Below are 144,179 nucleotides of genomic sequence, written 5' to 3' on the forward strand. Positions count from 1 at the left end.
CAGCCCTGGATCACATCGCATGCCAAATCGTCGACAATTTCCAAAAGTAGTTTCTGTACTACTGTTGGCGACTTTGGGGTGCAATTTCCATTGACATCTGTGCATAAACCTGCACAATGTCTCTGAAATTCCCCCCCATAGTCGGAACTGACACGCTGGAATGAAATTGTGTGAGTTCAGGTGAACTCGCACGATTTCCTCCCGCTCTGGTTGTGAACCAGGGCTCAAACTGGGCCTTTGTCTTTGTAATGCAGGGACTTACGTTTGCCTACAAATATTGTTATATGTAGAAATACAGATTTGCATATCTGCAAATAAACTAAAATAAAAAAAAAATTCTAATCGTGGTTCGGATCAAATATTTGCAGCTGTGATCAAAAGAGCGTGGTTTCACCTTCTGACCCGGAAATTAGTCATTGTAATCACCCGGAAGTTCCTGTGCTGGTCAGGATCTCCATCTAGGTGGACATGGTGAGGTCACTCTTTAGTAAAGAGGAGAGGTGCTGCTAATTTGCTGCATAAGTGTAGGATATTATGTACTTGTAACCAAATACTCTTTACAATATAAGAGCATCAAACAGTTGATGAACAAACATTGGCACATTGTTAGTAATAATGCCGTATTAAGAAATATTGTGCCGGAAAATAATGTTTAGGGGTGTTTCTTCCTTGAGAAACCAATTGGCTCTCAATGTTATTGTTCCACCTGTAAAAAGTAAAGTTTTTTTTTGACCAATTGTCAGGTTACTATAAATGTGGGAGATGTAGGGTTTGTTCCCTTAATTCAAACTCTCAGAGACATAGCACTACATTTACCTGTACTGCTACATTGCTTAATCATACAATTAAGCCATGCATCACTTGTTCCACCACTTGGGTGGTCTACATGTTGCAGTGCCCATGTGGGCTGCAATATGTGGGCCGAACCAAACGCTCCCTCCAGATACGGTTGAATGAGCATATTACGAACCTACTGACAGGTTTCTCAAAACATTCCGTATCAAAACATTATCTATTGGAACATAATAAGGATCCTGCAAAAAACTTCTTTGTTGGTATCGATAAGTTCAAATCTCACTGGCGAGGGAGCTCGCTAGTGAGAGAAATATCAAAACTTAAAATGGCATCGATTCATCGCTTGAAATCTTATGCCCCCTATGGACTTAATATGTTAATGCTTTTATAGAAAATTCTTAGTTTTTATTTTTTATATTTTTTTGGTATTTTTGTATTATGGAACTTTATGTAAACTCAATCTGAGACGCAGAAGTGGGCCTATTTAATATGACCCTGGGGTTATTATCAATATTATTATCGTGATTTGTAGATATAAGTGAGCACATATTATTTAATCAATTAATTTTTGTTATCACCATATGATACACATACAAATCAGTTTATTTATGTAAATGAATTTTTATTCACTTCATTTGTCACAAATAGTTTGGATAAGTGCACACTCTTGGAAAAGAGTTTGTGTGGAGTAATATATCATTTATAGGTTATTATTTATATATATATATATATATATATATATATATATATATATATATATATATATATATGTATATATGTATGTGTATATATATATATATATATATATATATATATATATATATATATATATATATATATATATATATTATATATATGTATATATGTATATGTATATATATATATATATATATATATATATATATATATATATATATATATATATATATATATATATATATATATATATATATATATATATATATATATATATATATATATATATTATTTAATTAATAATAACAAATTAAGTTTAATTATTGAAAATATTATTTTCATCAACACATATTAATTTTTATAATAATCCTTTGATGATTATTTTTATTAATTAATTATTATTATGCAATAATCATTTGTTTATGGGGATATTACGCAGAGGATGTTCAATTAATTTAATTCAATTAATTAATTTAATTAACTAGTCACCGTATATATAATTTCAAATAATATTTATCACCTTCAGTAATAATTTAACGATTATTACATTTATTTATACACTATTGGGTAGTTAATTGAGGGGAGTTATTTCTATTCACATTTATGAATTCATTTTTTATTTATTTATTTATTAATATTTTTATTTATGTCATTATTATTACTATGTTTTTTTTTCATACATATGGTAAGTAACATATGTACTAATTTGGATGGTTTTGAGAAACTAGGTATTTAAAGGTTTGCGGGTATTTATAATGGGAAAGGAAATATCATATCCGGCCCCCGCTATATATTGCCTGTTTTTCTTTTATTAAATTAAACAAAAGTTGGGAGGTATATTGCTGCTAGGGTTTCATTTTAGGAATTAATTAGGTCAAGCGGGTTAAATACATAACTTTTTAGTCACATCTCTTGTTCATATTGCCTATTATGTTGATTAGGGATGCAATGCCCACATTTAATATGGCGCTGCTTGCCAGGCTTTAGCGTCTCAGAACGAGGTATGGTTGTATAAAATAGTGGTGTGTCGCCCGTTCCCCATTGACAACGTCATCTATGACGAAACACTTTGGGAAGGCACGCAGTGACGCCACCACGCTACCCGTGGGGAGGACGGGATCCCGAAATTGCCGGCCAGCTTTGTTTTGTGATTTTACGCGATTGATGCAAACCCTGGACAGTGTCCATATTTTTACGCCACCACGCTACACGAGGGGAGGACGGGCTCCTGAAATTGCCGGCCAGCTTTTGTTTTGTGATTTTACGCGATCGATGCAAGCCCTGGACAGGTAAGTGTCCATATTTTAAAAGTCAGCAGCTGCAGTATTTGTAGCTGATGACTTAAAAAAAAAAAAAAATGTTGGCGGAACTCCGCTTTAAGTAGTAGTATTTATTAATGTATCACCTGACCTGTAATTACCACAAGATGTAACTATCCTTTGTAATAGAAAAAAAGCATGACAGGACCTCTTTAATGTGAGATCTGGGGTCAAAAAGACCTCAGATTTCACATTTACACTTGGATGCAATTTTAATTTTTTTTATTTATTTTTTTCCAATTAAAAAAAAATCCCCTTAAGACCAATGGTATGGAGTTGAGTGGGGGCCATCATTCCCTCACTCGACTTCATGCCTCAGAGGGGAAAGGATTTGATCATCTCTGCTGCTACTGATGGCTCCGGTAGGCGATGGAGATGATCAGAATGTGGAGAGAGGGGGGTGGGCACCTCTCTCGCCGCCAATAAAAGTGATCTTGCGGTCAATCCACCGCAGAGACCACTTTAATCTGAGATGGGACTTCCCGCCATTTTTAAAAACACCAGGGATATGGCAGCTATCTGCTGCCGTAAAAAACGGTATTCAAGGTCAAATTACTGACGTATAACAACGGCGAGTGGTTCCGAAAGTGGTTAATTAAGAGTTAACTCCTTGTGCACACAATACACTTTCCCCTGTCAGCTGCAGCTCTCTCATTCACAGATCTACCTGACAGGGAATTCAGGAGATAAGACAGCTACTCTATTACTTGTTTATTGTTGTTTTGGCTTAAAATGTTACACTAAATGCTCACTATGATTGGCTGTCATTCATAGAGGAAGGCTTCTGATTGGCTCCCAGTCATGGTATCATCTTTCTACAGACACCGGGTCCCAGCGCTGTGCACAGGAGTGAGCAGGGGAGATAAGAAACTGCAGGACGTACAGGAGACGCCTTGTGTACAGAGGGGGGGGGGGGTTTATGGATGTTTGTAAGACACCAAAGGTAGGCAACTGGGTAATTTCAATCTGAATGACAAAATGATCCCCGAATAAACAGGCTCATAGCAAAAATGTGAGAGTTATATGAAAGGATCCCATGGTATACCATTGTCAAAAAAAAAAGGTCAACCAATCACAAATCTATTTAGATGTCATTTATTATATCAGTATGATATTTATTGAAAAGCATTTCTACAATATTTGTTTTTATTCCAAGAGAATAATGTTTAGCCATAGTAATGATATTCGCCTAAACAAAAATAATCACATAAAGTTACCATCAAAATACAGTTCTGAATCATAAGATTCCCCTCAGCCATATACAGTCTATCGCCTATTGATCCCGGCTATAATTTATACATTGCAGAAACTTTTGGGCAAGTTTTTAGTCTTAAAGATGTTTCCAAATTTTTGACCTGCCTTTGTTTTTTTGTTTTTTCCTTCTTCTGGCTATGCTGGTCAGCAAAATCCTCGCACGTTCATCAATGTGTTTGTGTGGAATTTAATCGGTGTGCCAGGATCTCAGACCGTAGTAGTTCTCCTAATATTGACCATCTCGCCAAGACGTTGTGTGCAGTAGAGGATCGCGCTTTTATTTGATTATTTATAGACCCCCCTTCCCCAATATGTACAGTTACACCGATTTATAAATCTGATACCAATTCACCCCCCGATGGGTCAGTATAATACTAGTACAATAGTAACAGGAATACAATGGCGGAGATGAAAAGCTTTGCAGTTGGTACAGCAGTGCCTGGAAGACAAAAAAACAAAAATCATAATAAAAAAAAATCCATAAACATTAGATGACAGTCACCCAATCTGTACACTATTTTCCCAGTAAGACAGTATCAGAGAATGCTGTAGTGAACCCAGTAGCGGCTGGTGTTTTTTTTTTGGGGGGGGCAGCAAACACTCACCCCCCCCTTTGAGTGGCACACAACTACCCCCCGACCAGCACACAACTACGCCCCAAGTGACACACAACTACCCCCCGAGCGACACACAACTACCCCCCCCGAGCGACACACAACTACCCCCCGAGTGACACACAACTACCCCCCCCCGAGTGGCAAACAACTACCCCCCCCTCCATGGGCAGGTCCAGCACTTACCCCATTGTGGCGGGTGGCAGGCAGCATATAGCGGCTCGGATCCGAGTCCTGTCCTCCATGGCTGCTTGCAGCTTCTCCCCTCTTCCTCCTAGACATCCAATAGAAGCGCCTGTCCTTTCAGCCAAACGAGTGACCGGTGTTAAAGCCCACTTCTTGATTGACTGTGTTACAACAGCGAATATTCATTCGCTGTTGTAACACACCTGGGTGGGCTCAGAGTGCACTCTCTGTGACCCGAGCCCACCAGATGCTTCAAAAAACACAACTCCTCCGCATTGGAATCCATGCTCCATACAACACATCTGAAAGCCACCGGACGCATGGATAGGGGAGGCGACCATGAAGCTTGCCCTCTATGCTCCCTCCCCCAGTCTGTGATCATACTGCCATTGGACCTCTCACATTCTGCACTACTCCAGGCACCTCTCTCTGAGTTCACAGGATCTGGAACTACAGAGGAGGCATCAGGTACCAATGTGTGCAGACAGTACTGATTGTCAGCATGCATTGAGAACAAAACTGCAAACATTGGGGGGGGGGGGGGGGCATACATCCACCACAATGTTGATTTCCGGAGGAACCTCTATGAATTTTTCACTGAACCCTGATATTCTGCTGAACCCCCGGGTTGAGAAACCCTGCCTTAGGATGTTCTTGAGTTAAATTCCTTGTGAGAATTATTCTATATACCATCCTTAGGAAGGGGTTTCCTTAGATAAGACTCTTAGTTTGTCTCTTCGGATGAATAACACTGATCCCTCTATACAGAGGAAGAACTTCACATTTCTGAAATTCCACCTAATTTGTCAGAGTGTTTGTCAGGAGCATGTAGCGCTCCTTCTCCATCACAGCTGCAGTTCTCTTTCCAGCATCCTTGTATGGACTGTGATCCATTCTCTTTGTCAGCTTGTTCACCTGCAAGGTGCTTGATGTAGCTAGTCCCTGGGTGGAGACCAAACCTGATTTAAGCCAGCCAAGCCTGCAGTATCATACTTGTGATATTGTATTTAACACCTGCTCCAAGCTCCCTGTTTGTCTGCCATGTCTGCTAGTTTGGATTTCCTTGTTGACAACCTCGGATTGGATATCGTATATGCTTGGATTTCTTCCTGCCTTTTTACTATGGATTGACCCTGACAAGCCTCAGTGCTCACTCTGATGGTTAAGGTGTTCCTAGTGAAGCTGCTCTCCTTTAGCTGGGAAACACCAAAACACTACAAAGAAAAAAAGGAGGCTGCAAACGCCTAGTGCATTACCTTCAACACCAATGACATTTATTAAAACCGCCAAAAAAACTCAGACATGAGAGGATAAAATGTGTGTAGAACAAAAAACTCCAGTGACAGGGATATCACACTTCTACGATGGGAAAGCTGACACGTTTCGGGAGACAGATTCCCTTCCTCAGAGCTCTGAAGTGAGTTTGTCTCCCGAAACGCGTCAACTTTCCAACCATAGAAGTGTGATATCCCTGTCACTGGAGTTTTGTGTCCTACTCACATTTTATCCTCTCGTGTCCTGTGAGTATATCTTTGGCGGTTTTAATATATTTCATTGGTGTTGAAGGTAATGCACTAGGCATTTGTGCCCTCCTTTTTTCTTTGTAGTGTTATGGATTGACCCTGACTATTCTGAACCTTGCCTGCCAAATACCTGAACTGTCATTGAACTGCTCTGCCTGTCTGCCAACCACAAGTACCTGTTTACCGTGTTCAGTTTTCATTTGCTCCGTCATGGTGGCAAGGCACTATAGCATTGTGTATAAGTCCCGGGGCAAACAAATACCAATAGGCCTGCTTTCCTTATAGAAAAGGGGGCTGCTATAGGTGTAGAACATTGAAACTAGCTATAGTGCCTGTCAGGGACATGCTGGCCATAACGCAGCTGATGCTTAAGTGAAGATAAAAATGTGCATGTGTGCGCACAATCCTGCAAGTGCCCATCTTGCCAGGCACAGGCGCACTAATGCACATGCACACACGTGTTTGACCAGTAATGCTGGTGCCAAGATGGCATATGTAAGTGCATCAGTCGCACCAGCACATTGCTGTCTGATCTGCAGCTGTACCTGTGTTCTTGAACCTGATCCTGCTTACTCCTGTATTAGAACCAGCTTGCCTCTGACTGTGTGTGAATCTTCTACCCTGATCCCAGCCTGTATCTGGACTTTGCCTCTGCCTTCTACTTACCTGCCTGAACTTGTGTTGCTCTCATCTCTGTCTGTACCTTGATGACTCTTTGTCTGCTATCTATGTCTGCATCTGACCGTCTGTTACAAACCCGGCTTGTCTTGCCATGTATCATGTGTCTCTTCTGCTCTGCATGCACCTGCCTGGCTCCTCCTGGAGCATCCTCTATTGTGGGCTACCAGTCTTCCTGCACCAGCTTTTGCCACTTCCTACTGTTTCTCACTGCCACCAGCCCTGGATTTTCTGTTTCTGCCAACACCCGCTGTCTAGCTATCCAGGGCATCCTGGTGAAGCACCCGCTGCACAAACATCACAAACGTCTCTGAGCCGGGGCTGTACTATAGGCCTTCCCTCTGCTGTCAGGTACATGACAGTGCCTGACCACCTGTGTTAGGGGGTTAGCATGACAATGTTTGCAAGGAACACACCTGCCCCAGAATAGGGACACAGCTTATGTAGTTAGTCCTTTTTCTCCCAATATGTTACTCCACCAGCCAGCCAAGGGTGATCCACTTTTAATAAAATAAAATTGATTAGCTAAACCACATACAAGGAGACTAGACCAGAGCCCAATCCTGCCTCCTCCTTCAATTGACTACGGCTGCTAAACAGACCATCGCCAAAGCCTGGAAAACCCCGAATCTCCATATAGCTGAAACGAAAAATAGGGTAACCCAAGCCATGATTCATAGCAAGATTGAGGCAACAATATTGGATCGTGTCCCTCACCACTCTCGAATTTGGACTCCCTGGGCAGACAACTTTCTCCCTCCAGACTTTGGCACAAGCCTTCTTGTGCCATAAATTTAGTCCGCCCTGAAACTGAATGGTTTGATGGCCCTCTGGGCTCCCGTGTGGTCCCCGCCGACACTGACTCTCTCCCTTCCTGTCCCTTTTTTCTCTTAGAATGTCTTTCCTTCCTACTTTATCCTCCCCTCCTCTCTTTCTCTTTAGCCTATGGCTATAAATTCCCTAGTTATGTTCCTTGTGACAAGAACAAGGTCCTTAGGCTGACTATCACCCTTAGGGCCGGTTCACACAGGGGGCGACACGAGGCGACACGACTTGCCGTGCCGCGACCTGACAAATCGCCCCCGTTCTGTACAATGGAACCGTTCTGAGAGGAGCGACTCGAGTCGCTCCGACTCAGAAAAAAGGTTCCTGTACTACTTTTGGGCGACCTCGGGGCGACTTGCATTGACTTCTATACAGAAGTCATTTGCAAGTCGCCGCTGAGGTCGCGGCAGGTCGCGGCGAGGCAAGTCGTGTCGCCTCGCATCGCCCCCTGTGTGAACCGAGCCTTACCCTGCATTCTCCTCTGCCTCTGCAATTTGTTTATTGTTTTACATTGATGTTGGGTGGGGGGTTATTCTCTTTTCTACTGGATGTCCTCTTAGCGAATACACCAGTGTGTCCCCTTGTTCCAACTTAGAGTGCGCTAGTAATGTTTTTTGTATCTGGCGTTATGTGCCGCGCTCTCAGGCTTGAATACTTCTGTTTGTATCTTCTGTTCTTGTGTTGTTCACAATAAAAAATTTGAAATTAAAATAAAATTGATTAGAATATTTACTTACCTCCACCAGAAGTGAGAGCAGCTAGAAATAAAATGCAAAAAAATCAGATATTTTTCATAGCAAAAATTATGTTACTCGTTACATTTGTTCATTTGTTCTATATAATATGAAATATGTATGTGTGTGTGTGTATATATATATATATATATATATATATATATATATATATATATATATATAAATACTGTATATGCAGTGGAGCCTTATATGGCTCTCAAAGCTACTGTGCTGGGAACTACTAATATCAAGACAAATTTTAATTCATTCTATGCTCCATGTTTCTAAAAACCCGTCCACAACTCTGCCCCCAGCTACATCACTAACCTAGTCTCAAAATACCAACCAAATCATCCTCTTCGTTCCTCCCAAGACCTTCTGCTCTCTAGTTCCCTCATCACCTCCTCTCATACTCGACTCCAGGACTTCTCCCAAGCCTCTCCCATCCTTTGGAATTCCCTACCCCAATCTGTCCGACTATCTCCCAACTCTATCCACTTTTAGACGATCCCTGAAAACCCTTCTCTTAATCTTGATAAGCCTATCCTGCCTCACAACTGTATTTTCCTTTTCTCCATCAGCTCATCCCCCACAGTGATCACCTTTTGTATCACTTGACCCTCCCTCTTAGATTGTAAGCTCTAACGAGCAGGGCTCTCTGATCCCTCCTGTATTGAATTGTATTGTAACTGTACTGTTTGCCCTAACATTGTAAAGTGCTGCACAAACTGTTGGCGCTATATATATATCCTGTATAACAATAATAATAATATTGTTCTGATTGGATGCCTGATATGAGCACAGATGCTCTCAACAAGGATAAAATTTACTCCTTAGGTTATTTTGCCCACATAATTTTCACAGTTAAAGGGGTTGTAAAGGTAAATGTTTTTTCACCTTAATGCATTCTATGCATTAAGGTGAAAAAAACATCTCACAGTGCCTGCACCCCCAGCCCCCCCGTTTTACTTACCTCACCATTCAAAAGCCCCGCGCTCGTCCTCGACTTTCTCTTCATCACTCAGCCTGGCCGCTGATTGGCTGGAGTGGATGAATGGAAAGCAGCGCAGCCATTGGCTCGCGCTGCTTTCAATCACATTCACTGACGCGGAGCGCCGGGGGGCGTGGCCGCGTGAAACAGCGAGCGGCTATAGCACGGGAGCGCGCCCGCAGATGCTTCTCACCATGCGAGGGGAGCTCCCATGAATGTGAGACGTACCTGCGGGAGGAAGCAGAGACAGCCGCCGAGGGACCCCAGAAGAGCAGGTTCGGGGCCACTCTGTGCAAAACGGGCTGCACAGTGGAGGTAAGTATAACTTGTTTGCTATTTATTTATTTATTTTTACTTTACAATCCCTTTAACCTGTGAGAAAATGTCTACTTAATTTTATTGCATTTTTTTTTTTTTTATGTGTGATGTACTATGATTAAATTACAGCTAATTATTACTAAAATGTAAAGCTTAAAACCCTAAACGAACATGTTCATTTAGAATATATATTTGCAAAAGCTCAATTCTGGCACTCTAAATTTCTAATTATGGGTCAACCTTGGTGACAAAACCCCAATTGGACTATTAGCCCTTGTACACGCGGGTCGGACATTCCGACAACAAAATCCGTCGGATTTTTTCTGGTGTTGCATACTGGGGGGTCGGACAAAGTTGTCGGAAAATCCGATCGTTCAGAACGTGGTGACATTTGTTCATTACGATGGGACTACGTTCAGGCTAGTAGCCAATAGCTTTGGTCTCGTAATTTGATCTGAGCATGCGTGGCACTTTGTCAGATCGGAATTCTCTACAAACAATCGGACAAAGTCCTATCGGATCATGTTGTCGGACAATTTTATATCCAGTTCTGAGCTTACTGCCCATTCTTCAAATTCACTCCTTTAGTGCTGCCCAACTTTGTTAACTGAACCTAAAACCTAATTTCACTAACCATCAAGCTCTTGTGATCTGGTATTAGCCCTTGTACACACGGTCGGACATTCCGACAACCAAATCCGTCGGATTTTGTCCAACGGATTTTGTCCGAAACTGTTCCATACACACGGTCGGACAAAGTTGTCGGAAAATCTGATCGTTCAGAATGTGATGACGTAATTTCGTTACGACGGGACTACGTTCAGGCTAGTAGCCAATAGTTTTGATGTAGGAATTTGATCTGAGCATGCATGGCACTTTGTGCGATCGGAAATTCTCTACACATGATCGGAGTATGTCCGATCGGAGCATTTTGTCAGAAAATTTTACCAACAAGTTGGAAAACTTGGTCCGTCGGATACTCCAACGGAAACAGTCCGATGGAGACCACACACAGTCGGAATATCCAACAAAACGGTCCGATCGGACACATTCCGTCGGAATCTCCGACCGTGTGTACAAGGGCTTAGACATGTGTCAGTACCCCCCACTGGACTATTCCTTTGCATGTACAGTCAAACCTTGGATTGGGAGTAACTTGGTCTGCAAGTGTTGTGCAAGACAAGCACATTTTTTAAATAAATTTTGACTTGATATACAAGCGATGTCTTGATATACAAGTAGCGTCATGTCACAACTGAGTATAAAAGAGAAGAGAGGCGCTTCTTATGCCCCGTACACAGGGTCAGATTTTCCGATGGAAAATGTTTGCTGGGAGCTTGTCGTCGGAAATTCCAACCGTGTGTAGGCTCCATCAAACTATTTTCCATCTGAATTTCTGGCGCACAAAATTTGAGATCTGGATCTCAAATTTTCCCGACAACAAAATCCGTTGTTGGAAATTCCGATCGCGCGTACACGATTCCGACGCACAGAGTTCCACGCATGCTCGGAATCAAGCAGAAGAGCCGCAACAGGCTATTGAACTTCAATTTTCTCGGAACTTCGTACGTGTTGTACGTCACCGCGTTCTTGACCTTCGGGAATTTTCGTCAAGATTTGTGTGACCGCGTGCATGCGAGACAAGTTCGAGCCAACATCCGTCGGGGGAAAAGAACATGGATTTTGTTGTCAGAAAATCCTATCATGTGTACAGGGCATAAGTGCAGCAATATGGTTACATTTAATGAAGGAACAACTCACATGGATGATAAATAAACCTGACACATCTAAGTACGCAGGCGTCCGGGGAAAGATGTTCACATAGACCGTCCTCCAGTCCACCACAGTCGCCTTTGACGTCATCCCTTCCACTTTGCACTCCACGACCAATTCAAACCTCGCTTTCATAACGCTCTACTGCAGGGTAGTCTTCCTGGTCACGATTGCAGACTGATAGCGGTGAGAGCTGGCGGTGTGGGGGGCGGTCTATGTGGACAGCTTTACCCCGGATGCCTGCACACTTAGATGTGCCAGGTTTATTTATCAACCATGTGAGTTACTAAATGCTGTATACTTAGATGGGCCTGTTTTAATCACCAACCATGTGAGTTGCTAAATGTCGTACCTTCATTAAATGTAACCCTATTGCTACACTTTGCCCTTGTACACACGATCGGAGATTCCGACAGAATGTGTCCGATCGGAGCATTTTGTCGGATATTACGACTGTGTGTGGTCTCCATCGGACTGTTTCCGTCGGAATATCCATCTGACCAAATTTTCCAACTTGCCGGAAATATTTTCCAACAAAATGGTCCGATCGGACATACTCTGATCATGTATAGAGAATTCCGATCAGACAAAATGCCACGCATGCTCAGATCAAATTCCTACATCAAAGCTATTGGCTACTAGCCTGAACGTAGTCCCGTCGTAACGAAATAACGTCATCACGTTCTGAACGATCGGATTTTCCGACAACTTCGTCCGACTGTGTGTATTCAACAGTTTTCGGACAAAATCCGACGGATTTGGTTGTCGGAATCTCTGATTGTGTATACAAGGGCTAAGAGGCTCCTCTCTTCTCTTTTATACTCTGGAGCTCCTGCTGGATTTTGCTTCTATTGCCCTTGTGGAGGCTTCCATTTGTAGATGGACATTTTATGGTTACACAACCTATCACATTGCTATAATCTTTTTATATGGACTATAAACTGAAGGACCTAGGAATACATGGTTGTGGAACGAATCATCTGAGTTTCCATTATTTCTTATGGGGAAATTTGCTTTGATATACAAGTTCTTTGGATTACAAGCATGTTTCTGGAATGAATGATGCTCACCATCCAAGGTTTTTAATGTACCACTTTTAATGTGGTTTCTATGACTCATATTTGACCCACTGGGGGTTTCGGGCCCCCACTTCTCTCTGTTTTTCCATCATCCTCATGTCTGTTCTCTCTCTGTTTTTCCTCCCTCTATTTCTCCCACTTTCCTCTTCTCACCCTTTCAGACTCCATCTACAAAACTTGCAGTCATGGTTGTACCATGTATGCTTGCCTCACATTAAGAGAACATGCAGATTTGTACCCTCTTTTTGAGTTTATGGATATGTTTTACTTTGCAAGATTACTGTTGGTTTTACAATTTTTTTTGGTCTATGTATGCAAAATGTTTCAATAATGACCCAATGAACCAAAAATGTCAAGCTTACCTACAGTAAACGACTCAGCAACTGAAAGTAAAATAAAGACACACATTATTATTATTATTATTATTATTATTATTATTATTATTTAATTGTACTTGTATTTTTATAAATTTAAAGATTTACTGTAACTATACATATATATATATATATATATATATATATATATATACACACACACACATATATATATATATATATATATATATATATATATATATATATATATATATATACAGTGGTGTGAAAAAGTGTTTTCCCCCTTCCTTATTTCCTGTTCCTTTGCATGTTTGTCACACTTAAGTGTTTCGGAACATCAAACCAATTTAAACAATAGTCAAGGACAACACAAGTAAACACAAAATGCAATTTGTAAATGAAGGTGTTTATTATTAAAGGTGAAAAAAAATCCAAACCATCATGGCCCTGTGTGAAAAAGTGATTGCCCCCCTTGTTAAAACATACTATAACTGTGGTTGTCCACACCTGAGTTCAATTTCTCTAGCCACACCCAGGCCTGATTATTGCCACACCTGTTCACAATCAAGGCATCACTTAAATAGGAGCTGCTTGACACAGTAAGGTCCACCAGAAGATCCTTAAAAGCTACACATCATGCCGAGACCCAAAGAAATTCAGGAACAATTGAGAAAGAAAGGAATTGAGATCTATCAGTCTGGAAAGGGTTATAAAGCCATTTCCAAAGCTTTGGGAATCCAGCGAACCACAGTGAGAGCCATTATCCACAAATGGCGAAGACATGGAACAGTGGTGAACCTTCCCAGGAGTGGCCGGCCGCCCAAAATTACCCCAAGAGCGCAGCGACGACTCATCCAAGAGGTCACAAAAGACCCCACAACAACGTCCAAGGAACTGCAGGCCTCACTTGCCTCAGTTAAGGTCAGCGTTCATGCCTCCACCATCAGGAAAAGACTGGGCAAAAATGGCCTGCATGGCAGAGTTCCAAGGAGAAAAAAAGAACATCAAAGCTCGTCTCAATTTCTCCACAACACATCTTGATGATCCCCAAGACTTTTGGGACAACATTCTGTGGACCGATGAGACAAAAGTGGAACTCTTTGGAAGGTGTGTGTCCAAGTATATCTGGCGTAGAAGGAACACTGCATTTCATAAAAAGAACATTATACCAACAGTAAAATATGGTGGTGGTAGTGTGATGGTCTGGGGCTGTTTTGCTGCTTCAGGACCTGGAAGACTTGCCGTGATAAAAGGAACTATGAATTCTGCTGTCTACCAAGAGATCCTAAAGAAGAATGTCCGACCATCTGTTTGTGTACTCAAGCTGAAACGAACTTGGGTTCTGCAGCAGGACAATGATCCTAAACACACCAGCAAGTCCACCACCGAATGGCTGAAGAAAAACAAAATGAAGACTTTGGAGTGGCCTAGCCAAAGTCCTGACCTGAATCCTATTGAGATGTTGTGGTATGACCTTAAAAAGGCCGTTCATGCTCGAAAACCCTCTAATGTAACTGAATTAGGACAATTCTGCAAAGATGAGTGGGCCAAAATTCCTCCAGGACACTGTAAAAGCCTCATTGCACGTTATCGCAAACGCTTGGTTGCAGTTGTTGCTGCTAAGGGTGGCCCAACCACTTATTAGGTTTAGGGGGCAATCACTTTTTCACACAGGGCCATGATGGTTTGGATTTTTTTTCACCTTTAATAATAAACACCTTCATTTACAAATTGCATTTTGTGTTTACTTGTGTTGTCCTTGACTATTGTTTAAATTGGTTTGATGTTCCGAAACACTTAAGTGTGACAAACATGCAAAGGAACAGGAAATGAGGAAGGGGGCAAACACTTTTTCACACCACTGTATATATATATATATTATTATTATTTTTTTTTTTTTCGTGTCAATTACTTTTAGTTTATCAGAATATACCGTACCAGCTACTAAAGTTAAGCCTAGGCATTATGTCCAATTTTCTACAAACAAAGGAAGAGATATAAAAGGAAAAAGAGAATAGCACATCATTACTTCTGCATAAACTTTCAGCAAGTTATTTTTTTTTACCTTAATGCGGCGTACACGCGATCGGAATTCCGGCCAGAAAAAGACCGATGAGAGCTTTTCATCGAAAAATGCGACCGTGTGTACGCTCCATCGGAATTTAGCTGTCCGAATTTCCGCCAGCCAAAAATTGATAGCATGTTCTCAATTTTCCCGAAGGAAAAACTTTCTATCGGTAATTCCGATCGTGTGTAATGCAATTCCGACACGCCAAAAATCACGCATGCTCAGATTCAACTACCAGACAGAAGCTATTGGCTACTGGCTATTGAACTTCCTTTTTCTAGTCACGTCGTACGTGTTGTACGTCACCGTGTTATAAATGATCGGAATTTGATGTGACCCGTGTGTAGGGAAGACAGCTTGAGCCGAATTCCATTGGAATTCCATCGGGAAAACCATCAGAGCTTTTTCCGACGAGAATTCCGATCGTGTGTACGCGGCATAAGTCGTATTTTAATTAGACATGTGCAAAAGGAAAAAATTTGTTTAGTTTCGTTTCGTTTTAATTCGTTAATTCATTAATTTCGTTTAGTTATATTCGTTAACTTCCTTAAATTCGTTTTCGGATTTCGTTTAGTTTTCTACCGAATTCGAAAAATCGGCCACATTCGAAAATATTTCAACCAAATTCGAAAATATTTCTATCGGATTCGAAATGATTTCAACATGATTCGACATTATTTCAACCACATTCGAAAATATTTTGTGACCCAACTTTAGGGCCATCTATCTCGGGGTCACTTGGTGCTAGAAACTCCAAATTTGGAAATGTTGTATTGATAGTAATATTGTGTTTGCATACCAAATTTGGGGTTTCTAGCTATAAGTGACCCCGAGATATGTGGCCCCAAAATCGGGTCGCAAAATGTTATTAGTTAATAGAGCAGAGAATAACATTTTGCGACCCTATTTTGGGGCCACATATCTGGGGGTCACTTATAGCTAGAAACCCCAAATCTGGTATGCAAACACAATAATACTAGCACTATAACATATCCAAATTTGAAGTGTCTAGCACCAAGTGACCCCGAGATACATGGCCCTAAATTCGGGTCACAAAATATTTTCGAATGCGGTTGAAATAATGTCGAATCATGTTGAAATCATTTCGAATGCAGTTGAAATAATGTCAAATCATGTTGAATTCATTCAAATTCATTCGTTATATTTCTTTCGTATTCGTTGTAATTTGTTATTTTTTTATTCGGACATTCGGATGCATCCGAATGTCCGAAAGATGCAAAATTCGGCCGAATTTCGATTCGTTACGAAACGAATTGCACAAGCCTAATTTTAATCTGTTGAACGACTTTCTAGAAATATACAGTTCATCACATTTTAATGTGAACATAGAGCAGTTTGCTGAGATAAAATAAGATATACAGTAATTTGTGGATTGAAAAGGGGGAGAAAAATGCCTGACTTCCCTGTAGAAGATCTCCTCATGGGTTAAGACTGATAACTCACAGACCTCCCCTGCAGAGGCGATGGGGGCAGCACAGTGGCTAAGTGGTTAACACTTTTGCTTAGCGGCCCTAGGGTCATTGTGTGGAGTTTGCATGTTCTCCCTGCGTGGGTTTCCTCCGGGTACTCCAGTTTCTTCCTATACTCCAAAGACATGCTGGGAGGTTAATTGTCTCCTGTATAAATTGCCCCCATATGTGTATGTATCCATGTGAGTTAGGGACCTTAAATGGTACGCTCCTTGAGGGTTAGGGGCTCATGGGAAGGTACAATGTATATGTAAAGTGCTACATAAATTGAGGGTTTTAGAAGTACCTGCAATGAATAAATAAATAATAGTAACTATAATGGACACCTTGAGAGTGAGGTCCTTGGCAGGTTCTAAGGGCAGCTACTGAAGGGCCAAAAGAACCCATGGAGAAACAGTGGAGGAGGGGAGATATGTGTGAGACAACCTGGTCTAAAGCGTTACATAGAGAGTGAGAAGCTAATGGCCTTCGAAACACTACAGCCAATGCTGAGAATTGCCCTTTAATCATATCCATGATCCAGAGCAGACTGGAGGAAGGGCAGAAGGAGTCCAATAAAGTATCTCTTATGTCGCGTACACACGACCAGGCTTTTTGACGGACTAGGTCCGACGGAACGAATCAGTCGGATATTACGATCGTGGATGGGCTCCAGCTGACTTTTTTTTTTTCCCCAAAAGTCAGACGGACCTAAAAATAAAACATGTTTCAAATCTTTCCGAAGGACTCAAGTCCGGTAGAAAAATCCGTTTGTCTGTATTGTCTGAAAACTGACGCTAGGGCAGCTATTGGCTACTGGCTATGAACTTCCTTGTTCTAGTCCGGTCGTACGTCATCACGTTTCAATCCATTGGACTTTGGTGTGCTTGTGTGTTGCCAAGTACGTTCATTCAGAAAGTCCATTGGAACTCCGACAAAAGTCAGTTGGGAAGACCGTTGGACCTAGTCCCTTGAAAAGTCCGGTCGCGTGTACGCGGGATTAGGGGAAATTTCTTTGGCTTGCACCAACCAAAATAGTATTTCCTGATGACTGTGAATGTTCACAGGCTTTTCACGTTCTAGATGTGGAATGGTATACAAGGCTGGAATATACAGTTCTGGCCATGTGAGAATCAAGTTTGTGCTGGAGACCATGCTGAACCGACTGGATCAGTCACTGGTCATGGGTGGGTTGTTGTGATGGTAATGAAACCTCTTGGGGTTTGGGCTGCTGCCTTTTTTTTTCCATGGCCTTATGGTTATTTCCACATGCAGACTTGGAAAAGTAGGAAGAGGGGAGCACCTGGTGTCCAAAAGAATGTGGATTTGAAAGTAGGTTAAAAGGTATTGTAATATCGACAAGTATATCAAAGCCATGCGGTTTGGGGGAAAGGACTCCCCCCCTTCCTTGGGGCTATTGAACAAACATAAGACTGGGATGCCATTACAGTTCATGTGCATGTAAAGGCATGTGTTCCAATACTTTTGACAATATTGTATTTGTATAGGCTACACCAGCTATTTCCAAAAATATTCTTTATTAGAAATAAGTCTTACCTTTCTGCTTTATAGGTCCAAGAGTCATATTTTTCACATCATTATTGCCCAGCGGAGAAGCTCTCATTGAAGGACAACTCTAAAAATCAGAAAATGGGTCATCAAACTGTTACCCAGGGCCAGAAACAATAATAGTTTTACATTACTATATACATAGCAAAGAGTTCAACTTTTCAGTTTTGTTGCTTGTGATTATAAATAGTTTTTCCAACTTTTTGAAAGAAAGAGCCTTCATTTTCATTTTACATCTAATTCCACAAAATGTCCACAGCCAGAAGTCCTCTATGAACCCGTGACATTGAGTGGGTGGAACCTGATGCTGAAGGTGAGACACTAGTTCCCCATCAGGTCCTCTCTCTTCTTGTAATTGACAACTCTCAAATATTGCCTCCCCCCTCCATCGTGACTGAGATATGGGGTACATATATAAAAACCTCAAACTAAAACCCATTGCTGTAAATCCACCAACAAATACAATTCCAGCTGCCTGCCAAAAATAAAATAGACAACCTGACTCACTGGACCAATCCCACTATTACCACTAGCCGAACGACGGCTCCCCAAACTGTCATCAGCTATACAAGGGAGGAGGCGGGGATAGTGGAGACATCATTGCCTATACAGTAATAATGTAATACCTCCGATCTCCACCCATTTCCTTTCATGGATGGGGATTCCTGGCCATGTTAGTGAATGGACCAGGTGACATAAGTGTAAGCCCACGTACACACGGTCGGAGATTTTGCCAACCAAATCCGTCGGATTTTGCCCGTCGGATTTAGTCCGACGGATTGTGTCCGAAACTGTTGCATACACACGGTCGGGCCAAGTTGGCGAAAAATCTGATCTTTCAGAACGTGATGACATAATTTCGTTACGATGGGACTACATTCAGGCTAGTAGCCAATAGCTTTGATGTAGGAATTTGATCTGAGCATGCGTTGCACTTGGTCCGATGAAAATTCTCTACACATGATCGGATTAGGTCCGTCCGGCCCAGTTGGTCGGGAAATATTTCCAACATGTTGGAAAATTGGGTCGGACGGAGATTTGGACGGAATCAGTCCGATGCATATCACACACAGTCGGATTATCTGACGACACGATCCGATAAGACGCATTCCGACAGATTCTCCGACCGTGTGTACAAGGGCTAAGGCTGGGTTCACAATGCCATATGGAGCGGCTCACATCAGGGGTTCCGGTGCATACACGTTCACCGTTTCAGGTCTGATTTTGGTCTGAATTTTTGGCTGAATTTGGACCTGAAACGGACCTGCTAGACGCACTGGACTCCTGTGCAATTCGCTCTGGACAAAGAGAAAACGTGCCAATAAAAGAATCTGCTCTGAAGCCACTCCAGAGATGTGTGAACCGGTTCCACTGAGAGCTCACAATCTCCTGACACGCGAATTGGATATGGGGAAACCTAGAGCCAATTCTCCGTAGTGCGAATCCAGCCTTAAGGACACGGCAGGTGCAAGTGCCCGCTGCTTCCCTAGTAACCATTGGCAGCCAGCAGCTGTCACATTTGTCCACACGGAACACCTTGAAGATCTAGCTTTCAGATGAATGTCCAAAGAGCCAACAATGAGCTCAATTCTAAAAGGGACCCCCAGATAGTCAACCCTTTTACAATCAGCTGCTGGCTAGGGAATTATAGATGGTTGCGGAATTAGGTTGGAGTTGCATCGTTGGTTGTTATTATGCAAGAAGCCACCAGCATGTTAGCAACCAACAAGGGAGGTCGGATACAATGCAATGCAGGGGCGTTGCTAGAGCAGGGGCTTCAGCCCGAAGACCAAGACCGAGTCCGACGGGGAGGTAAGCTCACCTGCTGGTTGCTGCCCATCAATGCTGCTCACTAAAAACTGACCTACCTGACCCACACTGACCATTACACTGACCTACCTGACACAATTTGACCTACCTGACACACTTAAACCTACCTGACTTACACTGACCTACCTGATGCACATTAACCATTACATTGATTAACCCACACTGACCTACCTATTGCACACTGACCATTACACTGACTAACCCACACTGACCTACCTGACCCACACTGATCTTACCTGACACACACTGACCTACCTGACATACACTGACCTACCTGACAACATACACTGACCTACCTGACAACATACACTGACCTACACTGCCACTGACATGCACTGACCATTACACTGACCCAGACCCACACTGACCTACCTGACACACACTGACATGCACTGACCTAGTTGACCCATTACATGTGATGTTAGACTCCAGGTAACCGTGACCTCTGGCTCCACCTGGAGCTCAGCCATAGTGTGCGGCATCAGCGCACCCATCCCAGGAGACAGCAGGCAGCCAGAGAGCTGCCCGCCCGAGCTCCAAGTGGGGACCTTCTCAGTGAGGCAGCCACATTGTAATTCCCGCCTTCTGGAGCCTGCAGCGCCTATGATGGGCATAACACATCCTGCGGTCCCGGCATTGTCCATGTCCATCATAGGCGCTACAGGCTCCAGAAGGTGGTACCTGCTATGTCACTTGGCCATGCTCCAAGTCAAGGGCTAATAATACATTTGTGAATGCCCGACACCCGGGGCTTTTTGGGGGCCCACTAGGGGCACCAGCCCCCCATTAGCACCCCCTCCCGACGCCACTGCTACAATGATAATACTGTTGCCTAAAATTGTATGACTTTGTGTAGCAAGGTTCACCGTAAGTTATTTAGTTGGTCTGTTCAGCATCTAATATCGAATCTCATCTTCATGTACCTCCAACTTTTCACCCAAACCCTAACCCCTTGCCACCTGAAAAAAAAAATATTAAAAGTCAGCAGCTACAAATACCGCAGCTGCTGACTTTTAATAAATGGACACTTACCAGTTCCAGGGTCCAGCGATGTCGGCAGCAGATGACGAGCAATCGCCCATCTCTCGGCTGCCCCCGCTGCCATCCTCTGTCAGGGAATCGGGAAGTGAAGCGTTGCGGCTTCAATGCCCGGTTCCCTACTGCGCATGCAAGAGCAGTGCTGCACGTCTTCACTGGTCCCTGCTGTGTCCTGGGAACTGTGTGTTTCCCACAACACAATGGGGGGGGGGGGTGGGGCATCTGTGGCTAGCTATTCCCAGAAATGGGTGCAGATACCTGGATTATACAGGTATCTGCACCGCCCTCCCCCCTGAAAGGTGCCAATTGTGGCACCGGAGGGGGGGGCGGAGAATCCGATGAGTGGAACTTCCACTTGAGTGTGGAGGTCCGCTTTAACTGTTAATTCTTTTCTCGCAGATGTTCTGGATATATCCTTCAGCTATTCAAACAAATTCAAATTCTGAGGGTTTCTACATCCAAAGGTATGAGAGAAATTCTTATGCCCCGTACACACGTTCGGAATTCTCAGATGAAAAAGCTATGATGGTTTTTCCCGACAGAATTCCGCTCAAACTTGGCTTGCATACACACGGTCATACAAACGTTTGCTGCATTTTTGACCGTCAAGAACGCCGGTGATGTACAACATTAAGACGAGTCGAGAATATGAAGTTCATTGCTTCCGAGCATGCGTCCAATTGTTTCTGAGCATGCGTAGGAATTTTGCCCGCCGGAATTGCTACAGACGATTGGGATTTTCCGATCAAAACTTTTTCCGTCTGAAAAATTGAGAACCTGCTCTCAATCATTTGCTGGCGGAAATTCAGCCAGCAAAATTCCGATGGAGTATACACCCGGTCGTATTTTCCAATGAAAAGCTCTCATTGGTCGTTTGCTGCCTGAATTTCCGATCGTGTGTACGCGGCATTAATGTATTTTTTAATCTTCAAAAAGATCCTCGGTGTTATGTAAATCAGACCATTTTTACAGTGCAATTAAAAAGCCGAATTTTATTAGACATATCAGTTAGTTAATGATGTATATTGTTCAAATCTCTTTTAGAGGAGCAAATTAATGTTACCAATTTAGAGTATTTTACAAATAGTGAATAGCTTACATTTAAAAAAAATACATCATGTATCTATTTATTATGAAGGCATTCATTTATAATACAATTGACTAAATACCTAAGTAATAAACATTGCAATAAATTATAAATTCATTGTAAATGTATGTGCCATTATTTTCTATACAAATTTTAAAATGCACATTTACATTTTTAATGGAGAATTTTATCTTTCCTTTTTCTAAAATTTTTTTCATTAGTTTATCAAAGGCAATGATTATATTTAATACAAAAAGGATAAACCAACAGAAGAACTTACTCTAATTATTCCAATTATTATTATAATAATAATAATAATAATTATTATTATTATTATTATTATGCTATAAAGCTGTCACACAAAATATAATGCTGCTTGGAAAAAACAGAGCCAATCCTCTGCATCAGAGGAGCTTACACTCTACTATCCCCACCACTAATGTATACACAATAATAATGACAGCTTAACCGCTTGAGATCCGCACTATAGCCGAATGACAGCTACAGCGCGGACCTGCTGTGGCGGGACTACGTCTATTGACGTCGTCCCGAGCACGAGCGGCCTGCGCGCCCCCTGAGGGGCGCGCGCGGCGCGCTCTGTGATCAGCGAGTCTATGAGACTCGCCTGATCACGGATCGGAGCAAGGGGTCGATCCCGACCCCTTACCACGTGATCAGCTGTCAGCCTGCGGCCGTGAGAGGGACTTCAGTGCCAATCACGGCCAAGTCATCAGTGCCCACCTGCCCCCGCCAGTGCAACCTACTTATAGTAAAAGTGCCACCCATCAGTACCACCCCTTAGTGCCACCCATTAGTGCCCATAGCGCCACCCATCAGTGCCCATAGTGCCACCTATCAGTGCCCACAATCTGCCTCAACAACAGTGCTGCACCTCATATGCCACATATCTGTGCCCATCAGTGTCATCTACCAGTGCCCATCAGTGCCGCCCAACAGTGCCCAGCAGTGCCGCCTATCAGTGCACATCAGTCCCATCTATCAGTGGTACCTATCCGTGCCCATCCGTGCCACCCATCCGTGCCACTTATCCATGCCATCTTATCTGTGCCCATCTTTGCCCATCAGTGCCACCTTATCTGTGCCCATCAGTGCTGCCTTATCTGTGCCTATCAGTACCGCCTTATCTGTGCCTATCGGTGCCACCTTAACCGTGCCTATCAGTGCCCACCAGTGCATCCTATCAGTGCCCACAAGTGCCACCTCATCAGCGCATTTCAATGAAGGAGAAAAATGACCTGTTTGCAACATTTTATAACAAACTATTAAACATGATTTTTTTTTTTTGCATCTTTTTTTGTTTGTTTAGCAAAAAATAAAACTCCGAGCTGTAACTAAATACCACCAAAAGAAACTCTATTTGTGGGGAAAAAAATGATAAAAATTTCATTTGGGTACAGTGTTGTATGACCGCGCAATTGTCATTCAAAGTGCATCAGCGCTGAAAGCTGAAAATTGGTCTGGGCAGGAGGGGGGTTTAAGTGCCCAGTAAGCAAATGGTTAATGTGTTTATTACACAAAAAAAAATTCTGTTCCTTTAAAGGTTGTTATACAGCACAGTGCTTGTGCTGTATAATTTGGCCCCCCTATATCACCTGAAATACCTGGCTGATAATGCCTGCTGCTGCCTTTCCCCCTGTAAACTGATCACGGTTTATCATGGCTGCTGAGCCTGGACACCGTGGTCAGTTTACGTGTATCCGCCATCCGCAGCTCTCCAGTCCACCTCTGTCCACTCTCCCCCCTCCCTGCCTGTCAGTTCCGTGTCAGTGCCTCCCCCCCCCCACACTGCTGCTGCTGAGGTTGCATTAAAGGTTTTATACCATCCTCTGTGTTTAATAATTCTGTGTGCCCAGTATCTTTGTCAGTGTCAGTGTTTACCTATTTTCAGAGTGCCACTCGGTGCCCACGTGACCTGTCGCCTCTCTGCTCTCCCCATCTGACAGCTACAGTGGGTAGGGCCAAGATTCCCCCGCTGATGTCAGTCAGGAGGGGAGGAGGAGAGAAGAGAGAGGCGGCCGGTCACGTGAGCGCCGAGTGGCGCTCTGAAAATAGGTAAAGAACGTCTTATTGTTATGAAACGCATTTTCAGAGCGCCACTCGACGCTCACATGACCGGCCGCCTCTCTCTTCTCTCCTCCTTCCCTTCCGACTGACATCAGCGGGGGAATCTCAGTCCCACCCACCACAGCTGTCAGACGGGGAGAGCAGAGAGGTTACAGGTCACGTGAGCAAAGAGTGGCGCTCTGAAAATAGGTAAAGAACGTCTTATTTTTATGAAACACATTTTCACAGCACCACTTGGCGCTCACATGACCGGCCGCCTCTCTCTTCTCTCCTCCTCCCCTCCCGACTGACATCAGCGGGGGAATCTCGGCCCCACCCACCGCAGCTGTCAGATAGGGAGAGCAGAGAGGGGACAGGTCACGTGAGGCGCTCTGAAAATAGGTAAAGATTGGCTTATTATTTTTTATAAAACACAGACACTGGGGAACACAGGATTATTAAACACAGAGGATGGTATAAATTGCATATAGTGGCTTAACAACCACTTTAAGTGGAGCCCATTTAGCCTACCGGTATGCACAGTTGGAATAGTAAACAGTTTAACCTCCCCAAAAACGTGCAACTCTTTTCAGTCTGCCTTGTGCTTTCCACCCCTCTAACACACTACATATCTAGAGGGTGCCGGTCCTACTTTAGATTTCCAGGCTGCGGTGTACCCATTTCTATCTCTAGCCCGCTCGTTAGATAATTACCATCAATATCACTATGATAACTCATTGTCCAATCTGCAGCCCGGTGCCAAAGGAGGTTGTATTGCTGATTCGGGGAACAGATAAGTTATCTCTCTGGCTGTGCAGTGTGGCAGGGGTCTCTAAACCACAAGATTAGCCGAACAGATTAACAAAATCCCTTTTTTTGAGAGAAACGGTTCACAACGATCTGTTTCAACTCTGAATTCTGCTGCTCTGCTGAAACCTCAACTTTGATTTACAGGTAAACGCATTTCAACAATCAATACTCACAGTTGCGCACACTTTGCTGGAGGTGTCACACAATCCCACCTGACAGTGTAAATAAATCTGATTGAATCCTCCCAGAAATTTGAACACTTGAAGTGAAAAGCGACCTCTAAGGGACACTCCATTTTCCAGCACAGAGATTGTTTGGTCGTTCTTGTTGGGACATCTAAAAGTGATATCATCAGACAAAGGATTAGAAAATTTTCAACCATATCCAGATAGAAATGTGATTAATTTCCATTGATTAATAAATTATTTCCTGTAGCAGTTTTCCTGATCTGCTTCTGTCATTTCTGGATTGTTCCCCATTGATTAAATTCTAATGCCGCGTACACGCGACCGGACTTAGGTCCGACAGACTTTCGACGGAGTTCTGACAGAGTTCTGATGGACTTTCCGAATGAACGGACTTGGCCACACACAATCACACCAAAGTCCGACGGATTCAAACGTGATGACGTACGACCGGACTAGAATAAGGAAGTTCATAGCCAGTAGCCAATAGCTGCCCTCGCGTCGGTTTTTGTCCGTCGGACTAGCATACACACGAGCGGATTTCTCGGTAGGAACTGGGTCCGGCAGAGTTCTGGCGGAAAAATTTGAAACATGTTCCATTTCTAAAGTCTGTCAGACTTTTGCAAATCAAAAGTCCGCTGCAGCCCACACACACGATCGAATGGTCTGCTGGAATCATTCCGTCAGACTTTTGATGTTGAAAAGTCTGGTCGTGTGTACGCGGCATAACAAAAATGTTTTTACTTAACAGGCGATTGCTTGATTGGGGGTCTGTTCTGCAAACTAGAGGTCCACTCATTACGTAATACAATTTGAAGCAAAATATTTTGGACACTTCTTTGCTTTTTTCAAATATATTTTAATGTTATAAAAATTGTAAAAATGTAAAAACAAACAATAAAAGCAAGCAATTTAAAATAAGAGTAAAAAATAAAAAATAAGAAAAAGTGCTATTGCAAAAAGAAGACTTGATTTGCTATTTCCCATTGTCTCATAAAAAATAAAAAATAAAATAAAATAATCAAAAACACTTGAAATCCAATCAAATTAAATAGCCTTAAACCATAATAATTTATCCTTCCTCGCTCACTCCAATGCCTTTCCCCTGTAGGCAAAATTCTGCCTAAAAAAATCACATAATTGTGGAAATTTTGGTGAAGTGAAATTGGGCAAATTTGCTTGTGTCTTGGAGGTAAGTATTACAATTTAATTTTCCTCTTCTAGTGTGAAATAACATAATTTTTTCTAAGTAATTAAATAATATTTTAAAACAATATTTTTTTTTATTCGGAGCGGCGATTTTAAATATGCTTAAAGCGCAACAATAAAAGTAAAAAAAATTCCTTTAACCACTTTCAGACCGGACCAATTTGCTGGTCAAAGACCAGACCACTTTTTGCGATTCGGCACTGCGTCGCTTTAACTGACAATTGCGCGGTCGTGCGACGTGGCTCCAAAACAAAATTGACGTCCTTTTTTTCCCACAAATAGAGCTTTCTTTTGGTGGTATTTGATCACCCCTGCGGTTTTTATTTTTTGCGCTATAAACAAAAATAGAGCGACAATTTTGAAAAAAACACATTATTTTTTACTTTTTGTTATAATAAATATCCCCCAAAAATATATAAAAAAACATTTTTTTCCCTCAGTTTAGGCCGATACGTATTCTTCTACATATTTTTGTTAAAAAAAAATCGCAATAAGCGATTATTGATTGGTTTGCGCAAAAGTTATAGTGTTTACAAAATAGGGATAGTTTTATAGCATTTTTATTAATAATTTTTTATTATTATTTTTTTTACTAGTAATGGCGGCGATCAGCGATTGTTATTGTGACTGCGACATTATGGCGGATACATCGGACATTTTTGACACATTTTTGGGACCATTGTCATTTATACAATAATCAGTGCTATATAAATGCAGTGATTCCTGTGTAAATGACACTGGCAGTGAAAGGGTTAACCAGTGGGTGGCAGTGTAGGGGTTAAGTGTTCCTAGGGGTGTGTTACTAACTGTGGGGGGGTTGGGCTTTCATTTAGTGAACACTGATCTCTGCTCCAATCACATGGAGCAGAGATCAGCGTCACTAGTTGCTAGGCAGAATGGAGAAATGCTGTTTACAACAGCATTTCTTCATTCGGCCGCTCCGTAAGACGATCGCGGGTCCCGACCAGCGCGGGAGCGCGCCGCCGGCGGCACGCTCCCGATGGCAGGGCGGCAAATTTAAAGGGACGTATATTTACGCCCATTTGCCTGCCCGTGCCATTCTGGTCGGCAAGTGGTTAAAGTGCAACAATAAAAGTTAAAAAAATTCCTTTAAATATCATGCCTGGGGGTCCCCTTAATATGCCTGTAAAGTGGCGCATCTGTAGCATGCATAACACATACACACACAACCAATCACAGATCGTGGTAAATGGCCAATCATAGCAGCCATATGTAAGCATATGATATCATCTCTCATTGACGACTCTTCTTCCTCACACAGAGACCGATGCGAGGAGGGAGAGTGATATGTAAGTATTCTACAACCGGTTCAAGAGATAATACAGTTCCCAAACAGTGCCATCAGTGCCCTCAGTGTCATCAATGCCCACAGTGTCATCAGTGCCCACAGTGTCATCAATGCCCACAATGTCATCAATGCCCACAGTGTCATCGGTGCCCACAGTGTTATCAGTGCCCACGGTGTCATTAGTGCCCACAGTATCATTAGTGTCACCGTGTCATCTGTGTCATCAATGCCATCGGTGTCACCGTGCAATCAGTGTCATCAGTGTCACTGTGCCCATAGTGTCATCAGTGTCAAACAAGCCATTAGTATCTTGTGGAAAAAAATGACATGTTCAAAAGTGTAGTAGGTAGTCAACAAGTTTGATATGTCATTTACTGTATGCTCCTAGAACACCTGGAGGTGCTACTTAAATGTTGGGCCTCTTTATATGACTAGGCTGTGAAAAAGTCTCACACATGTGGTATCGCCATACTCAGGAGGAATAGCAGAATGTGTTTTGGGGTGTAGTTGCAAGTATGCATGTGTTGTATGTGAGAAATAACCTGTTAATGTGACAATTTTGTAGAAAAAACAAATTGTCGTATTAGAATTGTGGGGAAAAAAAAGGACACCTTAAAAAAAAACGGCGCACGCTGCGATAGCAGATCAGGGTAAAGGGCCAATCACTGTGGTCCTTTCAAATGTGATCAGCCATGTCCAATCACAGCTGATCACAATGTAAACACACTTGCTGGTTATTGGCATTCCTTTCCTCACGCGCCGTCACAGTATGAGAAGAGGAAAGTCGGTAGCCAGCAAGTGTGACAGGAGACATCTACACTGATAATCAGGGCACTGAACATTAGTGTCTTGATAATCAGTGCAACCATAACAGCGACAATCAGTGTCCATCAGTGCCGCCTATCAGTGACCACCTGTGCTGATTATCAGTGCCCTTCAGTGCCACCTATTAGTGCCCAATAGTGCCGCCTATCAGTGACCACCTGTGCTGATTATCAGTGCCCTTCAGTGCCACCTATTAGTGCCCAATAGTGCCGCCTATTGGTGCCCATCAGTGCCATATATCTGTGTAGCCTCATCAGTGCCTCCTCAACAGTGCCCACCAGTGCCTCCTGTCAGTGACCATCTGCGCTGCCTATCAGTGCTCTTCAGTGCCACCTTTTAGTGCCCAATAGTGCCTCATATCAGTGCTGCTTATCAGTGCCCATCAGTGCCACATATCAGTGCAGCCTAATCAGTGCCTCCTCATTAGTGCCCAACAGTGCTGCCTCATCAATGCCTCCTCATTAGTGCCGCCTCACCAGTGCCTCCTCATGCCCATGCAAATTTGTCTGAACAGGAAGGGGGTAAAAGTGCCCCGTAGGCAAGTGGTTAATTGGCAACACAGGGATAATAATAAAATGACAAAACTTATTATAATTTAAGAAGAATAATATACAACACATGTAATGGACTTACTGGTTGGTTATGATGTTATATCTGGGGCCGGAGGAGCCATCAGGTGTTGGGGTGGCGTAGCAGTTTTTCATGACGAGCACAAATGGTGATGAACCGGAAGGTCCAGTTACAACGACACCAGCATATAGGATGGAGGAGGAGTTCAGCCACACCTGGGAGGCGGTATACGGGGCGATGTATGTGGAATCTTCGAACAGGCCCATCGTTATTGTGAAATTTGCTCTTCCAGCCACATTGATAGTAGCCGAGCTGTAACAGAATATAATCATTATTAAATATTAATTAGGAAAATGGTAAAGGCATGATAAGGGGGGATTTACTAAACCTGGAACTCTCAAAATCTGGTTCAACTGCCCATGGTAACCAAACAGCTTCAAACTTCAGCTTGTTCAATGAAGCTTTGACAACAAATCCTGGAATCCGATTTTGGTTTCTGTAAAGAGCTGCACCAGATTTTGCACTCCCCAGTTTTAGTAAACCAACCATGATGTGTTCATTTTTGGACTACGACAGAGATAGCTGGTTCTTTTGTTTTTAGGACGCAAAGATATTTTATGTGCATAACCGCAATATTACAAATAAACTTATATCGCTATTTTTTGAAAGAATTAATTCAAATCAGATCTCACTTTTACAAGATTTGTACCCAGCATCACTTTGTACAATAAATGGAACGTATGGTATGAAGATACTGAGATAAGGGGCTATTCCTAGTACAATCGTTTGTGTATTTTTTGTATTCTATCTAGGGGGGGGGGGAGGGTTTGGGGTCATGACCAGAACAACCTATTGCTCATGTTACGCAAAGGACCATAAATATGCTCAGTATTATTGGAATTTGTAGAGCCCCTTCATTTCTCAACTCATCCTTCCCGTGGTTGTAGAGGTTGAATATGGGACTTTGATAGAATGTCATACAAAGTAGTAGGAAGACAAACCATTCAGAGAGCTTACTGGTTCAAAAAAGCCCAAATGAATGCATTAGGGGTCAGAATAAATAAAACCTTCCCCTTCATCAAGGACTTCAATTAGAATAAGAGCCTTAAATGGACTTGTGTGAGTCTGCATATGGAAGCTAAGTATTGGATTGGGAGAGTTACTGACCAGCAGTATCTGCATGAGCAATCCAGATCTCGGTTGCTCATGCAAATACTGCTGGCCAGGTTCTTATTCAAGGTGAAGCCCTGAGGAAGGGGGGTTTATGACACCCCCGAAATGCATTGCATTTATTTTGAGTATTTTATCCCTTGGGCTGGTGCTCTTTTCCATTAGTTCAAGATTTTGTTCTGATGCATTTCTGCAGGACTGGACACCAACTGGACTGTCACAAGATCTGAGCACAATTGTATCTCATTCAGCCCCACACCTGTATCTAGGAAAGGTACCAAGGAAAAGCCACTCACACTACGTAGGTGCTGATAGCGGTTAGAAGGTTGATCTCCATGTTTAATGGATAAGCGCAATGAAAGTCAATGGGGATCTCGTCTCTTATAATCACTCCGTCAGATTGTGATGCTAGGTATACAGTATTTGTATATGTGATCTCAGTTCCATCGTTCTGAAAAAATAGCATTTAGAGCAAAAATGATCACAACAATTTTGGGCAAAAAACATTTTCTTTTTTCTCATTGTTAAATAGAACAGTACACATGTTATAGTCATGTAGTCGTGTATCCAGATCCTTTTTTCTGCAGCCTCCCACTCAGTCTGAGATTCCATTTAATCAAAATGACGCACCACAATTACATTTTGCCAGTATATCGGTCAAATGACCAATGATTGCTTTATTGATCCCTCTCTGATTGTCCCTGTTGTACCCTCTACCACAGGGGCCTCCAAACTTTCTAAGCAAGGAGCCGATCCACTGCCTTCCCGACTTTCGGGGGGGGGGGGGGCAGACTGTGGCCAACAGGAATAGGAATTTGTTTTAGGCATCAGCAGGGCTGGACTGGGACAGAAATTTTTCCCTGGACTTCATCCAGACCTGCCCACATACATTTTGAGTGTCCCATCAGCACCCCTTACATCAGAGTGTCCCATTGCCAGCCCCCTTACATCAGAGTGTCCCATCAGCACCCCTTACATCAGAGTGTCCCATTACCAGCCCCCTTACATCAGAGTGTCCCATTACCAGCCTCCTTACATCAGAGTGTCCCATTGCCAGCCCCCTTACATCAGAGTGTCCCATCAGCACCCCTTACATCAGAGTGTCCCATCAACACCCCTTACATCAGAGTGTCCCATTACCAGCCCCCTTACATCAAGTGCCCCATTACCAGACCCCTTACATCAGAGTGTCCCATCAGCACCCCCTTACATCCGAGTGTCCCATCACCAGCCCCCTTACAACAGAGTGTCCCATCAGCACCCCTTACATCAGAGTGTCCCATTACCAGCCCCCGTACATCAGAGTGTAACATCAGCACCCTCTTACGTCAGAGTGTCCCATGAGCAGCCCCCTTACATCAGAGTGGCCCATCACCAGCCCCCTTACATCAGAGTGGCCCACAAAACCCACGGCCCACCGCGGAAACTCCCGGTAGTCCCAATGGCCAGTACATGCCTGGGCATCAGTGGCAGTAAACAGTATCCTATCAATGGTATTAGCGGGGAAAATAGTGCTCCATTGTTGGTGTCAGTGGCAGGAGTTTTGCCCCTTTGTTGGTGTCAGTGGGCAGAATAGTGTCTCCTATTAGTGAGATGAATAGTGCTCCAAGGGCCAGATAGAGACAAGCAAAGGGCCACATCTGCCCCCCCCCCCACCCCCACCACAGTTTTGAGGCCACTGCTGTACCATAGAGATCCTTCAGTACCTGGACTGAGTCACCTTTTATGGCTCATTTTGGGTTTCCTGTTCTTCAAGGGAAAATCCCGGGATAAGTTGCATTGTTACATCTGCTGACCTCAATCTGTTCTAAACATTTGTGATTTACAAATTATTGTATTCATTTTGAGAAACTCCTGCTAGGGCATACTCAGCAGCAAACCTTCTCACCACACATTCAGATCCATCAATTGAGAATTTTTCACATTAATAGTCATAATGTAGCCTTTGAACTGGACAGAGAATGGGAACAAAAGGATGATGGTAGGTGAATATCTCCGGGTTTATCTAAATGTGCCATTTAGCGGTTTTCTACTGATCACTAGAGGAAGTATGTTGTATAATGGAACCATATCAAGGGTATGTACTGACGTCACCACACTGTTCCACTAAGAGGACGGGCTTTCCGATTGTATCTGCCGGCTGGCACTGTTTTTACTATGCAAGTTTTCAACCTATTTTGATGTAAGTGCAATACTTATTTTTTTTGTTTGTTTCAAATATTTTTATTAATATAAAACAGAATAGTTACAAAAAACGTATGACATAAACATAGGACAGGTTACATAACTCAACCTTAAATTCCAATCCAACAATAGGAGTTATCATTACTGCTTTAGAGTACTAGTAGTAGGCGAAACCGGAAATAATAATGAGCCCAATTGTTCTACAGGATTCTGTGCTCATGTAAAAGTTAGGAGATCAACAGGAGGATCGTCTGACCCCTGAGCATTAGAATAAGAAACCCGCCTAGTCCTAAAGTGGCATCTCTTGTTCTCCCCCTTTGTATATGGCCGTAAATAAGTTATGTGGGTATGTTCTTGCATGACCTGAGGGAACGTGATCAAGGCAGGTCCACAGTGGCGTGGGATGTAGGGGGAGTGTGCCAATCTGGAGGCTAGAGAGGGTCACTAAAGTACATGGGGAGTGATGATCTCATTAGGGTCTTAAACCATTCATATAGTGCACAGGTAAAAAATTGCATAGCGTGTGGTGCACTAATGTCGCAAAGGTGAGTATTATAGGGTGCGAAGTCTTGAGATGTAGGTCAATGTAGGGTATGAATGGGAGAAATAAGTCTGAAGATAGAGAAAGAAGATTGGGGGGGTGTCGTGGAGGGGGTAAGGGAGTGCAGGGGGGGTGGGAGGGGGGGATGACTAGGATATGGTCTTCAAGGAGGGGGATCATATTACTTATTTTTTTTATACAGTGGTGTGAAAAAGTGTTTTCCCCCTTCCTCATTTCCTGTTCCTTTGCATGTTTGTCACACTTAAGTGTTTCGGAACATCAAACCAATTTAAACAATAGTCAAGGACAACACAAGTAAACACAAAATGCAATTTGTAAATGAAGGTGTTTATTATTAAAGGTGAAAAAAAATCCAAACCATCATGGCCCTGTGTGAAAAAGTGATTGCCCCCTTGTTAAAACATACTATAACTGTGGTTGTCCACACCTGAGTTCAATTTCTCTAGCCACACCCAGGCCTGATTATTGCCACACCTGTTCACAATCAAGGCATCACTTAAATAGGAGCTGCTTGACACAGTAAGGTCCACCAGAAGATCCTTAAAAGCTACACATCATGCCGAGACCCAAAGAAATTCAGGAACAATTGAGAAAGAAAGTAATTGAGATCTATCAGTCTGGAAAGGGTTATAAAGCCATTTCCAAAGCTTTGGGAATCCAGCGAACCACAGTGAGAGCCATTATCCACAAATGGCGAAGACATGGAACAGTGGTGAACCTTCCCAGGAGTGGCCAGCCGCCCAAAATTACCCCAAGAGCGCAGCGACGACTCATCCAAGAGGTCACAAAAGACCCCACAACAACGTCCAAGGAACTGCAGGCCTCACTTGCCTCAGTTAAGGTCAGCGTTCATGCCTCCACCATCAGGAAAAGACTGGGCAAAAATGGCCTGCATGGCAGAGTTCCAAGGAGAAAACCACTGCTGAGCAAAAAGAACATCAAAGCTCGTCTCAATTTCTCCACAACACATCTTGATGATCCCCAGGACTTTTGGGACAACATTCTGTGGACCGATGAGACAAAAGTGGAACTCTTTGGAAGGTGTGTGTCCAAGTATATCTGGCATAGAAGGAACACTGCATTTCATAAAAAGAACATTATACCAACAGTAAAATATGGTGGTGGTAGTGTGATGGTCTGGGGCTGTTTTGCTGCTTCAGGACCTGGAAGACTTGCCGTGATAAAAGGAACTATGAATTCTGCTGTCTACCAAGAGATCCTGAAGGAGAATGTCCGACCATCTGTTCATGTACTCAAGCTGAAACAAACTTGGGTTCTGCAGCAGGACAATGATCCTAAACACACCAGCAAGTCCACCACCGAATGGCTGAAGAAAAACAAAATGAAGACTTTGGAGTGGCCTAGCCAAAGTCCTGACCTGAATCATATTGAGATGTTGTGGTATGACCTTAAAAAGGCCGTTCATGCTCGAAAACCCTCTAATGTAACTGAATTAGGACAATTCTGCAAAGATGAGTGGGCCAAAATTCCTCCAGGACGCTGTAAAAGCCTCATTGCACGTTATCGCAAACGCTTGGTTGCAGTTGTTGCTGCTAAGGGTGGCCCAACCAGTTATTAGGTTTAGGGGGCAATCACTTTTTCACACAGGGCCATGATGGTTTGGATTTTTTTTCACCTTTAATAATAAACACCTTCATTTACAAATTGCATTTTGTGTTTACTTGTGTTGTCCTTGACTATTGTTTAAATTGGTTTGATGTTCCGAAACACTTAAGTGTGACAAACATGCAAAGGAACAGGAAATGAGGAAGGGGGCAAACACTTTTTCACACCACTGTAAATTACTAGACTGTATTACACTATGGTCAGTTTTTTTTCCTTCTGGGTCATTTGGTGTAAATACGGACACGGACTCTATAGACGGTCACAGGGGGAGATCTACAGCCATCCAGCCTGCCTGTCAGGGTTTCTGATCTGGTCATCAATTGCAAGCTCAAGGCCGTGGCTGGGTTATAGCCAAACGCCCTTTGTGCTTGCTATCTGATAAGCAGGTCTTTATTACGGTGGTTGGGCACTCTTCTTTAGTTTGAAGTCACTGTGGTGTCATTAGGAAGAGGATTCATTTTCTTTAATATGGACTACTAATATGTTTTAATTATTTATTTATTTTAATTATTTATTTATTTTTTGAATGAGACCTTTAGCGCAGCTTCTCTTTTTTTTAAATTCTATTTATTGTGTTTATCCCACACCAAGCTGCTGCTTTCACAATTTTTTCTCTATATATTATTTTCTGATATAATTTACATTAATCCTAACGTGGTTTCCTCTTTTTGCCATATCAAGAACATACTTTATTTAAATTAAAGCGGGAGTCCGCCATTTTTGTTTTTTTTTAAAAGCCAGCAGCTACAAATACTGCAGCTGCTGACTTTTAAAATAGTGACACTTACCCGCCCAGTGCGCCCGCGATGTCGGCACCCGGAGCCGAACTCTCGATCGTCTCTCGGGTGCTGCCGCCGCCATCTTGGGTATGGGAATCAGGAAGTGGAGCCTTGCGGCTTCATTTCCCGGTTCCCTACTGCGCATGCGCAAGTCGCGCTGCGCAATAAGAATGGTCCCCGCTATCTCTGGGAACTGTGTGTTTCCCAGCAGGCAGCGGGCAATCTTCGGAAAGGGGCGTAGATTCTGCGGAAAGGGGCGTGGCTTCTGCAGAATCTACGCCGGAAGCGGGCGCAGATACCTGTACTGTACAGGTACCTGCACCCCCCTCCCCCCTGAAAGGTGCCAATTGTGGCGCCGGAGGGGGGGAGGGTTCCAATGAGCGGAAGCTCCACTTTAGGGTGGACCTCCGCTTTAAGGTCTGTCCTTGTTTTCTCTTGTGAATCATTTAGATTACTATGTGTTTGCATAGCCAAAGTATTAAAATTATGTATTTACTGTACATTATTGTTCTAGTATTTATCATTTTATAATCATAAAGCTATTAAAAAAAGTAACATATAAGTATCTAGTCTCTGTAGCAGGTCATCTATGATATGAAATCAAATAAAGATGTAATAGTCATCTACGTACCTCAATGGATCCCCCACAACTACCATTTGCTGGGCGTGTGATGAAAGTGATGTAACTTTGATCACTTCTTTCAGTGATTCCTCGGCAGGAATAATCTCTCAGATGGAAGGCTGAGGTGCTATATTCCAGCTTCTCCAGGAGACATTTGCTGAACCGTACTTCTATATTCCCCAAGCCACAGGTGACTTGTGGTATAAGGTCACCTACGATTAGAAAAGAAGACCATATTGATATTTACATCTCATCGGCTTCACTCACAAAGAATCGCCTACATTTCTTGACCTCATTTTAATAAATTAGTTAAATGGGGGGGTTGGGTTTGTATTATGCCGCGTACACGCGACCGGACTTTCAGGCAGACTAGGTCTGACGGTCTTCCCGACGGACTTTCAGCGCAGTTCCGATGGACTTTCCAAACGAACGGACTTGGCCACACAAGAACGGACTAAGTCAGTTTGTGTTGAACATGATGACGTAAATGGGACTAAACAAAGAAGTTTAATAGCCAGGACCAATACTGTAGCTTCCCTTGAGTCGTATTTGGTCAGTCGGACCAGCACACAGACGAACGGTTGTCCCGATTTTAGTCCGTCAGAATTGAGTCCGTCGGATAGATTTGAAACATGTTCTATTTCTAGGTCCATCGGATTTATTTTTCGAAAAATGTTCAGACTAGCCCACATACGATCAGATTGTCCGATGGACTAATCCCTTCGGACCTAGTCTGCCGGAAAGTTCGGTCATGTGTATGCAGCATTAGTTGAAAAATACCCATTGCCTCTACACTGAAGAGGAAGTTAAAATTTTTAAGCTACCCTATTCCAGTAGAAAAGTGACATGTAGAATGCCTCTTCAATTCCCATATGTATTTAATGGGAGGGTCATTTTGTATGGAGATTTCTGTTAAAAGAACTTGCTTAGAGCTGAAGAACATGCTGATGGTGCCATTCAGCCATGAACATAGTAACCAGTAGCTTTGTCGAAAGAGGGACATGCACATTCCTTATTTTTTACTCTTAACATTATCATTTTGAAATGGGGAAAAAAACGAGCTTTCAGATTAAACTGAACTGATAGTGAACTAAGCTATGACTGCTGCTGAGGTGCAGGCATTAGATGTGCAAGTACCATTGGTAAGGTTGAGCATAGAATTACGAGGGGTTGTATTTTGGTCAAATACTCCATAAATCCAGGGGTTTGAAACCAATTTGAAGAATACCAACTTCAAACTGGTTTCAAACCCCTGGATTTATGGAGTATTTGACCAAATTCCAACCCCTCGTAATTCTATTCCACATCACTTGCTCAACTATAAAATGCCAGATTTGACATTTATTAGAAAAATAACCGGGGGTGTGGCTTAGAACAAAGAGTGGGCATGCATTAGTGCCGATTTGGAAAGAAAGCAATGTTCTCAGTACGCCCAAACTTGAAATCTAAAGCTGGCCATAGACAGTTTGAATCTCAGGGACCGGCTAAGATTCAAATCATTTATGGGCTGATTGTATCCAAGTTGATCCATAGATACATTTTGGTAAAAGCATGTTGGATTTTTACATGCAATTATTGCCAGCAGGTGTAGCCGCTAGCAATGATAACATATGTTCTCCTAGCCAGGATTGGCTCCCCATCCCCAAGCCTGGAAAAGACAATGGAATAGCTCCATTGGAGGGATTCTCCCATCAACAATGACTGTGTTGTGACTGTATATCAGGAAGATAAAAAAACGAGCTAGCACAAGTGAAGCCCATTTAACTCTCCATATTTATTTAAAAGCAATAAAAAGTACCAGCAAAGAGCATGTGTGATATCGTCAATGTTAACGGTGTTCGCGGCTTTGTCCATGCACGAGCCGTCAGCTTGCTGGATCTTTGTTATATTGTGTGTACCAGTCGTCAGAAAGGTACCTTTTATTACATTTAAATACAAAAACAAAGGGATTAGTAATTAAACACAATCCAAAGCGCAGAAGTGATGGCAATTGAAGATTAAACAAATGGCAGCTTCCTTGACTGAAAACGATAGGGGGGGTTTACTTCTACTTTTATAAACTCATATAGAATGCAACCAGTCCTTTAAAAATAAAACAACATTGAATATCCAGAAAGTGAGATATGCAATAAAGTTGACTGAAGAGATCTACCAACAGGTATAGACACGTGGCATACAGTACGCCTCTTACCGAATGTGTTGGATCATAGATTATAATGGTCAAATGCGCATGTGATAGGAATTGGGGAGCCAGCATCAAATGGAAATGATTACCACTCAGCAGCGATACCAGATGTATATCGAGAAGATGAAAAAATAAGCTAACATAGTGAAGCCCATTTAATGAAGTAATAAAAAGTAACTTCAGGTGACTTGTAAACACAGCATAAAAAAGATGCAGCAAGCTGACGGCTCATGCAGGGACAAAGCCACGAATACCAGCAAAGAGCTTGCGTGATGTCATCACTCTCACCATTGACGACATCCAACACACTCTTTGCTGTTACTTTTTATTACTTTTAAATAACGATGGAGATTTAAATGAGCTTTATTCGTTTTTTTTTTGTTTTTTTTTTCATCTTCCTGATACACATCTGGTATCGCTGCTGAGTGGTAATCGTTTTCCATTTGATGCCCAATTGCTATCACATACGCATTTGACCATTGTAATCTATGATCCAACACATTCGGTAAGAGGCATAAGCTGAGTGTCTATACATGTCGGTGGATCTCTTCAGTCAACTTTATTGCATTTTCTGGGTATTCAATGTATTTTTTTTTTAAAGAACTGGTTGCCTTCTATATGAGTTTAATAAAGTGGAAGTAAACCCTCCTATATTTTTCAGTCAAGGAAGCAGCAATCTTGGCTAGACATGTGCAGAACGGAAAAATATTTGTTTTGTTTAATTTTGATCCGTTATTTGCATACATTCCTTTTGTTAAATTAGTTTAACTTACTCAATTCATTTTTTGTTTGGTTTATTTGTTTACAAATTGATTTGAAAAGTTTTCGAATTAATTTCAAATTTCGAAAGGTTTTTGAATTTGAAAAGTTTTTGAATTCAAATAGTTTTCCAATTTCCAAAAAGAATAAAATAGAATAGAAAATAAAGGAATGGAATAGAAAAAAATTATATCTTTTTTCTATTCTATTCCTTTACTTTCTATTTTATTTTATTCTCTTTGGAAATTAAGTTTGAAAACTTTTTGAATTTGAAGACTATTCGAAAACTATTCAAATTCAAATTTAGTTCCAATTTCGTTATTTCCAAATAATGAAAATTCGTTCGAATTTTAATTTGGAATGAAACAAACCGCACATTGGCCTCTGTTTAACCCTCAACTGCCATATTGCTGCACATGTGATTGGCTATCACAGCAGCCGTCGGATGGATGGTTTTGTTTGAGAGCCCAACCAATGGGACAGTTAAGCCGCGTACACACGGGCGGACTGTCTGGCCTACTTAGTCCGCCGAAACACATTTCAGTGGACAGTCCGCTCGTGTGTGGGCTTCAGCGGACTTTTTCAGCGTGCAGTCTGGCGGACTAAGTATTTCGGAATTTCCGTAATACTGTCCGTCGGACTCGCATTTCGGCGGACAATCCGCCCGTGTGTGTGCCAGTCCGCCGTACTTTTGAAATGAGCGGACTTTTCCCGCCCGGAGAAAAGTCGGCTCATTTCGAGCGGGTATCCAGGTAGGCGGGGCCCGCGAAGGAGACGTCGCTGGCCCCGCCGCCTGGTATGGACTTAAAGGGGAACCCCAAAGCCGAAAAAAATCGGCGTGGGGGTCCCCCCCAAGTCCACAACAGACCCTTGTCCGAGCACGCTACCCGGCCGGCCAGGAAAGGGGGGCGAGCGAGCGCCCCCCCTCCTGAGCCGTACCAGGCCGTGTGCCCTCAACATGGGGGGGTGCCTTGGGGAAGGGGGGGCCGCGCGGCCCCCCCACCCCAAAGCACCTTGTCCCCATGTTGATGAGGAAGAGCTATAAGAAGGCGCGTTGGCCCGGCAGAAGAACCGAAGAGGGGGAAAAGACCCCCGAAGTCGGGAGAAGAGGCCGGCAGCGAGGAAGAAAGCCGGGCTCCTCCGCTAGCAAAAGAGCTACAAGAAGATAGCGGAGGAGTCCGGCGAGAAGACCCCCGAAGACGGAAGACCCCCGGAGCTGTGCAATAAAGTATTTTATCTCGTGTGTTGTGTTTTTTTTTGTACTTTTATTTTACAGGTGAATGGGTAGGGGTACATTGTACCCCATACTCATTCACATAGGGTGGGGGGCCGGTATCCGGGGGCCCCCTTATTAAAGGGGGCTCCCGGATTCCGATAAGCCCCCCGCCCGCAGACCCCGACAACCAACGGCCAGGGTTGTCGGGAAGAGGCCCTTGTCCTCATCAACATGGGGACAAGGTGCTTTGGGGTGGGGGGGCCACGCGGCCCCCCTTCCCCAAGGCACCCCCCCATGTTGAGGGCACACGGCCTGGTACGGCTCAGGAGGGGGGGCGCTCGCTCGCCCCCCTTTCCTGGCCGGCCGGGTAGCGTGCTCGGACAAGGGTCTGTTGTGGACTTGGGGGGGACCCCCACGCCGATTTTTTTCGGCGTTGGGGTTCCCCTTTAAGTCCATTCCAGGCGGCGGGGTCAGCGACGTCTCCTTCGCGGGCCCCGCCTACCTGGAGACGCGCTCGAAATGAGCGGACTTTCCTCCGCGTGTGTGGGCGAGTCCGTTCATTTCAAAAGTAGGGCGGATAGTATGGCGGACTTAGTACGCCGTATTAGTCCGCTCAAAAAGTGCCGTGTGGGGGCAAGTCCGTTTATTCAAAAGTATGACGGACTGTCCGTCGGATTGTCTGACGGACTAAGTTGGCCAGACAGTCCGCCCCGTGTGTACGCGGCTTTACATTTCCAGCACGTGTCAGGAATGTAACTGTTTCTTAAAACTTCTTTATCGATGGATTTACTTCAACTTTCAATTGACATGGCATTGCTTGCTTTACACTATCACGTTTGCACTTTAATTACTAATGCAATTGTTTGTTATCTAAGGGATTGATTACATTTTTATCTATTTATATTTTACTTTTACTCAATTATTTGCATTTTTTGCACTTTATAGATGCACATTTTTTCACTTGATATTCAGTAGCACTGCTTAATTTAGACGTATTTTATTTTAGAGCCGGTATCATAGTTGACTTAAGTGGCTGCTTATTTTATACCTTTTTTTGACCTACCGTGGGTTTCAAGGACTTTATTACCTGCTTGATTTCCTGGTTGTATCCCGTTAGTAGTATATAATGATTTTTTACAGTAACAGCCAGGAACGTTGTCCACTATTCTGCATTCCTCATCCGGAGCGCAGTCCACCCCTGAGCAGGTATGATTCGATTCTGGAAGAGAAGGAACACAAAGGATGTTTTATGAACTAAAATAAAAACACATACAATTCTACAATGTATCATAAATGATTGCAGCTTACTGAATTACGCTTGGTGGCAGTACTGACCTGTACAATAGGCAAAATAGCAGCCTGGTGTCCTCTTTAGATGATACACGTAAAATCCTTCTGAACACATTTTAACAGAAATATTGAAGATATTCGTACAATCGTCACCAATCCAGTTGTAACACATTGAACGTTTCACAATGCCGTCACTGACTGTAGGGTGGGAGCTGTTCATCCAAATGGGGATATAAGTCCCACAGCTGTAATGTGGTATGTTGTGCTCGGGGATCTGCTGGTCATATTCTCCTTTAAACCGGTGCCAACCAGAGAGAGCATAGTCACAATGATACCAGTTATACCCGTAATCATAATTGTATGTATTAGAAGTACTGCGCCAGGGGTCATTAAGTACGGTGTGGTTGGAGCAAGGGTCAATACAGGAATATGACCCAATGGACTTCACGCATTCTTCATTAGAGCCACACGGTGTTCCTTGTTGGCATTCATTGACCTCACAGTGTCTTCCATCTCCGAAATATCCATAGGGACAAGTACAGGTGTAATATCCATAATAATTTGTACATATAGCTACTGGATCACAGTCATTGAGAGAGCTGTCCGCACACTCATCAGTATCAACACAGCCAAATTCTTCTTTATATTCAAATCCGGTGCCACAACCACAGGTGTAAGATCCGACAGTGTTCACACAGGCACTAAAACCAGTATAATAACACTTGTTGGTGTAAGAGCCCACACATTCTTCTATATCATTACATGATTTTCCATCTCCAGCAAATCCCTCTTTACACGTGCACTCCCCGTATCCTCCAAACTCCGAACAAGTGGCATTCGGGTGGCAGTCAGTATTTGAACAATTCCCTTAAAAGAGAAGGAAAAATATGGTGTTTTTTTTTTGTTTTGTTTTTTATGGGTAGTGGGTTTCTATGGAATAAAAAAAACATAAGGGGGGGTATTTACAAGAGGCAAATCCACTTTGCGCTACAAGTGCACTTGGAAGTGCAGTCGCTGTAAATCCGAGAGGGACATGCAAGAAAAAAAAAAAAAAAAAACAGCATTTTAGCTTGCACATGATTGGATGATAAAATCAGCAGATCTTTCCCTCATTTCACATCTACCCCTCAGATTTACAGCAACTGCACTTCCAAGTGCACTTGTAGTGCAGAGTGGAATTGCCTTTTCGTAAATAACCCCCAAGGTGTAGTAATTTCCAGAAAAGTATATTTTAATGGGCTAAGTTCCATAACGGACAAATAAGGAAGAAGTGAAGTAAATATGAGGCAGATTTGAGATTCATGAGCAACTTCATTCATACATTTGTCCAAAAATTGGCACTGCATAACACCTGACCCTGACCACTTCATAACCACTTGCAGACCTGAAGATTTCCCTGCTTAATCCCCAAGCCATTTTTTGCGATACGGCCCTGCATCACTTTAACTGACAATTGGGCAGTCCTGCGACACTGTACCTGAACAAAATTGACATTTTTTTCCCCCTACAAATAGAGCTTTCTCTTCATCAGTTTGGCCAATATGTATTTTTCTACATATATTTAATAACAAAAAAATTGCAATATATGTATATTGATTGGTTTGCACAAAAGTTATAGCTTCTACAAAATAGGGGATAGATTTATGGAATTTTTATTATTATTATTTTTTTTACTAGTAAAGGCGGCAATCTGCGATTTTTGTGGCAGACAGATTGGACACTTTTTTGGGACCAGTGGCATTCATACAGTGATCAGTGCTATAAAAATGCACTGATTATTGTGTAAATGTCACTGGCAGAGAAGGGGTTAACACTAGGGGTTCATCAAGGGGTTAAATGTGTTCCCTGGGAGGTATTTCTAACTGTGGGGGGGAGATAGGGTAGACTGGAGGAGGAGAGAGATCACTGCTCCTAATCACTAGGAACAGCAGATCTTTCTATCCTCCCCTGTCAGACTGGAGATCTGTTTATACTGACAGTTCCCCCATTCTGGCCCTCTTTTCCATGATTGCGGGTGGCAGGCAGACATCGTGGCTGCCGGTCTTGTGCATAGGGTTAACCCACCGGCTTTTAACCGTTTCCCGACTGCCTCATGCAGATATAGTGCGGCAGAAGGACACGTACAGGCAGAATCACGTACCTGTAAATTGCCACTTAAGAGGCGGGTTGCGTGCACGCGCCTGCAGGGAGATTCATGAGTGCGGGGAAGTTCTGATGTAAACAAGCATTTTCCCGTTCTGCCTAATGACACTGTCACTGATCACAGCTGCCTGTAATCAGGAGCGGTGATCAGTGTCATGCCACACACAGCCCCCCCCCCCCCACAGTTAGAATCACTCCCTAGGACACTCTTAACCCCTACAGTGGCACCTAGTGGGTAACCCCTTCACTGCTGGTCACATTTACACAGTAATCAATGCATTTTTATAGCACTGATCGCTGTATAAATGTAAATGGCCCCAAAATCACGCCAAAAGTGTCCGATCTGTCCGTCATAATGTCGCAGTCATGATAAAAAAAAGTCGCTGATTGCCGCCATTGCTAATAAAAAAAAAAGCCATAAAACTATCCCCTATTTTGTAAACACTATAACTTTTGCGCAAATCAATCAATAAACGCTTATTACAATATTTTTTTTTTTTTTACCAAAAATATGTTGAAGAATACGTATCGGCCTAAACTGAGGAAAAAAATATATATTTTTTTTATATTTTTTGGGGGGTATTTATTAAAGCAAAAAGTAAAAAAAAGTGTTTTTTTTCAAAATAGTCACCATTTTTTTTGTTTATAAAATAAAAACTGCACCAAAAGAAATCTCTATGTGTGGGGGAAAAAAAGGACATCAATTTTGTTTGAGAGCCACGTCACACGACCGCGCAATTGTCAGTTAAAGTGGTTGTAAACCCTTACAAACCACTTTGACCTACAGGTAAGCCTAGATTAAGGCTTACCTGTAGGTCCAAGAAATATCTCCTAAACCTATATGGTTTAGGAGATATTTGCCCGAAAACAGGCACCGCTGTCTACGGCGCATGTTTTTATTTGAAAACAGAAGCACAGCTGACCACTTGCCGACCAGCCGCCGTCATTATACTGCAGCAGGTCGGCTCATTCCCACCAATTGCCGTAGCTGTATGCTGGCTCCTTTAACCACTTAAGCCCCGGACCATTTGTCTGTCCAAAGACCAGAGCGTTTTTTTTTTGTGATTCGCCGCTGCGTCGCTTTAAAGAGGAAGTAAACCCTGATGAGTGTTACTTCCTCTTTCATTCCCTGCAAAGGTAAAGCATAATGGACTACTATGCATCGCATCACATCGCATCGCATAGTAGTCCATTATGTGTCACTTACCTGACACAGGAGCCAGCGAAGTCGCCGCTGTCCCCTGTAGTCCGCCGCACCCATCTTGCTGGTGGGGGTCTCGCAGCTCCGCCGCTGTCATTCGGCGAAGCTGCAATGACATCACTCCCGCGGCAGCTCCGTCGTTGAGAATGCCGCGCCCAGTGCGCGTAGTGCGCGCATGCGCACTGGGCGCGGCATTCTCAACGACGGAGCTGCCGCGGGAGTGATGTCATTGCGGCTTCGCCGAATGACAGCGGCGGAGCTGCGAGACCCCCACCAGCAAGATGGGTGCGGCGGACTACAGGGGACAGCGGCGACTTCGCTGGCTCCTGTGTCAGGTAAGTGACACATAATGGACTACTATGCGATAGTAGTGATGCGATGTGATGCGACGCATGCGCACTGGGCGCGGCATTCTCAACGACGGAGCTGCCGCGGGAGTGATGTCATTGCGGCTTCGCCGAATGACAGCGGCGGAGCTGCGAGACCCCCACCAGCAAGATGGGTGCGGCGGACTACAGGGGACAGCGGCGACTTCGCTGGCTCCTGTGTCAGGTAAGTGACACATAATGGACTACTATGCGATGCGATGTGATGCGATGCATAGTAGTCCATTATGCTTTACCTTTGCAGGGAATGAAAGAGGAAGTAACACTCATCAGGGTTTACTTCCTCTTTAAAGCGACGCAGCGGCGAATCACAAAAAAAAAACGCTCTGGTCTTTGGACAGACAAATGGTCCGGGGCTTAAGTGGTTAAAGGAGCCAGCATACAGCTACGGCAATTGGTGGGAATGAGCCGACCTGCTGCAGTATAATGACGGCGGCTGGTCGGCAAGTGGTCAGCTGTGCTTCTGTTTTCAAATAAAAACTTGTTTCATAACGATTGACAGGGTACGCACATACACAGATACAAAGTAATTTACAAAAAAAAAAAAAAAGAGTGCTCCTCAAAAATTTGTCAACCAATCAGGGTGTAAGGGAATCATCCAAAACCAAAAAAAGGTATCAACAAGATTTATGTTATTTGGAAGAAAACAAACTACATAAAAGTTGGGTTCTCTCTGGTTCTCCCTGGCTCTGGGGTGGTGGTGACCATATAGCTATAGTTTGCTGAGGTCTACATGTAATAGAAAGATAATGGTGATGATATATATACAAAGGAGGAAATCACAATACTGTTATATGACGGCCTTACCTGATTTGTCCAACCCTGAAAAACATGTACAAAAAAAAAAAAAAGAATTAGATTCTAAAAAGAATGTCCCACGTAAAGTAACATTTTGTGACAAGTATGATTGTATGGTCCTCATGTACACTCTACACACAAGGCATTCCTCATGTTCTTCTGTAGATAATACTGTACCAGGTGTGGTTAGCATTGCAGCAGTAAACCAATGTAGGACGGGGTAGGTACCAGTTCACACCATTATTATATTAAGTGTAATAAATGTATTCATCTTCCATAAAACATTGTCACAATTTAAAATATTAGGGCTCAGAAACGCCCAAACACCTACTATCCACCTTATACAAATTACAACATCCATGATCAACTCCGGTCCTACACCAGGAGGTGGACCACAGACCTGGGAAGGGACCTTTTACTGGTTGACTGGCAAAAGTCATTCCACTTCAAGCATAAATCCTCCATCTCCTGTTACACACAGGAGAAGAACTTTAAACTCCTATCCAGGTGGTACAGGGACCCTTAATCCCACTATAGAATCTTCCCATCCACCCCCGCTTCATGTTGGAGATTTGGGCACACAGATGGAAGCTATCTCCACATATGGTGGGAGTGCGGGGCCATACTTTGGTCACAGGTTTTCGCCATATACAGCAGCCTTTACGGCCGACCTACGACACCCACACCAGAGATGTCCTTGCTGTCTATGCTTCCCGGGTTCCATACCCTCGCAAAAACGCTCCCTACTCCGATTTTTCCTATCGGCTACCAGACAACTCGTACCCCTCTTCTGGAAAACCACCACCACCCCTCCGCTATCCTCCTGGGTTTCAGTGGTCAATGACATCATGCGAATGGAAGAGATGATAGCCTTGGATAATGATACATTTGACAAATTTCGCAACTCTTTGGCTAATCTGGATTGATTACTCTACCTCAGATGCTTTAAAAGCCTTGTTAACACCCACCAGGCTGAACTTACTCGGTCTGGCCTCTCTGACCCCCCCGACAGGGTTTGCTCACTCCCTCTAACATCCCTTACTTTCCTTTTTTTCCCCAACTTCTCCCCCTATCTTATTCCTCTTTTCCCTCCTCAGACAGGCATGTACTGGTCATTGGGACTACCGGGAGTTTCCCGGTGGGCCGATGGCTCAGTGGGCCACTCTGATGTAAGGGGGCTGGTGATGGGACACTCTGACATAAGGGGGCTGGTGATGGGACACTCTGATGTAAGGGGGCTGGTGATGGGACACTCTGATTTAAGGGGGCTGCTGATGGGACACTCTGATGTAAGGGGGCTGCTGATGGGACACTCTGATCTAAGGGGGGTGCTGATGGGACACTCTGATGTAAGAGGGTGCTGATGGGACACTCTGATGTAAGGGGGCTGGTAATGGGACACTCTGTTGTAAGTGGGCTGGTGATGGGACACTCTGATGCAAGGGAGTGCTGATGGGACACTCAAAATGTAAGTGGGCCGGTCTGGATGAAGTCCAGGGCCAAATTTCTGTCCCAGTCCAGCCCTGTCCTCAGATGTCCGCAATAAAGTCTCAGAACAGGTGATTCTATCTGTACTTTCCACTAGATATCTTACAACACCCCAGGTATAAATCGACCCACATTAATATGCAAAGGTATACCTGAACCACGTCGGTTTCTACCCAAACTACATCTATTATACAGAATGATTTGTATATACCTACTGTTCCGAACATACAGATGTAATACATTTGGTAATGTACCACCCTGTTAAAACTTAATAAAAATAGATTTGACTCTAAAATATTAGGGCTAGTACAGATGTGTACATTACATAACAAAGATATATTATATGCCCCCTACATCTATTTTCTCTCCTATATTCAAACATATAATGTCGGAATATTACACAGATGACCCCAATTTTGGTATATCAGTAGTGGAGGAGGGGCAAACTGATTTCTGCTCAATGCATTTCATGGACTGTAGATGCCACTTCCTCAGGTATGTCTAATGCCCCATACACACGGTCGGAAATTCCGATGGAAAAAGTCTGATCGGATTATATTGTCGGAAAATCCGATTGTGCGCGGGCTCTATCGGACTTTTTCCGTCTGAATTTCCGATGGCAAAAGTTTGAGAGCAGGATCTAAAATTTTCCAACAACAAAATCCGATCGGACTTTTTTCTGATCGTGTGTAGAGATTTCCGACGAACAAAGCACCACGCATGCTCAGAAAAAATTTGGAGAAGAAAGCTATTGGCTACTGCCCTCTCTATAGTCCCGTTGTACGAGGTTTATGTCACCGCGTTCAGAACGATTGGATTTTCCAACAACTTTGTGCAAACATGTGCATGCAAGAGACAAGTTTGAGCCAACATCAGTCGGAAAAAATCAGATGGATTTTGTTGTTGGAATGTTTGACCGTGTGTATGGGGCATAACAGTGTAGACTGACTGCCAATAGTCACAGGAGCGGGCTGACAAGAAGTATGTGTCTTTAATGCCGCGTACACACGACCGGACTTTTCATCAGAATAAACTCTGAGTATCCGACGGAGTTTCGACTGAACGCACTTGCCTACACGTGATCACACCAAAGTCTGTTCATTTTGATCATGTACAACGGGGTTAGAAAAGGAAGTTAGCCAGTAGCCAATAGCTGCCCTTGTGTCGTGTTTGGTACGTCGGACCAACATACAGACGAATGGTTTTCCTGTTAGGAATTGATTCTGTCAGGTCACCTAGAGCCCAGGTGACAGATGCACACCGTAGGGCTTAGGAGTGCACCGCAAGGTTGTGGACCCTACGGCTGACTGCTGCGGACGGGGGTCAAAGTGATAGGAAGGCAGGGCTGCCAGAACACCAAGATGGATCCCACCGGGGTTAGAGCGTAAGATTCCCTGGGGCGCGGAGTCTAAGAGCCAGCAGGTGTTCACCAGAGCCTCGAGTGGTGAGGATGGACTTGGCTGCAACTGGCTCCAGGTCACGACCCCCAGGGTCCCCCAGCTCACACCCACAGTAGGCAACAGGAGGATAGGGATGGTGAGGGACAAAGCCAAGGTCGGGGCCACAAGCAGATAAGAATAGTCGGGGACATGCCAAAAGGTCAGGATCACAAGCAAACAGGGATAGTCAAGGACACGCCAAAGTCGGTAACGGAAAACAGTAGAAGAGCACACGGCAGGTAACAGGAAGCTAACACACAATGGAATACACAATGGTTGATCAGAGGGGTTGGCCTGCAGTGCACAGGTTAATATAGAGTAGTCTGATAGGAGCTAGGGTGGAGCCATGCCAGAGGATGGATTACAAAAGCAGTCAGGTGAGGGTCGGCTGGTCTCTAGAAATGAACACATGGAGACAGGTAAGCAGACAAACTCTATTGCATAACAGATTCAGTCGGAAATATTTAAAACGTTCTATTTCTAGGTCCATCAGACTTTTTTGAAAAAAAAGTCAGCTGAAGCCCACACACGATTGGAACATCCGATGAAATTATTACGTCTGACCTTTTCTGCCGGAAAGTCCGACCGTGTGTACACGGCATTAGAGAACACACTGAAAACAATCGACTTTTTTTTTAATTAATTAGAAAAGGAAACAATAACATTACCCTTCACTTCCTATTAATGTAGCCAACTGCTGTAAATGACTAATCTTCCAGACTCTACTCTATGCCACCATTGCCAGCGTCACTGGATTGGTCCTATGGAGGTCACATGGCTCCCAGAAGATATTTGGGAATCTGACATGTCAAAAAAAAAACACTGAAATCCAGATTCGGATTTTGGCCATCTGAATCTGGTGAAATCTGATCTAAATTTAAATCTCAGGAATGTATCTTTTAGACAAGTCATAGGAGAGGGCCTATGAGATTCAGAAGTATTTGTAAAGACTGTGAAAATAGAACTTACCAGTAAATCCTAAAACTTGTACAGAAAGTATGTGACTCCCCCGAGCGTTCAGAATCCAGGATCCCACAGCCGGACTTTTTACCAAATGGGAACTTAGAATACTACTATCATAGGAGGAATAGTAGTAGTAATTCTCACTAAAATATGGATTTTTTGCAAATGTAAATGTTTTTCCTAAAATAATAAAGGGCACATAAATAAATGCAATTTAAATAAATATACAGATTCATAAAAAGGCTACTAAACACATTTTGTCAAACAATTGTCAGTGTAATATTCAAACAAGTTAATTTGCTTCTCTCTGCCAATCCTTTCACTGGCTTCCCCTACCCCACCGTATAAAATTCTAAATACTGACATACATACAAGGACATCCACAACCTTACCCCCAGCTACATCACCGAGCTCCTCTGCAGATATCGCCCCAAATCGCCCTCTTCGCTCCTCCCAAGACCTCCTGCTCTGTAGCTCCCTTGTAACCTCCCCCAATGCTCGCCTCCAGGACTCCTCCAGACCCTCTCCCATCCTCTGGAACTCTCTGCCCCAGTATGTACGGTCAGCCTCTACCCTGTCCACCATTAGGCGATCTTTGAAAACAAATTTCTTCAGGGAGGTCTACCCCACCTCCACCTAAGAACCGTACCCGAGCCACCTCGATCAGATCATCCCCCGCAGCTATTACCTTTGGCAGCGTCCACCCCTTTAGATTGTAAGCTCCATGAGCAGGGCCCTCCTGTCCCCGCTCTGCATTGTAAAGCACTGCGCAAACTGGTGGCGCAATATAGATCCTGTATAATAATAATAATAATAATAATTTGAAAAAAAGAAATAGGTTGGGACTTTATATAAGACCACGACACCAGTACATTGGTCTCCATCCCCGATAATATGAAAACAAAATGGGAAATAGGGACAGGAGGGACAATTGGGACTTTATATGAAACGACACACTACGGAATAATAAGTCATTAACATAGGGTAAAAGAAAGATAAACATTTATTTGTCAGTACCCTATGGGAGCATAGTGCATTTGATGATACAAACATTATAATTCATACATATATAATACAGTAGGACATAATATAATTATATCACATTAATAGTAGCATAATGAATAACGTAGTACCTAATCATTAATAATAATAAACACTACCCCCGACAATTAAATAGATAAATAAAACCAGAATGGGGTTAATGACTCCAATAATAGACACCATGATAAATATAATAATGCTGTGGCATGGCAGCAAGTAAATAGGCTTGCGTATAGGCTCGACGCGTTTCGTGGAAGGTGGTCCACTCATCGGGAGCTGTTTATTTTGGTTCACTATATATATATATATATATATATATATATATATATATATATATATATATATATATTTTTTTTTTTTTTTTTTTTTTTTTTTTTTTTTTACCTTCCACTGGGTTTGTTGGTTGTCACACTTACGGTTTTTCATTGTTTATTATTGGAGTCATTAACCCCATTCTGGTTTTATTTATCTATTTATTTGCTCCCATAGGGTACTGACAAATAAATGTTTATCTTTCTTTTACCGTATGTTAATGACTTATTATTCCGTAGTGTGTCGTTTCATATAAAGTCCCAATTGTCCCTCCTGTCCCTATTTCCCATTTTGTTTTAATAATAATAATTTGATCTGGGGGGAGCCGTCCATGAGCATACAGATTCAATTGTTTCACTAGTTAAGGCATTTCGGATAAAAGCTTCCAGAGATGATGAAAATGAAAAAGGTCCAATCCCAACAAATTCTACAATTTGTGCAACCTCTATGTATTGATTTCATGCCATCCACAAAATATTATCTCCGCAGTAACACCGATATGGCTACATGCCCTACTTATGATATTTTAACAATTATGCAGCAGTTGTGATCTTTACATTGCTGTGTACTAGAAGGATTTCCACCAGTTAAACCTTTTTATCAGAAATGAACACAATAACTAAAATGATTGATCTGCGAGTAACTGTAGGATAGAATTCTGCATATGGAGGTTTTTTATTTATGCGATTTTTTTCTATTGGTTGATGTAGATGGACTTGTGTCTTTTTCAACCTGACTAATTACATTACCTAGTTACATACCTAAGTAACCTAAACACTAGCTAGGGCTGCTTTTGGATTTCCCATTTTGCACAATTTTTGGACACAATCTGAAAGTTCAGACCCTTAGAATGAAGTGGATCCAGTGCTCACTAATACATTAAGATTAGGGTTGCACCGATGACCATTTTTTAGGACCGAGTACAAGTACGAATACTTTTTTCAAGTACTCACTGATACTGATTACTGATACTTTTTTTTTGTGTCATGTGACAGTGGCACTAATATACAGCAAGGATGGGCACTGATAGGTGGCACCGATGGGTATTGATGAGGTGTGGTTTGTGTCAGTAGTTTTTATTTTATTTTTTACAATTTTACTTTTTACAATTTCTTTAAAATTATGTGTTGCAATATTTTTTGTTATTATTTTTAAAATGCTTTCTTTGGGGGGGGGGGGGGGGGGATGTTGGTGGATGGTGTCTTTTTTTTATTATTATTATTTACAATTTTATTTTTTACAATTTCTTTAAAATGATGTGTTGTAATATTTTTTGTTATTATCTTTACATTTCTTTCTTTTGGTGGATGGTGTCTTTTTCTATACTTTTTCTATTCTATTATTATTATTATTATTATTATTATTATTTAACTTTTTAATATTTATTACAATTCTTTATTTTTATTTTTTAGCAGCCCTGTTGGTAGGGCCTTGGTGAGATATCAGGGGTCTAAACAGACAACCTTTGAGACAGGAAAAGGGACTGAGGACACAGATTCCCTAGTTCCCATCTCAGCAGCCTCAGCTGCACTGAAGATGAATGGAGTTTGCAATGCTCAGTTATGAATGAACCATCAGTGATTGGTGACTCTGCTTATTCAGAAAGGGAAGGAGCTGGTAAATTCGATATTTACCGGCTCCTTCCTCCACTTTCCACCCTGACAAGTCTGGGGCAAAGGGGGTGGGGGGTGGCGGAGGAGGACATTGAGAATTCGGGGAGCACAGAGGGGGACCTAGAGGGGGACACGGATAGGGACCGGAGGAGGACAAATAGGATGCATTGGACACATAAGACACACTGGGGGGCTTTGGTGAGATATCAGGGGTCTAAACAGACAACCTTTGAGACAGGAAAAGGGACTGAAGACACAGATTCCCTAGTTCCTATCTCAGCAGCCTCAGCTGCACTGAAGATGAACGGAGTTTGCAATGCTCAGTTATGAATGAACCATCAGTGATCAGTGACTCTGCTCATTCAGAAAGGGAAGGAGCCGGTAAATTAGATATTTACCGGCTCCTTCCTCCACCTTCCATCCTGACAGATCTGGGACAAAGGAGGGGTGGTGGAGGAGGACATGGAGGATTCGGGGATACCAGAGCGGGACCCAGACGAGGACACGGATGGGGATCGGAGGAGGACACATAGGATGCATTGGACACATAGGACACATTGGGGGCCTTTGGTGAGATATCAGGGGTCTAAACAGACAACCTTTGAGACAGGAAAAGGGACTGAGGACACAGATTCCCTAGTTCCTATCTCAGCAGCCTCAGCTGCACTGAAGATGAATGGAGTTTGCAATGCTCAGTTATGAATGAACCATCAGTGATTGGTGACTCTGCTCATTCAGAAAGGGAAGGAGCCGGTAAATTAGATATTTACCGGCTCCTTCCTCCACTTTCCATCCTGACAGGTCTGGGACAGAGGGGGGGGGGGGGTTGCGGAGGAGGACATGGAGGACCCAGGGAGCACAGAGGGGGACCCAGAGGAGGACATGGATGGGGACTGGAGGAGGGCACAGAGGACACGGGGAGTCTGAAGAGGATACAGGGGGTGGCCGGGATGAACGGTACGGCAGTGGGGGTAGTTACAAGCACCGATCTCCCTGTATAGCTTTCAATAAAGCATCTGAAAGCTGCAGGGGGGGGGGGGGGGTATGAGGAGGAGAAGGGGCAGTCAGCAGCTTTATTGAAAGCCAAACAGGGAGATCAGTGATTGTAACTCCCACACCACCTCACCGATCACCTGAGAGGCTGCCCAGGCATCAGATTAGGCTTCAGAGCTTTTGCACGAATACAAGTACTTGTGAAAATGCTCAATATCAGCACCGGTGTCGGTGCAACCCTACATTAAATGTGTTCAAATCTCAGGTTTCTGGTGACCCAAGAAGAAAAGAATTCCCATAAACTAGATAGTGTACGAAACCCGCTGACTCACAGGATACTTTATGTGACGTTTAAGGGTGCTTTTTTGATTTCCTAGTAGAAATGGTGGACATCAGTTTTATTTTATTACATTTGCTGGAAATTATATAATATATACATTTCAAAATTCTTACTGTAAGTCTATGGTCATGAACGTACCGTTTGGATCATTAAAATTAAGAGTGAATGTTTCATCTCCTGTGATCAATAAATGTGTGACGGGATTTGTAACATTGAACACGTCAGTATATTTATCCGTGACCTTTGTGTTGACGGCCAGGATGTGCTCCGATGAATTTAGAGGTTTTGACAACAATAATTCCAATGAGTGGAAAAGCTGCCACAGATAAGAGAGAAAGAAAATATATTATTTAAAAGCAAACAGATAATATTTATAAAGGAATATCTATAGGGGCACAAAGCCTTTGTTAACATCATGTATAGCATTTTCTACATACATCCAGACATTATAGTATATGTTAGTACATCAAGGTCTAAATATACAATTGCATTATGATAATTGATGCCTCGTCCTACAAGAATTGGTCCAGTGGCCACTACTGAAATGCCTCTTGGCTATCCCAGACCTTAGTGTTCCATATACTGAACTGGGGACCACCAAGGAGACCTGGACTGGGTTTTCCTGTTATATGGAAAGCTCTAAATCCTACAATGCATCATTATAAGACTCTTATGCCCTGTACACATGGTCGGACATTCAGATGGAAAAGGTCCATTCGGATTATATTGTCGGAAAATCAGATCATTTGTGGGCCCGGAAATTCCGACAAAAAAATTTGATCTGACTTTTTCCAATCATTTGTACGGAATTCCGATCGGACAAAATGCCACGCATGCTCAGATCAAATTACGAGACCAAAGCTATTGGCTACTAGCCTGAACATAGTCCCGTCATAACGAACGAACGTCATCACGTTTCGAGCGATCGGATTTCCCGATAACTTTGTCCGACCGTGTGTATACAACACCAGTTTAGGACAAAATCCGTCGGAAAAAAATCCAACAAATTTTTTGGTTGGAATGTCCGACCGTGTGTACAGGGCATTACAGAACTTCACGGGATCGATCAAACACAGAGTTTATATAGATAAAAACATCAGTCCCCAGCCTTATCTGAAAAACATCAATACATATGTTGGTTTAACCACTTCCCGACCAGCGCACGACGATGTACGTCGACAGAATGGCACGGGCAGGCATATTGGCGTACATGTACGTCCAATATTCAATGCCGCCCTGCCATCGGGGAGCGCGGCACCGGCGGCGCACTCCCGCTCTGGTCGGGACCCCCGTGAGTCCGGTCGTGGGACCCGCGGACTCGATCGCCGCGGGCATCCCCGCGATCGTCTCACGGAGCGGCCGAATGGAGGAAATGCCGTGTAAACTAGCAACTAGTGACGCTGATCTCTGCTCCATGTGATTGGAGCAGAGATCAGTGTTCACTAAATGAAAGCCCAACCCCCCACAGTTAGTAACACACCCCTACGAACACTTAACCCCTACACTGCCACCCACTGGTTAACCCTTTCACTGCCAGTGTCATTTACACAGGAATCACTGCATTTATATAGCAGTGATTACTGTATAAATGACAATGGTTCCAAAAATGTGTCAAAAATGTCCGATGGGTCCCCCACAATGTCGCAGTCACAATAAAAATCACTGATCGCCGCCATTACTAGTAAAAAAAAAAAAAAAAATGCTATAAAACTATCCCTATTTTGTAAACGCTATAACTTTTGCGCAAACCAATCAATAATCGCTTATTGCGATTTTTTTTACCAAAAATATGTAGAAGAATACGTATCGGCCTAAACTGAGGGGAAAAAAATGTTTTTTTATATATTGTTGGGGGATATTTATTATAACAAAAAGTAAAAAATAATGCGTTTTTTTTCAAAATTGTCGCTCTATTTTTGTTTATAGCGCAAAAAATTAAAACCGCAGAGGTGATCAAATACCACCAAAAGAAAGCTCTATTTGTGGGAAAAAAAGGACGTCAATTTTGTTCGAGAGCCACGGCGCACGACCGCGCAATTGTCAGTTAAAGCGACGCAGGGCCGAATCGCAAAAAGTGGTCTGGTCTTTGACCAGCAAAATGGTCCGGTCTGTAAGTAGTTAAAATAACTTTTTCGTCTTATTCACAGGAACGTAACTATAAGATTATGACGACATGTTATCGCTGTACGGTCTTACAAAATTAAAATTAATCCAGCTATGTCTGACCTATGCTAGAGATGCAATGAATCAAGAGGCACATTATTACATCTATGGTGGTCTTGTCCGAAAATAAAACCATATTGGTCGGCTATAAACGTAGTCATGTGGTCGCTGGCAAAAATTGGCAGGAGACTCCCGAGGTAGCGCTTCTCACTTTAATTCCTGGGTCAATTAAATCAATTAAAAGGGGGATATTTTGATTTTTTTTTGATGGCAGGAAGAGTTTTAATTCCAAGACATTGGAGATCCCAAATAACACCAACAATACGGGAATGGGTAGTAGAGATGAACCATATAATGCGTATGGAAGAGCTGATATGTACAGCAACTAATGGTGAATGCAACTTCTGGGAAGTCTGGGCCCCCGTGGGTGAAGTTGCTGGAGTCTCCTCAGATGTTATCTTTTCTGTAACTGTTGGGATCCTGTCTGTTCAATGCTATATTTCATTTTTATTTTTTTGTGGGTTGTTTGTTGTTGTTTGTTTTTTGTTTGGTGTTGTTGTTTGTTTATGTCTTGCTTTTCCCCTCAGTCAGCAGCCAGGCGTCCATGGGAGGAGACACGATAGTCTCTGCCACTACCAGTGGGTCCGGTAAGAGGCGGAAGACGACCGGAGCGGGGCGGGAGCCCGCCACTGATAAAAGTGATCTTGCAGCGAACGGAATTCCTGAAAATACTGGGGTTATGGCAGTTATGTACAGACGTATGGGAACTTTTTTTGGTGGTTAAGCATAATTATTGTTTTTTTTTTCCAGTTTTCCCTCTCTGTATTGTTGTTGTACAATGCCATTCTTTAAAAAAAAAATATATATATATTAAATAGAAAAAAAACATATTCCCGTTCATATTTTGCCATTGGCACATGAGACATGATTATTATATTATTATTATTATACAGGTTTTATATAGCGCCAACAGTTTGCTCAGCGCTTTACAACATGAGGGCAGACATTACATTTACATTACAATTTGGCACAAGAGGAATAAGAGGGTCCGGCTCGTTAGAGCTTACAATCTAAAAAGGAAGGGGCAATTGATACAAGAGGTAATAGCTGTGGGGGATGAGCTAATGGGGGAAGTAAAACAGTGTTAGTTAGAAGCAGGATAGGCTTCTTTGAAGAGAAGGGTTTTCAGGGATCGTCTAAAGATGGATAGATTAGGGGACAGTCAGACAGATTGGGGTAGGGAGTTCCAGAGGATGGGAGAAGCTCTGGAGAAATCCTGGAGGCGAGCATGGGAGGAGGTGACAAGGGAGCTAGAGAGCAGGAGGTCTTGAGATGACCGAAGAGAGCGGATTGGTTGGTATTTTGGGACTAGGTCAGTGATGTAGCTGGGGGCAGAGTTATGGATGGCTTTGTAAACTATTGTTAGTACTTTGAATTTTATTCGTTGGGTGAGTGGAAGCCAGTGCAGGGATTGGCAGAGAGGGGTGGAGGACACTGAATGGCTGGTAAGGTGGATGAGTCTGGCAGCGGCATTCATTATGGACTGGAGGGGGGATAGCCTACGTAAAGGTAATCCAACGAGGAGGGAGTTGCAGTAGTCGAGGCGAGAGATGACCAGGGAGTGAATTAGAAGCTTGGTGGTGTCATTAGTTAAAAAGAGGCGTATTCTGGAAATGTTGCGGAGGAAGGCAGCATGATTTGGACAGGGCTTGTATGTGGGCCTGAAAGGACAGTTCGGAGTCTAAGGTTACCCCTAGCACCCTGGCATGTGGGGATGGACTGATAGATGTGCCATTGATCTTGACAGAGAAGTCAGGTGAAGGGGTACGTGGGGGAGGAAATATTAAGAGCTCGGTTTTAGATAGATTAAGTTTGAGGAAGTGGTGTGACATCCAGGCTGATATGTCTGTTAGTAGATCAGCGATGCGTGAGGAGACTGATGGGGTGAGCTGAGGGGTAGAGAGATAGATTTGGGTGTCATCAGCATATAAATGGTAGCGAAAGCCATGGGAGGCTATCAGCTGACCCAAGGAGGATGTGTAGATCGAGAATAGTAGAGGTCCAAGGACAGAACCTTGGGGGACCCCAACGGTAAGAGGAGTTGGAGAAGAGGAAGTGGAGTTGTAAGTGACACTGAAGGTGCGATGAGATAGGTAAGATTCAAACCAACGGAGATTTCAGCCATGGAGACCAAGCAAATTGAGTTTTTTGAGGAGGAGGGGGTGGTCAACTGTATCAAAGGCAGCAGAAAGGTCCAAGAGTAAGAGTATGGAATAATGACCGTTGGTTTTGGCTGTTAGTAAGTCGTTGGTGAGTTTTAGAAGGGCAGTTTCTGTGGAGTGATGCACTGGCATGACACAACGGCTAAAAGGGTTTTATGCTATGCAAAATTAATTTTTCCTTGTTTTGCATACGGATTGAGTTATGGTGGTTCGAACATCCTGAGGATTGGGAGAGAGAGGTTTCCTGCCTGGCTTCCTTTGATGGTTTACCCAGATTATTTATCCATGCGATTTTTGGTCCCACTAAACAGGGATCTATTGTCCTGGTAAGCGGCCATAATCAGCTATTGGTGGCGGTATACTTTTGATCTTCATAAACACGTATTTCCATCGGTGCGAGTTTCCATTTAACACTGGACTTCTTGCGATTCTTCTGCATGCTGAAACTGCTGGGATTTCCTTTTGGACTATTTTTATATAAATACCATCTTTGCTTACTACATGTTACTGGATTATGTGCTATAAGTTGTGTAATAATGTGTATTAATTTGATTCACATTTTGGTATGAATTTTTCATTTATTTTTATCAATGTTTTTGTTCACTTGTGGGTGGTAGAGCATTATTATTTCACACATAATATCGATTACATTATGTATTTTTGTTTGATTTTTAACATATGAATTTTTGGAATTTTTATCACTGTATTATTTACCTTTACCCCCTCCTCCCCCCTCCTCCCCCCAACCAACACCAAAAAAAAAAAGGGGCAAAAGAGAAAACATTTCTTTTCTCTCTCTTTTCTCCCTCTTTCTTCTCTCTTGAACACCCACAGCACCTCTCTCTTAAACCTACTCGTTCCTCCTCATTCCTCTCCATCTCCATCCCCTTCCACCCTTGCATGATACTCCTTTTTCAGGAATGCGCCCCATTGTTGTCATTTACTTTTACTCCATTCTCTGTATAGACTCCTCAATTACCCTTAGGGCCGGTTCACACTTCAGGTGAGACGAGGCGACTCCGACTTGCCTCGCCGCGACCTGCCGCGACCTCAGCGGCAACTTGCAGATGACTTCTGTATAGAAGTCAATGCAAGTCGCCCCGAGGTCGCCCAAAAGTAGTACAGGAACCTTTTTTCTGAGTCGGAGCGACTCGAGTCGCTCCTCTCAGAACGGTTCCATTGTACAGAACGGGGGCGACTTGCGAGAGCGAGGCGAGGCGAGTCGCGTCGCCTCGCATCGCCCGCTGTGTGAACCGGCTCTTATATATTCTACTTTCCGGACCCATTCTGTTACTGTTGGGACTTGCGCAGTCTTCCAGTGACATGGGATCAAAGATTTAGCTGCATTCAACAGAACTGGAGTCATCGTTAGTGATGGCCGAACGGTTCGCCCGGCGGTCGTTTCGCGGCGAATTTCCGACTTTCGCCGTCCGCGGGTTCGAACGCCTTTTTCCGTCGTTCGCCCCGGCGGACTTACGTGTTTAATGTATACAAGAACTTTAACCTTTCGTGACACGTTTATCATGTGTTACAGGACAACCAATTGAGACATGACAGCTCATGGACACTTGGACATTCCCCCTAACCTATAAATACACCCGATCCGGTGGCCATTTTACATTCTTTCTTCTGTCACTGTAGGGAAAGGATCCTGTGTGGAGTAGGGACAGAGAAAACGCTAGCTATTTGGTACACAAAAGTTCTTTTCAGGACTGGTATAGGTGTTAGGTCAGCAGCCTGAGTTTCTTTTGTCAGTTTAGATAAAGGGACAGAGCGCTGTATGCTGCTATTTTAGGGACAGCTCAGCCAGATTAGTCTTTCTTCATCATCATCATCATCATCATCATTAGCTGTTACTATCAGGTCCACAAAAGAGCTGTTCCAGCTAATCGTTCCAGCCTACTCTTTTTTGCCAATTTGTATAGGGACAGGCAGGAAGCAGTGTGTCAGGCAGTGAGGATAATTTTAAAGACTTGCTGTTACTATTAGTTCCACAAAGGTTCTTTTCAGGACTGGTATCAGTGGTACGGTAATAGGCTTGTACACGTATAATATTCTTTCTTCCAAATATAGAAAGAATATTATACTTGACTGCTGCCCTTCTGCTGCAGTCTGCTAATCATTCACAACTCACTTGTTCCACAAAGCTCTTTATCAGGACTGGTAACTTGGTCTGTCTAGGGTGCTACGGTACATAGGCTTGGGTGCGGTACAGTCTGCTGTTCTGTAAGGACCGCTATCGGTCCACAATACATAGGGTTGCCGTGCACTACTGCTGACCGCTGCCCTATACTGCAGCAGTCCTTCATTGGTATAGGGACTGACGTACAGTCTGCTAATCACTAACACACAACCTGCTTGGTCCACAAAAGTTCTTATAAGGACTGGTAACTTGGTATAGGGTGCTACGGTACATAGGCCTGAGTGCGTTACAGTCTGCTGTTCTGTAAGGACCGCTATCGGTCCACAATACATAGGGTTGCCGTGCACTACTGCTGACCGCTGCCCTATACTGCAGCAGTCCTTCAGCGGTATAGGGACTGACGTACAGTCTGCTAAACACTAATACACAACCTGCTTGGTCCACAAAAGTTCTTATAAGGACTGGTAACTTGGTATAGGGTGCTACGGTACATAGGCTTGAGTGCGGTACAGTCTGCTGTTCTGTAAGGACCGCTATAGGTCCACAATAGATAGGGTTGACGTGCACCACTGCTGACCGCTCACCTATACTGCAGCAGTCCTTCAGCGGTATAGGGACTGACGCACAGTCTGCTAAACACTAACACACAACCTGCTTGGTCCACAAAAGTTTTTATAAGGACTGGTAACTTGGTATAGGGTGCTACGGTACATAGGCCTGAGTGCGTTACAGTCTGCTGTTCTGTAAGGACCGCTATCGGTCCACAATACATAGGGTTGCCGTGCACTACTGCTGACCGCTGCCCTATACTGCAGCAGTCCTTCATTGGTATAGGGACTGACGTACAGTCTGCTAATCACTAACACACAACCTGCTTGGTCCACAAAAGTTCTTATAAGGACTGGTAACTTGGTATAGGGTGCTACGGTACATAGGCCTGAGTGCGTTACAGTCTGCTGTTCTGTAAGGACCGCTATCGGTCCACAATACATAGGGTTGACGTGCACCACTGCTGACCGCTGCCCTATACTGCAGCAGTCCTTCAGCGGTATAGGGACTGACGTACAGTCTGCTAAACACTAATACACAACCTGCTTGGTCCACAAAAGTTCTTATAAGGACTGGTAACTTGGTATAGGGTGCTACGGTACATAGGCTTGAGTGCGGTACAGTCTGCTGTTCTGTAAGGACCGCTATCGGTCCACAATACATAGGGTTGCCGTGCACTACTGCTGACCGCTGCCCTATACTGCAGCAGTCCTTCATTGGTATAGGGACTGACGTACAGTCTGCTAATCACTAACACACAACCTGCTTGTTCCACAAAAGTTCTTATAAGGACTGGTAACTTGGTATAGGGTGCTACGGTACATAGGCTTGAGTGCGGTACAGTCTGCTGTTCTGTAAGGACCGCTATCGGTCCACAATAGATAGGGTTGACGTGCACCACTGCTGACCGCTGCCCTATACTGCAGCAGTCCTTCAGCGGTATAGGGACTGACGTACAGTCTGCTAAACACTAATACACAACCTGCTTGGTCCACAAAAGTTCTTATAAGGACTGGTAACTTGGTATAGGGTGCTACGGTACATAGGCTTGAGTGCGGTACAGTCTGCTGTTCTGTAAGGACCGCTATCGGTCCACAATAGATAGGGTTGACGTGCACCACTGCTGACCGCTGCCCTATACTGCAGCAGTCCTTCAGCGGTATAGGGACTGACGTACAGTCTGCTAAACACTAATACACAACCTGCTTGGTCCACAAAAGTTCTTATAAGGACTGGTAACTTGGTATAGGGTGCTACGGTACATAGGCTTGAGTGCGGTACAGTCTGCTGTTCTGTAAGGACCGCTATAGGTCCACAATAGATAGGGTTGACGTGCACCACTGCTGACCGCTCACCTATACTGCAGCAGTCCTTCAGCGGTATAGGGACTAAGAGTTTTGTCACAGGGTCATTTAAAAAATGACATGCAGAGGAAGAGGCAGGCCCTTCCGCAGGGGTGGTAGGGGTAGGGCAGGAGCAACAGGCTTGAGCCAAAGTGGGAAGTTGCAGAAGGTGCGTTCAATTACTTTAAAGGATGCACCAGACTTGGTTGAGTGGCTCGCTCAGCCTTACTCTTCTGCACCCTCCTCATCCTCTCGATCTGCACCCTCTTCTTCACTCTCTGCTATGTGCACCCCCAAAGACACTACCACCAACAACACGACCACCACCACCACCACCACATACCTTCCGCTTGAGTCACTGGAATTATTTTCCGATCCATATCAAGAGGACATTTCTGATGCGCAGCCACTCTTGGTATTGGATCAGGAAGAGGAGGTAGCAACAAGCGCTACTCAGCAGTCTGACGCCAGTACCCAGATCAGCCCAAGGAGGAGGTTGGTCCCCGGTGTTGCTGCCTACTCTACTTATAGCGGTGGGGAAGGTGACGTTGATGATGACGTGTCTAGTGATGTCACGTGGGTGCCCACAAGAGAGGAAGAGGAGGGGAGTTCAGAGGGAGATATGGACCAGCAGATAGGGAGGAGAAGCAGCAATGACTTACATTGCACAGCAGGGACAAAGCAGACTGCAAATGTATCAGGAGCGAGTCATCGACCATGTACGGTCACATCTGGCGCTCCCAGGACACCGGCACATGGCTCCGCAGTGTGGGCTTTTTTTAACGTGTCCGCTGCTGACAATAGCGTTGCCATCTGCAATCTTTGCAGTCAACGCGTTAGTCGCGGTAAGCCCAATACTCACCTAGGGACGACCGCCTTAAGAAGGCACATGAGCAGCCATCACCGAGCCCAGTGGGAGCAACGGAACACACAAAGCCACACTGCAGGCTCTCACCGTCCAGCCTCGTCTTCTACTTCTCCTTCTCCTCTCTCCTCACAATTGTCCTCCACTCCACCTTCCATCACGCCAAGCTCACATTTTTCTGCAAAAAGGCAGGCTTCCGTGGGCCTAATGTTTGAGCGTAAAAAAATGATGACGCCGGATAACCCTCTTGCCCAACGGTTGGCGGCTGGCTTGTCAGAACTCATAGCCCGCCAACTACTGCCATATAAACTGGTGGACTCGGAGGCCTTTCGCAAATTTGTGGCCATTGGAACACCACAATGGAAGGTCCCAGGAAGGAAGTATTTCTCAGAGAAGGGCATCCCAGAGCTATATGGCCATGTTCAGCGGCAAGTGAATGTATCTCTGGCACACAGTGTCGGTGCCAAGATACATCTGACCACAGACACGTGGTCTAGCAAACACGGGCAGGGAAGGTATATCAGTTTTACTGCCCACTGGGTGAACCTTCTGACGGCCGTCAAGCATGTAACCCGTGGCACCCGTGTAGATTTGGTTTTACCGCCACGGATTGCATGCAGGCCTGACTCTTCTTCTCCTCCTCCTACTCCATCCTCCTCCCTCTCCTCCTCAGCTGCCTCCTCCTTTTCCGCTGCTAGCGTCTCTTCCACTGCACCGCCCAAGCTCCCCAGAACCTATTCCACATGCCAGGTGAGACGTTGCCATGCCGTGCTGCGTCTGTTGTGCCTGGAAGCAAAGAGCCACACTGGCCCGGCACTCCTTTCAGCTTTGCGTTCACAGGCAGATGAGTGGCTAACACCGCTCAATTTGACAGTTGGTAAAGTGGTGTGTGACAACGGTGCCAATCTGCTTAGCGCATTGAAACAGGGCAAAATCACGCACGTGCCGTGCATGGCACACGTCTTAAACTTGGTCGTGCAGCGATTCCTTGTCAAATACCCTGGGGTCCAGGACATCTTGCGGCAGGCAAGGAAAATCTCGGCCCATTTCAGAAGATCTTACACGGCCATGGCTCGCCTTGCTGACATTCAGCGGCGACACCATCTGCCGGTCAGACGTCTTATTTGCGATTGCCCGACGCGATGGAACTCAACCTTCTATATGCTTGATAGGCTGCTCCAGCAGAAACGTGCAGTTAACGTCTACCTGTATGAACTCTGCGAAAGAAACGGTTCTGGGGAGCTGGGTTTTTTTTCACCGCGCCAGTGGCTGCTCATGCGCGACACATGCAGACTTCTGCGGCCATTTGAGGAGATCACCAAACTGGTCAGTCGCAGCCATGGCGCCATCAGTGACATGGTACCTTATGCCTTCTTTCTGGAGCGTGCATTGCGTCGTGTCATTGATCAGGCTGTGGAGGAGCAGGAGCGGGAAGATGAGGAAGTCGCAATGCTGGATGAATTCCCAGGGGGGCTACTCTATCTGAGACAAGTCAACAACAGGAGTCTGATGAGGAGTCAGAGGAGGATGGTGCCGGGGCGGATGAGCAGGAGCAAGAAGAGCATGCTTTAAACCTTTCTGGGATCCCTGTTGTGCGAGGATGGGGAGAGGAGAATGAAGAGGACGACATTATCCTGGATGATGAGCAGGAGCCAGGCCACCACACCGCTTCCACTTTAGTGCAAATGGGGGCCTTCATGCTCCAGTGTTTTAATAGGGACCCCCGTATAAAAAGCATGAGGGTCAAGGACCAGTACTGGGTGGCAACGTACTTAGACCCCCGGTACAAACACAAAATGGCGGAAATGTTACCGCCGTCGCAGAGGGCTGTCAGAATGCAGCACTTCCAGGCCTTGCTTCGAGAAATGCTGCATTCTGCTTTTGCGTGCGCTGGCAGAGGAGCAATTCCCACTCCCAGAGAAGGATTTGCGGGTACCAATCCAACAGCGCCTGCAAGAAGAGGCCGGTTTGAAGATGTGTTGGTGACTTCGGATATGAGGTCATTCTTTCAGCCGACCCATCGACAGGTGTCATCCGGATCCAGCATCAGGGAACGCCTAGACCGTCAGGTGTCCGACTACATTGGGTTAACGGCCGATGTGGACGCTCTGAGGAGTGATGAACCCCTAGACTACTGGGTGGGCAGGCTTGACCTCTGGCCAGAGCTTGCCCAATTTGCAATCGAACTGTTGGCTTGCCCCTCATCCAGTGTCCTGTCCGAAAGGACGTTCAGCGCAGCAGGGGGGATTGTGACCGATAAGCGTACTCGCCTAGCTCACCACAGTGTTAACTACCTCACATTTCTAAAAATGAATGAGGCATGGATCTCGGAGGAATTCAACACATGTGATCAGTAGACCATGTATATGTCTATAAACAATTTTTGGAATCAAGCACACAGACCTTCTTAATTCATTTGGCTCACTTCCCTGACCCAAAAAAGCACACCGTACTATATGCCCCTACCCTCCTCTTTGAAGAGGTTGAGCGGTGTCATATTTCTACTGGGGCTGCTTATTATGAGGGGTTCCCACCATCCCTGTGCTGTGCTGACTTCCTCCTGGGTGTTCTTATTATGAGGGGCTCCCACCATCCCTGTGCTGTGCTGACTTCCTCCTGGGGGTTCTTATTATGAGGGGATCACACCATCCCTGTGCTGTGCTGACTTCCTCCTGGGGCTGCTTACGGTGCTGCTGTCAGCGCTGTATGTCACGGAGCTGCTGTCAGCGCTGTATGTCACGGAGCTGCTGTCAGCGCTGTATGTCACGGAGCTGCTGTCAGCGCTGTATGTCACGGAGCTGCTGTCAGCGCTGTATGTCACGGAGCTGCTGTCAGCGCTGTATGTCACGGAGCTGCTGTCAGCGCTGTATGTCACGGAGCTGCTGTCAGCGCTGTATGTCACGGAGCTGCTGTCAGCGCTGTATGTCACGGAGCTGCTGTCAGCGCTGTATGTCACGGAGCTGCTGTCAGCGCTGTATGTCACGGAGCTGCTGTCAGCGCTGTATGTCACGGAGCTGCTGTCAGCGCTGTATGTCACGGAGCTGCTGTCAGCGCTGTATGTCACGGTGCTGCTGTCAGCGCTGTATGTCACGGAGCTGCTGTCAGCGCTGTATGTCACGGAGCTGCTGTCAGCGCTGTATGTCACGGTGCTGCTGTCAGCGCTGTATGTCACGGAGCTGCTGTCAGCGCTGTATGTCACGGAGCTGCTGTCAGCGCTGTATGTCACGGAGCTGCTGTCAGCGCTGTATGTCACGGAGCTGCTGTCAGCGCTGTATGTCACGGAGCTGCTGTCAGCGCTGTATGTCACGGAGCTGCTGTCAGCGCTGTATGTCACGGAGCTGCTGTCAGCGCTGTATGTCACGGTGCTGCTGTCAGCGCTGTATGTCACGGAGCTGCTGTCAGCGCTGTATGTCACGGAGCTGCTGTCAGTGCTGTATGTCACGGAGCTGCTGTCAGCGCTGTATGTCACGGAGCTGCTGTCAGCGCTGTATGTCACGGTGCTGCTGTCAGCGCTGTATGTCACGGAGCTGCTGTCAGCGCTGTATGTCACGGAGCTGCTGTCAGTGCTGTATGTCACGGAGCTGCTGTCAGCGCTGTATGTCACGGAGCTGCTGTCAGCGCTGTATGTCACGGAGCTGCTGTCAGCGCTGTATGTCACGGTGCTGCTGTCAGCGCTGTATGTCACGGAGCTGCTGTCAGCGCTGTATGTCACGGAGCTGCTGTCAGCGCTGTATGTCACGGAGCTGCTGTCAGCGCTGTATGTCACGGAGCTGCTGTCAGCGCTGTATGTCACGGAGCTGCTGTCAGCGCTGTATGTCACGGTGCTGATGTCAGTGCTCTGTATTACGGTGCTGCTGTCAGTGCTCTGTATCTCCTGCACCCTCTTGTTTGCCTACCCTGGTCCCTGACCTTCCCTCTCCTCCATTGCCTTCATTAGCTCCATAGTCCTGAATTGTCAGAACAATTTCCCAAATAAAAAAAAAATGCTTGTAGTTATCGATCCCAAATTCACCTCATACATGTATTATGCTATTGTCCAGGTGGTGGGACTACGTGCTACCCCCTAATAATTACCCCGTGGCCGCAAATTCGACCTAAAGGTTTGCGAAATTCGCCTCCCATTGAAGTCAATGGAGCCCGCGGCGAACGGTCGTTTTCGCGAACGTTTGTGTCCGTTCGCGTTTCGCGTTCGCGAAACGTCCCGTCGGAAGTTCGTCCATCACTAGTCATCGTACCTTTATATTGTGCGATCCCTTTCTTTGTGTCATGGAACAGGCATTCCCATGGAGAATTTCCCACCCTTTCCCCAGTCACTAAGAATATCATCCCTATTATTTTCTCCCAGAAAGGGGTTATTTTAGGGCAATCCCACCATATGTGCTTAAAAGTCCATAGTCCATTACATTCCCTCCAGCAGGAAGTCTGATTTTCTTCTCTAAACCTCTGTATTCTTTGGGGCATCAGGTACCACCTTGCTATTAATTTAAAGGACATTTCAATCGCAGCTCCTTATTATATAGAGTTTAGTGTGTCGTGGTATAACGATTTGAGCTGCTGCTCATAGGGTGGTTTTTTTTTTTTGAATAGCGCAGTTTTGTTTTTTTACTGCTTTAAATAACATTAATTGTCAGTGCCTTAAAAGAAAGTGAATTGCAATACATTTGTTTTATATCTTGAGGTGCCCATCTTCACTAATGTATGTAGGCAAGACGATTGTCCCTTCAAATGACAGTTCCTACCCCCTTGTTTACCCTTCCCTCCCCTTCCTATTCTCCCCTTACCCCCCCCTCCATTTTAATCCTTCTCCCCCACCCCCTTTTTTTTTCCTTTCCCTTTCATTCCCTTCCCCTTTTCTCCTATTTCTTCTTATCACTCTGCATTTCCTTTTTTTTTCTATGATCTTGTTTTTCTTTTTTCTTCTTTTTCTTTTCTTTTTTTCCCACTGTTTTGTGTTCTTTCCTTCTTTTAATTTAACAGAAACAAAATGAAAGATCTGCAGTCACCAGTGATACACCTCCATCCCTACACCCGTTGGGTGGCTTCCGCGGATGCGCGGTCACCCAGTGGCAGTGCAATTGTCATCTTGGATGGACGGGAGTCCATTGTGTATGCGTACTCCCAATGGTAGCTGACACACTGGTGTTGGCTTACCAATCCATCCTGGCATGGCATTGGGGGAGGAGCAGACCGGATCTCTTAGGGCAGGGATATGCAATTAGCAGACCTCCAGCTGTTGCAAAACTAGAAGTCCCTTCATGCCTCTGCCTCTGGGTGTCATGCTTATGGCTGTCAGAGTCTCGCTATGCCTCATGGGACTTGTAGTTCTGCCACAGCTGGAGGTCTGCTAATTGCATATCCCTGTCTTAGGGGATAAAAGTCAGGGGTATGACACTTACCAATACTATGCACATCACAGATTTCCATTGCTGTTCAGCTGTTTGTATATCAAGGTAAATATGCTATCCCCGCCCCCAGCACTCACCTGGTGCTTCCCCTGCATTCCCTGCACTTTGTTTAATTTTAACATTGCTTTACACATAACCTTTTTCCTTTTTTCTTACTATAGGGGTTGATTTCCCAAACAAACACATTTTTTTCAGGATTCACTTCCTTATTCATGGTCTCTATGTCCGCTCCATTATTGGATCAGGTTAGTTCACATATGTTTCTATACAAATAATTATATAACTTGTTTACTCTGCTTATTTAGTAAGGTTTGACATATACACTTATGCTAGAGTATACATGCTCTTATACAAAAATGTTTTACTACATTATATAAGTTGTTGTTCATCTTACTAAATGTGGCAAACCATTGAGACATATACATCTATGTTTACAGCTGATATCTATCAAGTTACACACTGAGACAATTAGGACCATTCACCTTCACCCATGCCATGTCTGCCGCCTGGCATCCCCCTTGGGGGTACCTGTGTTTGTCTTCTCCCCCTCACCTCCCTAGCCATACTCTGGCTGCTGCCGTCCATTTTGGGGTTCAGCGATGGAAACTCTGGTTTCGTTCATTGGTAAGTATTGGGCCGTTTTGCTCTGGCCCATTCTGCCATTGTTCTGACATTTAACACTGTGACACATCTCTTTGTCTATTTAGATACACTTCATCCGCATCCACCCCTGATGAGTGAGCAATGATCTTGCGAAACGCAGGTCTGGTTTTCTGATGCGTGCATTGGTATATACTGCATTGTATAATGTTTGTATCAACTTGATTTATTCTTTTTGCTATGTGCAAATCCATTGGCTGAGCTAGTATGCTATATTATCCATGTATGTACAATTATTTTAATAAACATTTATACTACTATTTATCGTGTTACTCAGTGGCTAACTGTGACCACCTCATTTAAAGTCCCATGGCGATTCGTATTTCTATTTCTTAATTTAACTTGTATCTCTTTTCTCTGGTTTTCTGTTAATGTTTCATTTTATTTCTGTGATGATTTTCATTTTTCATAAATTTTTTGTATTTTTTGGTATTTTATTTTATTAATTATTATTTGTGTTTATTTACATTGCTGTTTTGTTTTTTTAATCTTTCCATTATCATCCTGTGGCATTTGCCTCCCCCCCCCCCCTTTTTTTTCATCTTTTCCCCTTTCTTGTTTTTCTTTTTGTTTTTCCTTTGTTTTTCTTATTATCTTTTTTCCTTCCTTTCGTTTTTTTCTGGTTTTCTTTCTCTTTTTTGTGTGTCTATTTTGCTTTTTTCGCCTTTTGTCCCCTTTGTTCCCCTGGTCTTAAAGCGGTTCTGCACCTTAAAAAAAAAAAATATTAAAAGCCAGCAGCTACAAATATTGCAGCTGCTGACTTTTAATAAATGGACACTTACCTGTCCCGGGGTCCAGCGATGTCGGCTGCAGATGACGAGCGATCGCTCGTCTCTCTGCTGCCCCCACCGCCATCCTCTGTCAGGGAATCGGGAAGTGAACCATTGCGGCTTCACTGCCCGGTTCCCTACTGCGTCTCCGCTGGTCCCTGCTGTGTCCTGGGAACTGTGTGTTTCCCAGAACACAACAGGGGGGGGGGGGGCGGGGCATCTGCGGTGGTCTGCGGCGGTCTGTCCCGGAAGTGGGTGCAGATACCTGGATTATCCAGGTAACTGCACCCCCCTCCCCCCTGAAAGGTGCCGATTGTGGCACCGGAGGGGGGGAGGAATGAGATGAGTGGAACTTCCACTTTAGGGTGGAGAACCGCTTTAAATTATGTTTTATTTATTGCTCTTTTCCTTTTTTTCTTTTTCTGAGTTTCCATGACCATGCATATAGGCCTTTCTCTTCCCTTCCTCTCATCACCCTGTTCACCCTGCTTTTTTATGTGTTCTCCACTGCTTTCCTAGTCTGGTTCACCACCCCACTGTGCCATCCACTGTTGTCATTTTTTCTTGTTTAACTGGCGCCCTGCACCGGCATCAGCTCACCCTTAATCACTAAGGATAAGCTGAAAGTTTGGTCAGAACTCCCAAACTGTAGCCCATTCATCCTCCTATTCGGTGGGAGCAAAGCATTATATATTAAAGTGGCATTTCCTCCACTTTCTACCACTTCAATATATGACACTTTCAAGGAGTATGAATACTTGTTTAAGGCACTATATATTGAATATAACTGTTGTATTACCATGTTCACACAAAGATTGAATTGGTACAACCATGTTGTAGGCACTTTTGAGTCCCCTGATTTTCTGGCATGAACCCAGAAAGGGAACAGGAGAAAGAGACCAGTGAAATGGAAGACATGGAGAACAAGAAACGGCTTCACTAGCTTTTAGCTTTCCTTCTACTAATCTCAAAAAACAATTATCTTCACACTGTCATTTTTTTTTCCTAACGAAGGTGCAAGTCCTTGCACCAATGGAATCCCCCATGCTTTTTAGGCAAAGGGGCAGGAATAGTAGTGGCATCACTACCAAAATATGGCCACTGACCATACTGTATGTGACCATTTTTGGGCAAGGACATTGTTTAAATATGATTGTAACCGTAGTTGGTTAATAATGTCATCACTATCCCCTTCCCCTTCTCTTAAATAGCCGATGAAAACTTGGGGAGCTGGTACTGTCTGGATTAATAGTGTGCACTCAATAGTTGGGAATAGTGCTGTATATTCATTGAGGGATTTTACTGGATTTTTTTTTTAAATAAAGGATTTGTCACTTTTTTGAAAGATGACTGTTCTTGGCCAAATGGATTTTTTTTTAAAAGTTCTGCATTGGTACATGTTCCCCCAGGGCACTGCCCCCCATGCTAATTTTGATACCAACTTACCTAGTAGCCATGAAAATGGCAATTTCTAACTTGACAGATTTTGGCTTTCATTGATTTTCAAGGGGTTTGGTTTAGCATCCAAGCATCTTTGAAGTGCATGAAACTCCTTTTGAACCAAGCCCAGGGCAGTTTGGCGCATCACAAATTATAACCTCTAAAGCTATGTACAGACATATGCAACAGAACTGAAATTGAAAACCATACATATATCCACCCCCAAAATGGTTTGCTTCACTAATACTGTAAGTGTCCTATGCTTCTAATATGATTCTTACCTTATAATAATCTGTATTATCCATATTAACTGATTCTCCATAACTAAGAGAAGAAATGTTATTAAATACATCTTCCAGGATAGAACAACCCCATGAGTACCACATGAAATAAACCTGTAGAAAAAAAAAAAATCAAATGTTTAGCAATGGATCAGAGATACGTAGATGATGTATGAATTTACATTAAAGACTCTTACTTGGGACTTCTTTTCCTCCATCAGTGTATAAACATCAGACATCAGCTGAGTGTCATTGTAATCTGCCATGGAGCCAAAGGTATAAACCAAAATGATGGACTCTGCAGGGGAAATCTCCAGAGCTCTTTTCAACCCATAGAGGGTGGATTGCTTGCAGTCCCATAATGCGTACAAGTATTCATAAAAAGTAGTATAGTCATCTTCATAGTTTTTTGTTATGCTTTGCAAGAAGACACTCTTGTTATTGGTGATCGTTTCGTTTGTTTCTGAATTATAATTTTTTTGTAGAAATTAATTACTCAGAATAAAGTTCCAAACATCAACAGTAGCATAAAAAAATGGTAAGAAAACAAAACTACTCGTCAAAGTCGCACAAAAAGGAGCCACTCCTACCCAGTTTCAAGCTAGATCTCATCATGATTGCCAAATACCACTGTGTAATTTGATTGGCTTAAACAAGGATTTAACGTGGAATGCTGTATACCACTGAACCCTGCATGCTATTCACAGTGTTGTTCATGTCCTGCTCCTTAATGTTGTACTCTGTATGCTGTGCATTATGTTGTACTCTGGCATACTCTATGCTGTATGTCAAATAATCGTGATTGCTGCACCCTATAAGCTGTGCTGCTCATTACATGCTCCTGGCCACTGAACTCTGTAAGCTTTGCTATACATTACATACTACTGAGAATAAGTGTCCATAGTTTCAACTGTTAATGCTTGCTTAGTACTCCTCAGCTATTTTAGGCCTCGTTCACATGTGCTTTGGCCTCTGAAGAGTAATGTGCATTCAGATTGCTCTTCAGAGGGCATTTGACAGGTGGTGAGGAGGTGTTGCACCATCTTCTTACCACCTCCTTTAACACCTTGGACCCTTCATGCATTGCACACAGTTATGGAGCTCTTGGAGAGAAACTCCACCCACTAAAGGCTGAAATCTGAACTTAAACTGATACTAAAGTCTAGTTCTTTTCTACAAAAATAACAAATATATTATACTTACCTGCTCTAACCAGTGGTTTTGCACAGAGCAGCCCAGATACTCCTCTTCTAGGGTCCCTCGCTGGTGCTCCTGGCCCTGGCTACATACAACAGACCACACTGTGTCCCAGATTAGACTTCCAGGCTCATACCCAGATCACCTTAGAATCTATCACAGCAGCGCTCAGCCATTCAGAGAAAGCAATGTATTCAATCAATGAATACAAAGTGTCCTCTGATTGGCTGAGTCAGAGGTTGTGACATCATCAGCCCATCTCTCTGACTCAGACAATCAGGGGAAGCTTTGTTCTCATTGATACAATACATTGAACACTCTGATTGGCCGAGCAATGCTGTGATAGACTAGACCAAATGCAAAATGCTATATCTAGCTGTTATAAAGCACATCCAGAGGCCTTACATGTTAGTGAGGGACATCGTTTGTTTGTTCCAAGCTGGCCTGAATAGACTATGTAATGTATTTCAAAATATGGGGTCGAGCTTTAAATAGGAGCAATTTGCAGACAGTGGTGCCTGCCAAAAATGACAAGGGGTATAGCTGCAGACTTTGTAGATAAAGAGGGAGTCAAATAATGGCTAACACTCAAAATAATAGTAGACCATGAGAGCTCGATCCTTGAGAATAGGGAGACAAACAGGGAAATGGACTAGATTTGAGAAGGGGAAAGTAAATTGGGTTCCCTACACCTCCCTTTTCCTGGTACAATAAATTTCTCTTCTCAATATTTGTAACGCTGAACCTAAGTCTTTACGTGAAACTCCCAGGTAATCAACATACCACTTACTACCCCTCAAGTGGAGAGGTTCTAAATACCAACCGCTAGACCCTCTCCCTTTACTTTTCCATATTTGATTTGATTCCCCTTATTGCCCCCCCCCACCCCTTTCACCCCGCCTTTACAATGGAATGACCTATTTGGATACGGCAAACCCATGACATTATAGATTGCTGCGTAGCTATGCTGCATAGCTCCTTTTCCAAGTTGGGTTACAATACAACAATTCAATTGATTTTTGGTTACACCAATTAACCTGCTTTTGCTGCTCTTATTTTTTTTTTTTTTTTCATACTTACTGAATTTGTTTTGTACTTCTACCTTATGTGTAATGCCTGAGACAACCTTCAGATCCTCCGTTTTGGCTGTTGTCATTTTCACTTTCTCATTGTCTGACTATTGTGAGTGTCTTTCCTTTAATTCAATATTTTTTTTTTGTAAAAAAAACAATGGCTAACCCATGAGGTTTTACTGCTCCCCCCCCCCCCAAACTGTTAGTGAACAACTCTTGAAGTTCTCCTTAGAAGATTACCCAAGGTCTCCATTACATTGAGATCCCATATAATATGGGAACGCCAAAAGCAGGTTGATATGTGTATTATGCTGATGTTTTGATACAGTATGATTAACAGCTACGCCTTTCTCTTTGGATAGGCCATCTCCATCTGTGGTCAAGACATAGAGGTCCTGAGGAAGCTATCATTGTGAAACGTGTCAACCTCTTGAGTGTTAATAGAGTCACATAATACTCGAGTATAAGCCGAGATTTTTAGCCCCTTTTTTTAGGCTGAAAGTGCCCCCCTCGGCTTATACTCGAGTCACCGCCGTCTGCCTACCCGATCAGCGTGTCGAGCAGACAGACTGCGGCCATTCCACTATTCAAAAGCCGCGCCTCCCTGTCTGTGATAGGCGGAACACTCAATTTCCCAGCAGTCAGTGGTCCGCCTATCACGGACATCCGCTCATCCTCATACTACGAACGAGGATGAGAGGATGTCCGTGATAGGCGGAACACTGACTGCTGGGAAATTGAGTGTTCCGCCTATCACAGACGGAGGCGCGGCTTTTGAACAGTGGAATGGCCGCTGTCTGTCACAGACGAGGAGAAGAGGTGCGGCGATCCTGGCATGGCCGCCGTATGTTTTTACATGCAGATCGCTGCAGAAGGACACAGGCTGCAGAAGGATAAAGAGGCACAGGACACAGGTAGGCTGGACACAGGGATGGACACAGGGATGGACACAGTGATGGACACAGTGATGGACACAGGGATGGACACAGGGATGGACACAGGGATGGACAGGCATGTCTCACCCTCGGCTTATACACGAGTCAATACGTTTTCCCATTTTTTTTGTGGTAAATTAGGGGCCTCGGCTTATATTCGGATCGACCTATACTCGAGTATATACGGTAAGTGTAATAATTGACATGTTATATATGTATTGAGCTAATGGTTTTCTTTTAGAAAATGTATGTTAAACAATTTTTACTTTTGTAATAAAGGCAATATTTTATCTATTGAATTCTGATTGTCCTCTTCTGGTACCACGAGCAAATGTTTAAGTTCTTGATCAAAGAGCTAGAGTTGCATTATTTACAAAAAATCACAGGCTGTGATTTTCTCTCAGGGTCTCAGCAAATCCCTAAAAAGTTACAGTTACATTGGTGGTTCAGTGGAACATCTACAGTATGTCCCTCTGTAGACAATCACCATACCTCCATATAAATTTGGGAATGGTGTTACTACTTAATCCCCTCTTACGAGCACATCAGAGGCTGAGTGAGGTAGCAGGCAATGAAGGACTTAGTCTTCCCTCTGATCATTGTATATAGAGGAGGAACGCACATCAGCTCCGAAGAGGAGTCTGAAGAAATGTGCATTAATTGATTGGTTGGAGAATATAAAAAAAAAAGTGATCTTCAGTTTAAAAACAAAGTGAAAATAAGAGCATAGGATCAGGAATGGAGGGTGGAATTGTGCACTTTGGTTGAGGTGCGGGGTATGAAGGAGATTGTGCCGGTTTTCAGGTAGAATGGGAGGAAGTGGATTGGCACTGTGACGTGCATATAGATTGTCAGTTTGACTGCTCTCACAGATACCATTGAAATAATTTCTACAACATAAAACCTTGCATAGAAATTAAAAAGATACAACGAAACAAGTAAAGTACCATTTTTTTTTTTATTTACCTGCAATGTCCAGGATTACTGTAGTATATTGCCGTGTGACGCAGGGGAATCTGGCTGATAAGGAATTCAGAGCTCTGTCCAAGTAGAATGAAAACTCCCAATACATCATATATACTTCCATCACTACAGTAAGGGAGGTCCCCTCTGTAACACAAATCAATCAGAAAAAAAAAAAAAATCAATGATCTATTGATATTTTTTAAAACACATTCAGGATCATCACTGGTACCATTGTAACAAAAAGTCTATTTTGGTGATGAATTTGGAAAATGTATGTTGTTGGAGCTGTAAGATGGGTAAAGATGGCAGTGACATGTTCTCTTTTTTTTTCTGTTTAGACAGTTCAGCAGTAGAGAAGTTGATAAAATCTGTCAATTTCTGTATTAAATGATTTTCCCGTTGATTGAGCGTATGTCATGAATACAACCTCCCCATTTTCAAGGCTAATGGGCAAACAGTTGGCAAAAAAAGCTCATGGGGGCTGGACACTTCCCTGAGAAATATGTACCTATGAAATTTTTTTTCTGGTGCAGTGATTGTGTATGTGTGTGTGGGGGGGGGGGTGTATCATGGGGGGCTAATTGGAATCTGGAAGCCCACTTTACAGTGTGATGGGAGGCCAAGGATATCCACTCACCTATTTGGCTATATAAGGGGTATATAGTAATCTATGCTAATCTATCATCAATCGCTTTGTCCAGCATTGCAGATCTTCTCCAATAACAATACACTACACCCACCATACACCAAAAGTAATAACTTGCTGATCCTGACAGCGCAGCCAATGAAAAGCAGCACATATATAGACTTATCTCTCTGTCACTCTTCTCACTCCTCCTATTAGCATGCTCCCTGCACTGCAGCATGCCAGATTGGGGCCATATGCTGTTTCGCCATCTCCTTTTTTTTTTTTTACTTTTTTTAACTATTTTTTTTTTTGCATACTGTCATCAGAGTAGTTCAATGTCATAATAGTACTATCGTACTATATAATACTGTACTACTCTAGGGTTGTGATCAGGATTTTTTTTTTACAATTTTTTATCTTATAACAATGATGATAACTACCATACATTGCTTTCACTCCTGACAGCTCCCTTACTATTGTGATGCTGTGGTTGGCTACAACTAACAACGTTGTACAGGGTGTCAGGTACCATGTGATAGCTGCAGGCCAATCACAGCATCACAACAGTGGACAAGCTGTTCATGAACATCAAGCCTTTTGTGACAGTTTTGCAAGGATGCAATCATGCAATCAATATAATTGGTTCTAGTATTCAACATGATACCACAAGCCTCTCACAGAGGGCTGTGCTCTATGCCGAGCGATCATGGTATTGCAGCGCTGCACTCCCCAGAGGGCATGCCAGTGCACCTGTGCTGATGTACTAGTATGTCACTTAGCATGCAGCTGCTGCCCAACCGCAGTAAATGCACTGTGGGTTGGCAACATGCGGATAATAATTGAACCCCAGTGATGGGTTCTCATGAGATCACATGTATTTTTAAGACCTAAGGTAGTCAGTTCCCACTGCAGATAGTGTATAGCTCTATTGGTTTAATTCATGTGGTTCAAATCCATATGTAGAGTTATTTGTTGTAATTTATTTCAGTCAAAGAAAAATTAAATAGTGTAAGATATAGTGATGATTTTTTTGTCTTACTTCTTCTTGTATCAGAAATCCCTTACTTGGTGACTTACCTCTCTGTGTACAGTCGTAAGAATGAGTATCTGAATAAAAAGTAAAAAATATTAAATGAGATCCCTGCAAAGCATCGTTCTCTACAAAAATGAAAAAATTAATAAACATCAAAGGGGGAACAACCTCCAACTATTCTGTCTGATTAAAGTCAACTACTCACTCCCACATAAAAATAAGTAAATTATATTGAATATAATCACATATATATATATATATATATATATATATATATATATATATATATATATATATACAGTGGTGTGAAAAAGTGTTTGCCCCCTTCCTCATTTCCTGTTCCTTTGCATGTTTGTCACACTTAAGTGTTTCGGAACATCAAACCAATTTAAACAATAGTCAAGGACAACACAAGTAAACACAAAATGCAATTTGTAAATGAAGGTGTTTATTATTAAATGTGAAAAAAAATCCAAACCATCATGACCATGTGTGAAAAAGTGATTGCCCCCTTGTTAAAACATACTATAACTGTGGTTGTCCACACCTGAGTTCAATTTCTCTAGCCACACCCAGGCCTGGTTATTGCCACACCTGTTCACAATCAAGGCATCACTTAAATAGGAGCTGCTTGACACAGTAAGGTCCACCAGAAGATCCTTAAAAGCTACACATCATGCCGAGACCCAAAGAAATTCAGGAACAATTGAGAAAGAAAGTAATTGAGATCTATCAGTCTGGAAAGGGTTATAAAGCCATTTCCAAAGCTTTGGGAATCCAGCGAACCACAGTGAGAGCCATTATCCACAAATGGCGAAGACATGGAACAGTGGTGAACCTTCCCAGGAGTGGCCGGGATTTACCCCAATTACCCCAAGAGCGCAGCGACGACTCATCCAAGAGGTCACAAAAGACCCCACAACAACGTCCAAGGAACTGCAGGCCTCACTTGCCTCAGTTAAGGTCAGCGTTCATGCCTCCACCATCAGGAAAAGACTGGGCAAAAATGGCCTGCATGGCAGAGTTCCAAGGAGAAAACCACTGCTGAGCAAAAAGAACATCAAAGCTCGTCTCAATTTCTCCACAACACATCTTGATGATCCCCAAGACTTTTGGGACAACATTCTGTGGACCGATGAGACAAAAGTGGAACTCTTTGGAAGGTGTGTGTCCAAGTATATCTGGCGTAGAAGGAACACTGCATTTCATAAAAAGAACATTATACCAACAGTAAAATATGGTGGTGGTAGTGTGATGGTCTGGGGCTGTTTTGCTGCTTCAGGACCTGGAAGACTTGCCGTGATAAAAGGAACTATGAATTCTGCTGTCTACCAAGAGATCCTGAAGGAGAATGTCCGACCATCTGTTCGTGTACTCAAGCTGAAACGAACTTGGGTTCTGCAGCAGGACAATGATCCTAAACACACCAGCAAGTCCACCACCGAATGGCTGAAGAAAAACAAAATGAAGACATTGGAGTGGCCTAGCCAAAGTCCTTACCTGAATCCTATTGAGATGTTGTGGTATGACCTTAAAAAGGCCGTTCATGCTCGAAAACCCTCTAATGTAACTGAATTAGGACAATTCTGCAAAGATGAGTGGGCCAAAATTCCTCCAGGACGCTGTAAAAGCCTCATTGCACGTTATCGCAAACGCTTGGTTGCAGTTGTTGCTGCTAAGGGTGGCCCAACCAGTTATTAGGTTTAGGGGGCAATCACTTTTTCACACAGGGCCATGATGGTTTGGATTTTGTTTCACCTTTAATAATAAACACCTTCATTTACAAATTGCATTTTGTGTTTACTTGTGTTGTCCTTGACTATTGTTTAAATTGGTTTGATGTTCCGAAACACTTAAGTGTGACAAACATGCAAAGGAACAGGAAATGAGTTAGGGGGCAAACACTTTTTCACACCACTGTATATATATATATATATATATAGTGGTATTGGGGGTTATTTAGCTTCAGTGTAGAGCTTACCAGTGAGCTGAGTCTACGCCAGATATGCAGTTTAAGGGATTTTTTTGGCCTATGTTTATTGAAGTAAAAGAAAAAACAGTCCATCCAGGGTTCCCACGCAGGGGTTTCTTCCATAAAGCAATAATGAAATAATTGGAAAATACTGAGCCACCTGGCTCTCTGGTCAGCACTGCTGTTCAAGCGTTGACCTCAGTCCTCTTGACCCTGTAACTGTGTCCCTGTTTGGTACCCACTCTGTACCTCTGGTGACACTCTCTCTTACAGCTTCCTGGCTTACGTTATTGCCAAACGGCTGCTTTAGGCCTGCAGCCTTAAGTCTGCTCCTTAGAACAAAAGGGTTTCCGTGAGTTAAGCTCTCTCATAGCTTACTTCTGATCAGCACCTTGCTGCTCTGTCACAAAGTACATCTGCCTCCTGCAGACATGCATGCTCTGGCTGCACCCATGCAGTCTCTGACTCCTGCAGAGGAATGGGAGTCCACCTGAATCCCATGCACAGACTTCCTGTCATAGCCAGGTCACAACTAAATAACCCAGCACACAGCTGTACACCCACTCCAGAAGAGGGAAACAAATCCCCACCACAGTGGATAATTACATAAATATTACATAGATATAGATAAAGCGCCCCAAATCATCACTGACTGTGGAAAATGTTGCCTTTCATTTGAAAATTGCGGTCCCAGAGTCTGGAGGAGGAGTGGAGAGGCACAGAATCCAAGTTGCATGAGGTCCAGTGTGAAGTTTCCACTGTTATTGATGATTTGGGGAGCCATGCCATCTGCCGGTGTTGGTCTAATGTGTTTTATTAATCCAAAGTCAGAGCGCCCTCTAGCAGGAAATTCTAGAGCGATTCATGCTTCCCTCTGCTGACCAGCTTTATAGAGATGTTGATTTCTTTTTCCAGCAGGGCTTGCCACCTCCCACACTGCCAGAAGTACCAATATCAAGTCACATGATCATGGTATCACTGTGCTTGATTGGCCAGCAAACTCCCCTGACCTAAACCCCCTAGAGAATCTGTGGGGTAATGTTAAGTGGAAGATGAGAGACACCAGACCCAACAATGTAGATGAGATGAAGGCCTTTATCAGGGTAACCTGGGATTCCATAACACCTCAGCCGTGCCACAGGCTGATCACCTCCATGCCACGCTGAATTGATGCCATAATTCATGCAAACGGAGCCCCAGCCAAGTATTGAGTGCATATTATATTGTACGTGCATGTACTTTTTACTAAGCCAACATTTCTGTATTAAAAAATCCTTTTTTTTTATTGGTGTTATGTAATATTCTAATTTTCTTAAATAGTGAATTTTGTGTTTTCACAAGCTGTAAATAAGGATGGGCTGAACGGACCCCTGTTTGGTTCGCATCCAGAACCTTCAAACACCGTGAAAATTCAGACTTGAATGATGAACCCCATTAAAGTCAATGGGATCTGAACGTCAAAAATCAAAAGTGCCCATTTCGAAAACTTATATGCAAGTAATTGGGCATACAATGGTTATAGGGGTCTGGGTCCTGCCCTGGGAGACATGTATCAATACAAGAAAAAAAGTTTGTGAAAAACATAATTTTTAAATGAGCAGTGCTTTTTTGATTTTTAAACTTAAAGTAAAAAAAAATTAAAAATTCCTTCCAATATAGTGCCTGGGGGGGGGGGGGGGGTCCCTTTAGTCTACCTGTAAAGTAGCAGATCTGTACCATGTCTAGAATCTGCTACAGCAATAATTGAATTTATAAAGCCAAAAAAAAGACATTTTCCCTGCAAGCTGTCTTTATTTTGCTCAGCAACAGCTTGGGAGCCAGTGTGTATGACGAGGCCACAATGTATTGCACTGGGAACAAGATTAGAGTTTTTTTGGATGCATTCTGGTGTAACTTTGACTTTGGAAAGAAGTAACAGGTGCTTAAAAATTGGTGGCTTGATGCCTTTTTCCATTCAATTCAGTGGAGCGGTGCAGTTTTTGGTGTGTGTGTTTTTTTTGTTTGTTTTTTACAGCACCAAATAAGGACCAAAAATGCAGCAGTAAGACCCACAACTGAAAAACTCAACAAACCCACAATGGACCAGTTTGAAGAGTTCCATATTTCCATAGTAGCTGAAGAAGTAGCTGGCGTTGTAGACTCAGACTTACCCTGGTTCGCATCCTTTATATAAAACCGATCTCAGAAAGTGAAACTAGGAATAGTAATGGCCGAACGGTTGGCCTGGCGGTCGTTTCGCTGCGAATTTCGGCTGTTCGCGGTCCGCCCGATCAGCGGACTATTGCCGCCGTTCGCCCGGCGGACTTCCGTGTTTACTGTGTAAAAGAACTTTGACCTATGATGACACATCCATCATGGGGTACAGGACAGCCAATTGAGACATTACAGCACATGGACACTTGGACATTCCCCCTAACTTATAAATACACCCGATCCGGCGGCCATTTTACATTCTTTCTTCTGTCACTATAGGGAGAGGTTGCTGTGTGGAGCAGGGAGAGATTGCAGTGACCTAAATCGCTAGCTATTTGGTACACAAAAGTTCTTTTCAGGACTGGTATAGGTGTTAGGTGTAGTTCAGGATAGGCAGTGCTGTGCTAGTGATTGTTGCAGCAGCCTGAGTGTCTTTTGTCAGTGTAGAGAAAGGGACAGGACGGTGTGTGCTGCAGGGACAGTCAGTTTAGTCATTAGCTGTTACTATCAGGTCCACAAAAGTGCTATTCCAGTTATTGTTCCAGTCTCCTCTGTTTTGTCAGTTTATATAGGGACAGGCAGGAAGCAGTGTGTGAGGCAGTGAGGGTCAGTTTAATCAGTAGCTGTTACTATATTAGGTCCACAAAGGTTCTTTTCAGGACTGGTATCAGTGGTATGGTAATAGGCTTGTACACGTATAATATTCTTTCTTCCAAATATAGAAAGAATATTATACTTGACTGCTGCCCTTCTGCTGCAGTCTGCTAATCAGTCACAACTTACTTGTTCCACAAAGGTCCTTATAAGGACTGGTAACCTGGTGTAGGGTGCTACAGTACATAGGGTTGAGTGAGGTACAGTCTGCTATTCCGTAAGGACTGGTATAGGTCCACAATACATAGGGTTGAGGTGCACTACTGCTGACTGCTGCCCTGTACTGCAGCAGTCCTTCATCGGTATAGGGACTGACATACAGTCTGCTAATCAGTCACACACAACCTACTTGTTCCACAAAGGTCCTTATAAGGACTGGTAACCTGGTGTAGGGTGCTACAGTACATAGAGTTGAGTGAGGTACAGTCTGCTATTTCGTAAGGACTGGTATAGGTCCACAATACATAGGGTTGAGGTGCACTACTGCTGACTGCTGCCCTATACTGCAGCAGTCCTTTAGTAAAGGGACTGACGTACAGTCTGCTAATCAGTCACACACAACCTACTTGTTCCACAAAGGTCCTTATAAGGACTGGTAACCTGGTGTAGGGTGCTACAGTACATAGGGTTGAGTGAGGTACAGTCTGCTATTCTATAAGGACTGGTATAGGTCCACAATACATAGGGTTGAGGTGCACTACCGCTGACCGCTGCCCTATACTGCAGCAGTCCTTTATGAGTATAGGGACTGACGTACAGTCTGCTAATCAGTCACACACAACCTACTTGTTCCACAAAGGTCCTTATAAGGACTGGTAACCTGGTGTAGGGTGCTACAGTACATAGGGTTGAGTGATGTACAGTCTGCTATTCTATAAGGACTGGTATAGGTCCACAATACATAGGGTTAAGGTGCACTACTGCTGACCGCTGCCCTATACTGCAGCAGTCCTTCATCGGTATAGGGACTGAAGTACAGTCTGCTAATCAGTCACACACAACCTACTTGTTCCACAAAGGTCCTTATAAGGACTGGTAACTTGGTCTAGGGTGCTACAGTACATAGGGTTGAGTGAGGTACAGTCTGCTATTCTATAAGGACTGGTATAGGTTCACAATACATAGGTTTGAGGTGCACTACTGCTGACCGCTGCCCTAAACTGCAGCAGTCCTTCATCAGTATAGGGACTGAGAGTTTTGTCATAGGGTCATTTAAAAAATGACAGGCAGAGGAAGAGGCAGGCCCTTCCACAGGGGTGGTAAGGGTAGAGCAGGAGCAACAGGCTTGAGCCAAAGTGGGAAGTTGCAGAAGGTGCGTTCAATTACTTTAAAGGACGCACCAAACTTGGTTGAGTGGCTCACTCAGCCTTACTCTTCTGAACCCTCATCATCCTCTCGATCTGCACCCTCTTCTTCACTCTCTGCTATGTGCACCCCCAAAGACACTACCACCAACAACAACACCACCACATACCTTCCGCTTGAGTCACAGGAATTATTTTCCGATCCTTATCAAGACATTTCTGATGCGCAGCCACTCTTGGTATTGGATCAGGAAGAGGAGGTAGCAACAAGCGCTACTCAGCAGTCTGACGACAGTACCCAGATCAGCCCAAGGAGGAGGTTGGTCCCCGGTGTTGCTGCCTACTCCGAGATCTCTACTTATAGCGGTGGGGAAGGTGACGTTGATGATGACGTGTCTAGTGATGTCACGTGGGTGCCCACAAGAGAGGAAGAGGAGGGGAGTTCAGAGGGAGATATGGACCAGCAGATAGGGAGGAGAAGCAGCAATAACTTACATTGCACAGCAGGGACAAAGCAGACTGCAAATGTATCAGGAGCGAGTCATCGACCATGTACGGTCACATCTGGCGCTCCCAGGACACCGGCACATGGCTCCGCAGTGTGGGCTTTTTTTAACGTGTCCGCTGCTGACAATAGCGTTGCCATCTGCAATCTTTGCAGTCAACGCATTAGTCGCGGTAAGCCCAACACTCACCTAGGGACGACCGCCTTAAGAAAGCACATGAGCAGCCATCACCGAGCCCAGTGGGAGCAACGGAACACACAAAGCCACACTGCAGGCTCTCACCGTCCAGCCTCGTCTTCTACTTCTCCTTCTCCTCTCTCCTCACAATTGTCCTCCACTCCACCTTCCATCACGCCAAGCTCGTGTTTTTCTGCAAAAAGGCAGGCTTCCGTGGGCCTAATGTTCGAGCGTAAAAAAATGATGACGCCGGATAACCCTCTTGCCCAACTGTTGACGGCTGGCTTGTCAGAACTGATAGCCTGCCAACTACTGCCATATAAACTGGTGGACTCAGAGGCCTTTCGAAAATTTGTGCCCATTGGAACACCACAATGGAAGGTCCCAGGAAGGAAGTATTTGTCACAGAAGGGCATCCCAGAGCTATATGGCCATGTTCAGCGGCAAGTGAATGTATCTCTGGCACACAGTGTCGGTGCCAAGATACATCTGACCACAGACACGTGGTCTAGCAAACACGGGCAGGGAAGGTATATCACTTTTACTGCCCACTGGGTGAACCTTCTGACGGCCGTCAAGCATGTAACCCATGGCACCCGTGTAGATTTGGTTTTACCGCCATGGATTGCATGCAGGCCTGACTCTTCTTCTCCTCCTCCTCCTACTCCATCCTCCTCCCTCTCCTCCTCGGCTGACTCCTCCTTTTCTGCTGCTAGCGTCTCTTCCGCTGCCCCACCCAAGCTCCCCAGAACCTATTCGACATGCCAGGTGAGACGTTGCCATGCCGTGCTGCGTCTGTTGTGCCTGGAAGCCAAGAGCCACACTGGCCCGGCACTCATTTCAGCTTTGCGTTCACAGGCAGATCAGTGGCTAACACCGCTCAATTTGACAGTTGGTAAAGTGGTGTGTGACAACGGTGCCAATCTGCTTAGCGCATTGAAACAAGGCAAAATCACGCACGTGCCATGCATGGCACGCGTCTTAAACTTGGTCGTGCAGCGATTCGTTGTCAAATACCCTGGGGTCCAGGACATCTTGCGGCAGGCAAGGAAAATCTCGCCCATTTCAGAAGATCTTACACGGCCATAGCTCGCCTTGCTGACATTCAGCGGCGACACAATATACCGGTCAGATGTCTTATTTGCGATTGCCTGACACGATGGAACTCAACCTTCTATATATTTGATAGGCTGCTCCAGCAGAAGCGTGCAGTTAACTTCTACCTGTATGAACTCTGCGGCAGAACGGGTTCTGGGGAACTGTTTTTTTTTCACGGCACCAGTGGCTGCTCATGTGCGACGACTGCAGACTTCTGCGGCCATTTGAGGAGATCATCAAACTAGTCAGTCGCAGCCATGGTGCCATCAGTGACATGGTACCTTATGCCTTCTTTATGGAGCGTGCATTGTGGCGTGTCATTGATCAAGCTGTGGAGGAGCAGGAGCGGGAAGATGAGGAAGTCGCAATGCTGGATGAATTCCCGGGGGGGCTACTCTATCTGAGACAAGTGAACAACAGGAGTCTGAAGAGGAGTCAGAGGAGGATGGTGCCGGGCGGATGAGGAGGAGGAAGAAGAGCATGCTTTAAACCTTTCTGGGACCCCTGTTGTTGTGCGTGGATGGGGAGAGGAGAATGAAGAGGACGACATTATCCTGGATGATGAGCAGGAGTCAGGCCACCACACCGCTTCCACTTTAGTGCAAATAGGGGCCTTCATGCTCCAGTGTTTTAATAGGGACCCCCGTATAAAAAGCATAAGGGTCAAGGACAAGTACTGGGTGGCAACGTACTTAGACCCCCGGTACAAACACAAAATGGCGGAAATGCTACCGCCGTCACAGAGGGCTGTCAGAATGCAGCACTTCCAGGCCTTGCTTTGAGAAATGCTGCATTCTGTTTTTGCGTGCGCTGGCAGGGGAGCAATTCCCACTCCCAGAGAAGGAGTTGCGGGTACCAATCCAACAGCGCCTGCAAGAAGAGGCCAGTTTGAAGATGCGTTGGTGACTTCGGATATGAGGTCATTCTTTCAGCCGACCCATCGACAGGTGTCATCCGGATCCAGCATCAGGGAACGCCTAGACCGTCAGGTGTCCGACTACATCAGGTTAACGCCCGATGTGGACGCTCTGAGGAGTGATGAACCCCTGGACTACTGGGTGGGCAGGCTTGACCTCTGGCCAGAGCTTGCACAATTTGCAATCGAACTTTTGGCTTGCCCCTCATCCAGTGTCCTGTCCGAAAGGACATTCAGCGCAGCAGGGGGGATCGTGACCGATAAGCGTACTCGCCTAGCTCACGACAGTGTTAAAGCGGAGGCCCACCCTAAAGTGGACCTTCCGCTCATCGGAACCCTCCCCCCCTCCGGCGCCACAATTGGCACCTTTCAGGGGGGAGGGGGGTGCAGATACCTGTACAGTACAGGTATCTGCACCCACTTCCGGGATAGCTCTCTGCGGAAAGGGGCGTAGATTACACCCCTTTCCGCAAGTGCCCGCCCCTTTCCGCAAGTGCCCCGCTGCCTGCTGGGAAAACACACCGATCCCAGAGGCAGCGGGGACCGTCCTTATTGCGCAGCGCGGCTCGCGCATGCGCAGTAGGGAACCGGGGAAATGAAGCCGAAAGGCTCCATTTCCTGATTCCCATACCCAAGATGGCGGCGGCAGCACCCGAGAGACGATCTACAGATCGGCTTCGGGTGCCGACATCGCGGGCGCGCTGGACAGGTAAGTGCCACTATTTTAAAAGTCAGCAGCTGCAGTATTTGTAGCTGCTGGCTTTAAAAAAAAAAAAACGCGGAGTCCCGGCGGACTCCCGCTTTAACTACCTCACATTTCTAAAAATGAATGAGGCATGGATCTCGGAGGAATTCAACACATGTGACCAGTAGACCATGTATATGTCTATAAACTATTTTTTTAATCGAGCACACAGACCTTCTTTCTTCATTTGGCTCACTTCCTTGTCCAAAAAAAGCACACCGTACTATATGCCCGTACCCTCCTGTTTGAAGAGGTTGAGCGGTGTCATATTTCTACTGGGGCTGCTTATTATGAGGGGCTCCCACCATTCCTGTGCTGTGCTGACTTCCTCCTGGGGCTGCTTATTATGAGGGGCTCCCACCATCCCTGTGCTGTGCTGACTTCCTCCTGGGGCTGTACCTCTGCTGTGCCTATTATGAGGGGATCCCACCATCCCTGTGCTATTCTCATTATGAGGGGCTCCCACCATCCCTGTGCTGTGCTCATTATGAGGGGCTCCCACCATCCCTGTGCTATGCTCATTATGAGGGGCTCCCACCATCCCTGTGCTATGCTGACTTCCTCCTGGGGCTGCTTACGGTGCAGGTGTCAGTGCTGTATATCACGGTGCTGATGTCAGTACTCTCTATCACAGTGCTGCTGTCAGTGCTGTATATCACGGTGCTGGTGTTAGTGCTTTATGTCACGCTGCTGTCAGTGCTCTCTATCACGGTGCTGGTGTCAGGTGACTCTATCACAGTGCAGGTGTCATTGCTGTATGTCACGCTGCTGATGTCAGTGCTCTGTATCACGGTACTGGTGTCAGATGACCCTATCACGATGCAGGTGTCATTGCTGTATGTCACGCTGCTGGTGATCATCTCCTGCACCCTCTTCTTTGCCTACCCTGGTCCCTGACCTTCTGTCTCCTCCATTGCCTTCATGCGCTCCACAGTCCTGAATTGTCACAACAATTTCCCATATAAAAAAAGAATGCTTGTAGTTGTCGATCCCAGATTCACCTCATACATGTGTTATGTCATTGGCCATGTGGTGGGACTATGTTTGCACAGCTATTAATTATTTTGTGGCTGCAAATTTGACCTGTAGGTTTGCAAAGTTCGCCTCTCATTGAAGTCAATGGGGCCTGCCGCGAACGTTCCGGTTCGCGAACTAATGGCCGTGTTCGTGATATGTCCCATCGGAAGTTCGTCCATCACTAACTAGGAACGTTCACTTCGGAAGCGCGAAAAATTACTTGCGGAGTCCTTCAAGGATCACCCCTGTCACCCGCGCTCTTTAACATCTACCTCTGCTCACTCCTCAAAATCATCAGCAACCAGGATCTACTTTATCACTCCTAGGCGGATGACATCCAACTCTACCTACGCATCACCAACAAAAAAGACCAATACCAGGCACTGGAAAACTGTCTCTCAATGATCGGCAATTGGATGACTGAGAGCTCCCTTAAACTCAACGGATCCAAAACAGGACTCCTCTTGCTTCACGCAAACCAATACAAAAACCCTGACATGATATGCACACCACTCACCATCCTCGGACAACCCATCACCCCCAGCACTAAAGCCAAAAGCCTCGGAGTCATCTTTGACTCAGACATGACGATGGATGCACAAATAGGATCAGTAGTCAGCGGATCCCACCACCTTCTTTGCCTACTGCGTAGACTCATCCCCTTCATCCTGGAAGGAGATACAGCAGCAGTAGCTGGAACAGTCATCAATACCCGCTTGGCCACGCAAATTCCTTCTACCTAGGACTTCCAAAATACCAAATTTCACGTCTATAAACCGTCCAGAACACAACAGCCAGAAACTGGAAAAAAAACATGAGAATCAATCACCCCATCCCTGAGGACCCTCCATTGGCTAGCCGTGAAGTATCGAGTTACATTCAAGACTCTCTGCCTCACTCAGAAATGTACACAAGGAAAAGCCCTACAATACCTCTGTGACAAAATAAAGCACTAGACCCCAGGTCGCACGCTCCGGTCAACTAACCAGAACCTCCTCCCCATCCCCAAGACCCGTTAAAAAAATAATAGGCAAACTAAGGTTTGCAGTACAAGGACCACGTTTATGGAACGCTCTACCCATGGACATCCACTTGGAGGAAAACTATCTGGTCTTCAGGAAGAAGCTCAAGATCCATCTCTTCTGAAAACCCAGATGGACACTGGCAGAAAAATTGCCCTGAGGCGATTTAGTTCGCTTATGTAGCGCTATACAAGTTATTCATTCATTTATTCATTCATAGTTCCATAGGATTTAATGGTCATGCATTTTTCTTCCACTTAACCCCTTTTGGCCCGAAAAAGGGTCAATGGAGTGTAGCGAACAAACGGCACTCCTGTGATTCCAGGAGAAGTATAGCCAAAATATCTTTGAATAAACTTCTCCATTAATTCTCTGCATTAGGCTAAAAAATACTCTCCCCCAGCCCCCCCACCCCCTTATTATACTTACCTAAGCCTGATATCGATCCAGCACGGTGCTCGAGAGCAGTGGTTTTCCCGACTCTGTCTCTCCTCATGGGGCAGATTAATCAGGGCCGTCTTTAATACTGGTTGGACCCTAGGCAAAAATTTTCTTGGGCCCCCCCCCATGCAGTTTTTCTCTCCACCTGCTCTGAGACATACAATAAATAGCAGCTAGACTTAAAATCTGTTTACTGTATCAGATCAGGCAGCAATTGCGATTGGTTACCAGCTGTTACAGCATATCATTACTGCTTAATGACGGGTTGCTAGAGGCTACAGCACACATTACGGCTCACTGATTAGTTGCTTGAGGTTACAGCAAATGATTTCTGCTTGTTAATTGGTTACTAGAGATTACTGTAAAGTAATACTGCTCACTGATTGGTTGCTAGAGGTTACAACACATCATCTCCTCACTGCAGGGGAGCATGATACACATATAAATGCCAGCTTTATTTACATATCAATGCTGCCGGCCGCATCTATTTACTTAGTAATGCCGCCACTATTTACATATGAATACCTGTTTTTTACATGTAAACACAGGGTCTGTAGGTGAGTTATCTGTACACAATAGGGCAGAGCTGGGCAGCATTAGTACCATCACTTCACTGAGATATTGGGACTAAAACTTCAAGGGACAAGGGAATTTACACTGGGATAGTTGGCAAGTATGAGGCAGCTGCTTTGGGCCCCACAACAATGACAGGGCCCAGGGCAGCTGCCCCTTTTGCCCTGTATTAAATACGGCCCTGAGATTAATAGCAGTTGGAGTCTTTGGCTCTTGCTGCTGTCAATCAAATTCTGTGATGGGACAGGGCCATGTCACATTGTCTTTACTTATAGATGCAGAATAAGGGTTTGGAGGTCTGGTCCCCAGCCAGAACCACCAAAAAAAGGAAGGAGCTAGCGGACTATCACGGTACACCTTGAAAATGAAGCAGAAATAATTGTGTATACAATTATATAACAAAAAAATTACATCAATTTATTTATACAATAAAATCAATCAACAATACAAAAACTTGCACACGAGGTGAAGTATTTCGACTAGTTTCGCTATGTCTTAGCTTCTTCAGGAAATACATACATACTGAGAAAATATAAACGAATAATGACATGAACAACATTAAATGAATAGCAGGGAACAAACAGGGGAAAAAAAAATATCTTTTCTAGTGCCACCCTTAAACTTCCAAGTGGAGAACTGTATAAACCTCACTTCTCATCTAACTGTGGCACTACGGGTGTGGTTTATTTGATGCTTTGTAGTTGTGGTGCTTTTTACGTGGGCAAGACTATTAGGGAGCTCAGACAGAGAGTGGGTGATCACGTTTATTATTCTACCAACGGGAAATTGACCACCATTGGTCGACACATTGGTCTTTACCACAAATTTGACCTACAGGCGGTGAATTTCATTGTATAAGAGGTGGCGCCACCCGATGCTAGGGGTGGCAACCGAGACAAAATTATATTACAAAAGGGAAACCCTTTGGATTGAGAGGTTGGGCACTTTGATGCCACCAGGCCCCAAGAGACTAACTCTTTGAAATCCTTTTTATAAAGTTGATCCAATAGCTCTCTGTCTGGGCCACCTACCGTCTTGCCCATGTTCTTTATGTGAAATTCACATTTGTATTGGCGATAGCCCAATTTGATAGGGTGGCTCGAGATACAATCCGGTTTTTAATCTTGAAATAACCCCTAAATAAGTTTGAAATAATCTTGAGATACATTTTTCAAAATGTCGATTGTGGATAGTTTGTAGTTCATCCATCTAATGCTATCTTTAAATGTAAGCCAGCCAATAAAAACAAAAAAAATGTAAACCATTTTCTATTATGTATAATTATTATTGTCTTGGGATATAATGTTTGTATTATTATTTTTATTGCGTTTTTTGGAGACATGTTTAATCATTGATGTATAATTTGTGTATTTTAGGCAGCTTCTGATTCCTCTGCTTGGCGCCTCCATCATGCCCAGGTTCCTGGGATTTGCTTTCCGGCGATTGGTTGGGTCCTTGGGGGTGATAGAGTCGGTGATCCACCTTTCATTGGGGCTCTACCTTTTCTCCCCTTGCACGCGTCCCGGCCTAGGCATCTATGGCCTTGGGACCTTGTGCGCAGGCGCGCACGGGGGAGTTACGCACATGCGCGCTGTGGGTCCTGTTAGGCGCAGGTGCGCGCGCAACGTAGCCATGCGTGCCCTGCGGGTGATAGGGGCACAGTTCGCTGTTGTGCTGTGTTTGTCTCCACGTGCGCGTCCTGTAGGACTCTTGACTCAGTGACGGTGTGCGCGGGCGACGCGGCCCAAGGGACAATGAGCGGGGTTGGGGGGGGGTATTTGTAGCGGGGTTTCCCACTGTCCAGACAGGCCTGTGATGACCTGGAGGATGCTTGTGACAACCTGTGTTGCAGGGTAAGCCCAGCACTATTTGATGTGCACCTAAATGTGATCTAATTAGAGAGTACCTATATAGCTTTAGAATGACTTAGCCTTATATATTATCATTCTAGGTTGTAATCTTCATTACTATTTGACCATGTGCTTTGGCGTGTTGGCTATCAGCCCCGCTTATTACCCAGGTTTTTCAGGTATAGACTGTGTCCATTCGTTTTAGGGATACTTTCAATACTTTCTCCTCCGGGTCCAAGTTTTCTATATATCATTCCTGCCCAATAGGTATGTTTTATCTATATTAATCCACATATACCTGGCCCTATTATTCCTTCCATCCTTTCCACTATACCACTAACATATATTAATCTCCTTCACTTCACATGTGTTTCACAGGTCTTAGCCTTCACTCCTATGGTTCACTGCATGCACAATGTGTTGGTTTGTTTGGTTTGTGTTATTTGGTTTATTTTTTCCATCACCAGTCACTTCTTTACACTGTGTGTTTAATTTTCTTTTTTTCTCACTGTTTTTTTTTCCTTTCTTCCCCTACCTATTTCATTCCTTCCCTTTTTATCCTTTTCCCTCCCTTCCCTCCCCCTTCTCTCCTCTCCTTCCCCCTCCTTCCTGTCCCTTTTCTCCACCCCCCCTTTTTCTTCTCTCTCCCCCCCCTTCCCCATCCCCCTTTCTTTTCTTCTCCCCCCTTTCTCTTTTTTTTTCTTTTTTCCCTTCTCCCTCCCTCCCTTTCCCCCCTCCCCCCTCTTTTAATTTTATTTTCTCTGTTCCCCAGTTTTTGCCCTTTTTCCCCCTTTCCTCCCCTTCCTCCCCTTCCCCCTCCCTTTCACCCCCCTTCCACTCTTGTTTTTTTCTTCCTCCCCTTTCTTTTTCCCTTCCCCCTTCCTCCTTTTCTTCCCCTTCTTTCCCTTTCCCTTTCTTTCCTGTTTCTTTTCCCCTTCCATCCTTATCTATCCACTTTATGCTTCACTGAATTAGGTCACGACCCCATCACTAGGGGTATTCTGCACTTATTATGTCTTTAATTGCACATATGTGGTTTGGGTTGGAAATTGATGGTTGGATTCTGCCATACATATAGTTCCGGCAGGTCTCTTGGCCAATTTTTTTACTGTTTCCCACAGGCACCGGCCTTCTGTGGGATTAATACCTCCCCCAATCGCCAGGGGAGGCTCCTCCGGGTGCCCTGGGTACCTTGTTGGCACTTGAAGTGGGATAAGAACCTATGGTTCACCAACTTGGTTATGTTTTTTTCCCTTTTCTATTACTATATATTTTTCTTTTCCCCTGTTTGTTCCCTGCTATTTATTTAATATATGTTGTTCATGTCATTATTTGTTTATATTTTCTCAGTATGTATGTATTTCCTGAAGAAGCTAAGACATAGCGAAACTTGTCGAAATACTTTACCACGTGTACAAGTTTTTGTATTGTTGGTTGATTTTATTGTATAAATTTATGTATTTTTTTATATAATTGTATACACAATTATTTGTACTTCATTCTCAACGTGTACCGTGATAGTCCGCTAGCTCCTCCCTTTTTTTGGTGGTTCTGGCTGGGGACCAGTCCTCCAAACCCTTATTCTATATAATTACGGGTGATAGTACAGAATTGGAGCATTATTCTAATTGTATATGTCGTGAGGCCATTCATTTACTGCAGGCCATAGACATGTGCATAGGGTATGCTTGGCAGGCATGTACTGGCCATAGGGACTATAGGGAGTTTCCCGGTGGGCCGATGGCTCAGTGGGCCGGTTTCAGTGACAGCCAGTGGCATCGCTGGGGGGGGACTTTTGGGGCTATAGCACCGAATCTAGGGCCCATAGCCCCGAGTCAGTCCAGGAGTCCCCAACCACAGGGTCCCAGACCACTACCTGCCCTCTTTCTTGTGACCCTGATGTAAGGAGGGGCTCTCTGGGGACCCTGATGTAAGCCGGAGGCTCTCTGGGGAACCTGATGTAAGAGAGAGGCTCTCTGTAAACCCGGATGTAAGGGGGGGCTCCGCGGGGACCCGGATGTAAGGGGTTGGTTCTCTAGGGACCCTGATGTAAGGCGGATGATCTCTGGGGAATCTGATGTAAGGGGAAGACTATATGGGGACCCTGATGTAAGGGGAGGCTCTGGGGACCCTGATGTAAGTGGGGGGCTCTCTGGGGACCCAGATGTAAGGAGGGGCTCTCTGGGGACCCAGATGTAAGGGGGGCTCTCTTGGGGCTTTTTTGCCCAATTGCGTACAGTTTATATACTGTTTTTTGCGTGTTTGCAAAATTAAAGTGGGCCGGTCTGGATGAAGTCCAGGGCCAAATTTTTGTCCCAGTCCAGCCCTGATGCTTGGTGTGCCTGGGCACACTCTAATTACCTCATAGGGTTCCGATTCCCCCTGCTTCCTATCTCGCCTCCCAGCAGAGCTTCCAGTTTCCCTCCTCTCTTCTCAGGAGCGGGAAATGGGCTGATAAATATTTCTAACTGGTCTTTCTTTTCTGAATGAACACAGTGAGAGGTCTGTGCCAATTGCTCTTGTTTTCATTCTTAAAGGGGTTGTAAAGGTAAATGTTTTTTCACCTTAATGCATTCTATGCATTAAGGTGAAAAAACATCTGACAGTCCCGGCGCCCCCAGCCCCCCCGTTTTACTTACCTCACCCCCTCGAAAGTCCCACACTCATCCCCCGACGTCCTTTCCACTATTCAGCCTGGCCGCTGATTGGCTGGAGTGGATGGATGGAAAGCAGCGCAGCCATTGGCCATCCACTGACGCGGAGCGCCGGGGGCGGGGCCGCGTGATACAGCGAGCGGCTATAGCCGCCGGCTGTATCACGGGAGCGCGCCCGCAGATGCTTCTCACCTCAATGTGAGAAGCACCTGCGGGAGGAAGCCGAGACAGCCGCCGAGGGACCCCAGAAGAGCAGGTTCGGGGCCACTCTGTGCAAAACGAGCTGCACAGTGGAGGTAAGTATAACATGTTTGTTATTTAAAAAAAAAAAAAAAAAATTCACTTTACAATCCCTTTAACTAAACTCAACCCCTTCATGCCTGAGCCTTTTTCTGGCACTTGTTGCTTACAAGTTAAAATCAGTATTTTTTGCTAGAAAATTACTTAGAACCCCCAAACATTTTATATATATATATATTAGCATAGACCATAGAGAATAAAATGACGATCACTGTTTAATGTCACACAGTAATTGCACAGCGGTCTTTCAAATGCTATTTTTTTTGGAAGAAATACAGTTTCATGAATTAAAAAAAAAAAAAAAAACAGGAAAGTTAGCCCATTTTTTTTGGTATAACGTGAAAGATGATGTTATGTCGAGTCAATAGATACCTAACATGTTGTGCTTTAAAATTGCGCACACTCGTAGAATGGTACTTAAAATTCTCCATAGACGACAATTTAAAATTTTCTACAGGTTACCAGTTTACAGTTACATAGGAGGTCTTGCTCTAGAATTATTGCTCTCGCTCTAATGACTGCGGCAATAACTCACATGTGTGGTTTAAACACTGTTTGCATTTGTGGGCGCAACTTATGTATGCGTTTGCTTCTGCGTGCGAGCACGGGGGTTTGAGGCGCTTTAAAGAAATATATATATATTTTTTTTTGTTTACGCTGTCCTTCTTATTTATTTATTTTTTTCTGATCATTTTTACATTTTTATTGCTGTCACAAGGAATGTAATCACCCCTTGTGATGGTAATAAGCAGTGCCAGGTACTCTTTATGAAGAGTTCTGGGATCTATTTGACCCCCAAATCCCTCCTTTGCACTTAAAAGCATTCAAAACACCAAGTTTGGCAGTTTTTAATACTCAATTTTTATTTATTTTTTTATTTGGCGACTTTAAGTCTTCAGTAAACCAGAAGTGATGTCATGACATCGCTTCTGAGTTACTAGATCCGGTTCACAAAAAGTGTAGCTGCTGACTTTTAATAATCAGACATTCTCATGGTCCAGCGATGGGGGCGAATGAAGTTCCGTTCCTCTCCCCCCTCCTCTCTGCGTCGCCGGCATTCTAAAGCCTCATACACACGATCGGACTTTGTACAAACTTTCCCTTGGGTTTTTGTACAAAGGGCGTCGGCAGAGGCGGCTCTAGGATTTGTGAGGCCTTAGGCAAAACTTACATATGAGGCCCCAATCACGCCCATAATGGGAAAAAAATTCAAGCAATAAAAATGGCTGCAAAAAGATGCACAGATCTAGCAAACAGTTCATCTGCACCACTTCCAGGGCACCCTCCTCACCCATCAGACATATGCAGCCATTAAAACATCTGGGGCCCACCAAGGTGGCAACCCCTCTAAGAATTTCTTGTGTCTTGGGAGAATGGGGAGGAGATGTCACTGAGCCATTCCATATCCGCAGAGGAAGTAGAGCGGGGGGATCCCAGCACAGTGCAGGGGGAGCAAGAGTGGGGAAGGGAGACAGAGAGGAGAGGAGAGAGAGGGGAGGGGAAGAGAGAGATTGTGAGAGATAGGGGGTGGGAAAGAGAGAGAGGGGGAGGGGAGCAAGACATTGTGAGTGAGAGGGGGAGAGGGGGGTGAGAGAGGGGTAGATAAAGGGTGCACAAAAGGGGGAGAGAGTGGTGGAAAGAGGAGAGGAGGGGAGGGGGAGAGAGAGGGAGGAGAGAGAGAGAGAGGGGGGGAGGAGAGAAAGGGTGGGCAAGAGGGGGAAGAGGGAAGGGAGAGAGGGAGGGAGGGAAGAGAGGAGAGGGGGAGGGAAGAGAGGAGAGAGGGAGGGAAGAGAGGAGAGAGGGAGGGAAGAGAGGAGAGAGGGAGGAAAGGGAGGAGAGAGGGAGGAAAGGGAGGAGAGAGGGAGGGAGAGGAGAGAGGGAGGGAGGGAAGGGAGGAGAGAGGGAGGGATGGAAGGGAGGAGAGAGGGTGGGGAGGAGAGACGGAGGGATGGAGAGGGAGGGAAGGGGGGATAGAAGGAGGGGAGGAGGAGAGAGGGGAGGAGGAGAGAGGGGAGGAGGAGAGAGGGAAGGAGGGGAGGGAGGAAGGAAGGGAAGGGAGGAAGGGAGAAAAGGGAGGAAGGAAGGAAGGGAGGAAGGAAGGAAGGGAGGGAGGGAAAGGGAAGGGGAGGGAAGGGAGGGAGGGGGAGAGAGGGAAGGAAGGAGAGAGGGAAGGGAGGAGAAAGAGAAGGGAGGGAGGAGAGAGGGAGGAAAGGGAGGAGGAGAGAGGGAGGAAAAGGGAGGGGGGAAGAGAGGGAAGGAAGAGGGAAGGAGAGAGCGAAGGAAGGGGGAAGAGAGGGAGGGAAGGTAGGAGAGAGGAAGGGAGGGAAGGGAGGAGAGAGGAAGGGAGGAGAGAGGAAGGGAGGGAAGGGAGGAGAGAGGAAGGGAGGGGGGAGGGAGAGAGGAAGGGAGGAAGGGAAGAGAGAGAGGGACGGAAGGGAAGGGACAGAGAGAGGGACAGAGAGAGGGAAGGAAGGGAAGGGACAGAGAGAGGGAAGGAAGGGAAGGGACAGAGAGAGGGAAGGAAGGGAAGGGACAGAGAGAGGGAAGGAAGGGAGGGGAGAGAGGGAAGGAAGGGAGGGGAGAGAGGGAAGGAATGGAGGGGAGAGAGGGAAGGAATGGAGGGGAGAGAGGGAGGGAAGGAAGGAAGGAAGGGAGAGAGGGAGGGAAGGAAGGAAGGGAGAGAGGGAGGGAAGGAAGGGAGAGATAGAGGGAGGGAAGGGAGAGAGAGAGGGAGGGAAGGGAGAGAGAGAGGGAGGGAAGGAAGGGAGGGGAGAGAGGGAGGGAAGGAAGGGAGAGAGGGAGGGAAGGTAGATAGAGAGGGAAGGGAAGGGGAGGGAAGGAGAGAGGGAAGGGAAGGGGAGGGAGGGAGAGAGGGAGGGAAGCGGAGGGAGAGAGGGAGGCAAGGGAGAGAGGGAAGGAAGGGAGAGTGGGAGGGAGAGAAGGGAGGGAAGGTAAGGAGGAAGGGAAGGGGGGATAGAGGGAAGGGAGAGAGGGAGGGAAGGGAGAGAAGGAGGGGAGAGAGCGAGGGAGGGGAGAGAGCGAGGGAAGGGAGTGAGGGAGGGGAGAGAGTGAGGGAGGGGAGAGAGTGAGGGAAGGGAGAGAGTGAGGGAAGGGAGAGAGTGAGGGAAGGGAGAGAGCGAGGGATGGGAGAGAGTGAGGGAAGGGAGAGAGCGAGGGAAGGGAGAGAGCGAGGGATGGGAGAGAGTGAGGGAAGGGAGAGAGCGAGGGAAGGGATAGAGCGAGGGATGGGAGAGAAGGAAGGGAAGGGAGAGAAGGGAGAGAGGGAGGGAAAGGAGAGAGAGAGGGGTGGGAAGGGGTAAGAGAGAGAGGGGGAAGTGAGAAAGAGGGGGGTGAGGGAAAGGGGGTGAGAGAGATCTAGAGATCTGTCCCTGTCTGTAGCCCCTGGGGGGGGCAAAGAGCAGAGAGAAGCTGTAGAGTGCTGGGGGGTGGGGACCGGAGAGTGCTGGGGGGTGGGGCCTGGAGAGTGCTGAGGGGTGGGGGCTGGAGGGTGCTGGGGGCCAGAGAATGCTGGGGGGCAGAGAGTGCTGGGGGGCAGAGAATGCTTGGGGTGGGGGGCGGAGAGTGCTGGGGGCCAGAGAATGCTCGGGGTGGGGGGTGGAGAGTTCTGGGGTCCAGAGAATGCTCGGGGTGGGGGGCGGAGAGTGCTGGGGGCCAGAGAATGCTCGTGGTGGGGGGCGGAGAGTGCTGGGGGCCAGAGAATGCTTGGGGTGGGGGGCGGAGAGTGCTGGGGGCCAGAGAATGCTCGGGGTGGGGGGCGGAGAGTGCTGGGGGCCAGAGAGTACTGGGGGGTGGGCGGAAGAGAGTGCTGGGGGCCAGAGAGTGCTGGGGGTGGGGGCCAGAGATTACTGGGGGTGGGGGCAGACAGTGCTGGGGGCCAGAGAGTGCCGGAGGGTGGGGGCCAGAGATTGCTGGGGGGTGGGGGGCATGGAGTGCTGGAGGGTGGGGGGCAGGGAGTACTGGGGGGTGGGGGGGAGAGTGCTGGGGACCAGAGAGTGCTGGGGGGTGGGGGCCGGAGAGTGCTCGGGGTGGAGGGTGGAGAGTGCTGGGGGTGGAGGGTGGAGAGTGCTGGGGGTGCGGGGTGGAGAGTGCTGGGGGCCAGAGAGAGCCCCAGGGGGTGTAGGGTGGAGAGTGCTTGGGGCCAGAGAATGCTGGGGGGCAGAGAGTGCTGGGGGGCAGAGAATGGTGGGGTGGGGGGCGGAGAGTGCTGGGGGCCAGAGAATGCTCGGGGTGGGAGGTGGAGAGTTCTGGGGTCCAGAGAATGCTCGGGGTGGGGGGCGGAGAGTGCTGGGGGCCAGAGAATGCTCGGGGTGGGGGGCGGAGAGTGCTGGGGGCCAGAGAATGCTTGGGGTGGGGGGCAGAGAGTGCTGGGGGCCAGAGAATGCTTGGGGTGGGGGGCGGAGAGTGCTGGGGGCCAGAGAATGCTTGGGGTGGGGGGCGGAGAGTGCTGGGGGCCAGAGAATGCTTGGGGTGGGGGGCGGAGAGTGCTGGGGGCCAGAGAATGCTTGGGGTGGGGGGCGGAGAGTGCTGGGGGCCAGAGAATGCTTGGGGTGGGGGGCGGAGAGTGCTGGGGGCCAGAGAGTGCTGGGGGTGGGGGTGGAGAGTGCTGGGGGGTGGGGGCCGGAGAGTGCTGGGGGTGGAGGGTGGAGAGTGCTGGGGGTGGAGGGTGGAGAGTGCTGGGGGTGGAGGGTGGAGAGTGCTGGGGGTGGAGGGTGGAGAGTGCTGGGGGTGGAGGGTGGAGAGTGCTGGGGGTGTGGGGTGGAGAGTGCCGGGGGCCAGAGAGAGCCGCAGGGGGTGTAGGGTGGAGAGTGATGGGGGCCAGATAGTGCTAAGGGTGGGGGGTGAAGAGTGCTGGGGGGGAGCTTGAGAGGGGAGGCAGAAAGAATTGGAGAGCAGGGGGTGCTAGCGAAATGGGGGTGGAGCCAGCGAGGACAAGAATGGGCTGGAGAGCAGGAGGGGAGGAGCCAGGGAGCAAAGGGAGGGGCTGAAGAGCAGGAGGCGTGGAGAAAGGGAGCACAAGAAGGGGCGGAGCCAGTGAGCACAAGGAGGGGCTGGAGAGCAGGAGGGGCAGAGCCAGGGAGCAAAGGGAGGGGGTGAAGAGCAGGAAGCGTGGAGAAAGGGAGTATGAGAAGGGGCGGAGCCAGGGAGCACAAGGAGGGGCTGGAGAGCAGGAGGGGTGCAGCCAGTGAGCACACGGAGGGGCTGGAGAGCAGGAGGGGCGGGGCCAGGGAGCACACAGAGGGGCGGAGCCAGGGAGTACAAGGAGGGGCCGGAGAGTACGGGGGATGCAGAAAAAGTTAGATAGGAGTGGTGGAGAGACTGCACATAGATAGTGGAATTGATTTTTCCATATTCCTCCATGCAACCGCTGAATGATCACCTCTCCTCCCTGCAGACATTCAGCGGCTGTATGGAGTAATATGGAAAAATCAATTCCACTATCTATGTGCAGTCTCCCCACCGCTCCTCCTATTCAGGCACACAGGGAAGGCTGCACGGCATGGGCACTCACCTTTCCTCTGGTCGGCAGCATAAGAGTTCCTCCCTCTTCACACTCATGGTGGGACTATCCAGCTGGGTGGTTTTTCAGCAACCCCCCCACTCCAGAACCAAATAGGAGGCAGATGCGGAGGAGAGGTCTGGTGAGCGGCACAAGAGAGAAGCTCAGGTGAGGGTCCCACATGGACATGCCGCCCTCATGCCGTCTGTCATCCAGCCACTGCGCCACCTAGAGGACTCTACTGTCCCGCTCCCCGCACTTGCTGCCACCGCATTGATCACAGGCAAATTAGTCGATTGCGAGGCCCTTGAGACTGCGGGGCCTTAGGCAATCGCCTAATTTGCCTAATTAGAGAGCCGCCTCTGGGCGTCGGCCCAGGACTTGTATTGCATACACACGGCGGGACTTTTTCAGCCAACTTTCACCAAATCACGTGGGTTTTTCTGCTCTTTACCGCCACCTTTGGTCAACTTCTGTATTGTTGTCTGATCTTTTGCATTGGTTCTGAGCATGGCGTGTTTGTACTTTGTACAAAAGTCCGATGGTTTTCTGTACACACGATCAGACTTTGCTCCATCGGACTTTTGTTGCCAGAAAGTTTGTACGTTCGCACAGCCAACAAAAGTCAGATGAAAATCAAAAAAGTTTGTCCGATGGAGCGTACACACGGTCGGATGTTGCTCCAAAACAGCTAATTTGCATGTTTGTTGTCAAAAAGTCTGATCGTGTGTACGGGCCTTAACTGTGGGCGCCTGGCTGTGGCTTCACAGCCGGGCACACGCTGCACATGCGCGAGCAACGCTGTAAATGGCTGGGTAATCTTCTGGGACCTGTGACATGTGGGGATCTTCCTTCTGGTGGCGCCAGGGGAGGAAGTGGGAGCTGGGTCCCTCTTAAAACAGGGTACCCGTTCCCCCCCCCCCCAAAAAAAAATGACATGCCAAATGCATCTGGCATGTCAGGGGGATCACCAGCTCTTAAAGCGGAAGTTCCATTTTTGAGGTTGAACTCCACTTTAATTCGGGTCTCCGGCCAGCCGCTCGGCCTCCTGGTGGGACGGGATAGCCCGAGCGAGGCACAGAAGGTGGCAGGAGGGGGTATCGTCCCCTCCTGCTGCTTGGGATAACAGTGAGCGGCTGCTTAAGCTTATCAAGAAAGCCAAGTGTCAGCTCTAAAAAAAAAAAAAAACTGTGCCGGGGTAATCCGTGCAGCCGCAGGCATCACACCGGTACAACCCCTTCAAGCCAAAGGCCACATATTTGTCTTACGTCAGCGTGAAGGGGTTAAACTATTTTTACAGCAGGCTGAAGAGAAAGGGATTGCGGAATCTCTGTCCTCAGTTTCTTTCTCTGTCTCAAAAGTGAGACATCAGGGGTCTGTTTAGACCCTTGATATATCACCAAAGCCCCACAACAACGGGGCTCCTAAAAAAATAAAAAAATAAATAAAAATAAAATGATATTGTAAAAAGATAATTAAAAATAATAATAATAATAAAAATAAAAAAAAACGACTGACACTGTTCACTGCCCTACCCACACCAAGCTTTGCTCTACTGACACCGTCCATTGCTCTGCTGATATACACACATGCGTTGTGCTCTGGGGTGCAACAGACTGCACACACCAATGATGCAGGCAACACAGCTCAGGATTGAGCCCACACAAGTTCCCCCATAGGAAGGGACTTCCTGTGGGGGCAGTCGCAGAGCCAGGAACACCAGCGAGGGGCCCCCAAAAGAGAAGGATCTGGGCTGCTCAGTGCAAAACCAGTGCAGAGAAAAGTATAACGTGTTTATTATTAAACAAAAAAGGTTAACAATCACTTTAACCACTTCAGCCCCGGAAGGCTTCACCCCCTTAATGACAGGGCCATTTTTTTGTGATACGGCACTGCATTATTTTAACTGACAATTGCGCGGTTGTGCAACATTGTACACAAATAAAAGTGATGTCCTTTTTTTTGCCCCACAAATAGAGCTTTCTTTTGGTGGTATTTAATTATCTCTGCGGTTTTTATTTTTTGCGCTATCCACAAAAAAAGAGAAGATGGCCGACAATGACAGCCCTGATATCTCTGTGATTGTTTTAAAGAGGAAGTAAACCCTGATGGGTGTTACTTCCTCTTTCATTCCCTGCAAAGGCAAAGCATAATGGACTACTATGCATCGCATCGCATCGCATCACATCGCATCGCATAGTAGTCCATTATGTGTCACTTACCTGACACAGGAGCCAGCGAAGTCACTGCTGTCCCCTGTAGTCCGGCACATCCATCTTCTCGGTGGGGTCTCGCAGCTCCTCTACTGTCATTCGTCGAAGCCGTGATGACGTCACTCCCGCACATGCGCACGGGAGCCGACACGCGCGGCATCTTCGTCGTTGACGATGCCGCGCTCAGTGCGCCTGCGTGCCGTAGACAGCGGTGCCTGTCTTCGGGTAAAAATCTCCTAAACCGTATAGGTTTAGGAGATAGTTCTTGGACCTACAGGTAAGCCTTAATCTAGGCTTACCTGTAGGTCAAAGTGTGTTGTAAGGCCGCGTACACACGCGGGGACTGTCCGCTCAAAATTAGCATGGACGGACTTGACCACACACGACGAACGAACAGTCCGCTGAAACCGTGCGCGATGACGTGAACGGCACGTACGACGGGACTAGAAAACGACGTCCTATACACTGCAATGCAAACTTCGGCGTGTAAATCCTTTCTGAGCATGCGCGGAACTTAGTTTGACGAACAAGCCTACACACGGGCGGACTGTCCGCTCAAACCAAGTTTCAGCGGACAGTTTTTCGGAAATTCCGAAAAACTTTGTTCAGCAGACTGTTCGCTGAAACTGTCCGCTGAAAGCCCACACACGAGCGGACTGTCCGCTGAAACACTGTTCAGCGGACAAAGTTGGGCGAACAGTCCCCGCGTGTATACGCGGCCTAAGGGTTTACAACCACTTTAAATGTATTTTTATCACATCCACGGCACATTTTATTACAAAAGCAAACTCTCCAGTGTAAAAAAAAAAAAAAACAGAAATGGAATTATAACTTACCGAGGCTGGTAGTGGGGGTGAACTCTGAAACAAGAAAACAGAGATTAAGATAAATTAGAGAAAATGAAAATAAAATAAATTGTATTACAGGACGTCCCACACCTTTTATTAGAAAAGATAGATCATTACAATGTATCCATTAATTCAGTATATTTACAAGCCGGCATGGATACATTCCTGATGTGTTACAACATACAGAAACATTTTTTCAGAAAATCTCCACCTTCTATCATTATAAAGCCATCCTTGAGATCCAGACAGTGACTTTGCCCAGGCTGAGATGATATCATCAATCTTCTGCAAGCAGGAAGAAGCATTTCCGCAGTCTCCGCTCCACAAGTAACTTTGTAGCAAGTCATCAGGTAAGAGACTGGGGCAGATCTCTGTCAGACATGAATGTACACAGCTGAGAACTGCACAGGCACCAGGACTTATAGGGTTGTGTCATCTCTGAGCTATCATCTCATTCCAGGAAGTAAATGGCGACCCCGGACAATGGGTGAACAAAGATGGCGCCATCCTTCTGCAGACAAAAGATGATGGTGTTGTTGGGGTGGGGGTGGGGTATGGTCATCTCTGAGAGAGGTTATAATGACCTGGAAGTATTGAAACATTACTGGGCATCAAACAGTATATCTGATCCCAGATCTGCTTTATAGCTCCTTTGCTGACATTATTATTATTATTATTATTATTATTATTATTATTATTATTATTATTATTGTATTCATGAGAGAGATGGAAGAAAGCTAGGAGATCTCATAACGTAAAAGAAAAACACTTCCATAGAGCCCCATATTAAGTCCCCTTTCACACTGGGGGCGGTTTTCAGGCGTTTTAGCGCTGGAAATAGCCTCTACTAAGTGCTTGAAAACCGCCTCCCATTCATTCCAGTGTGACTTTTCACACTCAGGCGGTGCGCTGGCGGGACGTTCTGAAAAGTCCTGCAAGCAGCATCTTTGGAGCAGTTTGGGAGCGCTGTATTTATCGCTCCCAAAATGCCCCTGGCCATTGGAATGAATGGGTGGCGCTACCAAAGCGCCTGTAAAAAGTTTAGGAAGTGTTAAAAGCCCCTCTCTAGAGGCCCGAAAAGTGCCGCTTAAACAGCTGTAAAGGGCCGCTAAAACGAGCCCCAGTGTGAAAGGGGTCTAAATGTTTTTTCCCAGACTACACTGAAATGAGAATTTTAATCCCAAACTCTATTACATTTATAAATAGGTTCTAAACTAAGGGCTCCAACACTGAACCTTGGGGTACACCACTAATTAGCCTGAACCCTGGGGTACACCACCAAAAAGACTGAACCCTGGGGTACACTGCTAATAACAGTAAACCTTGGGGTACACCACTAATAACAGTAAACCTTGGGGTACACTGCTAATAACAGTAAACCTTGGGGTACACCACTAATAACAGTAAAGCTTGGGGTACACCTGGAATAATACTGAACTTTGGGGTATACCACGCATTCCACTAATACCAGTAAACATTGGGGTACATCACTAATAACACTGAACCTTGGGGCACATCACCAATACCACTGAACCTTGGGGTACACCGCTAATAACACTGAACCTTGGGGTACACCGCTAATAACACTGAACCTTGGGGTACACCGCTAATAACAGTAAACCTTGGGGTACGCCTCTAATAACACTGAACTTTGGGGTACATCACTAATAACACTAAACTTTGGGGTGCATCACTAATAACACTGAACCTTGGGGTACACCACTAATACTGAGCTTTGGGGTACCTCACTAATAACACTGAACCTTGGGGTACCCCACTATTAATAGTAAACCTCGGGGTACACCTCTAATACTGAACTTTGGGGTACCTCACTAATAACACTGAACCTTGGGGTACACCACTAATAATACTGAACTTGGGGGTACCTCACTAACAACACTGAGCTTTTGGGTACCTCACTATTAACACTGTGCTTTGGGGTACATCACTAATAACACTGAACTTCGGGGTACATCACTAATAACACTGAACCTTGGGGTAAACCTTTAATAATACCGAATCTTGGGGTACATCACTAATAACAATGCGCCTGGGGGTACACCACTAATAACACTGAACCTTGGGGTACATCACTAATAACACTAAACTTTGGGGTGCATCACTAATAACACTGAACCTTGGGGTACACCACTAATACTGAGCTTTGGGGTACCACACTAATAACACTGAACCTTGGGGTACCCCACTATTAATAGTAAACCTTGGGTACACCTCTAATACTGAACTTTGGGGTACCTCACTAATAACACTGAACCTTGGGGTACACCACTAATAACACTGAACTTCTGGGTACATCACTAATAACACTGAACCTTGGGGTAAACCTTTAATAATACCGAACCTTGGGGTACATCACTAATAACACTGAACTTCGGGGTACATCACTAATAACACTGAACCTTGGGGTACATCACTAATAACACTGAACCTTGGGGTACATCACTAATAACACTGAACTTCGGGGTACATCACTAATAACACTGAACCTTGGGGTAAACTTTTAATAATACCGAACCTTGGGGTACATCACTAATAACAATGCACCTGGGGGTACACCACTAATAACACTGAGCTTTGGGGTACATTGCCAACACTATGATTTGCTGTACTAATAACACTTAAAGTGGTTGTAAACCCTTACAAACCACTTTGACCTACAGGTAAGCCTAGATTAAGGCTTACCTGTAGGTCCAAGAAATATCTCCTAAACTATGAACTATCTTGTAAGGGATAGTTATAGGGACCTACATGCTCAGACTTTTTTTTTTTATACTATTAAAGTGGGGGTACTCCCTAAAAAAAATAAAAAAAATAAAAGTCAGCATCTACAAGTACTGCAGCTGCTGACTTTTAATAATCGGACACTTCCCTGTCCCAGGGTTCAGCGATGTGGGGTAACATAGCCCCCCCTCGTTCCCTGCTCTGCTCGCGGGGCCGTAAAGTGTACTGTGGGAACCACTGCGCATGCGCGAGCGCCGCAGGGCGCCGTGATATGCCGTACAGTCACCTGGGACACGTGACAGGTCCCAGGTGACTGTGTGGCGCGAGGGAAAGTGATGTGACCAGCCCAGGCAAGGAAGAAGGCAGACTACGAGGGACCCCCTAGCAACAGGCATTTAGAGGTGAGTAAAAAAAAAAAAAAATTTGCCAATTATTTTATTTTTATTTTTTTTTTTACGAATTTTTAAGCAAATTTTTATTTTTGGGTGGCAACACCACTTTAATACATTTAAATAATTGTTGGGTGCTTGTATGTATCTCTTTCACAACCTGTTGTTTTGCTATCAGATTTATGTGATTTCATATTTAAAATATAAAGAGGAATGGTGATGTACCTTCCACACCTTCCATGTGCTTCTACATCTTCCTTGTTGGGTCTGTAGACGTGTTTCATTGAGGGATGGATCTAGAGATCCTCCATATCTTGTCTGCTCTCCACTATCGACCACTATACCATAGACCACCCCCAACCCTCCCACCCAGGTCTAAGCACGCCAATCTCATGACCTGAATCTACTCACCAGCCGTCCCATGAGGAGCACCCAGCAGGACCAGGAGGAAGACGAGAGACATCCAGCTTCTCATTGTGGATTCTCCCTTCTGTATTGATCTTCCTCAACACAAACTTCTCCCAACACCGGTGTGTTCACGTATGTGAGGTCCACTTTCCTGCCTCCCTTTTATAGTGTTCCTCTATAAGCAGAGAAAGACAAAATCGTCTTTTTTCTCTTGCAGAAAATGTAGTTGATGACGTCCAAGTCATTGTTCTACAAAGTTCTTAAACACTCAAGACCCTGGGAAAAATATTTAAAATATTCCCAGTTATTCAGTATGGTGTAGCTTTGTCTTCATTGTTAGAAACTATTGTTGTGCTTTTCATGAATTGAAGAATGGGTGAAGGTTTATTTATTTTTTTATTTTTTTAAGATATGTATACAGAGCAATAAGAGAAAACCAATATGTTCTTATTGTTCAGCTCTGTAACCCTCTCATCACTCCGCCTCCCGTACACCCCCCTATGGGGCAATTTTTACATTTATACTATGAACCTGTTTACATAATATACTGTGTATTATATACTTTTACAGTATCTATACTAACACTGGTCAAAAAAAATTAAAATAAAAAAAAGTGCTTTGCTCTTTTTTTGATTTGTTTAAAGGAAATAAAAAAATAATAAAGGAAATACATTTTTGCAACACAAAATCACAATATCCTTAAAAAAAAAAAAAATAATAATATATATATATATATATATATATATATATATATATATATTTTTTTTTTTTTTTTTTAAGGATATTGTCTTGCAAAAATGTATTTCCTTTATTTTTTTTATTTCCTTTAAACAAATCAAAAAAAATAGCACTTTTTTTTTTTTTTGTATTATTTTTTTGACCAGTCTTACTATAGATACTGTAAAAGTGTAAACTTTATTTTGTAATTTGTCGTGTATGACATTAAATATATGATTCTGATAAAAAAAAAAAAGCTTTTGTAAGGTTATTTTTGAGTAAAATAAAGTGTGTGTGTGTGTGTGTGTGTGAGACACGTGTGTGTGTGTTTTTCTTCTCTTTTTTTTACACTTTTTAAATGTAACAAAAATATATATATATATTGGACAAAACAAATGATAACCAAAAAAAAGTTAAAATATTAATAATTCATGAAATAAAAATACACAAAAATTAGCAGGAAAATAACAGTTAAAGGGAAAAGGCAAGGTTATTTAGGAATGAAAAAAAAAAGTTTTTTTTGTTTTTTTGTTTTTTCTTGCCCTTTTTAAATGTGACAAAAAAAAACATAAACAAAACAAATGAAAACATTTTTTTTTTTTTTAAATATTAATACTTTATAAAATAGAAATATACAAAAACAAATCAGCAAGAAAATAGCAGAAAGGAGAAGGAAAAGAAGGCTGATTAGGATAAACGTAATACTTATAAACCTTAATAAGATATTAAATGGAGGAAAATGTAATGTTAAAGCGTTGGCGCTATATAAATCCTATATATGAGTAGTAATACCTGCATGGAGTTTGCATGTTCTCTCTGTCCTTACATATGTTTTCTCCCATGCTGCAAAGACATGATGTTAGGATGGTTGGTTCACTGATGGCAAGGACTGATATAAATATATATATATATATATATAAAAATATGTAAAGTGATGTGTTAATTTTAGTACTGTATAAGCCCTTGTACACACGGGTCGGATTTCTTCCGACGGATTTTATCCGAAACTTGTGTTGCATACACACGGTCGGACAAAGCTGATGGAAAATCCGATCGTTCGGAACGTGATGACGTTCATTTGTTGCAACGGGACTAAGTTCAGGCTAGTAGCCAATAGCTTTGGTCTAGGAATTTGATCTGAGCATGCGTGGCACTTTGTCCAATCGGAATTCTGTACAAACCATCGGACAAAGTCCCATCGGATCATGTTGTGGGAAAATTTTATATTAAGCTCTCAAACTTTGTTGGTCGGACATTCCGACGGAAAAAGTCCGATGGAGCCCACACACCGTCAGATTATCTGACAACACGGTCCGATCGGAACTTTTTCCGCCGGAATGTCCGACCGTGGCTATCCTGTGAAAAGGGACATTTACACTGATAATCCGGGCACTGCTCATCGGTGTCCAGATTACCTGTGAAGTCCCATTAGTACCAATCAGTGTCCATCAGTGCAGCATATGAGTTCCCATCAGTGCAGCATATCAGTGCCCATCAGTGCAGAATATGAGTGCCCATCAGTGCAGAATATCAGTGCTCATCAGTTCAGAATACCCGTGCCCATCAGTGCAGAATATCAGTGCCCATCAGTGCAGAACATCAGTGCCCATCAGTGCAGAACATCAGTGCCCATCAGTGCAGAATAGGGATGAGCTTCGTGTTCGAGTCGAACATCGACTGTACGTCCGTTCGGCAAATACCAAACGTTATGGGCCGTTTGCGCCAAATTTGTGTGCCGCTCACGGCCCACAATGCACTGCGCCATCGCAGTGCATTGCTGGCTCATGATTGGCCAAGCATGCATTGTGACCCCGCATGCTTGGCCAATCACAGCGCCGGCAGCGAGGAGAGCCATGATTGGCCACAGGCAGGATGCCTGTGGCCAATCATAGCTCAGGCTGTGTAGTACATGCTCCACAATATATAAGGCAGTCAGCGCGGCGGCCTTGTGTAGTGTGTTGGCGTCTGTAGGAGTTAGTGGGTGTTCTGCGTACCTTCAACACAGTATACACCGTTCATTATCAGACGATTTTGCGTTCTTGCTCTTCTGTGGTGGTTGTCTGCATGCCCTGACCGCAATATACACCATTATATCCACCTATATAGCTAGCTATCTTGCTCTTTTTAAATAGAGCTTGCAGTCAGTTGTAGGAGATTGTGCATGCTGTCTGCGTGCCCTGAACCCAGTATACACCGCTATATCCACCTACATAGCTCTTCTCTAATTGAGCTATCTGCAGGAGTCTGCAGGAGTTAGTGGGTGTTGTGTGACTCCAGCACAATATACACTACCCAATTGCTGGTTTTCCCATCTCCCTTCAGGCCATTACCATGTCTGGAAAGCCAACAAGGAGAGGCAGACAGGCGCGAGCCGATAAAAGAGGGCAAGCAGGCTCTTTGTCTAGAGACAACAGTGCTGGTTGTGGACGCGGTGCATCATCATCAGCAGCACGTGGCCATGGGACACGCTTGTACTTCTTTTCGGCAGCTGGACATGTTGAGCCGCAACATGCCGAAGACTTGGTAGAGTGGATGACCAAGCCCTCTTCATCCTCCTCATCCTCTCTCACCCAGGCTCAGGGTACTGGCAAAGCAGCTGCCAACGCATCGTCTTCCCTCCTCTCAATGTCATCATCAGTGACTCCTTCCCTAGACCCACCACGTCCTCTTGAGGAGTCTCCTGAACTTTTTGAGCACAGTGTTGGGTACATGCTCCAGGAGGATGCCCAGTGTTTTGTAGTCTCTGCTGATGATACTCAGCTAGAGGAAGGCAGTAGCGTGAGAGCAGAGAGAGGGGATGCTCAAGAAGGACAATCTGGCAGTCATGTTCCACAAGCTGCAGCATACTGCCAGGTTTGCTCCAGCGATGAAGATTGAGGGGATGATGAGGGCACTGACTCCATGTGGGTGCCTGGTAGGAGAGAGGAGGAGGAGGAGGCACATGTCCAACGAGGCAGGATGCCCTCCGGGGGCCAGCTTAGGGGCAGCACACCGACTGAATCACACCGCAGAGCTCCGCCTGTGCAGGGCGTTGCCTCTGCGCGTTATTCAAAAAAGTTCTTTGGTGTGGGCCTTTTTTGAGATTAGTGCATCAGATTGCACCGCTGCTATTTGCAACATATGTCTCAAGCGTATCTCGCGTGGCCAAAACATCAGCCGCTTGGGCACCACATGCTTGACCAGACATATGTTGACCTGCCATGCAGCTCGTTGGCAAGCATACCTCAAAGACCCACACCAAAGAACAAAGCGGACCTCTCCTTGCTCCTCATCAGCTGGGATCTCCAACCCCACTAGACCTTCAGTCCTCTGAAACCTTCTCTGAGAGGAATGAAGGTGTAGAATTAGGTGTGTCACAGCCAAGTGCTTCCGGGCACTCTGCTAGCTGTACACCCATGTCCGATTATAGCAGGCAAATGTCCCTGCCCCAGCTGCTGGACCGGCGAAAGAAGTTCACTCCCAGCCATCCACATGCCCAGCGGTTGAATGCTAGCTTGGCTAAATTGCTAGCACTTCAACTGCTGCCTTTTCAGTTGGTAGACTCGGCCCCCTTCCGTGAGTTTGTACAATGTGCGGTTCCTCAGTGGCAGGTCCCCAAACGCCACTTTTTCTCACGGAAGGCGATTCCGGCTCTCTACCAGCATGTGGAAGGCAATGTCCTTGCCTCGCTGGACAGGGCGGTCAGCGGTAAGGTGCATATTACCGCTGACTCATGGTCCAGCAGGCATGGACAGGGACGTTACCTGTCTTTCACGGCCCATTGGGTCACTCTTCTGGCAGCTGGGAAGGATGCAGGACAAGGTGCAGTAGTGTTGGAGGTTGTTCCACCACCACGCCTCCAAAATGCTACTATTGGTTGTGATACACCTCTCTCCTCCACCCCCTCCTCCTCTTCTTCCTCCATGGCCTCTTCCAGTGCTCTGTCCTCAGAACCAGCGGTGCTCCGTAGGCGTTCCAGGGGCTACGCAAGTATGCAGGAAAAACAATGCCATGCCGTGCTTGCGCTGGTTTGTTTGGGGGACAGGAGCCACACTGGGGCAGATGTTTTGTCAGCTCTGCAGGGGCAGGCCGAGAGGTGGTTGACACCACGCCAGCTTAAGCCAGGAATGGTGGTTTGCGACAATGGCACCAACCTCCTCTCTGCCCTCCGACAGGGACAACTGACCCATGTGCCATGTGTGGCTCACGTCCTTAACCTGGTGGTGCAGCGGTTCTTAGACAGGTACTCGGGCTTACAGGATGTCCTGAAGCAGGCCAGGAAAGTCTGTGTGCATTTCCGCCGATCATTTAATGCCTGTGCTCGGCTGGCTGAGCTCCAAAAGGAGTTGAACCTGCCCAAGAACCGCCTTATATGTGACATACCCACCAGGTGGAACTCAACGTTGGCCATGCTGCAGCGGCTGCACACGCAGCAGAGGGCCATCAATGAGTACCTGTGCGACTACGGCACCAGGACAGGGTCAGGGGAGCTCGTTTTTTTCTCACCATGCCAGTGGGGCATGATCAGGGATGCATGCAATGTCCTGTCACAGTTTGAGGAGGCCACAAGGATGGTGAGCAGTGACAGTGCATGCATCAGTGACACTGTACCTCTTGTCCACCTCTTGGAGCATACGCTGTGTGGAATAATGGACAGGGCACTTGAGGCAGAACAGAGGCAGGAAGAGGAGGACTTCCTTGCCTCTCAAGGCCCCCTTTATCCAGACAGTGTTCCTGCTGTGCCACCCATCACACAGGAAGAGGAGGAGGAGGAGGGGGAGGAGGAGGAGGAGGAGGAGGAGGAGGAGGATTGTGTCAACATGGAGGTGGAGGCTTGCACTCAGCATCAGCAGCAGCAGCAGTCTTGTAGGGATGATTTACAGTCTGTGGATCATGTTGTCCTTAGTGACCCAGAGGACTCCGGACCGAAGGCCTCAGCTAACCTACGCTGCATGGCCTCCCTGATCCTGCAAAGGTTGCGTAAGGATCCCCGTATTCTTCGGATCAAGGAGAGGGACCATTACTGGCTGGCCACTCTCCTTGATCCACGGTACAAGGGTAAGGTTGCGGACCTTGTCTTGCCATCGCAGAGGGAGCAGAGGATGAGACATCTCCGGGAGGCCTTGCAGAAAGGTCTGTGCAATGCGTTCCCAGAGACTGGGAGGTTACAAACTCCTGGTCCTGGACAACGTGTTGCTGAGGCATCAGTCAGAAGGAGCGGTGGAGAAGGTGGCCGTCTGATGCTTTCAGACAATTTTTTAGTCCGCAGCCCCAAGGTATGTTCAGTTCCAGCACCCATCGCCAGAGTCTGATTTACATGGTGCAGGGATACCTAGGGGCAAGGTCAGACTTGGGCACCTTTCCCACTGAAAATCCTCTGGCTTACTGGGTCTTGAGGATGGATCACTGGCCAGAGCTTGCACAGTATGCAATTGAGCTACTGGCCTGTCCTGCATCCAGCGTTCTTTCGGAACGCACCTTCAGGGCTGCTGGTGGCTTTGTTACCGATCACAGGGTGCGCCTGTCCACCGACTCAGTTGATCGACTGACCTTCATCAAGATGAATCAGTCTTGGATCACCCACAGCTACCAAGCACCTGAAGCTGATGTAACCGAATCATTTTTTTTTAAATATCACATCCCTTCAAGACTGCCTATGCTGATGCTGAGTGACTGTCCTGCTATGTTGATTGTCTATCCTCTTCCTCCTCCGCTGATATGTTGGAAGAACATTTCTGGTTCTGAGTGATGCCATCAGCCCAATTTTTCAGCCCCTGTTTAACAGGGGCGTTTAATTACACTTTTTGATGCAATGCTTTGCAGCAGGGCTCATTCCTGCACCTTAAGTAGAGTATATGGGAGAGGTTGCAGTGTCGTGGCACCAGTGCCAGCAGCCGAATTTTTCTGCCCCTGTTTAACAGGGCCGTTTAATTACAATTTTTGATGCAATGCTTTGCAGCAGGGCTAATTCCTGTACCACAACTAGAGTATATGGGAGAGGTTGCAGTGTCGTGGCACCAGCACCAGTGCCTAATGCCCAATGTTACAGCCCCTGTTTAACAGGGGCATTTAATTACAATTTTTGATGCAATGCTTTGCAGCAGGGCTCATTCCTGCACCTTAAGTAGAGTATATGGGAGAGGTTGCAGTGTTGTGGCACCAGCACCAGTGCCTAAGGCCCAATTTTTCTGCCCCTGTTTAACAGGGACATGTAATTACAATTCTTGATATAATATTTCACAGGAGGGCCCGTTCCTGTGCTCACCCAGAGTAATTGTGAGGACTTATAGTGTTGTGGCACCAGCACCACAACCACCAAAGGTCAATTTTTCTACCACTGTTCAACAATGGCATGTAATTACAATTCTTGATATAATCGTTTGCAGCAGGGCGCTCCAGCGCCCAACAAGAGTCACTTTGAGGGCTTACAATGTTGTGCCAACAGCAACACCTTGTTCCGCCATTTCTGCAGAGCATATAGGGCAGGCCCCTACTTTCAAATATCCAACTTACAAACGTCTCCTACTTTCAAACAGAAGGAGACAACAGGAAGTGAGATGAAAAAAGACGGACGGCAAAACAAATTATACAGGGGTGATAACCCTTCCCTATGTTTTCCAAAAAGCTTAAAAATAGATTTTTTGACTGGAGCTACACTTTAAAAATGTACCAGTTCAAAATTACAAACAGATTCAACTTAACACAACAAACCTACACAGTCCCTGTCTTGTTTGTACCGCCTGTATACTGCTGTTCTGAGTATATAGGGCCTGGGTACGGGGTTCCCCTTAATATCCGTACAAGACCCAAATAGGCTGGTAATGGGCAGGGGGGCTACCCATGCCATTTTTCTCAATGATTTTCATCCATATTGCAGGAACCAGATATAACATTAAAACCGCAAGCAGTTTTCAATGACGTTATTTCCGTTTAATGTCATTTTGTGCAGGGACTGTTCTAAACACGGGAAACACGTGGCACTTCACAGGCATACTACAGACACCCCCCAGGCACCATATTTAAAGGAATATTTCACTTTTTTTTTTTCACTTTATTCGTCATTAAAATCAGTGCTCCCGCCAAAACGGCCATTTTTAAAAACATTTTAGGCATTGACCCATGTCCCCTGGGGCAGGAGCCAGGACCCCAAACCCTTTTTAGGACAGTATCTTGCATATTAGCCGTTAAAATTAGCACTTTTTATTTCGAACGTTCGAGTCCCATAGACTTCAATGGGGTTCTAAAGTTCGTACGAATTTGCGGCCCGTTTGAAAGTTCTGATGCGAACCGAACCTGGGGGTTCGGCTCATCCCTAGTGCAGAATATCAATGCCCATCAGTGCCTTCTTATCAATGAAACGTCATAAGTGCCTCCTTATCAAGTCCCATCAATGCCCATCAGTGCAGCTTATCAGTACCCATAAAAATTATAATATTTTCATTTGGGTACAGTATTGCATAGCAGCATGATTATCATTGAAGGTGTGACAGTGCTGAAAGCAATAAATTGGCCTGGGCTGGAAAGTGCCCAGTAGGGTTAACAAACTGCAGCTTTAACAATGCCCCCCACTACTTTAATCTCTCCCATTGTCCTAGATAATTAATAATAAAAAGATCAATGATAAAAACAAATCTGTTTTGTTGTTTTTAATCCTCATAAACAAGTTTTCCCACCACTCAATCTGTTTACCTGAATGTATGTATTGTATGGAGCTTACACATATCATGTTTCTATAGGCCAGATTATCAGATCACATAGATATAGATGCTGGCCAGAGACTTTTTTTTTTATTTTTTTATTTTTTTTACAGTTTTCTTGAAAATTAAATATTCACGAGTTTATAAACTGATATTTCTATACTTTCGTAAAAAAAGAGAAATGTATACAACAAGTCTGCTGTGCTATTTGTAAAAAAAAAAATCTAAATGGCATACTGCATTCAAATCTCAATATCAACAATCAAAGGGTAAGTTATATTTAAAAGCCCCAAATAAATCATACTAAACAGCCCCGGACCATTTTGCTGGTCAAAGACCAGACCACTTTTTGCGATTCGGCACTGCGTCGCTTTAACTGACAATTGCACGGTCGTGCGACGTGGCTTCCAAACAAAATTAACATCCTTTTTTTCTCACAAATAGAGATTTCTTTTGGTGGTATTTGATCACCCCTGCGGTTTTTATTTTTTGCGCTATAAACAAAAATAGAGCGACAATTCTGAAAAAAAAACACATTATTTTTTAGTTTTTGTTATAATAAATATCCCCCAAAAATATATAAAAAACATTTTTTTCCCTCAGTTTAAGCCGATACGTATTCTTCTACATATTTTTGGTAAAAAAAAAATTGCAATAAGCGATTATTGATTGGTTTGCGCAAAAGTTATAGCGTTTACAAAATAGGGGATAGTTTTATGGCATTTTTATTAATATTTTTTTTTTTACTATTAATGGCGGCGATCAGCGATTTTTATTGTGACTGCGACATTATGGCGGACACATCGGACATTTTTGACACATTTTTGGGACCATTGTCATTTATACAGCAATCAGTGCTATACAAATGCAGTGATTCCTGTGTAAATGACACTGGCAGTGAAGGGGTTAACCAGTGGGTGGCAGTGTAGGGGTTAAGTGTTCCTAAGGGCGTGTTACTAACTGTTGGGGGCTGGGCTTTCATTTAGTGAACACTGATCTCTGCTCCAATCGCATGGAGCAGAGATCAGCGTCACTAGTTGCTAGGCAGAACGGGGAGATGCTGTTTACAACGGCATTTCTTCATTTGGCCGCCTCGTGAGACGATAGCAGGTATGCCCGCGATGATCGAGTCCGCGGGACCCGTGACTGGACTCACGGGGGTCACGACCAGCACACGAGCGCGCCGCCAGCGGTGCGCTCGCGATGGCAGGGTGGCAAATTTAAAGGGACGTACAGGTATGCCCATTTGCCTGCCCATGCCATTCTGCTAACGTACATCGTACATTGCGCTGGTTGGGAACTGGTTAACCACCTTCAGACCGGGTCATTTTGCTGGCCAAAAAGGATTTGCTCTAGTACAGGGATATGCAATTAGCAGACCTCCAGCTGTTGCAAAACTACAAGTCCCATCATCAGTGCCGGGACAAGGTCACCCAGAGCCCAGGGCAAAACACGCCAAACTGCACCCCCCCCGCCCCCAATGTGTATGAGCATTATGTGTCATCAAAAATCTCCCCCCAAAAAAAACTGAGCACTAATCTTTTTTCACCCCCCTAAGCATAAATTCCCCCTCCTCCCAGTGCAAATATGTTCCCCTGCTAAAATCCCCCCCAGCACAAATATTACCCCCCATCCCCAAATCCCCCCAATACAAGTGCCCCCCCCAAAAAAAAATCACTCCTCCTAGCACATATTATCTACCACTAAAATTGCCCCTCCCAATAACCCCACTGCAAATCCCTCCTTCCAGCACAAAGCGCCCCAATCATCCCCCCTAGCACAAATCTCCTTCCCCCCATTCCTTCTTCGCTTAAATTTTAGCATACCCCCAAATTTCCCCTCCTAGATCAATACTTACTCCATGCTGCCGCCCAAATCCCCCTTTCCAACACAAATCCCCTCCCCCAATTTCTTTGTGGTGCCCCCCTCCCCACCTCACATGATATCACAGTGCCCAGGGCAGCCGCCCTTCCTGCCCACCCCTTGTCCCGGCCCTGCCTATCGTGCCTCTGCCTCTGGGTGTCATGGCTTGTGGCTGTCGGAGTCTTGCTATGCCTCATGGGACTTGTAGTTCTGCAACAGCTGGAGGTCCGCTAATTGCATATCCTTGCCCTAGTGTCTCTACTACTACTTAAGCTGAAGTCTACTGTTTGTTACAAGTGCAGACTTCACTATATCTTTCTCAGGAAGGAAGATTAAGACCTCACCTTGTACATAGTTCTTATTCTTGGAGTATTCCACCACTTCCCTCATCCCTATCCAAGTTCTTAAAAAAAAAAATAAAAAAAAAAAAACAACATCCCCTAGACTGGTCTTTGGAAAAAGAGTGAATGAGCCTGTTGTATGACTGGCTGTGAGGCAGATTTTGGTAAGGCCTGGACAAACAATTCCTGCAGCTCCTACGTTAGTTACTAGGATCTAGGATGGAGAAGGACCTGGAGGTCCTAGTAGATGATGGGCTCAGCAATGCCAAGCTGCTGCTAACAAAGCAAACAGAATATTGGCATTAAAAAGGGACCACCTCCTGAGATAAAATAATAATTCTCCCCTCTACAAGACTCTGGTCCGGCCGCACCTGGAGTATACTGTCCAGTTCTGGGCACCAGTCCTCAGGAAGGATGTACTGGAAATGGAGTGACTACAAAGAAGGGCAACAAAGCTGATAAAGGGTCTGGAGGATATTAGTTATGAGGAAAGGTTGTGAGCTCTGAACTTATTCTCTGTGGAGAAGAGACGCCTGAGAGGGGATATGATTTCATTATATAAATACCGGACTGGTACTTCCGGTTCTGGCGCCACATGAGGAGGAGGTAAGCGGACATCGCTCTGACTGCTCACCCCCCTGAAACCGGCCTATAACCTGCCATCTGCCTCGGGGAACCCCCCCACCAGCTTCCGGGAGACGACGAGCCGCTGATGGATCGCTTTGTGGAGCGATCCACGCAACGATCGCTCTCCGCCGCGATCAGCGCCGAGACGGACGCGGCCGAGACAGCGGCCAAGATGGCGCCCATACACTGCCTCACAGAGCCTCCTCCGCTGTCTCCGGCTGTATCCGGTACAGCCACGGCTCCCTCTGCTGACATTGCTCAGGCCGTAGTGTCACTCCTGACTCCCACGCTGACTTCTACAATTGACACTGCAATTCAAAAAGCTATGGAGCAGCTCCGCACTGAGCTTCACTTACAGGCACAGCGTCTCACACATGCAGAAGAACGTATTTCCATAATGGAGGACGACACCACAGCGCAGTCTGCGGCCATAGCACGCCTTACTCACTCCAATAAGGATCTATGGACCAAAATTGATGATTTGGAAAATCGGGCTAGAAGGAACAACCTGAGGGTTGTGGGACTGCCTGAGTCGATCACTAGTGCACAGCTAACGGACATCTGCGCTGAAACCATTCCTGCTCAATTGGGCCTCACTACACCGTGCGTTGTCGAACGGCTCACCGCCTGGGCCATCCTAATGATAAGCGCTCTAAACCCAGGGCGGTCATTGTCCGGTATCTCAACTATGCAGATAAACATGCCATCCTACAAAAATTTCGATCACAACGATCCCTGGCTATTGACGGTGCAAACCTGCTTCTATTTGCAGACTACTCCATTGAAGTCATGAAGATGCGCAGGGCTTTCTCACCGATCTGTGCGGCCCTCTTCAACAACCATGTTAAGTTCACTTTAGCGTACCCGGCGGTACTCCATGTCACTTCTCCTGATGGTACCCGTCGCACTTTTACGTCCCCTGCTGATGCGGAACACTTTCTCAATTACCCTGCAGAAATGGACACTACCCATGCCCCCTCGGCAAGGTGCCCCTCGCCAGGATCGGCACTGCACCCTCATGCTTCTACCATCCAACGTATCAGCCCTGAAAAACCACCCTACAAGCGAAGTCGCTCGACCAATCATCCCCACCGTACAGAAATTCGCTGAAGGTCTCCCCCTACTACTCATCTGTACTATTCTGTGCATTGGGGATTCCGCTATCCCTGTTGACCCAGCGCAGACTGGGTGTTTGTTTGATGCTCTTTATGTTCGTAAGTTTACTCGCAAACCTCCAGTATGTTGGCTTGCAACTGTTCATTCGCTTTTTTTCTTTATTATTTTTCTGTTCCTGACTTGATAGTACATGGTTGTAGTTCGCTTCTGTACTGTTTACTCTATGTCTCGATCTTGCTGCCTCCACTGGGCTGCTCACTGTTACGTTATATTTTTTCGTTCGTATTAATATCTCGATGCTCTCAATATTTTGCTATTATCCTCTGGTCTCTCCCGCAGTCCCTCCCCCTGCCCTCCCCCCTCGGTCTCCCCTCCCCCCTCTCCTCCTCTCCATCCCTCTCACCCATCCCTTCCTGGTTTTACCCTGGCCCTCCCTCTCTTTCCCTTGCCTTCCCCTCCTACCCCTCCCTCCTCCCCGGGGTACAAGTCACTCCTCTCCCAGGGGGTGCGGTCACTCTCTGGGAGATGCACTCACACAGCGTTCCTTGTGTGGAAAAAGGTGAAGGTGTTGATAACACTTGTTTGGTTGATTTACCATTCTCTCTTTCTCCCCCATCTTTACCCTCCCTCTTACTTCTCCCTCTATTCCTCTCTCTCCTTCTGCCTCTTTCTCTTCCCCCCCTGTCCTGTGTGCCATCTTGTGTATATTTACCCATACACACTACCATGTTCACCCTGAACCCCTCCATGTATCCTTTAGATGATGTGCTGATGCTTTTACACACTCCCCACGCACCTAATGGCTGACACGAGCGGAGACCAACTGACCGTGGTTACGTGGAATGTCAAGGGCCTTCGGTCACCTGCTAAGCGTATGAAAATACTTCGACACCTTAAACGTCTGCGGGCAGATGTCGCGCTCCTTCAGGAGACCCATCTGTCAGCCGCTGATCTTTTCCACCTCAGAAAACTCTGGGTCGGAGAGGTCTATGGTTCACCTGCTGATGGTCGTAAGGCAGGTGTAGCTATTCTGCTACACAAACACCTCCGCTATAAGACACGTGACGTCCGCACTGATTCAAGTGGACGTATGCTTACCATACATCTTTCCTTGGATAACAAAGACATAGCCTTCACCAACATCTATGCCCCTAACTCACCCGACACTACGTTTTTCCAGGACATGTTGGCCTGGATATCGCGCGTACCTGAAGCTCTGCATCTAGTTGGTGGTGACTTTAACTCTGTCATCAATCCACTTGAAGACAGACAATACCGGGATCTTCCTTCCTCTCCCACGGCCAGTCCCCACACATCACCCGTCACTCCCTTAGACAGGACATTTTCCACTCTACAGTTCACCGATGTTTGGAGCCTAACCCATCCTACCGACCGGGAATTCACTTTTTTCTCGCCCCCCCCACAAATCTTTTTCGCGACTCGACTACTTTTTTGCATCTCCGCCTCTGCTGTCGTTCGTTAGAGACCCAGAAATTAAAGATATGGTAATCACAGACCATAGCCCAGTCCTGGTCCGTCTATTGCATGCTAAGCCCTCTTCACCATTAATCACATGGCGCTTCCCCTCCCACCTAACCGAAAGCGAGGATTTTAAACTGATGCTTCTATCTAGTTGGACAGAATACACTGAAACTAATAGCGCACATTTAGTTGACTCCAATCTTTTTTGGGAAGCGGGTAAGGCCTACCTCAGAGGCAAAATCATAGCCTATGTTTCCCGACACAAGAAACACTCTAAACAGCAATATTTGCTGGCCAGCCAAAAATTACGCTCAATGCACTTAAACCTCTTACGCAGTCGAACTCCTGCCAACGTCAATGTCTGGCAACTAGCCAAGCAGGATTTTGACTTGTGGGCTGACGCTTAAGAGCGTCTAACCTCCTCTTTCCATACCCTACACCTCCATAAATATGGTAACAAGGCAGGAAAACTTCTATCCAGGCTCTGTTCAGGTTTTCATCGCCCCACCTATATTCATACCTTAAAACGCACAGACGGGTCTCTAGCTTCTGCTCCTGAGGAAATTAGTAATATCCTTACTGAATATTACACGTCCTTATATGCAACAGACCCTATTGACCAATCCTTAGCAGATCAGCTGCTATCCAAAATCCACTTGCCAAAACTAACTGACCCACAATTAGAAGCCATTAACGCCCCCATTACACTAGAAGATGTTAAGTCAACTATTAAATCCCTGTCATCCTCCAAAGCCCCAGGCCCTGATGGCTATACTGCGGAATTTTATAAAATTACTCAAGATTTTCTCCCTGACACCTTATGCAAAGTATTCTCTACTCTTTGGCACGGGGGTTCCTATCTCCCTACGGGTTCTCAGGCACATATTAAACTGATAGCAAAAAAAGACAAAGACCCCTCCCACCCTGGTTCCTACAGACCTATATCCCTAATAAACGTTGATGTAAAGATCCTGTCCAAAATTATTGCCTTACGTCTAGCTTTACTCCTTCCCTCTCTTCTCCACCCAGCGCAATCTGGTTTCACCACTGGTAGATCTGCAACCCTTAACATCCGCAAGGTCCTCTTGGCGCTGAAATGTGCCAAGCAAAATTCGGATTGTGATATGGCCATTATCTCTATCGACGCCGAGAAGGCCTTTGATAATATTAACTTTACCTGGTTGTTCAAAGTACTCCAGACTTTTGGCTTCTCGGGTCCGGTTTTGCATTTCCTGCGCCAGATGTATGATGCCCCGAATGCTAGATTGGTGACTCCAGATTTCGTCTCTTCAACCATTCCTCTTACTAAAGGCACACGGCAAGGCTGTCCCCTCTCTCCCCTACTCTTCAATTTGGCCATTGAACCCCTGTCTAGAATCCTAAATTCCCCTGATGGCGTTAGTGGTATCCCCATCCACAATCATAAGTTACAATCCGCTCTTTTTGCGGATGACATCCTCCTTTTCTCATCTAACCCTTTAACCGATTTTGACACCCTCCGCGACCTGTTTACAACCTTCCGGCTCTGCTCCGGGTTTCGAATCAACTATGATAAAAGCGAAGTCCTAGCCCTGAATCCGCGTAAAGCCAAACTCTGGCAATCCTCTTCGCCCTTCACTCTAGCACGTCACTACATCACATACTTGGGTATATGCATTGGTAGAGAACCTTCCTCACTGTACTCCCTCAATTATCCTCCACTGCTTGCCAAGATTGTGCAGGAATTGGAGTCTTGGGCAGGCCTGCCGCTCTCGCTCTTTGGGAGATGTCATCTCTTCAAGATGGTCTCCTTTGCGAGACTTTTGTACCCGATGCAAACTATCCCACTTTTAATAAAACACTCCGATGTACAAAGAATACACAAAGCCCTAAATGCTTTCCTGTGGGCCAACAAAAGGCCTCGCATTGCTCTTCAGAAACTATGTCTCCCGAAGTCTGAGGGAGGGGCTGGCCTGCCCAATATTCGCTTCTACAATCTCTCCTGCCTATTACGTCAAGGATTAGATTGGATAGTAGGCAAGTCTAGATATTCGAACCATGATCTTGAAAAAGCACTGGTACATCCCTACACTCTCCCTGCTGTTCTTCATTCCAATTTGCATGTCCTCCCAGGACATCTCAAAGTTAATGTACTCATCCGTGATACAGTGATAGCCTGGAGGGAAGCTAGAAAGCTCATGGGACTACCTACGAATATCTCCAAACACCTGACCATCCAAGGAAACCCAATGTTTCCCCCCTCCACGGCTCATCAGGCCTTTACACTTTGGGGCACAAAAGGTCTTACTACAGTGGCCTCCCTCTATGACCATCCTCGAGCACGACTCAAATCCTACCGAGCTTTGGCTCATGAATACTCCCTCCCTCTCTCTCAGGTGTTCCACTATTTCCAACTGACCCACTATCTGCAAACTATAGGAGGGACTCGGCCTGACTCTTGCTCTACATCTCCCCTGGACTCTATACTTCAACAAGACAATTATTCTATCTCCGATCTCTATACTCAGCTAATCACCTACCAAGCTGACAAATACCACCTCGCTCCCTTCAAAAATTGGGCCTCCATCTTTGGCGACACGGGCCTCTCGGACAATATTCTAAAGGGATACAGACTTATCCATAAGCTCATAATCTCTGAAGTCTGGCGGGAAACTCAATTCAAAATTATCCATAGGGCCTACTATCCATTTCGCACTAACAATGGAGATCCCTCCCAATCCAAATGCCCATGGTGCTCTCTTGATCGCCCTACCCTGCTTCATCGCCTCTGGGATTGTACCTCAATTTCCACCTTCTGGGACTCGGTGCTGAAATACATATTCACCATTACTAAGGTACATCTGCCTAAGGAGCAACTTACCTGCTTGTTTAGCTGTGACCCCGCCAACCCTACAAGGCCGCAACCAGGATCTATGGCGCTCTCCCATTGGACACAAGTTTGTCTGCTAGCTGCTCGAAGAACCATTATGACACATTGGATCAACTCGTCTCCTCCGAGTCTCCATGGAGTGAAACAAGCTCTCCTGTCCTTGTTCTACATGGAAAGACTTGACACTATATCTTCACATTTCCAGTCTACTGCCCGGTTCTTCTCACGATGGAAAAGCTACATTGAACACTCGTTTTCTCCTGCTGACATTCCATCTCTAATGTACCCTTTCAGGTATACCGACTGGTACTTCAAACGTAACCTCACAAACTCGTTGGGGAAGCTTAAGTTACCGACCTCCCATCTTCCTACTCACCCCCTCAACATTGTGCATTATCCACCATAAGCCCAATGGCTATCCTTTAGTCTGTCCTGATCTTCCACCCGCTTCATAGGCGGATGATCTCTCTGTCCACAAGTCATTTACTTGCACATACTTTCTGGACTCCCACAGGTCTACCATCACTGAGTTATACGCCTGAGGACTGTTCGTGGTGGAATCGGGGTACTAAGTGTTGTAATTATTGTTATTGTCAGTTCTCTTTGCAAAGGTGGTTCACTATACTATGCTGTAATTGTGATGGCACACAACCCCCCCCTCCCCCCCCCTTCCTTTTCTCTTTTCTTTTCTTTTTCCCCCTCTTTTTTCTTCTTGTCTTTCACTTACACTAATGTTTGGGTCTTATCCTAATGCTTGACTACTCAGATACCTGGCAATTATATCTCATACAATCTGTCAATTGATTTGCTTTTTGTATTGTGTAAAACTCTAATAAAAATATGTTAAAAAAAAAAATACCGGACTGGTGATCCCCACAATATATAAATACCGGACTGGTGACCCCACAATATATAAATACCATACTGGTGACCCCACAATATATAAATATCGGACTGGTGACCCCACAATATATAAATATCGGACTGGTGACCCCACAATATATAAATACCGGACTGGTGACCCCACAATATATAAATACCGGACTGGTGACCCCACAATATATAAATACTTTACTGGAGACCCCACAGTATATAAATACCGGACTGGTGAACCCACAATATATAAATACCAGACTGGTGACCACACAATATATAAATACCAGACTGGTGACCACACAATATATAAATACCAGACTGGTGACCCCACAATATATAAATACCGGACTGGTGACCCCACAATATATAAATACCGGACTGGTGACCCCACAATAGGTATACAACTTTTTCGCAGAAAGGAGTTTAACAAGACTCATGGCCACTCATTAAAATGAGAAGAAAAGAGGTTTAACCTTAAACTACGTAGAGGGTTCTTTACTGTAAGAGCGGCAAGGATGTGGAATTCCCTTCCACAGGTGATGGTCTCAGCGGGGAGCATTGATAGTTTCAAGAAACTATTAGATAACCACCTGAACAACCAAAGCATACAGGGATATACAATGTAATACTGACATATAATCACACACATAGGTTGTACTTGATGGACTTGTGTCTTTTTTCAACCTCACCTACTATGTAACTATGTATGTGTAAAGGCAGGAGTTTCAATATTAGCCCACCAGTGCCTCCTTATCAGTGCAGCATCATTAGTGCATCCTCATCAGTGCCCATCAGTGAATCTTCATCTGTACCCATCAGTGCAACCTCATCAGTGACCATCAGTGCAGCCTCATCAGTGACCATCAGTGCAACCTCATCAGTGACCATCAGTGCAGCCTCATCAGTGACCATCAGTGCAGCCTCATCAGTGCCCATCAGTGCAGCCTCATCAGTGACAATCAGTGCAGCCTCATCAGTGACAATCAGTGCAGCCTCATCAGTGACCATCAGTGCAACCTCATCAGTGACCATCAGTGCAGCCTCATCAGTGACCATCAGTGCATCCTCATCAGTGACCATCAGTGCAGCCTCATCAGTGCCCATCAGTGCAACCTCATCAGTGCCCATCAGTGCAGGCTCAATATATCAAAAGTTTTGAGTATAGCCTCATGTAATCAGGGTCAAAACAAAGTAAAAACTTACCATCATCCAGTTTGAGATATGAGAAGTTGATAAGGTGAGAATGTGGTTGCCGTTGCTGATGCTGTCCAATACACAAGGACACCTAGAAAGGTTAATAGAGTGTCACAACACTGATACAATGACGCAGAGGCTGATATAAAAAAATATAAATTTTAATACAAATAAAAAAAAAAGAAATATAATAATACAGACATAATTAAAAGATATACCCCACAATTCACTGACTACAAATAGGTTCCCCCATAGAGCTAATGTTGAGGTAGAGTATAAATTAATTCAGGATGACCGTGCCCGCAGGACCCGTGGACTCAATCGTCGCTGGGATACCCGCGATTGTGTCACAGAGCTGAAGAACGGGGAGATGCCGATGTAAACAGGATCCCCCCATTCTGCCTAATGACAGGACACTGAACGTCTTCTCCCTGTCATCGGGAGAAGCAATCAGTGTCATGTCACTGCTAGCCCATCCCCCAGACAGTTAGAATCACTCACTAGGACACACTTAACTCCTCCCCGCCCCCTAGTGGTTAACCCCTTCACTGCCAGTGACATTTTACAGTAATTAATGCAATTTTATAGCACTGATCGCTGTATTAATGCCAATGGTCCCAAAATGTGTAAAAATTGCCCGATGTGTCCCCCATAATGTCGCAGTCACAATAAAATCGCTGATCGATTTTTGGGGGATATTTATTATAGCAAAAAGTAAAAAATAATGCGTTTTTTTCAGAATTGTCGCTCTTTTTCTTTGTTTATAGCGCAAAAAAATAAAAACCGCAAAGGCGATCAAACACCAACAAAAGAAAGCTCTATTTGTGGCAAAAAGAGGATGCAGTTTTGTTTGGGAGCCACGTCGCACAACCGCGCAGTGCAGAATCGCAAAAAAAAAAGTGCTCTGGTCAGGAAGGGGGAAAATCCTTCCGGGGCTGAAGTGGTTAAAGTCATTGGGACCCGAACGTCAAAAATCAAAAGTGCCCATTTTGAAGGCTTATATGCAAGTAGTTGGGCATACAATGGTTATAGGGGTCCAGGTCCTGCCCTGGGGGACATATATCGATAAAAAAAAAAGTTTGTGAAAAATGTTATTTTCAATTGAGCAGTGATTTTTTTTGATTTTTAAAGTGAAAGCATAAGAATGAAAAATTCCTTTCACTATAGTGCCTGGCAGTGGCGTAACTAGAACCTGCAGGGCCCCCGATGCAAGAAACCATGAAGGGCCCCCCTGAACCCCAGCCAGGGCCCTTCCCTTCGAGTCCGGCGGTGAAACTCCAGGGCGTGGTCACAGGTATGACCTTTGTGAGCCCTGTAGTTCCACCACTGGTATCAGTAGTTTTTTTTTTTTTTTTTTTTAGGTGCCCCATCTGGCTGGGGAGAACAGACATCGGACTGAGTGGCAATGCATGGAGCAGGAGAGGGGTACTCTGAGGAGCCGGCCGAGGACACAGGTTATGCGGGGAATGCACAATTAAAGAGCAGCCAGTGCGATAATCGAGCATGGAGCTCTGCTAGTCACCCTCCACCTCCAGCCACTCGTGTACCCCTAGCTGCCTATGCTGCTGCCGGCCATATGTAGAGGGGGCTGCATGGGCCCCCTGCAGCACAGGGCCCAGTTGCGGTGGCAACTGCTGCACCCCCTATAGTTACGCCCCTGGTGCCTGGGGGTCCCCTTAGTCTACCTGTAAAGTGACACATCTGTACCCTGTCTAGAATCTGCTGCAGCAATAATTGCATTTATAAAGCCCAAAAAATGGCATTTTCCCTGCAAGCTGCCTTTATTTTGCTCAGCAGCAGCTGGGGAGCCACTCTGTATGACGAGGCCACAATGTAGTGCACTGGGGACACATAGATACATTCTGGTGTTTCTTTGACTTTGGATAGAAGTAACGGGTGCGTAAAAATTGGTTTTTGGGTGTCGATAACCCTATAGAGGTACTCTTAATGAAAGCAAGAATTTGCCCTGCTGTAAAAAATTGCAATGATATGCACCTGTCAAACAGGTGCAGAAAAAATACTCTTTGGGTGTTGGTGGCACCTTCCCACTGTAACCCTATAGAGGTACTCCTGATGAAAGCAAGAATTGGCCTTGCTGTAAAAAATTGCAAAGATATGCACCTGTCGAACAGGTGCTGAAAAAATTGGTCTTTGGGTGTTAATTGTGCCCATGAAACCTTTACCAAAAACATTCTTCCAGATGAAATGATTAAACACCCTCAAAGCTAAGCAGCTTTGAAGTCCTGCAGAGATTCCACATCCCAAAAAGACTTAATCAGCGATATCGGCATCAGGGGCTTCATAGCTGGTAATCCAGGACTGATTCATTTTTACAAAAGTGAAACGGTCCACGGAGTCTGTGGACAGACGCAATCTATGATCAGTAACGAAACCTCCTGCAGCACTGAATGCCCCTTCTGAAAGCACACTGGATGCAGGGCAGCCCAACAACTCAATAGCATACTGGGCACGTTCTGGCCAGTTGTTTATTCTCATGACCCAGTAAGCCAGTGGATTGTCAGCTGGAAAGCTCTCCATCTCTATTTTGGCCCCCGAGGTAATCGTCCACCATGTGATGTAGATGCTGTCGATGGCATGTGGAACTGACAGCCCTGGGTGGTGCGGAATAAAAAAAATTCCAAAATGCCTCACTTGGTGGATGCCTTCTCCAACACTCCTCTCTTGACCAACAGAAGTTTCAAAACAACGTTTTCCACCACACTGTAACCTACTGGAGTCACGAAAAACTTTTAATAAAATACTCTTTAACGTGTCCTCAAGAGATTTTATCTTCTGCACTCTCTGTGTAGATGGGATAAGTTTTGCGACCTTCCCCTTATAACAGTGGTCAAGGAGGGTTGCCAACCATTAATCGTCCTTCTCCTTTATGCCACGTATATTCTTGGGTCCTTTCATAGGCTTTGAAGCATGAGGTTGCCCATGCGCCTCAAATTTGCTGAGGCTTGAGAAGCAGACTCCTCTGGGTCACTCAGGATGACAGCATCTGGAACTTCCTCTGTGAAGGAATGTAATGAACATAATGATAATCATAAAAATGCCTATTTTCTTAGGCCGCGTACACACGCGCGGACTGTTCGCCCAACTTTGTCCGTCCAACAGTTTCGGCAAACAGTCCGCTCAAACTTAGCATGGACGGACATGGCCACACACGACGGACGAACAGTTTGCTGAAACCGTGCGCGATGACGTGAACGGCACGTACGACGGGACGAAAAATACGACGTCCAATACACTGCAATGCAACCTTCCGACATGGAAATCCTTTCTGAGCATGCGCAAGACTTAGTTGGCCGAACAAGCCTACACACGAGCGAACAGTCCGCTGAAACCTTGTTTCAGCGGACAGTTTTTCGGAATTTCCGTAAGACCTTGTTCGTCCAACTGTCCGCTGAAACTGTCCGCTGAAGCCCCACACACGAGCGGACTGTCCGCCCAAACACTGTTCAGCGGACAAGGTTGGGCGAACAGTCCGCCCGTGTGTACGCGGCCTTATGTGTATACATGTTTCTATGCGACTCTTTACTTATTATATAGTAAAACAGCATAGCTCTGCTTTGGAACCAAAGATGGCGTCTACACCCTGCAACCCTCGCACTGGAGCTATGAGGAAGTAAAGAAGAAGAACCAACAACAACCTAGCCTCCAGGATCAAGTTTCTGCATTTCTCTTGTATTTCAGCCAATAAGATGTACCTTTTATGCCGCGTACACACGTAGCGGACTATCCGACGGACTTAGTCTGGCGGACTTCCCGCCAGACTGTCCGTCCGACTTTCTGAACGGGCTACCTGCCCACACACGGCACTTTTTCAGCGGACTAATACGGCATACTAAGTCCGCCGTACTATCCGCCCTACTTTTGAAATGACCGGACTCGCCCACACATGCGGAGGAAAGTCCGCTCATTTCGAGCGGGTCTCCAGGTAGGCGGGGCCCGCGAAGGAGACGTCGCTGGCCCTGCCACCTGGTATGGACTTAAAGGGGAACCCCAACACCGAAAAAATCGGCGTGGGGGTTCCCCCAGGTCCACATCAGACCCTTGTCCGAGCACGCTACCCGGCCAGCCAGGAAAGGGGGGACAAGCGAGCGCCCCCCCCCCCCCTCCTGAGCCGTACCAGACCGCGTGCCCTCAACATGGGGGGTGCCTTGGGGAAGTAGGGGGCCGTGCAGCCCCCCCACCCCAAAGCACCTTGTCCCCATGTTGATGAGGACAAGGGCCTCTTCCCGACAACCCTGGCCGTTGGATGTCGGGGTCTGCGGGTGAGGGGCTTATCGGAATCCGGGAATCCGGAATTTCCGGGGCGGGAAAAGTCCGTTCATTTCAAAAGTACGGCGGACTGGCATACGCACGGCCGGATTGTCCGCCGAAATGTGAGTCCGGCGGGAAGATTGGAGTGCAAAACTACTTTCTAAGTCCGCCGTACTTTCGGGTCAAAAAAGCCTGCCGGAGGCTACACACGGGGGGATTGTCCGGCGGACGTGAGTTTGCCGGACTTTTCCACCCGATTGTTTGATCGTGTGTACGCGGCATTAGACTGATGACATTTACATAGTAGTGACATATAATCTATTGTTCTTTGTGTATAAAATGTTGGGAACCGCCCTGCAATAAGCAGAGATGAGGAAGTAATCGAACTGAGTGGATGTCAGTGTGATTGCTCCCGGCGTGCACGCACAGCTATACTACATCATTAGGAACAGCAGCAGACATCTAACGTGGACCCGATTGCGTGTTCAGATCCATTACACCTCCTCCCAGCCACGTACTACTCCCAAGGGTCCTGGGGTTGGAAAGCCATCGCTTACAGATTGACGCTTGTCTTCCTCTTCTTCAAAGCCTATGAAAGTGCCAGAATCATCCTTCTTATCATCCTCCCTTCTCTTCTCATCTGTGTTCTGTGACATAGGAATGATGGTGTCTGCATAAAGTGGGCCTTGAGAGGAGAGGAAGTCGCCCCCTTCCTCCTGCTGCTCTGCCTCCATTACCCTGTCTAGGATCTATATAGCGCCAACAGTTTATGCAGTGCTTTACAACATTAGGGCAGACAGTACAGGTACAATACAACTCAATACAGGGGGGAATCAGAGGGCCCTGCTCGTTAGAGCTTACAATCTAGGAGATGGCATGCAGCATCTTCTCCAGCAGGAACACAACAGGGATTGTGTCACTGATGCATGCACTGTCACTGCTCATCATCCTTGTGGCCTCCTGGAATTGTGACAACACAGTGCATGCTTTCTTAATGATCAGGCATTGGCATGGGGAAGAAAAGCCGAGGTGGCCAGAGCCTGTCGTTGTGCCGTACTGCCACAGGTATTCATTGACAGCCCTCTGCTGCATGTACAGCCGCTGCAGCATTCCTAAAGTTGAGTTCCACCTGGTGGGCATGTCACAAATCAGGCAGTTAACGGGAAGGTGGAATTCCCACTGAATTTCAGCCATCCGAGCACTGGCTGTGTATGGCCGCCTGAAATGGCTACAGACTCTTCTGGCCTGCTTTAGTACATCTTGCAACCCTGGGTACGTACTTAGGAAACGCTGCGCCACCAAATTGTGGACATGTGCCAGGCATGGCACATGTGTCAACTTTCCCTGTCTAAGGGTGGACAGGAGGTTTGAGCCATTATCGGACACCACCATTCCTGACTCCAGCTGGCATGGTGTGAACCCCCTCTGGGCTTGTCACAGCAGAGCTGCAAGAATTTCTGCTCCGGTGTGGTTCTTGTCCCCTAAACACACCAGCTGAAGCACTGCATGACACCTTTTAGCCTGACTCTGGGAATAGCCCTTTGAACGCTTATGGGGTACCTGATGTTCACAAGTCTGCAGAGGAGGGCATGGAGGTGGCGGAGGGGAAGGAGGAGGAGGAGGAGGGGGCAGAGCTCACAGGTCTGGCATCATTACCACCAGCTGTATGGAGACGTGGGGGCACAACAAGCTGCAGCCCAGAGCCCTGTCCTGCATCCTTTCGGGTTACAAGCAGCGTTACCCAGTGTGCTGTAAATTAAATATATCGTCCCTGCTCATGCTAGCTGGACCACGTGTCAGCAGTAAGGTGGATTTTATAGTTGACTGCCTTGCTGAGCGATGCCAAAACATTCCCTTCCACATGATGGTAAAGAGATGGAACGGCCTTACGTGAAAAGTAGTGGCGACTGAGAACCTGCCATTGTGGTACAGCACATTGTGCAAATTCATGGAAAGGGGCAGAATCAACCAGGCTGAAAGGCAGAAGTTGGAGAGCCAACAGCTTTGACAAGCTTGCATTCAGACGCTGGGCATGTGGGTGGCAGGGACTGTATTCAACCGTCACTACATTAAAGCTATCTGAACTGTCCCTACTCTAGCTATACACTAATGTCAAGATTACTGACACGGTGTCACTACACTACACTGAAACTATTTGGGATGTCCCTACTCTAACTGCACACTATGCGAAGCTGAATGATGGTCCTCATCACTACACTCACACTATCCCTAGACTGACACTAAACTAATATTCTACACTGACAATTGAAGCAAAATAGCCCAGTATAGCAAACTAACTAACTAATAGCACTGAACAGAGTCCTGTTCTATCTCTCTCCACGCCAAAATCACACTGCAAATGGCTGCCATTGAAAGAATACTTTCATACTGTGGGGCGAGAATGAGCCATGATTGGATAAAGTCACGATGACAATGTCCAATCATGACTCTGACAGTGCTCTGTGCCCTGATTGGTTGAAGCTTTCACTGCTTCAGCCAATCAGGGCTTGCAATTCACTGTTCAGGGCCGCAATGCATTGTGATCAGTTTCAGGGGTGGGCGAACAAACGGTCGAACTATCCATTTTTTCGGCTGTTCGCCAAATGTCTGAACAGCGAAAGTTCGGCCCAAACTTATACTCATCAGTGCCCATCACTGAAGAAGAAAAAATACTTACAGTATTTATCGGCGTATAACACACACTTTTCCCCCTTGAAAATCAGGGGAAAATTGTGGGTGTGTGTTATACGCCGATCTCCGCCATCTGTGGGGGCCGTCAACATTGAACGAGCCAAGCCAAGTGTACTGTGTACTCAGCTCTGCTCGCAGTCATGCCCAGTTCCGCCTCCTAGCCTCTACGTCCCGCCATTGGACCCGTGTTGTGTCCATCATAGGAGCCGGGCCAAGGGGTGGGACAGAGGCATGACTGCGAGCGGAGCCGAGTACACAGTACACTCAGTACAGCTCGGCTCGGTCTATATCGGCGGCGGCGGTGGTGTAACAACATATTTGGCGACCCATTGCAGTTTGCTTGTGGAAGCGATGTCCCGTCGCCGCCATCTTGCTACAACCCACACTCATCCACAATAAGGATACACTAAGAAGGAGGAAAGCGGACATGTTGTTACACCCACCGGGGTTTTGTATTTTGCACATAACAGTAACATCAGTTTATACAGCGGCACTAAATTTAAAACCCCAAACCTGCTGCAATTTTTGGGAAGGCTGAGGATGGACACTGGGGAAGGCTGCATTGATGGGCATTTAAAATTTAAGTTTTGTTCCTTAAAGAGGGATTCCACCAAAAAAAAAATATTAAAAGCCAGCAGCTATAAATACTACAGCTGCTGACTTTTAATAAATGGACACTCACCTGTCCCGGGTTCCAGCGATGCCGGCAGCCGAAGCTGAACGATCGCTCGGCTCTCAGCTGCTGCCGCCGCCATTCTAGGTGAGGAAATCAGGAAGTGAAGCGAATCGGCTTCACTTCCCGGTTCCCTACTGCGCATGCGCGAGCCGCGCCGCGCAATAGGAAATCTCTGCGCTGTCACTGGGACCCGTGTGTGTCCCAGCAGACAGCGCGGCAGGGCAGGAAATGGCGTAGACTCCCACGGGAGTCTATGCCCGGAAGTGGGTGAAAATACCTGTCTTTGACAGGTATCTCCACCCCCCTCCCCCCTGAAAGGTGTCAATTGTGACACCGGAGGGGGGGGGGGAGGGATCCGATCAGCGGAGGTTCCACTTTAGGGTGGAATCCCGCTTTAAACTTCCCTCCTAAAAGTTTTTTTCCTTAAACTTCCCTCCTAAACTCGGGGTACGTGTTATACGCCGGAGCATGTTATATGTTGATAAATACGATATTTTAAAAATGTTTAACAAAAGCGAAGAATAAAGGGTTTGTTTTCCAAAATTTTCATTCTTTTTTCATTTGTTTAGCAAAAAAAATTAAAATAAAACAGTGGTGACCATACACCACCAAAAGAAAGCTGAAAATTCAGGAAGGGGGGGGGGCGGAGTGCCCAGTAGGCAAGTGGTTAATAGACTCCAGCTTTAACAATGTCTCCTACTACTTTCTTCTCACCCATTGTCCCGGATGATTAATAAACAAACCAGTTTTCCCACCACTCTGCTCTGTTTAAATGAATGTTTGCATTATGAAAAGCTTACACAGATCAAATTTCTATAGGTGAGATTATCAGATCACATAGACCTGAGAAGATATGTAGACATTTTTTTTTTTTTTTTTTTTTTTTTTTTTACAGTTCTCTTGAAAAAAAAAAAAAAAAAAAAAAAAAAAAGATTATTCACCAACTAATATTTTGTTTACTTTCACAAAAATAAAAAATAAATATCCTTACAAATAAATGTATACAAAAAGTGTGTTGCGATTCTTGAGGAAAAAAAAAAATCATAATGACAATACATTCCCTACGAAAACTTTGGAAGCACATATTTCACTTATTCCGAAACCAGAAGCAGATCTTTCACTTATCTTTAATTTGCGTTGATTTAAAAATCGTTGCCAAGGTCTTAGCTAGTGGCTTACAACCATTATTGCCCCAATTAATACATATTGACCAGGTTGGTTTTTTGTATCAGTGGACAAGAGACCGGAGAAAATATGGTTAAAGCTCTTCTGCTGATGGATTATGCCCCTACTCAAGACATCCCTCTTTGTCTAGTAATGATCGATGCCAAAAAGGCAGATGGGAGTACCATCTTCTCTTCAACAGATAGGCCTAGGCCCCTACAGTATATGATTGCACAGATTATGTCCTCTACTCGTCACTCTCAGCTAGGGATGAGCCGAACACCACCTCCCCCCCCCTCCGGTTCTGTTCGCAGCAAAACAGGCAAAAAAATTAGTTTGAACACACAAAACACCATTAAAGTGGTTGTATACTCATTTTTGGGACTTTTACCTACAGGAAAGCCTATAATAAGGCTTACCTGTAGGTAAAAAAAATATCTCCTAAACCTGTACGGTTTAGGAGATATTCCCCTCGGTATGCGCCGCTGACTGCAGCGGCGCATGCGCACAAGGGGATTCTCGGCCAGAAAACCCGGCACCGGAATGAAATCTCCCGCGCGCATGCCACTCACGCCACTCAAAGCGCCGGAGTCGCGACACCCAGAAGAAACGCAGAGGGAGCATGTCGGCTCCCTCGGCGTGGATCGGGCCAGATGTCGGGGCCTCGTTCTAAGGTAAGTATTTCATAATGAGCTAGTATGCGGTGCATACTAGCTCATTATGCCTTTTGCTTTGCAGGTGTAAAAAAAGTGGGTTTACTACCGCTTTAAAGTCTATGGGACACAAACGTGAAAAATCAAAAGTGTTCATTTTAAGGATTAATATGCAAGTTATTGTCATAAAAGGTATTTGGGGACCTGGGTCCTGCCCCAGGGGGCATGAATCAATGCAAACAAAAAGTTTTAAAAACGGCCGTTTTTTCGGGATCAGTGATTTTAATTTTGATTGTGATTGTGATTTTATTAATGCTTAAAGTGAAACAATAAAAGTGTAATATTCCTTTAAATTTGGTACCGGGGGGGGGGGGGGGGTGTCTATAGTATGCCTGTAAAGGGGCGCATGTTTCCCGTGTTTACAACAGTCCCTGCACAAAATGAAATTTCTAAAGGAAAAAAAAGTCTTTTAAAACTACTCGCGCCTGTAATGAATTGTCGGTCCGCAATACAGTTAAAAGTCATTGAAAAAAATGGCATGGGATACCACCCGGTCCACTACCAGGCCCTTTGGGTCTGGCATGAATATTAAGGGGAACCAAAACTTTAAAAAAAATTGTGTGGAAGTCCCCCAAATTCCATACCAGGCCCTTCAGGTCTGTTATGGATATTAAGGGGAACCCTGTGCCATTTTTTTTAAATGGCATAGGGGTCCCCCTCAAAATCCATACCAGACCCTTCAGGTAGGCCACAGGAAAAGAGGGGGGAAGAGAAAGCGCCCCCCTCCTGAACCATACCAGGCCACATGTCCTCAACATGGGGAGGGTGCTTTGGGGTAGCCCCCCAAAGCACCTTGTCCCCATGTTGATGGGGAGAAGGGCCTCATCCCCAAAACCCTTGCCCAGTGGTTGTGGGGGTCTGCAGGTGGGGGGGGGGCTTATCAGAATCTGGAAGCCTCCTTTAACCACTTTCAGACCGGACCATTTTGCTGGCTTAAGACCAGACCACTTTTTGCGATTTGGCACTGCGTTGCTTTAACTGACAATTGCGCGGTCGTGCGACGTGGCTCCCAAACAAAATTGATGTCCTTTTTTTCCCACAAATAGAGCTTTCTGCGTTTTTGATTTTTTGCGCTATAAACAAAAATAGAGCGACAATTTAAAAAAAAAAAAAAATATATAAAAAAACTTTTTTTTCCCCTCAGTTTAGGCCGATACGTATTCTTCTGCATATTTTTGGTAAAAAATTTTGCAATAAGCGATTATTGATTGGTGTGCACAAAAGTTATAGCGTTTACAAAATAGGGGATAGTTTTATGACATTTTTATTAATATTTTTTTTTTTTACTAGTAATGGCGGCGATCAGTGATTTTTATTGTGACTGCAACATTGTGACATTGTGGCGGACACATCAGACATTTTTGACACATTTTTGGGACCATTGTCATTTATACAGCAATCAGTGCTATGCAAATGCATTGATTCCTGTTTAAATGACACTGGCAGTGAAGGGGTTAACCAGTGGGTGGCAGTGTAGGGTTTAAGTGTTCCTAGGGGTGTGTTACTAACTGTGGGGGGCTGGGCTTTGTGTTGGTGAACACTGATCTCTGCTCCAATCACATGGAACAGAGATCAGCGTCACTTGTTGCTAGGCAGAACGGGGAGATGCTGTTTACAACGGCATATCCCCGTTCAGCCTCCCCGTGAGACGTTCGCGGGTATCCCGCAGCGATCGAGTCCATGGGACCCGCGACCAGACTCATGGGGGTCCCGACCGGCATGTGAGCGCAGGGCGGCATATAAAAATGGACATACCTGTACGCCAATATGCCTGCCCGTGCCATTCTGCCGATGTACATCGGCGTGCACCGGTCAGTAACTGGTTAACAAGGGGACCCACAGATCCCGCCCCCCATTTGAAATGGTAACAGGTGCATTTCACAAAAAAGTGTCCTTTATTAAAAATAAAAAAAAACACTGTCCCACAAAGTCCATTCATCTTCTTTTTTTTTATCCAATAAATTTTTATTAGTATTTTTGCAAAGGTACAGAGTAATATAAAAAAAAAGAACAAAATAACAACAACCACTATAACACCTTACATTGTAATAAAAATGAGAGAGAATCTAGGATGGAAAGCATATATCCTATTCATATTGCAAGTACTGCATACAAACAGAGAAGGAGTATGATGGGGGGAAGCTACCCCTGTAGACACCCCAAACGGGATCTTGCTGTGTCCAGAGGCGTAGACACCGCATTAAGTATAATATGAAAGTCAACAAGGAAGATGGCAATATAAACAGGGGATGTCGTACAGTAAAAGTACCATCTGTAGAGTAGTATAATGAGAATGCAATAATGTAATGTACATTGAATAGTGGTTAAACTTTAGCTAGCTAAGATAAACAAATAGTTAGATAACACTGCATCTAAAGTGCGTGTACTTGCTAGTCGACCCAACATGCAATATCAGGCACAGTACGATAGGACAAAACAAACAAAAAGAGAGAGAAAAAAAAAAAAAAAAGGGGAGGGGGGGGGAGGCAGAGGAGGGGGAGGGAAGTAGGCTCAATGTAGTACATGGAAAGGAGGAATCAATAGTTAAAGAGATATAATTCAGATGAATAGGGGACGTGATTTGGTGAACCATGCATCCCAGATTTTCCAACGAGATGTTAATTTAGGTAGATAACCTTCCGCTGCAGCATACATACGTTCATATGCACAATGTGTATGTACTAAACGCACAATTTCCGTACAGGAGGTTTGTGCGGGAGATTTCCAGTTACGGGCTATCACCAATCTAGTAGCTAGTAGAATCTGCGTGATAATGTATTGAAGTGTGTGGGGGTACTGTTCAATGCCTATGGACAAAATCGCTAAGGCCGGGGATGGTTCAATGGGAATACAGGTAACTTCAGCAATGAGGCGGAAGACATCTAGCCACAGTAATTTAATGTGGGGGCAGTCCCAAAGTATATGGTAGAGGGTGCCAGGTGCACCGCATTGTCTCCAACAGTGCACATCGAAAGAATCATTGTACAGGTTCATACGTGCAGGGGTGAGATACCATCTAAGGGTAATTTTATAAGTAAGTTCCCAAAGGTTAGCAGATTTCGTAGTTTTGTAGATGGAACGTAATGCACATTGCCATTGTTGTGGAGATAATGACACACCAATATCCCTCTCCCATTTAAGCATGGGAGGAAGAATATCAATGATGCTTTTATCTTTAAGCGCAGCATAAAAAAGTGAGATGCCTTTGACGGGGGCCATAGTGCTAGTGAAATACTGCCAAATTTTCGTGGGCAAGGTAAGATGCGTATATGGGTGTCTGAGCAGGCAGTGTGTGACTTGAAGGTATATGTAATAGTCCTTTGAGGTGAGCGAAAAAGCTTGCTGTAGTGTGGGGAATGGGTGGAGAAATTCAGAAGAGTATAAGTCTCCAATATGTACTATACCTTTTTTTTCCAGGGAGCTATTTGCATGCTAGGTATGAGCAAGTTAAGGATTTCGATTGGTATGGGCACTGTACATAAAGCGGTTGGAGTGGGTAAGTTCGTATGGAGATATAAGAATGCTTTAATGGATGCACGGACAGTCGGGGATACATGCTTATCCAGTTTACATAAAGAGGGGAAGCTGAGTAGCCAGACCATTAAGTTGCCTCCGGGGATTTGAGAAGCTTCAATAGAGCTCCATTGATTAAGGGGGTTAGGAGAGAACCATTCTCTCATCTGTGCTAAGATAGCCGCCATATAGTAGTCCAGTATATCGACGTAACCCATACCGCCAGCTAATTTATGTTTAATAAGGGCAGTCTGGGCTACTCTCGGTCTTTTACCTTGCCACACAAAGTGTTTGAGAAGGGATCGTGTCCGTGCGAAGAAAGACATGGGTATTGGAATGGGCAGGGATCTGAAGAGATATAGAAGCTGTGGAAGTAAGATCATCTTAAAGGCAGCTAACCTACCTGCGCTGGAGAGCGACAGTTTGGAGAGTTTATTCAGTTCTATAGGTAGAGTATTTAGGAGGGGTAAGTAATTAGCTTGATATAATGCAGTAGTGTGTGCAGTAAGTTTTATACCCAAGTAAGTGATAGTGTTTGTGGACCATGCATAAGGATAACTGTCCTTCAAAATTGTTTGTTGATGCTGAGATAATGCTATTGGTAGGATATAAGACTTAGAAGCGTTAACCTTGTAATATGAGATATAGCTGAAATCATCAAGTACATTTTGTACTGAAGCCAGGGAAGTTATTGGGTTAGACAATGCAAAAATAATGTCGTCCGCAAAAAGGTTAATTCTGTGGTCAGCGTTACCAATGAGAAAACCAGATATAGCATCATGGGATCTAATTTTGGCTGCGAGGGGTTCTATCATAAGATCGAATATCAGAGGCGAGAGAGGGCAGCCTTGTCTCGTGCCGTTCGTAATGGGAAATGGTATAGAGAGCATAGACAAACAATAGACTTGGGCTGAGGGGGTAGAATACAGTGCTAGAATTGCAGAGAGGATAAAACCTCGAAATCCAAATTTTTCTAGGGTAAGTTTTAGGTATTGCCAATGAACCCGATCGAATGCCTTCTCCGCATCCAAAGAAAGGAGCAGAGAAGGCACTCGATGGGTCGCTGCGTGATGAATGATGTTGATCATACGCCGTGTGGCGTCAGAGGTCTGGCGACCCTTGACAAAACCAGATTGGTCAGAGTGTATTAACAATGGCAATATGTCAAGCAGTCTAGATGAGATCACTTTCGCATATAGTTTAACATCATGATTTAAAAGAGAAATAGGACGAAAATTCTGCGGCAGGTTTGGTTCCTTCCCCGGCTTCGGTATTGTAACAATCAAAGCTTTAAGCATTTCTTGAGGAAAGGAGGCGGAGGAGGCAGCGGAATTGAAAACATTGGTTAAGTGTTCAAGGAGCACATAGTCGAATTGCTTATAGTATTCACCTACGAAACCATCCGGACCAGGGGCTTTATTATTAGGTAAAGTATGGATAGCTTTTCTAATTTCGTCTCGGGTAAGTGGGACATTTAGTTGTTCTAGTTGCTGAGGGGTCAATTGGGGAAGATTGACTGATTGTAAGAAGGCCTGAATTTGGGAGGGTTGAGGTTGATGTAGTGTCATATCATCAGCGAGATTGTATAGGCCGCTGTAATATTCGCTAAAAGCATTGGCAATAGATTGAGGGTTAGTCAATTTGGAATTGGTGATAGGGTGGAGCAAGTAGGGTATAGTAGATTTGGATACAGGGCCTTTGACCTGATATGAAAGTAATTTACCGGGTTTATTGCCCTCAGCAAAAAATGTCATTCTAAAGCATTTTTGCGTTTTGTCATGGGTTTCTAGTAATAAAGTTCTGAGTTCAAGTCTGAGGGATGTCAGTTGGGCTTTGAGTGCCAGAGTGGGATGTTGTTTGTTCATGGAATCAGTGTTTTGGATTTTGGCAAGGATATCATCTAAACGCTGCCTCCTACGTCTTCTGTCTCTAGTTCCATATTGAATAAACAAGCCCGCATGTACGCTTTGTGAGATGCCCAGAGCACATGAGGGTCAGTAACTGAGTCCTTGTTCAGCGGAGAAAAAATCTAATAAGTGTTCACGTAACAGGTCTTTATATGGGTCGGTCTGCAGGATCCTAGCGTTAAGTCTCCATAAATAGGCCGGAGGGGATTTAGTTGAGTCCTCAATAGTAATGCTAACCGGAGAATGGTCTGACCAGGTTGTGGGGTGAATAGTAGAGGAAGAAATTTTCTGAAGAGTCCAAGGATCTGTTAGAAAAAGGCAATGCGCGAGTAAGAGTTATGTCAGGAAGAGAAAAAAGTAAAATCTTTTTCATCAGCATGTAAGCATCTCTAAACGTCGTATAGACGAAAGCGGGAGAGAAGGGGATTCAAAGCCGGTCTGGGTCTTTTGGTGCGGATAGAGGAGTCAGGGCAGGGTCAGGGGTGCAGTTAAAATCGCCACACCATATCACTGCTCCTTGTTGAGCTACAGTTACTTTCTTGTGAAGCTTACGTAGGAATCGTGCTTGGTGCACGTTAGGAGCATAAGAGTTAACAATAGTGTAAGGAATATTATTGATCGTGCAAGTTAAAATGATGTATCGACCATCGGGGTCCAGGGCAACCTGGGAGAGTTGGTATGTGAGGGTATTACGAATGGCAATAAGAACTCCTTTCTTTTTAGAGGTAGCGTTGGCCATGTAGATTGTACTAAAGTTCTTGTCCGTACAAGAAGGAGGATGGCTAGACAAGAAGTGTGTTTCTTGTGCACATAAAATATCACATTGGGTTTGCTTGGCGAGTGACCATAGAGAGGATCTCTTGGCAGGATGATTTAATCCTTTAGCATTGATGGAGACAAATTTGATTGGTCATGCTTGCAGGTCAGGTCGGGAGAAACTGTAGTAGCTAGAAAGTTACCTGAAGTACCGTAGAAAGGAGAAACAAGTCCAAGTGAAGATTATATGCGGTTGCAAGGGATGCTTCCGAAGAAAACTTGATAGTTGATCAGCACGAGGTGCGGGCGGAAATGAGGACACTTTCACCAGGTAGTATAGATATTGTGGTAAGCCTGCTGGGAGAGGATAAGGGAAAAGGAAAAACAACCACACAGAAGAAACAAAAGGGTAAAAACGGTTGGATCAAAGCAGAAAAAGGCACGTGTCTGAGTCTCTAGATGCGACTAATTGCTGCCTGGTAATTAACCAGAGGGCCGTGCTGTGGCCGCTTGTAGTGGCAGTAAAAAAAAAAAATAATAAAAAATAAAATAAAAAAGAGACCAATGAAAAAGTGTTTCCAATAGAACAAACTTTAGCACCCTGTGCTAGGAAACACTAACTGGGGGTAAAGAGTTTTTTGTACCGAGCGTGAGTGAGAGCAGAAGGCACACCGAATCGGCATGCAGTATATCGTACATCCGGGACCCTAGGTAGGGGGTTGGTTCCTGCGGGGTCTTGGCGGAAGAGATTGAGGAGACATGGCCCCTGTATTGCTCTGATCCATAGGAGTCGCCTCACTATGAGAAGGAACAATGTTCCAGTTGCGCAGGAGTCGCAGTCCCTGCTGCAGCGAATGGACCAGGTGTTTTGATCCCTCATGTTGGATAGAGATTTTGGATGGGGCAATCCATTGATACTGGATTTGATTGTTGCGTAGCGCTTTAGTGATAGTGTTAAGTTGTCTGCGTCTGCTTAAGGTGTGTTGAGACAGATCAGCATACACTTGTAGGTGCCCATAAGGGTCAGGGAGAGAGGGCAGTCCCCTTACTGTGCGCATAAATGCTCCTTAATATGATAAAAGTGCACCCTGAGGATGACATCTCTAGGCACAGCATCTGGGAGGAAGGATCAATAACTAGTTCAATACCTTTCGCGTCAGGGAGTACAGCTTTAAGAAGGTTTTTTGCAAATAAAGGTAACTCAGTGGTTTGAACAGATTCAGGAATTCCACGGATCTTAAAGTTGTTACGTCTGGCCCTGTCCTCTAAATCTGCGATTTTGTCCTTAATCCAGCACGTTTCTTGGGCCTGTGCTTCTTGGGCATCAATCATGTCATTTACAGTAATAGTGACATCTCCCATGTTAGCTTCAAGCTGTGTGGCTCTGTCCTCTAGTGCATTAATGCTAGTGCTGAAGTTCTGCATAAGGGAGAGCATGTCAGACTGTAAGGAGCTCCTAAGGGACATCAGCATCTCCTTGAGAGTGGTGTCCATGACTGCCTGACCTGCTGTGGGGAAGGAGGCAATGGCGTCCGGTTGTGGGCTCTGCTGAGGGAAGACATAGGGCATGGTAGAAGCCTGGACACTATCCTGAGGTAAGCCACTATCCATTCTCATCTTAGACTTCGCCGGACTGTTAGCCAGCGGTGTACCTGGGGGATGATGTATAGATTCCTCCGGGATTGGCACTTACCAGTGCGGTGTGATGTGTGGAGATGTTCTCTCCTTGATGGGAAGAAGCAGCTGCTATGTTCATCCCGCAGCGGGACAGGGCCTCGGTGCCATTTTGACTGCGCCGTGCGGACGGCTGATACATGAACTCCGTCAGCTTCCGCGGGATCCTGTCCTCTTTTCGTTTGAGGGACATCGCTCCTCTGCCTTGCAGTAGAAGCTACGGTCAATCGGTGGAGAAATAATTCCCGGGTGTCGCTGTAAGCCGCTGTGTATCGCCGTCAGTGTGGAGAGCTCTGAGTTCAGGCGTCCATCATGGTCACGCGCCGGACACGCCCCCCAGTCCATTCATCTTCTTCTATGGCTCCGCAGACGGACCGAAAAATTAAATAAAAAAGATTCGCCTCCATAGGAGGCACCCACTGTATGACGCTTCAGCACCCATGACAGTTCTTTTATAAGTTAAGGCGGGGCCACACAGTGATGTACCTGGTTGACCCCGCCCCCCTCCGATGCACAGGGACTTCCCAATGACTTTCCCATGGCGTGAGGAATTTTTGGGGGACCTCCACGCCATTTTTTT

General features: G+C 45.3%; 2 protein-coding genes across 2 annotated transcripts in view; one reads left to right on the plus strand and one right to left on the minus strand.

Annotated features, from left to right (window-relative positions):
- Positions 1-3,889: 3,889 nt before the first annotated feature.
- LOC144000342 (uromodulin-like) lies at positions 3,890-107,631 on the minus strand. Its single transcript, XM_077494133.1, has 19 exons — positions 107,479-107,631; positions 103,925-103,948; positions 77,980-78,009; positions 76,275-76,418; positions 72,301-72,566; positions 72,104-72,217; positions 54,401-54,578; positions 49,970-50,143; positions 46,083-46,097; positions 41,592-42,413; positions 41,344-41,475; positions 36,106-36,308; positions 30,620-30,774; positions 29,217-29,465; positions 25,229-25,391; positions 18,215-18,293; positions 13,148-13,168; positions 8,628-8,648; positions 3,890-4,503 (listed from the first exon to the last, which is right to left on the minus strand). The coding sequence occupies exons 1-19, from the start codon at positions 107,540-107,542 to the stop codon at positions 4,439-4,441; spliced, it is 2,919 nt and encodes a 972-aa protein (XP_077350259.1). The 5' UTR covers positions 107,543-107,631; the 3' UTR covers positions 3,890-4,438.
- Positions 107,632-138,272: 30,641 nt separating this feature from the next.
- The window catches only part of LOC143925274 (uncharacterized), a 148,030-nt gene continuing 142,123 nt past the window's right edge, over positions 138,273-144,179 (plus strand). Inside the window, exons 1-2 of the mRNA XM_077449862.1 lie at positions 138,273-138,376; positions 139,167-139,245. The gene's annotated coding sequence lies outside the window, so the exon portion shown is untranslated. The remainder of the gene's footprint in view (positions 138,377-139,166; positions 139,246-144,179) is intronic.

This window comes from Lithobates pipiens, unplaced genomic scaffold (assembly GCF_037356315.1).
Source record: "Lithobates pipiens isolate NorthernLeopardFrog02 unplaced genomic scaffold, aLitPip1_a1.2 Scaffold_22, whole genome shotgun sequence".
In the NCBI taxonomy this organism is placed as follows: Eukaryota; Metazoa; Chordata; class Amphibia; order Anura; family Ranidae; genus Lithobates; species Lithobates pipiens.

Excerpts from the sequence above, each read along its gene's own strand:
- LOC144000342 (XM_077494133.1), bottom strand. The coding sequence starts at position 107,542 with ATGAGAAGCTGGATGTCTCTCGTCTTCCTCCTGGTCCTGCTGGGTGCT. Across the intron at positions 72,218-72,300 it reads TGGAGGAAAAGAAGTCCCAA|GTTTATTTCATGTGGTACTC; the intron begins GTAAGAGTCTTT and ends TTTTTTCTACAG. Across the intron at positions 50,144-54,400 it reads TAATTTTAATGATCCAAACG|GAAAAACATTTACATTTGCA; the intron begins GTACGTTCATGA and ends TTATTATTTTAG.